Below are 144,179 nucleotides of genomic sequence, written 5' to 3'. Positions count from 1 at the left end.
TCTTTTCAGACCACAATGCCTTGAAACTAAAAATCAACCTCAGAGAAAAAAATCAAAGACACCCAAACTCATGGAGAATGAATAACACGCTATTAAATAACGAATGGGTTAACAATGACATCAAAGAGGAAATCAAGAAATTTCTAGAAACTAATGACAATGAACACACAACAGCCCAAAACCTATGGGACACAGCAAAAGCAGTCCTGAGAGGGAAGTTCATAGCAATACAGGCGTATCTGAAAAGACTAGAAGAATCTCAAATAAAAAATTTAATCCTAAAGCTACAAGAACTAGAACAACAACAACAAACAAAGCCTAGGGCAAGAAGAAGAAAGGAAATCATCAAGATCAAAGCAGAATTCAATGACATAGAAACTAAACGAACAATCCAAAAAATCAACAAAACCAGGAGCTGGTTCTTTGAAAAAATAAACAAATCGACAAGCCTCTAGCCAGGCTCATCAAGATAAAAAGAGAGAAGACCCAAATAAACAAAATCAGAAATGAAAGAGGAGAAATCACGACTGATACCTCAGAAATACAAACAATTATAAGAAATTACTACAAACAACTATATGGCAAGAAATTTGACAACCTAGTAGAAATGGACAGATTTCTAGAAACATATAACCTTCCAAAACTGAATCAAGAAGAAGTAGAAAGTCTCAACAGACCAATAACAAAGAAGGAAATTGAAACAGTAATCCAAAATCTCCCTGCACACAAAAGCCTTGGACCGGATGGCTTCACAGGCGAATTTTACAAAACATTTAGGGAAGAACTAACTCCTACCCTCCTCAAACTATTCCGAAAAATCCAAGAAGAGGGAAAAATCCCAAACTCTTTCTATGAAGCCAGTATTACCCTAATCCCAAAACCAGGTCAAGACACAACAAAGAAAGAAAACTACAGGCCAATATCACTGATGAACATAGATGCTAAAATCCTCAATAAAATATTGTCAAACAGGATCCAGCAATATATCAAAAAGATCATACACCATGATCAAGTGGGATTCATCCCAGGGATGCAAGGATGGTTTAATATTCGCAAATCAATAAATATAATACACCACCTAAACAGAATGAAAGACAAAAATCACATGATCATATCTATAGATGCAGAAAAAGCATTTGATAAAGTACAACACCCATTTATGATGAAAACACTCAGCAAAATGGGAATAGAGGGAGCATACCTTAACATAATTAAGGCTATATATGAGAAGCCTGAAGCCAACATCATACTCAATGGACAAAAACTGAAAGCATTCCCCCTGAAATCAGGAACTAGACAAGTCTGTCCACTCTCCCCACTGCTATTCAACGTAGTGTTGGAAGTCCTAGACACAGCAATCAGACAAGACAAAGAAATAAAAGGCATCCAAATTGGGAAAGAGGAAGTAAAACTATCACTATTTGCAGACGACATGATAGTATACCTAGAAAACCCTATAAACTCCACTAAAAGACTACTCGATATAATAAGTGAATTTGGCAAAATAGCAGGGTACAAAATAAATATACAGAAATCTAAGGCACTTCTGTACACCAACAATAAAATATCAGAGACAGAGGCAAAAAAGAAAACATCATTTACTATAGCAACAAGAAAAATAAAGTACCTAGGAGTAAACTTAACCAAAGAGACAAAAGACCTGTACACTGAAAATTATGCAACATTGAAGAAAGAAATTAAGGAAGATATAAATAAATGGAAGTAAATACCATGTTCTTCGATGGGAAGAATCAACATCATCAAAATGGCCATACTACCCAAAGAAATTTACAGATTCAATGCAATCCCTATTAAAATACCAATGACATATTTCACTGACCTAGAACAAATACTCCATAAATTCATATGGAACCAAAAAAGACCCCAAATAGCAAAAAGCAATCTTTTCTTTTTTTCTTTTTTTTTCAGATTTAATGTGTTTTATTGATTAAAATATTACATTTGTGCCAATTTCCCTTCCCTCTGCTCCCCTCCACCCGGTGGCTCCCCTCCCTCCAGTTGTCCCCCCCTTTTAGATTATGTCCATTAGTTGTGCATATAGTTCCTCCCAACCTCTCTCCGTCTATTCCATTCCCTCCTACCATGATCCCCAATTCCTATATCATCTCCCTCCCTCTCCCCACTCCCCCTCCCTGTTGACCTCCCCCCAATATGCTTCCTGTACCCACAGTTCCTTTTCCACTCTCGTTGCCTGTTTAGTTTGCCTTTGTTTCATCTCCCTAGCTTCTGTTTTTTAAACCAGTCCCTTTAACATCTCATATAACAGTGGTTTGGATCTAATGAACTCTTTCAGTTTTATTTTGTCCTGGAAACACTTTCTCTGTCCTTCTATTCTGAATGACAATTTCGCTGGATAGAGTATTCGTGGTCGTAGGTTTTGGATTTTCATTACTTTGAATATTTCTTGCCAGTCCCTTCTTGCTTGTAGGGTCTCCCTTGAGAAGTCAGCTGATAGTCTAATTGGGACCCCTTTGTACATAATTCTTTTCTTCTCTCTTGCTGCTTTTAAGATTCTCTCTTTATCTTTAATTTTTGACATTTTGATTATAATGTGTCTTGGAGTGGTTCTCCCTGGGTCCAGTCTCTTGGGAACTCTCCTTGCTTCCTGGACCTGCAAGTCTATTCCCTTCCCCAAGTCTGGGAAGTTCTCCTTTATTATATTTTCACTCAATTTTTCAAGTTCTAGTTCATCTTCCTCACTCTCTGGCAAACCAATGATTCTTATGTTGGGCCTTTTATAGCTGTCCCAGAGGTTTCTGATCCTCTCATTGTTGCTTCCCATTTCCTCTCGCTGCATTGGTTGACTGCTTGTTCCTTCTCCATATTCCAGTTTGTTGAAATGAACTCTGGATTTTTTTTCCTCACCATCTGTCTCGTATGTGGTTTTGTTCCTTTCGTTATGAATGTTTTTCGCTTCTTTCTTATCTTTTTCCTGCTCTTTTGTGAATTCTGTAAGCCACCTGATAACAATGGCCCAGAACTGAGCCTCTGACAGGTTTCTTATCTGTTCATCTGTCAGGTTCTCTATCTGTTGCCTGGTGAGTTGTGTCACCGGGATTTCTATAGTTGTCTGCCTCATTTTGACAGATGTGTTTTGTTTTCTTGGGCTGGCTATAGGGGGCAGTGCCTGTGTACGCGTCACAAATCAGCGACCGGCGCCTGTCTGCGACCTATTTCGCAGCCCTGTGGTGCTTTCTTTGGGGGCGGGGGTCCAAGATGGATTCACACAGTTATTCAGCTAGGAGACCGGGATCCATCCTCCCGCCCCCCCTGGGCCTCACTGTTCAAGGCGATGCGGTGGCTGCTTTCCCCAGTTCTGGGGTCGCGCACTGCCAGGGGCTTGACTGCCGCCGGGATTTTTCGCCGCCCCGCCGCTGTCTCAGGTGCAACCGCAAACAGCACTGCCCTCTTTAACTCTTACCTGCCCAAATGGCACCGCTGGTTTATAACTTCAAATGTTGGGCTTCCGTGTAGTTTTATTTTCTGGAATTTCTAGTTATCCTTTGTTTTGAAGTAGTTGTATTCCTCTCTAGTTGTAGAGGGAGACCTAGCGTGTCCGTCTAAGCCTCCATCTTGGCCGGAAGTCCCCCAAAAAAAGCAATCTTGAAACAGAAGAACACAGCAGGAGGAATCACGATACCAGACATCAAAAAATACTACAAAGCCACTGTGATCAAAACAGTCTGGTAATGGCATAAGAACAGACATATAGATCAGTGGAACAGAATAGAGAGCCCATAAATAAACCCAGGCCTCTATGGTCAACTAATCTTTGATAAAGGAGGAAGGAACATAAAATGGAGTGAGAAGAGCCTCTTTAACAAATGGTGCTGGGAGAACTGGACAGGGACGTGCAAAAAAATGAAACTAGACCACCAACTTACACCACACACGAGAATAAACTCAAGATGGATTAAAGACTTAAATGTAAGCTGTGAAACCATAAAAGTCATAGAGGAAAACGTAGGCAGCAAAATTTCAGATATCCCACGTAACAATATCTTCCCGGATACATCTCCTAAGGCAAGAGAAATAAAGGAAAAAATAAACAAATGGGACTGCATCAAACTAAAATGTTTCTGCTCATCAAAAGAAAACATCAGCAAGATGAAAAGGAAACCAACCATATGGGAAAACATATTTGCCAATGATATCACAGACTGGAAACTGATCTCCAAAATATATAAAGAGCTTATACGACTCAACATCAAGAAAACAAACAACCCAATTAAAAAATGGGCAAAGGACCTGAACAAACACTTCTCCAAAGAGGACATACAGAAGGTCCATAGGCACATGAAAAAATGCTCAACATCATTGGCCATCAGAGAGATGCAAGTAAAAACCACAATGAGATACCACCTTACACCTGTCAGAATGGCCATCATCAACAAATCAACAAACAACAAATACTGGCGAGGATGTGGAGAAACAGGAACCCTACTGCACTGTTGGTGGGAATACAGACTAGTGCAGCCACTATGGAAAACAGTATGGAATTACCTCAAAAAACTAAAAATGGAACTGCCATTTGAACCAGTGATTCCACTGCTAGGATTATACCTGAAAAATCCTAAAACCCTAATTCAAAAAAACCTATGCACCCCTATGTTCATAGCAGCCCTGTTTACAATAGCTAAGTGCTGGAAACAGCCTAAGTGCCCATCTGTAGATGAGTGGGTCAAAAAACTGTGGTACATCTACACAATGGAATACTATGTAGCAGAAAGAAAGAAGGAACTCCTGCCATTTGCGGCAACATGCATGGAACTAGAGAGAATTATGCTTAGTGAAATAAGCCAGGCAAACAAAGCAAAATACCATATGATATCACCTAACACAGGAAACTAAAGAGCAACACAAACAAACTAACTAAATATGCAAAGACTAGAATAGTAGTCAGTAGGGGCGAGGGGGGATGGAGAGAAGGGGGATAAGGGAAGGGTCTAGTCAAGGAACGTGTATGAATGACTCATGGACACGGGCAACGGGGAGGGATATGATTGTGGGAGAAGGGATGGGCTGGGAAGGGGGAGCAATGGGGCCAAAAAATGGGACAACTGTAATTGAATAACCAAAAAATAAAAAAATAAATTAAAAAAAAACAGAGTAAAGAAAGCCAGGAAACAAAACTAGATGGTCATGGTGAAAATGTCAGTGAGGATGAAGCTCAGTCAAGTAATCAACAAAAGAAAACTAATAAGCACAAGTGAGTACCACTCCACTTAGATGATGTAAGACCAGATAGTCAAGAAAGACCAGGATCGTGGAACAGCTCAAGATGTCAACCTGAAACAAATAAATCATCACATAACAATAGGAGAAATGATACATGAACTTGGAGGCATGATACAGAAGAGAGAGATGATCAAGATGAAGTTTCCAGTGTGAGAAGTGAGGGTGGTAATATCTGAGTTCCTGTCAAAGCAGAGGAAGAGGCCGACAATGGGGAAGAGGACGAGGCAGAGGAAATCTTCAATTGAGCTTTGATTACACAGGGAACAATTTTTAACATAATTCCTGTTGAGTTCCATTTTTCAGCTGTATTAGACTTAAATAAGCATGGTGATTTCAAGACTGCAGTTAGTTTTCTGCTATCACATCAAGTTTTTTCTGTACAGCTTTTTTTCCTTCTTTTTTTTTACTGTGTGGTTGCCTCTCACATGCCCCCAACTGGGGAACTGATGTGCAACCTAATTCTGTACCCTGACTGGGAATCGAACCAGCGACACTTGGCTCACAGGCCGATGCTCAATCCACTGAGCCACAGCAGCCAGGGCTTGTACAGCTCATTTTAATTTGACCACTCTAGGCTAGACTGAGCCTGGATTGAGGGAAACCCTAGTGCTCTCCTATTGGCTGAGAGCGAACCTCCCTTGAGTGGGGAGGGCTGGGGGACAACCTTGGAGACCAGCAATAGGTTCATAGTTGTCTAGGCTATTCAGTTACACATGAGACAGTGTGGTGAGAGACTGTATTTCGAAGTGTAATCTGAGTTCTTGTCCATATACAAGGAGTTAGCCGAATTTTTTTAAATTTACACACGTATTTATTTCCTTTCCTTCAAATCATGTCTGCTTCTGCTATTTCTCATCATAAGTGCCTAAACAATCCTGATTTGTTTTGTTCTATCTGTGGCAGTTTCACCATTCCCAGTCAAAGGACAAACATCAGCACATTTATCAGGGAAGCCTATTTTGCATATTTTAAAGTAAAACTTGGTGATCAAGATAAGTCCTGGGCCCCTCACAAGGTGTGTGAGCAGTGTGTCGAGAGTTTATGGATGTGGACAAAGGAAAGAGGTGATAAATTGCCATTTGGTATACCTATGGTTTAGTGAGAGCCCAGAGATCATTCAAGTGACTGTTTCTTTTGCATACTTTTTGTATAACAAGAAAAATAAATGTAAAATAGAATATCCTAGTCTACCATCAGCTATACGCCCAGTGCCTCATTCAGCTGAAATCCCACTGCCAGTTTTCATTGAGCTACCCTCTTTCAAAAAACAGGAGTATGGTGAAGAACTAAGTAACAGCAACGATGAAGATTTTGAAATTGAAGATGACTCAGTTCATAAGGAATTTGATCAGCATGAGTTGAATGATTTGGCATGAGATTCGGGGCTATCCAAAAAGGCTTCAGAACTCCTAGCATTAAGATTGCACGAGAAAAAGTTGCTTGAAAAAGGAGCGAAGGCATCCTACTTTCGATCAAGAGAAAGTGCATTTCTGCAGTACTTTCGAAGTGATGGTGGCTTTGTGTATTGTCATAACATACATGGTTTAATGGAGGAATTGGGAATTCCAGTCTATAATGCAACCGAATGACAACTGTTCATCAATAGCTCAAAGCAGAGCTTGAAGTGTGTCCTCCTCCACAATGGCAATTTATTTGGTGCAGTCCCAATTGTCCATTCAGTTTGTTTTTGTGAAGAATATGAGGACATAAAGAGAGTCATTGATCTGTTGCAATATCACAAACACAATTGTATCATCTGTGTCAACCTTAAAGTGGTCTGCTTCCTTCTTGGTCAGCAATGCTGATGCACCAGGTATCCCTGTTTTCTGTGTATGTGGGACAGCAGAGCTCATGAGAAGCATTGGGTGGAGTTGAATTGGCCTCCAAGATAGATCTGACCTCAAACCTGATGATCCAAACACTCTACATGAGCCACTCGTGGACAAAAAGAACATTCTATTTCCACCTCTGCACCTAAAACTGGGTCTCATGAAGCAATTTGTTAAAGCTTTGCCAACTGAAGGAGACTGTTTAAAGTATCTCATTTTGGCATTTCCTAGCCTGTCATTTGAAAAGATAAAATACCTTAACGGGTATGTTTGGTAGCAGAACTTTACTACTTGTACATAATTTGACTTACAGTAACAATATATAGCCTTCATATGAATAAAATAACTCTAAATAAACAGTATATACAGGTAATTTTTAAATTTTCCTTTGTATGTACATTTCATATGATTTTGGGGACAAAGGGAGGGTATCCTATACATTAAAAACTTGATGTGATAGAGAAAAACTGGGGTCATTTTTGGATTCAGATGCCAAAAATTAGTTAAAAACAAGTGTCAGATCTAACTCAATGAAAATTGTGTTCCCCAGTGAATTATTCCTATGGTTATTGAGAACATGGTGAAAGGATTGATCAACTATTTCAAACAGAACTTAATACCAGTATGATGTATTACTATAATGATGGTACAGGCATACAGGTATATCCTGTGTAAGAAGCATTGCTTAAAGGATATATTAAGCGCCAAATTGAATATTACTTCAGTATAGAAAATTTGAAACGGGACTTCTTTCTTTAGAGAAAGATGGGTGAACTAGGTTTCTTACCTATTTTCCTGATTGCTGGTTTCCAACATGTTCAGGCTCACACTATGAACCTTAATCTCATTTTAGAGACACTGAAAGATAGCACAGAAGAGGAAATTGTGGATGAAAACATGAGAAAAAAGATAGAACCAGAAAAATGGCCAATTCTGGGCCCTCCTCCATGTAGGGTGCCACAAACAGACTTCTCTCAACTGATTGCCCAGAATTTGTGCCAGGCCAAGCCTTTCATTCAGATACAGTCAGGGTGGTGATCTACTGATGCTCTTGGATGTCATTTGATCAGAATATGCAGAGGAATAGGTAACTCACTTAAATATCATTATAAATATTGGAACAAATTGTGCTGCAGAAATGAAAGCAACCAGAGTCATTTCTGTTCAAGAATGTCTACTCCCAACTCCTTGCAGAGGCAGTTGGGCCAGCACTGCAGTGCAGATACCTTTGTGAGAATGATGAGAGACAGACCAGAGGACTGCTGTTGTTTTATAGGAGCCGTCCATTTGTGTGTAATTAGCCTGGGCTGCATGTGCTACTTTTATTTATGGTGGGAAAGTTAATTTTCATTCTGGAAATATTACAAGAGTCTGTCTTTTCCTTTCAGATTTATGTAGTTATGTCCAGATCAATAAAGCAGAAATAGAGAGGCTTGAGTGGCATTTACTAGATTGTTAGGTCCTTTGCTATTTAATTTGCTCTTCAGTATAGTGTATGTTGTATAACTCAGATGTTGTCATATTTATTAATGTGGACACTTTAGAGATAAGAAATTTAAGAAATGAATGAAATATTTTTTTCACTCAAAATTTTATTTTTTATATACTTTTATGAGACACCTGCCAGCAATAAATCACTAATGGACAGTCTCATATTTTTATTTATTATTTCTTTGATTATCAGCCCTCTGCCTCTAAACCTAGAAAGCAATTTGGGCAAGTGTTTTAAAATTTGAAAAATAATGACTTTTTTAGGTTTTTAAATAAAATATGTCTGTAATAAGTTAGATTAATTTATTGTGTAAATGTGGGGTCCAAGATGACATTTTTAACCTGCTTATAAATAGACATTAGTTGAGTTAGATAAAATAGAAGACAGTTCTTACACAGAGTAGCTAAGATAGGTCATTCAAGTTGCTGATGCCTGTCCATTAGCTGTTTATGAATTATTAATAAAATTACAGAAATAAAACCAAGAAATAAATATTTAAATAAAAAGAATACACTGAAAGGAATAAAAAGTAGTTTGGATGAAGTGGATGACTAAATCAGCAATTATGAAGAAAAGCAGGAAAAAAACATCCAATGAGAGCATCAGGAAGAAAAAATATTTAAAAGAATGAGTATAGTTTAAGGGAATTTTAAGACAAAATGAAGCATAACAACACCCACATCATAGGGTTAGCAGAAAGAGACGAGAAAGAGTAAAGATCAAGAACCTATTTGAAGAAATAATGACTGAAAACTTCCCTAACCTGGTGAAGAAAAAAGACACACAAGTCCAAGAAGCACAGAGTCCAAGCAAGATGAACCAAAAGAGGTCCACACCAAGACACATCATAATTAAAATGGCAATGTTTAAAGACAAAGAAAGAACCCTAAAAGCAGCAAGAGAAAATCAGATAATTACTTACAAGGGAGCTCCCATAAGACTGTCAGTTGACTTCTCAACAGAAACATTTCAGGCCAGAATGGATGGGCAGAAAATATTCAAAGGGATGAAAAGCAAGAACCTACAACCAAAACTATTTAATCCAGCATGGCTATTATTTAAAATTTAAGGATATATAAAGAGCTTCCCAGACCAAAAAAAAAAAAAAAAAAAAGAAGAAGAAGAAGAGAAAAGAAAACCACCAAACCAGTATTACAAGAAATGTTAAAGGAACTTCTTTAAGAAGAAGAAGAAAAATATTTTTAAATTTTTGATTAAGGAAATACCACCTTGACAAAGGCAAACACACAATAAAAGCAATGAGTCAACCTGCAATAAAGCTAATACAAAGGTTAAAAGGTAAAATTAGGGATATCACCTGTAATTACTACAGTAAATTAAGAGATACACACACAAGAAGTAAAAAATCATTACAAAAACATAATTGTGGAGGTCGTGAGTAAAAATGGTAATGATTTTAGAATGTGTCTGTACTTAACTATCAACTTAAAATAGACTGCTATAAAAATAGCTTGGTATAAGTGAAGCATATGGTAACCACAAACCAAATATATGTAAGATATATACAAGAAATAAAGAGAATGGAATCCAAACACAGCACTACAGAAAGTCATTAGCATAAAAGAGAAGAGAGCAAGGTAACAAGAAAAGAACAGAGAAGAACAAAAATAATCAGGAAACAATAAAGTGGTAGTAACTATATACCTATTAATAAATACTTTAAATGTAAGTGGATGAAATATCCCAATCAAAGGATGAATAAAGAAAATGTGGTATGTGTATATGTATGTGTATGTAAATATATACAATGAAATATTACTTAAAGATACAAAAAACAATGATATTTTACCATTTGCAACAACTTACAGGGTTGGACCTAGAAGTATTAATGCTAACTGAAATAAGACCATCAGAGAAAGACAAATATCATATAATTTCACTTGTATGTGGAATCTAAAAAAAAAAAATAAAGCAAAATTAATGAACAAACAAAACAGAAGAAAACTAAAGTTTCAAAGAACAAATTGATGATTGCCAGATGTGAGGGGTTTGGGAACCTGGGTGGAAAAGACGAAGAGATTAGAAAGTACAATATGGCAGTTACAAAACAGTCATGAGGAAATAGAGTACAGCTTAGGCAATATAGTCAATAATATTGTAATAACTATATATAATGTAAGGTGGGTGCAATATTTATTGATGGAATCACTTTGTAAGTTATATAAATGTTTAATTACTATGCTATACACCTGAAACTAATATAATAGTGAATGTCAACTGTAATTGAAAAATACAAAATATTGTGAACTTTATATCATATGGAGAAGTAAAATGTATAAAGATAATAGCACTAAAGCAGAGAAAGATATCAATAAAATGAATGTATACTGTAAAAAGTGCTTAGAAAATTTATGAATTAATGTAATATATAATTTTAAGCATATTCTGACAAAGTATTTGAAAATATGTAAATTGGGACATTTTATCTTTAATATTATGATAATTTAGTTATTAATGATAATTAAAGATATATAATGTAAACTATAAAACAATCAAAAAATTCAAAAGAAAGAGGTATGCCTCTTAGGTCAAAAAGGGAAATAAAATGTAAACAAAAAATAACAAATTCAAATAAATCAGGAGAAAAGGGAGAAAGGAGAAACAATGAATAGATGAACAACAACAAAAATACATAGCAAGATTATAGATTTAAACCCAATTACACATTAGTGCAAATGATCAGAACACTCCAATGTTAACAGGCAGAGACTATCATAATGGAGTTTAAAAGTAAGATTTAATTATATGCTGTCTACTAAAACACTACTTTGAACATAAAGACACAGATAAGTTGAAAACAAAAGGATTTTAAAAATCATAAAAACATGAATGATAAGAAAGCTAAAATGGCTATATTAATGTAAGACAAAGTAGATTTCAGAACAAGAAATTTAATCAAGGAAAAATGGAGTCTTTTTTAATGATAAAGGAACCAATTCATCAGAAGAACTTATCAGTCTTAAGTGTGTATGCACCTAATAACTGAGTTCCAAAATACCCAAACCAAAAACATGATAGAATTAAAAAGAAATCTACAGATTCCACAGACATTAAATGGACAAAGTCACTATTGTAATTGGAAATTTCAACAATGGTCTCCCAGTAATTGATAGAACAAGTGAACAGAAAATCTATAAAAATTTAGAAGACTTAACACCATCAATCAATTACATTTAATTGGCACACCAACCAACAAGAGCAGAATACACATTCTTTACAGGTGCACACAAAACATTCACCAATGTAACTCATACTTTTTACCATAAACAAGCCTCAATAAATTTAAAAGGTTGAAATTGTATAAAGTAGATTCTCTGACCACAATAAAATTAAACCAGCAATATAATGAAAAGATATCTTGTAAATTCCTAAATATTCAGAAATTACAAAACACTTTAAAAATATATAACTCAAAAATATATAAACAAATTTACAAAATATTTTGAACTTAATAAACACAAACACAAAAAAATTGTTGTGAGATTCAGTTGAAGCAATGGTTAGAAGGCATTTCAAAGCATTAAATACTTATGTAAAAGAAGGAAGTTCTCACAATTATGATCTAAATTTCTACCTTAACAAACTAGACAAACAGAAACCAATTAATCCAAAGATTGCAGAAAGAAGGAAATAATAAATATAAAAAGCAGAAGTCAGTAAAATGAAATATGAGAATTGATAAAACTAAAAGTTGTTTCTTTGAAAAGCTAGCCAGTTTAAGGAGAAGAAAGAGGGAATAGACAAATTACCAATATCAGAAATGAAAGTGAGGACTTCACCACAGATCTTATAGGCATTCAAAGAATAATAATAAAGTATTATGAATAAAAATTGATGCAAACAAACTTGATAATTTAGATGAAATTTACAAACTTAGTGAAAGACACAAACTACTATAGATCATGCAAGAAGAAATAGAAAAACCGAATAGTGATACCTACTTAAAAATTGAATCCATAATTTAAAACCTTCACACAAAAAATTATTGGCTTCACTAGTTAATTCTATCAAATATCTAAGAAAAAACAGCAATTTTATACAGACTCTACTGAAAAACCGAAAAGGATATCTCCTAATTCATATTATGAGGCCAGCATAACACTGATACCAAAACTAAATAAGGCTTTGGGAGAAAAGAAAACTGCAGACTGATATCATTGATGAATACAGATGCAACAATTATTTTAAAATTTAAGGAAACAAATCCAGCCATGTATAAAAAGAAGAGTACATCATGATTAGGTGGTGTTTATTCTAGGAATGCAAGGCTTGACATTTAAAAAAATCAATGTTATTTACCATTTAATAAATATTCACCATATGATAAATGAAAGGTGTGAGTAACCTCAGCATCACAGTGGCATAAGACATTTTTGTCCCCTTGTTAAACAACAAAGTAAAAATCCACTCATGAATACAGATACATTTGTGGAGTCGTAGGACCCTGCATGGTAGGTAATTTGGGGGTAGTCTCACCCACCAGTGTGTATGGTAATAGGTAGACCCTAGTATTGTAAGGAACAAGGAAGCTGGTGACTCTCAAACCAGTAAGAAATAATTAATAGCTAAGACCAATTCTGTAATTAAATTGTGAATCAGGAGGTCAGTCTCTGAGTCAACAGTAAAACAAAGGGAGCTAGAGACAGACCTATTACCTATTACCTACCCCTAGACAATTATGCTAGATTTTAACTCTGGAGTATTCAATTAATGAAGAAATGGAGAGGAACTACTTTGCATTAGGTATAAAACCAGTTGGCTCTTGCCACTTTGGCGCACATGCCCCTGGCTGGCTGTGCACCCAACTCTGCAGACTCGTGAATAAATGCCTCACTTTGCAGCTGAAGTCCTATTTTTCAGTGTTTTATTGCAAGCGTTTCTCACAATATGGATTGCAAAATCTGAGGAGTCAGCAAACCTAGCTGACTACCCTCCCCATTGTTGGGAAAAAACCTAGAGAGTGCTCACCTGGAAAGAGACCCAAAAATGAGAGAGAATTTGCAGAAGTCCATACTTTCAGAGGGAAGAGTCCAGCATGCCAATAGAAGAAAGAAGGAAGGAAGGAAGGAAGGAAGGAAGGAAGGAAGGAAGGAAGGAAGGAAGGAAGGGAGGGAGGGAAAGAAAGAAAGAAAGAAAGGAAAGAAAGAAAGAAAGAAAGAAAGAAAGAAAGAAAGAAAGAAAGAAAGAAAGAAAGAAAGAAAGAAAGAAAGAGAAAAAGAAAGAAAGAAGGAAAGAAAAAGAAAGAAAGAAGGAAAGAAAAAGAAAGAAAGAAGGAAAGAAAGAAAGAGTCTCTATGGTTGGTTAGAGTGGAAAGTAGTGTGGCAGGCAGTTAGAGAGACACGAGTAAAGCAAGAACGATGAGCCCAGCACAGGTCACTAGGGCAGAAAGATCCCAGTGCCTAGCAATGGGCAAAAGTGAGGAAACAAGGACCTTGTCCCCGGGGTAACCTTTTCTCCCCTAGCATATTGCTTTCATGCTGTTTGGACCTCCTGACCTTTCATATCATTGGTCATGGGCTTTAGACCCCTTGATTTTTCCTCCCTAAAGTTAACATCTAGGTCTTAGTTGTATCTCAGCTCCAAAACTAAGTAAGAGACACCAGGACCAGCTGCAATGACTAACAACCCCTTCCCTGGCTCCCTGAAAGAGCACATGTTGAAAGCTGATAAATATTCTTTTGGTATCCACCCCTGAGACCTCCCATAAGATTCCTGCCTGCAAGAGAGAGATACAACCCTCAGGACAAAGGACCCAGTGCACACCCTCCCTAACAGAAGTATGCTTGTGCCTTTTCCTTCCCCAACAAGCATGCATCTCCTAAACTCTAAGGGATCCCATGAGACTTGAACCAGCAGCAGTTCATCCCAAGCTAACTCACTGAACCTGACTTCCCAGAAACCTAAGGCAGCTCACCCTGGGCTCTCCTGTTGGTTCTTCTATAATAAGTCCTTCCCTGTTTCACTGACCCCAGCTTTAATAAATATTTTATCTGAGTGTGCTTTGGCTGCAGTCAATGAATTCTTGCCTGCTTTGCCTTTTGACTGAAACCTTCAAGAAGACAAGAAGACAAGAACAGAGGTTTTATCTAGCCAGTAACAGTTAAGAGGAATTTTCTTAACACAGCCCTTCAGCCAAGGCAACACCATGCTACAGTGTCAGACTCTCCTGTATGAAGGGAGAGGGAAAAGGAAGAGATGAGTGGGTGCCTAGCTACCTCAGTTGTGCAGAAAGTAGCTGAAGAAACCTGTTGAGGTGAGGCTTCCATGACTGGGGAAAAAAAGGAGATCAGGAAAGAGGCAGATAAGAATATCAAAGAGCACCCAGAGGAATGCAGCTCCTGCTGGTTATACTCAAGACTTCAGCAGGAAGTCTGCCCATGATGCTCTGGGACTCCCTCACCTAAAGTTCTGCTCACCAGGTCTGCCAACACCACCAACACCTTAAAGGTTAAATCCCAATCTCCCACCACTCTGTAGCTGGATTCTTGCCCTCACAAGTAAAGTGGCAATAGCAAATACAATACATAAATGCTATTAGAAAAACAGACCAGGATCTTTGGGTAAGGGAGAAACCACAAAATTAGGTTGTAGTGCCACCATCTGGAAAACCCAGAAGGTGTGTGAGTGTGTGGGGGGAACCCAGATATAACAGCATCAATAAAGAGTATACCAGCTCTGGCTGCTGTGGCTCAGTGGATTGAGCGTTGGCCTATGAGCCAAGTCTTGCTGGTTCCATTCCCAGTCAGGGCACATGACTAAGTTGCACGTCAGGTCCCCAGTTGGGGGCGCAAGTGAGAGGCAACCACACAGTGATGTTTCTCTCCCTTTCTTTCTCCTTTCCCCTCTCTATAAAATAAATAATTTTAAATTAAAAATAATAATAAACAGTATACCTTATCTTAAGGCAACTAGTAAAGATTTAAGGAGGTGACTGCCACTTCAAATGAAAAAGCAACAATGTAAAATCAAGGAAGCATGTTGTCACCAAAAGATAACAACTTTCCAATAACCAAGCTCAGAAACAGAATTTTGCAATCTAGCTGATAATTCAAAATAGGTGTTTTGAAGAAACTCAATAAGCTACAAAAAACTCAGAAAGATAGTTCATTGAGATTAGGAAGAAGACACATAAAAAAATGAGATATTTATCAAAGAGATAGAAATCATACAAAGGAACTGAACAGAAATTCTGGAGCTAAAGGATTCAACAGATGAAATTTTAAATTCCTTAGAGAACATGTGCAGTGAAATAAAGCAAATGGAAGACAGAATAAGTGAGCTGGAGGACAAAATTTTGAAATAAAATAATCCTGTTAGAGCAAAACAAAGAAACAAGAATGAAAAAGAATGGCAATAGTCTTATATAATCTATAGAATTTCATCAAAAGAACAAATATTAGAATAATCTGGGTTCCACAAGGAGAAATCAAAAAGGCATGACAAAGAATGAACAGACATCCAAATTGGAAAGAAAAAAAGTTATCATTCTTTGTAGATGATATGATCTCATTTATAGAAAATTCTAAAGATTAAACCAAAAAACTTGGAATTGACAAATTCAGTAAAGTAGCAGTATATACAATAAATCAATATACAGAAATCAGTTGCATTTCCATATACTAACAAACAGCCAAAAAAGAAATTTAAAAAACTATCCCACTCACAATAGCATGAAAAACAAGTACTTAGAAATAAATGTAACCAAAAAAGTGAAAGATGAGGAAATGAATGAAGTTAGGGGTGGTGAAGAGGAATTTGATAAAGATGGTTAGAAGGTACAAACTTCTAGTTATAAGATAAAGTTATACTGGGGATAAAATACAGAACATGATGACTATAGCTAACATTGCTATATGTATATCTGAAAATTGTTAAGAGAATAAATCCTAAGAGTTAGTTCTCATCAAAAGGAAAAAAAAAAACAGTTTTTCTTCTCTTTTTTTTATATCCCTGTGATATGATGGATGTTAGCTAAACTTATTATGGTATTCATTTTATAATATATAAAAGCCAAGTCATATGTTGTATACCTTAACCCTCAGGAGGTCATGGCTCATCTGAGAGATATAAACAAACTTTTCAAAATGTTGTTACATATATTGGGTGCATAAGTTCAAGGTCATGACTAATTGTTCATTTGTATGTGACCAATATTAAGCCATAATGTTTAAGCCATCAGTTTGGTTATAATGCATGTTTTGTAAGGGTATGTGATATTCAATACATGTGACTTATGCTGTAATTTTTCTGACCGTGGCTCCACAAGGTTAAATTTACACAGGGCTGTATGTAAGTTTTATGTCTCAATAAAACTGGAAAAAAACAGAAAGATCTGAACAATGAAAACTACAAATTTTTCATGAAAGAATTGAGAGTTCCGGCCAAGATGGAGGCCTAGGTAGACATGCTGCATCTCTCTCCACAATTAAGAAGGCATTACAACTACCTCAAAACTAAAAACAACAACAACAAGAAGTTCCAGAAAATTGAACTGCATGGAAATCCAACAAATGAAGAAATAAAGAAGAAATACTCATCCAGACAGGTAGGAGGGGCACAGTTGGGGCAGAGAGGACATGGTGTGGTGGCAGTGGCAGGGCAGTAGCTATGGCTGGAGGTGGAAAGCGAAGTCATACATTTTAAAAGTAGGGAGGGAAGCCTGAGAAGCAATCCCAGACCCAGACCAGACCATGCTGCTCATGGTTCCAGGCCCAGGGAAAATAAAGCTACATTGCTTCTAACTGTGAAAACCAGTGGGGGTTAGGGCAGAGGAAGAAACTGCCAGTGTCTCATCAGAGTCCCCTTGTTTAGAGGGACCTCACAGTCCTAGAACATCCATAAATCCACCCACTCTGGGAACCACCACCAAGCAACAGCTAGAGGGGCACCAGTCACATACAGGAGATGGGAGAAGTACCTGGAAAAGGGGCAAGTGCTGGACAAGCAGCATTGTTCCCTCTCAGACCCCTCCCCCACATACAGCGCCTCAATGCAGTGAAACGGGTTGCCCTGTTCTGAAGAATACCTAAGGCTCTGCACCTTACAATGTAACACGTGTGACAGCTCTACCTAAGACACAGAGGAAAATGCAGAAAGCTGTCAAATTGAGGAGACAGAGAAGTATGGCCCAAAAGATGGAGCAGAGCAAGCTTCCAGTGTGAGAACAGAGCAACAAGGAGATAGCCAACCTAACAGATGCAGAGTTCAAAACACTGGTGATAACTATGGTCTCAGACTTGACAGACAAGATTAAGCACAACAAACACATAAGGGAAGGAATGAAGGCTATGCTACATGAAACTAAGGAAAACCCACATAAAATCAGTGGTGAAGGGAAGGAAACAAGGGTTCAAATCAATTAATTGAAACATAAAGAAGAAATAGACAGTCAACCAGTACAGAAGGAGGAAACAAAAATTCAAAAAAATTAGGAGAGCCTTAGGAACCTCTGGGACAACTTTAAACATGCCAACATCTGAATCATAAGGGTGTCAGAAGGAGAAGAGGGAGAGCAAGAAGTTGAAAACCTATGTGAAAAAATAATGAAGGGAAACTTTCCTAATTTGGTGAAAAAAATAGACATACAAGTCCAAAAAGCACAGAGCGTCCCAAACAAGCAAGACCCCAAGAAGACCACACCAAGACACATCATAATTAAAATGCTAAATATTAAAGATAAAGAGAGAATCTTAAAATCAGCAAAAGAAAAGAAGAGAGAGTTACCTGCAAAGGGGTTCACATAAGACCATCAACTGATTTCTCAAAAGAAACTTTGCAGGCAAGAAAGAACTGGCAAGAAGTATTCAATGTGATGAAAAGCAAGGACCTACAACCAAGACTGCTCTGTCTAGCAAAGCTATCACTTAGAATGGAAGGGCAGATAAAGTGCTTCCCAGACAAGATAAAGCTAAAGAAGTACATCATCACCAAGCCATTATTATATGAAATGTTAAAGAGACTTATTTAAGAAAAAAGATAAAAACTATGAACATTAAAATGACAACAAACACAACTATCAACAACAGAATTTAGAAAATAACAACAACAAAAAAACACTGAGCAAACAATCAGAATAGGAACAAAATCATAGATATGTGGAACATTGGAGGGATATCAGCTAGGAGGGGGAAAGGAGAAGGAGAAAAGGGGAGATATGGTGCAGGGATTAAGAAGCATAATTGGTAGGTACAAAATAGGGGAATGTTAAGAATACTACAAGAAAGGGTAAAACCAAAGAATTTATATCCATAACCCATGGGCAGGAACTAAGGTGGTGGGGGGACTGCTTGAGGGAAGGGGAGTGATGAGTGGAAGGGAGCAAAGGGAAAAGAAATTGAGACAACTATAACAACACAATCAATTAAAAATACTTTAAAAATCAAAAAATAATAATAAAGGAAATTAAAGACACAAACGAATAGGAATTTGTACTTTATTCATGGGTCAGAAGAATTAATATTGTTAAAAAGTTCATACTACCTAAAGCCATCTACAGATTCAATGAATCCCTATCAAAATTTCAATAGATTTTTTTTTCACAGAAATAGGACAAAATCTTAAAATTTGTATGGAGCCAGAAAAGACCCAATAGCTAAAGCAATCATGAAAAAGAACAAAACTGAGGGCATCCACAGTTTCTTATTTTAAACTAAACCACAAAGCTATGATAATTAAAATAGTATGGTACTGGCATAAAAATAGATACACAGAACAATGGCATAAAAGAGATTCCAGAAATAAACCCCTGTATACATAGTCAACTAACATTTGACAAGGGAGCTAAGAACACTCAATGGAAAAAAAATAGCCTCTTCAAAGAAGATGTTGGTAAAACTAGATAATCCCACGTAGAAAAATAAAATTGAATACCTGTCCTTCATCAATCACTAAAATTAACTCAAAATGAATTAAATATTTAAACATAAGAGCTGATACAATAAAACACATAGAAGAAAACAGTAAGGAAGCTCTTTGACATCAGTCTAGGCTTTCTTTTTTTTTTTTTGGATATAACACCAAAGCACAAGCAACACAAGCAAAAATCAACTAGTGGAATATCAAACTAAAACACTTCTGCATAGCAGAATAACCAACAAAAAATGCACAGCAACCTACATAATGAGAGAAAATATTTGGAAACCATATATTGGATAAGAAGTTAAGATCCAAAATATATAAATAACACATAAAACTCAATAATAAAAAACAATCTAATTACAATATGGGGAGCATAACTAAATAGACATTTTAAAATAAGTCATACAGATGGCCAACAGGTACATGAAAAGATGATCAATACCACTAATAATCAGGGAAATACAAGTCAAAACCATGAAAATCATAAACTATCACCTCACACCTGTTAGAATAGCTATTATGAAGAAGACAAGTCATAAGTTTTGTGCATTGTGAGTGGGCATGTAAATTGGCTTAGTCACTGTGGAAAACAATATGGAGTTTCCTCAAATAATTAAAAATAGAAATACCATATGATCCAGCAATTCTACTTCTGTGTATATAGTCAAAGAAAATGAAAAGAGGATATTGAAGAGATATCTGTACACCCATTTTATTGCAGCATTATTCATGATAGCCAAAGCATGGAAACAACCAAAGTGTGTCAATGAATAAAGAGGATGTCACACACACACACACACACACACACACACACACACACTGGAATATTATCCATTCATGAGAAAGAAGGAAAGTCTACCATTTGCAATGACTAGACCTTTTGGGCCTTAAACTAACTGTGATAAGTCAGACAGAAAGACAGGTAGTGTATGATGCCATTTATATGTGGAATCTAAAAAGCCGAACTCATATAAACAAAAAGCAGAGTGGTGGTTACCAGGGGTGGGGCAGGGGGGTGATTGGAAATACATTGTGTTAGGGGACAAACTACAACTAATAGACAAATAAGTCCTGAAGCATGATGCATGGCATAGAGATTATAGAGACACCGTTTTAAACTTCAAAGTTGCTAAGAGACGGGATCATAATTGTTCCCACCACCAAAAAGAAATGATAATTGTGATGTGATAGAGGTTTTAGGTAACTTAAAATGATAATCGTATTGCAGTATATAAGTATCAAATCAACATGCTGTACACCCTAATCTTACACAATGTTATATGTTAACCATATCTCAATAAAAATAAAGAAATAAACTAAAAAGGGAAAAAAAGCATATGATCATTTCAATAGATACAGAGAAAGCATTTGATAAAATCCAGCATTGATTCCTAACTAAAAACAGAAACAAAACTCAAAACTAGGAATAGAAGGGAACTTCCTTAACCTGGAGGCATCTATGAAAATTCACAGCTGATAAGACTTACTAGCGAACTCTATCCCACACTCTCATGGGGGTCCTAATCAGCCTTAAATAGAAGCAAAAGGCAGGCAATAGAGGACAACGTGCCTATGACATGCTGGGTTACCTTGCACTGCCCCATGTGGGCAAGGCCCCCTGTAGCTGGTCTTCTCTGTCAGCACTTCCAGGCACTCCTGCCCCTTCTGCCCTAATAACCCTGGTCTCTTTGTTTCCTTCCTGCTGGTCCAATGTCTGTTCATTCACTCCGCAAATGCTCACTGAGCAGGTGTGTGTCCACCTTGGGATATAGAGGTGAATGTGGCCGGCAAGGCCCCTGCCCAGGCGGGGCTGTTTCTGGAAAGACACTCACTACAGAAACGTGTGAACACATGAGAAGCCCCCACTGCGAAGGGGAATCTGGGGAGGCCTCAGGAGGGAAAGCTGACACTTCCTGCAGGACCAGAATAGCCCAATGCATCCGTGGGGGAGGGGGGTCCCACAGCACAGGGGAACAGATACTACAGGAAGCTGAACTACATGGAGCCACCATCAGTACAAGGAAGTTTGAGGCATGGGAATGCTGCAATCGGAGCAGTGATTGGGCCTCTGTGGCTACTGTGTGGAGAAGGGGTTAGCAGAGGGCAAAGGGGGAGCAGAGAGCCTGTATATTGCCTGTGGTGGACTGAGAACAAAGTAGCCACAATGCCACACTTCCCCTTGCCTTCATCTGCCTCTTCTTTCTACAGCTCAGCAGCTGCTCCCACTGAAGGTGGGATCTACCTCCTACATCTGGGTCAAGACTGGCCACAGCAATGCAGTTGGAGTGCTGCTTTACCATTGGATGCTTGGGCCTCCAGAAGCCTTGCGCACTTCTATCTGCAACCTGTACCCCTGCCTACACCCTGAGAACAAGCTCGGGCTCTCCTGATGGGTGTGGGGTCACAGGGAGCCGCTGACTGCAGACACAGGGTGTATCCCAGCTCAGCTCAGGGGAACCTGGCCAGGATCAGCAGAGCTAGCTAGTCAATCTGAAATCTTATGAGAAATGGCAAATGGTTGTTGTTGTACACATTCTGGGGTAACTTATTACTCAGTAAATCTAGCTGATAACAACTGCCTCCCTGTCTCTTCCCTGTCATAGCAACCTTCTTAGTAAAGTCCATTTACTGTGCGTACCTCTGTGAATCCATCTCCCATCCATCTTCTCAATCCAACTCTGCCCATTCCAGCCTCTGATGAAACTGCTGTCCCATTGTGATCTCTGGTGACCAGTGACATCATTGCTGAGAAATCCCAGCTCTATGTTTGTTTATTGTACTCCTGGTAGTGTGCATGTGACGGCTTCATTCTTAAAAGCAGTCCCTCCTTTTGTTTGTTCTGCTTCTTCCCTCCAGGATCCATGTCTCCTAGCTTTCCTCCTCCTGCCCTGGCTGTTCTCTTCTCTCTCTGCTGCAGGCTACTCTTCCTAGTCTGTCCCTAAATATGTTATTCCTCTGGACTCAGTGGAGGCACTTTCCTCTCTCTACATGTATTCCCTGGGTGATAATCACATTTTCCTTGGTCCCCAGTCTCTTCTGCACATGGTATCTATCTCTTCAGCACTTCTTGCTTTACTCTCCAATCATTGCCACTTCATTCCATAATATGCTCCTGCCCTGGGTTTCACCGTATGCTCAGGTGAATAAGCCAGATTTTCAGGCAGTTGTCTTTGGAGCTCTCCTACTCATATGTCCTGCCAGGACCATCCCATCATCCTGTCTCCCCAGGAGCCCTCTAACATTTCTCCTGTCCTCTAGGCCCAGCCCACATCATTTCCATTACTCTGAGCCCTCCAGTAGCCCAGTTGCTCCCCCAACCTTCCCTCCACCAACTCCCACCTTCGGTTCAATCCACTTTTACACGGTGCCACAGGGCCTTATTTCCAAAACACAGATATGATGGAGCCATACTACTTATTAAAACTCTTTAATGGCTTCCCATTACCCTCAGGGTAAAGTCCCAAAACCTTTCACACCAGGTAGACCTTTGCTGCCCCAGCCCTTGCCTATTCCCCATCCTCACTCAGGTTAGAGAATGCGGCCTATGCTCCTTGGTGACAGTGTTCTGCCTGAAACACAACCCCTATTCTCTTCTGACTGATCTAGCATCCTTTAGGCCTTCACACAGATGTCAATTCCTCTGGAAAAACTGCTGGAAGCTCACCAAATCCAGGTTGGGCATGCCATCCTAAGTTTCCCCCACCAGAGCCCCTTAACCTAGGACTCTGAACTGTCCTGCTGTGCCACCATTATGCTGGGACTTCAGCTCACTGAAGGGCCTGTAGAGGCCACAACAGATATGTAAAAACTGAATGAATGGATAAATGGAGCAATAGGTTAAGTTAAAAAAAAAAAAAAACTTTCTCTAAGCAAACATGGAAAAGAAAAACAGAATTAGAGGACATATATTTCCTATGTGTGCTTGTTTAAAACACTGCTTTGCCAAATTCAAAACCAAAAAGGAGGTGGTAAGCTGTATAGTAAAAACACATGTACATGTGAACAGGGGCAGTTAATTTTTTAAGCTACCAGAAACCTTACAGGGGAAGCAGGGAGGTAAATGTACTAGAAATTAAAGATAAGCTAATTATTTTTATTAAGCACTAAATTGAACTCTGAACTTCTTATCAGCCATACCAAAAAGGGGAAGGTGTGGGAGGGGGCTATAGACTTCTTTGCTGATCAGAGAAGACAGAACCTCATTACTAATACAAGCTGCATATTGAGATGAAACAAGTTTAGTCAAGAAAAATATGATTGGCATGTAAACAATTAGAAACTTATTGGATAGTAATACTACTTACAAATTTATGTTTGCTAAAATGGTCTGTGAGTTCAACTAGTTGCTCAGCAAGCGGAACAAGATGCTGTGGGTCTTCAGAGCCACAGACACTTAGGACTAAAGGCAGCTACTTGGGGTCACAGAGCTAATGCACTGTAATCAGAAGCAATTGGTGTGGAGGGTTTTAAAGAGAAGAGCCATAAGCCACCTATGTCTAAATGAGTGGCTCCACTGTTCCACAAATAAAATTCTGTATTTCTTTATTTAAAAAAACAAAAGATTTAAACAGAGATAATACCCTTTTTCATCAGAATGAATGGAGGCTGTGTCTAATCCATTTTAAAATGGAGGTCTAGGTGTCCCTGTGAGAAAGTGATGTGTGTCTGTCTTTTTGGCCTCTGCTCGTGGTGGTGGATCCAGTGGTGAGGCAAGTGGGGCAGAGTCTAAGGTGCTGACAACTTCCTTCCTGAGGTAGGAGTTAGGGAGCCAGAGTGCAAGGGACCCGTCTAATAAAGCAAGGTCAAGGACTAAGTCAGTTCTTCTGAAGATAAATCAATAAGTAAAATAATTGAAACAAACTGCCCTGCTTAGTTGTCAGATCTTGTGCACTTATTGCTTAAATAATACAGATATACTGTGCCCACTGCCAATATATTGTCTCTCACCTTCAAATTCCTCTTCCATCACCTGCTGTGTGAGAGTGAAGATGGGCTCTTTAAAGGTGCTTCCTTTACATGCTGGCACATGTTAAGATTGTCACTAGAGGACATAGGGAAAATACATTTTTCTCCCCAGTTCCAGGATGCTCTTTCAGCAGGCTCCTGAGGCCAGAGCTCCACTCCAATGGTATTGTAGTAGACTGCCTTTGCTGAGGTGTCTCCTGTGAACAGCTTTCCTGGATTCAGTTTGTTAGTGTTTTGTTTAGGATTCTTGCATCTCTGTTCATGCATAAGTATCCTTTTTCAAAATGTTCTTACTAGGCTTAGAAGTCCTAGTGGCTTTATAAAATGAGTTTGGGAATGTTTCTTTACCTATTCTTGGAGAACATATTTGTTTTCCATTGTTGCTGTAACAATTTACCACAAACTTAGTGGTAAGAACAACACAAATTTATTTATCTTATAATTTTTCTGGTCAGAAGTCTTACTTTGGTCTTATAAAGCTAAAATAAAACAGACAACCCACGACCTTGCCTTCCGCAGCTTCTAGAGGCTGCCTGCATAGCCTGCAAGGTGGCATCTCTCTGGTCTTGCTTAGCCATTACATTTCCCTCTGAAAGGCTCTCAGGTTTTAAGGACCTAAATAGTTAGACTGGGCCCACCTAGGCAATCAGGTCATCTCCCTAGCACAAGGCTATAACTTGAACCACGTCTATAAGGTTCCAGGGATTAGGGAATGGATATCTCTGGGATGGAGGTATTTTGCTACCTACCACAAGGGTAGGCTTTCTTCTATATATGTCTGGTAGGATTCTTGAATCAAGTTATCACAGCCAAAACTTTATGCAGATTTCAATTATGGATTGTATTTTAATATGAAATTTTCCATTAATTCTTACATCAGTAAGCTAATTTTGAAAATGAATTGATCATTTCTTCTATATTTTAAAGTGTTTTGACATTTTTTGCTCTATTATTAGCATTTTAATTATTTTTTTATTGTTGTTCAATTACAATTGTCCCAATTTTTCCCGAATTGTTCTCCCCTGTCCTACCCACCCCCTGCTCCCACAGTCAATCCCCACCTGTTGTCCATGTCATGGGTCCTTTATACTAGTTCCTTGATTAGACCGTTCCCCTTCTTGCCTTCGTTATTCCCTCCCTCTTTCCCTCTGGTTGCTGTCACTTTGTTTCTTATTTCCATGTCACTGGTTCTATTTTGTTCATTTGTTTTTGTTTCACTTATAGGTGAGATCATATGCTGTTTGTCTTTCACTGCCTGGCTTATTTCACTTAGCATAATATTCTCCAGGTCCATTCATGCCGTCACAAAAGGTGGAAGTTCTTTCTTTCTTTCTGCTGCATAGTATTCCATTGTGTAAATGTACCACAATTTTTTTAGCCACTCATCCCCTGATGGCACTTAGGCTGTTTTCAGTGTGTAGCTTTTGTAAATAGTGCTGCTATGAACATTGAGGTGCATAGGTTCCTTTAAATTGGTGTTTCAGGATTCTTAGGGTATAATCCCAGAAGTGGGAAACCTGGATCAAAAGGCAGTTCCATTTTTAGTTTTTTGAGGAAACTCTGTACATTTTTCCACAGTGGCTGCACCAGTCTGCATTCCCACCAACACTGCACTAGGGTTCCCTTTTCTCCACATCCTCGCCAGCACTTGTTGTTTATTTGTTTATTTGTTTATGATGGCCATTCTAACTGGTGTGAGGTGGTATTTCATTGTGGTTTTAATTTCCACCTCTCTGATGGCTAGTGATGTTGAGCATTCTTTCATATGCCTATGGACCTTGTGTGTGTCCTCCTTGGAGAAATGTCTGTTCAGGTCCTTTGCCCACTTTTTAATTGGATTGTTTGTTTTCCTGGTGTTGAATTATATGAGTTCTTTATATATTTTGGAGATCAAACCTTCATCCGAGGTATCATTGGCAAATATGTTTTCCCATACAGTTGGTTCCCTTTTTATTTTGCTGACATTTTCTTTAGCTGTGCAGAGGTTTTTTAATTTGATGTAGTCTCATTTGTTTATTCTTTTATTTCCCTTGCTCTAGGAGATATATCAGCAAAAATATTGCTGCATGGGATATCTGAATTTTTACTGCCTACGTTAACCTCTAGGACTTTCATGGTGTTGTGACTTATATTTAAGTTTTTTATCCATCTTGAATTTATTCTGGTGTATGACGCAAGTTGGTGGTCTAGTTTCATTTTTTAGTAAGTACCTGTCCAGATCTCCCAACACCATTTATTGAAGAAGCAATTTTTACTCCATTTTATGCTCCTTTCCCTTTTGTCAAATATTAATTGACCATAGACCTTGGGTTTATTTCTGGACTCTCTACTCTGTTCCATTAATCTATGTGTCTGTTTTTATGCCAGTACCAACCTATTTTGATTACAGTGGCCTTGTAACATAGTTTGATATCAGGTATTGTGGTGCTTCCTACTTTGTTCTTCCTACTCAAAATTGCTGAGGCTATTTGGGGTCATTTATGGCTCCATGTAAATTTTTGAAGTATTTGTTCTAGATCTGTGAAATATGTCATTGGCATTTTAATAGGTATTGCGCTGGATATATAGATTGCTTTGGGTAGTATGGACATTTTAATGATGTTAATTCTTCTAACCCACGAATATGGCATATGCTTACATTTATTTGTGCCTTCCTTAATTTATGTCTTCAATGTTCTGTAGTTTTCTGAGTACTGTACAGTTCTTTTACTTCCTTGGTTAAGTTTATTCCTAAGTACAATATTTTTCTTGTTCCTATAGTAAGTGGGTTTTTTTTTTTCCTAGTTTCTGTTTCTGATATTTCATTATTGGTGTACAGAAATGTCCTCAATTTTTGAATACTGACTTTGTATCTCACTATTTTGCCAAATTCACTTATTGGGTCAAGTAGTTTTTTGTGGAGCCTATCGGCTTTTCTTCTTCTTCTTCTTTTTTTATTTTTATTTTTTGCCTAATTTTATTTTATTTTTTAAATATGCTTTATTGATTATGCTGTTACAGTTGTCCCAATTTCTTTTCCCTTTGTTCCCCTCCACCCAGTGACCACCCTCCCTCCAGTTGTTCCCCCCTGCTTAGCCCATGCCCATTGGTTGTGCATATAGTTCTCCTCAACATCTTCCTATCTACTCCACTCCCTCCTACTATGCTTCTTAATTTCTGTACCATCTCCCTCCCTTGCCTCCCTTCCCCCTCCCCACTGACCTCCCCCCAAAATGTTCCCCATACCTATAATTATTTTCCCACTCTCGTTGCCTACTTAGTTTGCCTTTGTTTCAGTTCCCTAGCTTCTGTTGTTGGCTGTTGTGATACAGTTTTCATTTTAATGTTCATAGTTTTGATCCTCTTTCTCCTAAACAAGTCCCTTTAACATTTCATATAACAGCCGTTTGGATCTGATGAACTCCTTCAGTTTTACTTTGTTCTGGGAGCATTTTCTCCGCCCTTCTACTTTGAATGACAGTTTCGCTTGATAGAGTAATCGTGGCTATAGGTTTTTGCTTTTCATTCCTTTGAATATTTCTTGCCAGTCCCTTCTTGCCTGCAGAGTTTCTTTTGGGAAATCAGCTGATAGTCTTATTGGGACTCTTTTGTATGTAATTCTCTTCTTCTCTCTTGCTGCTTTTAAGGTTCTCTCTTTATCCTTAATTTTGACATTTTGATTATAATGTGTCTTGGTGTGGTTCTCCTTGGGTCCAGTTTTTTTTTTGGAACTCTCTGTGCTTCCTAGACCTGTAAGTCTATTTCCTTCCCCAAGTTAGGGAAGTTCTGCTTCATTATTTTTTCACATAATTTTTCAATTCCTAGTTTTTCTTCTTCACCTTCTGGCAACCCTATGATTTGGATGTTGGCCTGCTTATAGCTGTCCCATAAGTTTCTGAGCCTCTCCGTATTTTCCTCACGTTTTGTTTCATTTTTCTGCACTGGTTGATTGTTTGTTCCTTCCCTATGTTCCGATTTGTTGATTTGATCCCTGGTTTTGTTTCCCTCACCACTAGTATTGTATGTGTTTTTGTTCATTTCAGCAGGACTAGGCTCCATTCCTTCCCTGTCTTGTTTAAGATCTGCTATTAGCTCTGAGCTGTGCCTCAGAAAGTTTTCCTGTCTGCTGAGCCATTAGATTAGATATTTGCTGTCTGGTCAGCTGTGTCACCAGGATCTCTATCGTGATGTGCCATCCTGACAGTTTTGTGTTTACCTTTGCTTCCTGGGTGCGGCTGTCACACCTCCCACGCTATAGGGGGAGGAGCGCCGTGCACTCTTCACTACCAGAGGACCCCTCTCACTACACTGTGGTGCTTTGTGTGGGGGTGGGGGTCCAAGATGGATTCCTGCTGCTCACTCTCTGCTGAGAGAGTGGGAGCCTCCTTCTCTGTCCCCACATCCTCCGGCCCTCATAGTCCGAGGCAATGGGGGTCTGCCTTCTCTGGTGTTGGAATTGTGAGCTGATGGGTTTTGTCTGCAGCTGGGGGTGCTCCCCAGGTGTTTCTTGCCTCTTTTTTAATACGTGTGTCTGTGCTTATCGCCGTCACTGCAGCTGCTGCTGCCAGCACAGCTTGACCTCTCTGCCCTGGCTTCACCCCTTCTACCTGTCCAGATGAGCACCACTTGTTTATAACTTCATATGTTGGACTTCCATGTAGCTTTATTTTCTGGAACTTCTAGTTATTTCTGGTTTTGTAGTAGATGTATTCCTTCTTAGTTGTGGAGGGAGATGGAGCATGTCAGTCTAGGCCTCCATCTTGGCCTGAAATGGCCTTTGCTTTTCATTGCTTGGAATATTTTTTTTTTGCCATTCCCTTCTGACTTGTAATGTTTTTGTCGAGAGATCAGCTGATAGACTTATTGGAGATCTCGTGTATGTTGTAGCTCTTTTCTCTTGCTGCTTTAATGATTTCTCTTTGTCTTTCAATGTTGCCATTTTAACTATGATGTGTCTTGAAGTGGGCCTGTTTGTGTTCTTCTTCATTGGGACTCACTGTGCCTCCTGGACTTGCGTGACTTTTTCTCTTATCAAGTCAGTAAAGCTGTCTGTCACTACTTTTTCAAATTTTCTATCCCTTGCTCCTCCTCTGGTATCTCTATGTTACAGATATTGTTATGTTTCATGTTGTCCTGCATCTCCTTTAACTTCTCTTCATTCTTTTTGAGCCTTTTTTCATTTCGTTGCAATGTGTGGGAATTATTTTCTACATTGTCTTCCAGGTCACTGATTCAATCCTCTGCTTCATCTAGCCTGTTTTTAATTCCTTCTACTGTGTTCTTCATTTCAACAGTTGTATTATTCACTTCCTCCTGTCTTTTGATATTTTCTGTGCCCTTGTTCATGCTGGTGTAGTTTTTTTTTTTTTTCCATTTTAAAAAATTGTTGTTCTATTAGGGTTGTGCCATCTTTCCACCATTGCTTTCTCCTGCCCTGCCCCCCCCCAGTCAATCCCCTCCTTGTTGTCCATGTCCATGGTTCATTTACATTAGTTCCTTGACTAAACCCTTCCCTCCGTTCACTGGCAGTCTGTTCCTTGTTTCCATGCCTCTGATTCCCTTTTGCTCATTTGTTTTGTTCATTAGTTTCCTGTATGAAGTGAGATCATATGATATTTGTCTTTTGCTGCCTTGCTTATTTCACTAAGCATATCACTCTTCAGTTCCATCCATGTTGTCGCAAAAGGCAGAAGCTCCTTCTTTCTTTCTGCTGCATAGAGTTCCATCATGTAAATGTAGCACAGGTTTTTGATACACTCATCCATTGATAGGCACTTAGGCTGTTTCAAGCATTTAGCTATTGTAAATAGCACTGCTATGAACCATAGGGGTGCATAGGTTCTTCTGAATTGGTGTTTCCAAATTTTGGGGGTGTAATCCTAGCAGCGGAATCCCAGAATCAAAAAGGAGTTCTATTTTTAGTTTCCTGAGGAAATCCCATATTGTTTTCTTTTCTCCACATCCTCGCCAACACTTGTTGTTTGTTGATTTATTAATGATGGCCATTCTGACCAGTGTGGGGTTGTATCTCATTGTGGTTTCAATTTTCATCTCTCTGATGGGTAATGATGTTGAGCATTCCTTCATATGCCTATGAAACCCTCTGTTTTTCTCCTTGGAGAAGTCTGTTCAGGTTCTTTGCCCATTTTTAATTGGATTGTCTGTTTTCTTGATATCGAGTCATATAAGTTTTTTATATATTTTGGATAAAATCCTTGCCTGAGGTATCATTGACAGATATGTTTTCCCATACAGTTTTCCCTTTTCATCTTGCTGATGTTTTCTTTAGCTGAGCAGAAACTTTTTAGTTTGATGTAGTCCCATTTGTTTATTCTTTCCTTTATTTCCCTTACCTTAGGAGATATATCAGTGAAAATGTTGCTACGTGGGATATCTGAAATTTTCCTGCCTATTTTTTCCTCTAGGACTTTTATGGTATCACGGCTTACATTTAAGTCTTTGATCCATTTTGAGCTTATTCTGGTGTATGGTGTGAGTTTGTGGTCTACTTTCATTTTTTTGCATGTCCCTGTCCAGTTCTCCCAACACCATTTATTGAATAGGCTATTTTTACTCCATTTTATGCTCCTTCTCCCTTTGACAAATATTAGTTGAGCATAGAGACTTGAGTTTATTTCTGGGCTCTCTATTCTGTTCCATTGATCTATATATCTGTTCTTATGCCAGTACCATATCTTTTGATTACCGTGGCCTTGTAATATAGTTTGATACCAGGGATGATGATTTCTCCTACTTTGTCCTTCTTTCTCAAAATTGCTGAGGCTATTTGGGGTCAGTTTTCGTTCCATATAAATTTTTGAAGTAATTGTTCAAGGTCTGTGAAATATGTCATTGGTATTTTAATAGGGATTGCATTGAATCTATAATTGCTTTGGGTCGTCGGCAGCCGTCCGTCTCGAGAGACAATGGTGTAGCTTCTTAAGAGTCTATCTGCACCGCCGAGAATGGCTGTGCAGTCCAACTCGGGAGTGACACGGTATCTGTCTCCTCCCGTGTTGAATCGACATCTTGCGATGACGCTGGAGTGTCCTCTCCAGTGAAGCTGAAGCTACAGAGCCTGGGCAGGGTGATATGGAGGGTCTGCTGTTGCCCATGCAGCAGACCCCCCCTCTCTTCGCAGCTGAAGGATCCAAGGGAAAGACGGAGTCAATACAGCTTGGCTTCAGGTGCGCCACAGGAGTTGCCGGTGTTGACTACAACGTCAAACCGCCTTAGGGACTCCGGCTCTGGATTTTCTGTCGGGGTTTACTCCCTTAGCCTTTCCCCTGAAGAGGTATGCCACAAGGCAGCGGAGGTTTTTTGGAGTCAGAGTTTTCCTTCTCTGATGTGCCCTGACTGGAAGATCGAACCAGCGACACTTAGCTCGCAGGCCGACGCTCAATCCACTGAGCCAAACCAGCCAGGGGCAATTGTTTTGGGTAATATGGACATTTTAATGATGTTGATTCTTCCCATCCATGAACATGGCATATGCTTCCATTTATTTGTCTTAATTTCTTTCTTCAGTGTTCTGTAGTTTTCCAAGAACAAGTCTTTTATTGCCTTGGTTAAGTTTATTCTCAAGTACTTTATTTCTCTTGTTGCTATACTAAACGGGTTTTTTCCCCCTAGTTTCTGTTTCTAATATTTCATTGTTGATGTACAGAAATGCCTTTGGTTTCAGAATATTGACTTTGTGCCATGCCATTTTTCCAAATTTGCTTAATAGGTTGAGTAGATTTTTGTTGGACTCTATAGGGTTTTCTATGGACACTAACATGTCATCTGCAAATAATGAGTTTTGCTTCCTCCTTTCCAGTTTGGATGCCTCTTATTTCTTTTTCTTGTCTGATAACTGTGGCTAGAACTTCCAAAACTGTTGAGAATAAGTGAAGAGAGCAGACATCCTTTTCTTGTTCCTGATCTTAGGAGAAAAGCTTTTAGTTTTTGCCCATTGAGTATGATGTTGGCAGCAGGTTAATCATATATGGCCTTTATTGTGTTGAGTTATGCTCCCTCTATTCCCAGTTTGCTGAGCATTTTTATCATAAATGGAGACTGAACTTTATAAAATACTTTTTCAGCATCTATTGATATGATCATGTGATTTTTGTCTTTCACTTTGTTTATGTGGTGTATTACAGTTTTTGATTTGCAAATATACCATCCTTGCATCCCAGGGATGAATCCCACTTGATCATGGTGTATGATCTTTTTAATGTATACTGGATCTTGTTTGCCAAAATTTTGTTGAGTAGTTTTAGCATCTATGATCATCAACAATATTGGCATGTAGTTCTTTCTTTGTTGTGTCGTGACCTGGTTTTGAAATCAGGATAATACTGGCCTCATAGAAATAGTTTGCGAGTCTTCACTCCTCTTGGATTTTTTGGGATAGTTTGAGAAGGATAAGAGTTAGTTCTTCCCTAAATGTTTTGAAAAATTTACCTGTGAAGCCATCTGGTCTAGGGTTTTGGAGTGCTGGGAATTTTTTGCTTACTGCTTCATTTCTCTAGTTGTTTTGGTTTATTCAGACATTCTGCTTTTTCTTGATTCAGTTTTGGAATACTACATGTTTCCAGAAATTTGTCCATTTTACCCAGGTTGTCAGATTTCTTTGCAAAGAATTGTTCATAGTAATTTCTTAAAATCCTTTTTATGTTTGTGGTATCGGTTGTGATTTCTCCTCTTTCATTTCTGATTTTATTTGGGTCCTCTCTCTTTTTTTCTTGTTGAGGTTTGTTACAGGCTTGTTAATTTTGTTGATCTTTTCCTGGTTTTATGGATTCTTTGACTTGTTCTTGTAGTCTCTATGTCATTTAATTTTGCTCTGATTTGATTATTTCCTTCCTTGTACTCTCTCTGGGATTTGTTTGTTGTTGTTATTCTGGTTCTTGTAGATGTAGGATTAAGTTGTTTATATGAGATTCTTCTATCTTTTTTAGGTAGGTCTGTATTGCTATGAATGTCCCTCTCAGGACTGCCTTCACTGTTTCCCATAGGTTTTAGGTTGTTTTGTGTTATTATTTGTTTCCAGAAACTTTTAAATATCTTTCTTGATTTCATTGTTAACCTACTCATTATTTAATAGCATGTTATTCATTCTCCATTAATTGAATGTTTTTGAATTTTTCCCTTGAGGTTGGTTTCCAGTTTCAAGTCATTGTGATCCTAGAAGATGCCCGATATATTTTCAATTTTCTTGAATTTGTTGACGTTTGTTTTGATTCCTACTATGTGATCTACCTTTGAAAATGTTCCATGTGCATTTGGAAAGAATGTATATTTTGCTTCTCTGGAGTGAAAGGTTCTGTATATATCAATTAAATTCATTTGATCTAGAGCAGCAGTTCTCAACCTGTGGGTCACAACCCCTTTGGGGGGTCAAATGACCCTTTCACAGGGGTCGCCTAAGACCATCAGAAAACACACATATAATTACATATTGTTTTTGTGATTAATAACTATGCTTTAATTATGTTCAATTTGTAACAATGAAAATACATCTTGCATATCAGATATTTACATTATGATTCATAAAAGTAGTAAAATTACAGTTATAATGTAGCACCAAAAATAATTTTATGGTTGGGGGTCACCACAACATGAGGAACTGTATTAAAGGGTCACAGCATTAGAAAGGTTGAGAACCACTGATCTAGAGTGTTGTTCAATGCCACAATATATTTTGTGTTTCTTTGCTTGGAAGATCTGTTCATTGTTGACAATGGGGTGTTAAAGTCCCCTACTGTGAATGTGTTGCTATTGATATCCTTCTTGAAGTGCTCCAAAATTTTCCTTACATATTTGGCTGCTCCTATGGTGGGTGCATATATGAATATGAGGATTATATCTTCTTGTATTTTTTCTTAAGTATTATGAAATGTCCATCTTTGTCTCTTTTTATGGCCTTTGTTGTGAAATCTGTTTTGACTGATGTAAGTATTGCTACCCTAGCTTTTTTTTTTTTCCATGTCCATTTGCTTGAAATATTTTTTTTACATCCTTCCACTTCGATCTGTGTAGATCTTTTGTCCTGAGGTGAGTCTCTTATAGACAACATATATGTGGGTCATGATTTCTAATCCATTTGCTACCCTATGTCTTTCGATTGGTGCATCTAATTCATTTACATTTAAGGTTATTATCAATAGGTACTTATTCATTGTCATTTTTCCCCTTTGTACCTGTGTTCTTCTCTGTCTCTCTCTGTTTCTTCATCTTCTTAAAGCAGACCCTTTAGCATCTCATGCAATAAAGGTTTGGAGAAGATGTATTCTTTTAGCCTTCTTTTTTTCTGGAAAACTCCTTATTTCACCTTCCATTTTGAACAAGAGCCTTGCCGGGTAGAGTACTCTTGGTTGTAGGCCTTTGTTTTTCATTGCTTGAAATAGTTTTTGCCATCCCCTTCTGGCTTGTAGTGTTTCTATTGAGAAATCCGCTGGTAGTCTTATCAGAGCTCCCTTCTATGTTACTTGCTTTTTCTCTCTTTCTGCCTTTAGGATTTTCTCTTCATCTTTGAATGTTGCCATTTTAATTATGACGTGTCTTGGAGTGGGCCTGTTGGGGTTTATCTTCATTGGAATCCTCTGTGCTTCTTGGACTTGTGTGATTTTTTTTCTCTTCTCAAGTCTGGGGAGTGTTCTGTCATTACTTTTTCAAACAGGTTTTCTATCCCTTGTTCCCCTTCTTCTCACTCTTTTATCCCTATGATACAGATATTGTTACATTTCATGTCGTCCTGTAGCTCTCTTAAAATTTCTTCATTCTTTTTCAGTCTTTTTTCATTTTTTTGCACTGTCTGGGAATTTTTTCCTGTGTTGTCTTTCAGCTCACTGATCCGATCCTCTGCTTCCTCTAGCCTGCTTTTTACTCCTTCTACTGTATTCTTCAGTTCAGGAATTGTATTCTTCATTACTTCCTGGCTCTTATTGATAGCTTCTATGTCCATTTTTATGCTAGTGTAATTCTCAGTAAGTTCCTTGTAGTTTCCCTGGAGTTCTTTGTAGTGTCCTTAGAGCTCTTTGAGCTGATTGAGCTTCCCAAAATTCATTACAGTATTACCTCACTTATTGCAGGTATTATGTTCTAGACCCCCCCCCACGATAGGTGAAAATCTGCGAAGTAGGAACCTTACATTTATTTTAGTATTTATATACATTTTAAGACTTTATAAACCTTCCCCACACACTTATAAACAATTCCCTGTCCCTTATTAACCTTTCCCACTCCCTTATCAACTTTTTTCACACTTTTATAAACACAACTAATATTCTTAAACATATTCTACACTCTTAAACCTAAGTAACTTTAACAACATACGTATACATTACCGCAAAATCCCGTGATATAGTGAAAAACCCTTGATAAATAATTAAATATAATATTTTTTAAAATCCCACAACACAATGAGGCCACAATAAGTGAACAGCGATATAGAGAGGGACTACTGTATTTTGAATTCCATGTCTGATAGTTTGCTTACATTTATTTCATTTAGCACTCTTTCTGGGGATTCCGCCTTTCCTTTCTATGGGGGGGTTGTTTCTTTGTCTCCCCACTGTTGTGTCTCTTCCTATTTGTGTCAGATTCTTAGATTGATCTGCTTTGACTTCCTTTGTGTTGTGACCTTCTGTGGTAGGAGACCTGTGAGATTCAGTGGTGCAGTCTTCTTGATCTCCTGAACTTGATGCTCTTGGGATGTCCTTTATGCCATTCATTTAGGCTGTATGCTTGTACTTCGGTTTTGGGTATTGTTGTATTGCTCTTTGGTGGGTTGTTTCCTCCAGCTAGCTGGCTGAAAGTCACTCATCCCACCACATCTTGTATACTGTTACAGAGGTGCACTTTATTTACTTCCTGGATCTTTCCCTGGTGACATCAGATTGTGCCCCAGTCTGGGCCTAGGGACCCTGTTTGAGACTACTAGAAATCTACTGCCTTTGTCTCCTTTAGTTGTTAATCTCCATGCTGCTGTAGTTTGCAGCAAGTTCCTTGTAGCTTCCCTGGAGTTCCTTGTAGTTCTCTCTGAGCTCATTGAGCTTCCTTAGAACCATTATTTTGAACTCAAGGTCTGATCATTTGCTTGCCTCAATTTCACTTAGCAGTTTCTCTGGTGATTCCTCCTTTCCTTTCGATAGTGAGTTGTTTCTTTTCTCTCCCCATTTTAGGGTCATTTTTTTGTTTGTTTCTGCTTCTTAGATTTATCTGCTTTGACTTCCTGTCTTTGTGGTGTGACACTCTGTGATAGAAGGCCCATGGGATTCAGTGGTACAGTCTCCTTGATCTACTGAACTTGATACTCTTGGGATCTCCTTTATACCATTTATTTGCGTTGTTTGGTTGTACTTGAATTTTGGTTGTTGTGTTGCTCTTGGTGGATCCTTCCCTCTGGCTATCTCACTAAGAGTCACTCCACCCACCACGTCTTGAATGCTGTTTTATAGGTGCTGCCAGAACAAAACCACACAACTGAGTCAAGAAACCCACACCGACAAAAATAACCCTCATCCACAACCACACTATCAACAGCAAATCAGCCAGTATTAATAAAGATGTAAAGAGACTGAGACTATTTTAAGAGAGAAAAAACAGATAAGAGTTGACTGAAATAAAAATGATATTTGAGAGGGGCGAGGGAGGTGCAATAAGAATAGTATGTAGGGACAAGGCAATGAGAGAAAGTAAAATTTCCATCATATATAAATGAGGGAAAGAAGAAGGCAGAATAAAGTAAGGGAGGGTAAACATACCATATTAGGTTTAAACAGACATTATAAAATATATATAAACAGTGAGAGAGAACAAAAAAATAAAGAAAGAAGAAGAAGAACATGTAGGAACCAAATTAGAGAAAGAGTTTCACCACAGCAATCATTGAACGAAAATTGATATAGGTGGGATGGGACTAAGAGGGGAAAAAGAAAGAAAAGCTTAAGAGATGTCTAGATGAAAGACAAGTGATTTTGAGATGATAGAGGGAGAAGGTATACTAAGAGTGAGGTATAAAAACAAGGCTAGAACAGAAAAAAATTCAAATTTAAAATAAAAGCAAACAAGCACTTGAGAAGGTAGAAATGGAGTAGGAGAGGTGGATGATAAGATCTGAGAATTGAAATACCAAAATAGTGAAGATCTATGGATAAAATTGCAAAAATGCCACAACTACCACCATATCCACAACAAATGAGTGAAGATTGATCAAGATGGGAATAGAATAAGTCTATTTTATGAATGGGACAAAGAATATAAGATGACTTATGACAAGAAAAATGGTTTTGAGAGGCTGGAGAGGGGAGAAATAGTGAGAGTGCAGAATGGAAACAAGTCATAGTAAAAGAGAAGACAGAATTTAAAACAAAAATAAGAAGAGGAAATCAGTTGGTAAAATAGAATAAGAGAAGGGAAGAACAAAATATAAGATTTGAAATAAACTATAATGTAAAAATTAGCGACTTGAAATGAACAAACTGGGAAGACAAGAAATGAATGTTAAAAAGCTATGCAGGAGAAAATAACTCATGACAAGTTGGATGGAATTCATCTCAGTTGTGTATGGTTTTTACCTCTTTCTTCTCTTTCTGGATCTGCCCCTGGTCAAAATTTCATGGATTTCATAATTTCCTTTCTGGCTGTCTGGCTGTAAGGAGATCTAGCTGGTAGCTGAGGTTGCTGCTCTCTCGCTGGCAGCTCTGCTGAACTCTCCTTATAGCAGCCCTCTGCTCTGAGCCATGCTGGATCTTTCCCGTTGGTCCTGCGGTGCACTCTAGCCCTCTGTGTTTTAGTTTAGTAGAGCCACTGTGCATGTGTAAGCGTGTGAGCCCAGGGTCCCTGCTGAGTCTCTGGTCTTGCCTCAGCTCTCCTTCCAGAAGAGACTGTGTGGTCACCATGCTGTCTACCAATCCCTGGTGGCTCCATTCTCCGTGTGCTCCCTTTCCAAAAATCACACAGCCTTACAGTCAGGGCTGGCCTCTGTCTTCCTGCACCTCTGACATTTTCATATTTTCTCACTGAATCCTTCCTGGATAGTGCTGGGAAGGGTCCCTGTGGGGATACAGTAACACTAGGCCATGGCAGGGAGTTGACTTTGCTCCCTCCCTATATCTTCAGCCTATGGCAGGAGCGCAGTTCCTAGCAGCGCGCCTCCCCAGCATTCTCTCCCCACCCCAGTAGCTCATGGCTCCCGAGCCAATCTGCAGCTGCCTCTATGTGGTGCAGCCAGAAATGCTGAGGTGGGCAGCCCTGATAGTTCTGCTTTTTAAGCACTGGCTGCTGATTTTTGCCCACTCCCATGCAGTCCCCATGCTTTCATCCCTGTTGGTGCTCACTCACAGCTGCTATCACTCACTCTCCACTCTGTGTTTGTACTCCAAGTCCAGTCCAGCATGGGAGCAAGTAGACAGGGCTGCTGGCTACTCTGCTGCCATGTTTCATGCTCCCAACAGTTTTATACAAATTTTCTCACTGTATCCTTTCCAGATGGGGCCAGTAAGAGCCCTGGAGTGACACAGTAACACAGGGTGGTGGCAGAGTGCTGGCCGTGCTCCCTCCAGAGATCTTCAGCCAAGCACCAGCCTGCTCCTGCAGCACAGTTTCTGGTGCCCACACTTCCCAGGCCTTCTCTCTCTGGTACAGTAGCTCGCTGCTCCTGAGCTGATCTGCAACTGCCCTTGTACTGTGCAGCCAGAAGTTCTGGGCTGGGAAGCCCTGACAGTTCTGCTTAGAAAGCATGGGCTGCCAGTTTTTGCCCACCTCTGTGCAGTCCCTGCACTCATCCATGTTTACACTCACTCATAGACTCTTTCACTCACTCTCTGCTCTGTGTTTTTACTCAGTCTGGTCCAGTATGGGAGCAAGTAGACAGGGCATCTAGCTACTCTGCTGTCATCTTCCTGCCTCTCTGTTTTGACATTTTAACATCTACAGGATCTGTAGTAATTTTTTTATTCCCAGTGTTTTTAACTTTTACTTTTTAAAGAAAAAGCGCCACTTTTTGAAGTATAATTTACATTTAGCAAAAATATTTTTTAGGTGTGTAGTTAAATAAGTTCTTACAAATGTATGCAGCCATGTAAACACCACTGCAATAAAGGTATGGAATATTTCCACCATTACAAAAGCTTTCCTTGTGTGCCTCCTCCTCCCACTTGCGCACATGCCTGGCAACCACAGATGACTTCTGTCCCTATAGTTTTTCTTTGACAAAAATGTCACATAGATTGGAGTTATATAGTATATAGCCTTTGAGTCTGGCTTGACTTAGCATACTATTTTTGGATTTAGTCATGTTTCTGCATGTATCAGTAATTTGTCCCTTTTCATTGTAGGATGAACTATTTCTTTATGTGTTCATCAGTTAATGGACATTTTGGATGTTTTAAGTTTGGCGCATTATGAAAAAACTACTATAAACATTTAAGTACAGGTCCTTCTCTGAACAAGTATTTTCATTTATCTTCAATACATTTTTTTAGGACTGGTATTGCTGGGTTGTATGGCATGATAGGCAAAACAATGTCCCTTAAAGATTTTTTAAATATTAAATTCATTGGAGTGATATTGGTTAACAGGATCACACAGATTTCAAGTGTGCATTTCTATGATACTAGATCTATATATTGTACTGTGTGACCAACACTACAGTCAAACCATCTTCCGTCACCATATATTAGGCCCCCCTTCCGCCTCTCCCATCCCCTTCCCTCTGACAACCATCACATTGCTGCCTGTGTCAATGAGTTTCAGTTTTATATGAGTGAAATATTATGGTTCTTAGCTTCTTCTGACTTATTTCACTTAGTATAAAATTCTCAAAGTCCACCCATGTTGTCACAGATGGCAGCATTTTGTCTTTTCTTGTGACTGAGTAGTCGTCGTCGTCAGCAGCCGTCCGTCTCGAGAGACGATGGCGTAGCTTCTTGAGAGTCTATCTGCACCGCCGAGAATGGCTGTGCAGTCCGACTCGGGAGTGACAATCCCTGCCACACTTGTTACAGGTGAAGGCAGATGGCTGTTGTTGCTGCTGTTGACGCTGCTTCCGCCTCGATCTTTTCTGGACCGCCTCCTCGTTGCGCGCAGCCTCTGCACGTGACGTACCTTGCCTGACCGCGAGCCTCCAGGCTAGGCGGTCGTCTGCTTGAACTTCCCATGTGTTGAGATTGATGGAGCATTGTGTCATGTCCTTTTTGCAGATGTCTTTGAACCGCAGTTTTGGGCGCCCTGTCATCCTCTGGCCTTCTGCTAGCTCGCCGTAGAGGAGGTCTTTGGGGATACGGCCTGCATCCATTCTTTTGACATGGCCGAGCCACCTGAGGCGTCTCTCACTAAGAACTGCATGCAAACTGCTCATGTTGGCTCGCTTCAGCACCTCGGTGTTGGGGACCTTATCCTGCCAGGCGACATGCAGGACGCGTCGCAGGCACCTCATGTGGAAGCTGTTGAGTTTCCTTTCGTGCCTTGCGTAGGTGGTCCACGTCTCGCTGCCATAGAGGAGAGTGCTGAGTACGCAGGCTTGGTAGATGCGCAGTCTGGTTTTCTCAGTGAGGCTGGAATTGTTCCATGCTCGCCGGTTCAGTCTGGCCATAACTGTGGCTGCCCTGGCGATTCTCCGGTTGACCTCCAAGTCGACTGACAGAGAGCTCGAGATGGTGGACCCGAGGTAAGTGAAGTCGTTGACAACCTCCATGGTGTATCTGTCGATGGTGATGCATGGGGGAGTCCCCGTGCCTTGAGCCATAACATTCGTCTTCGTCAGGCTGATGGCTAGTCCGAACTCCTTGCATGCGTGGGAAAGGCAAGTGACTAGCTGCTGGAGTCCCTCTTCGGAGTGTGATGTCAAAGCTGCGTCGTCGGCGAAGAGCATCGCACGGATGAGCACCTCTTTGACTTTGTTCTTGGCTCGTAGACGGGCCAGGTTGTAGAGCTTGCCATCAGATCTGGTGTGAATGAAGACACCCTCGCTGCAGTCCTTAAAGGCGTATTGGAGGAGCATGGAGAAGATTCCGAACAGCGTAGGCGCCAGGACGCAGCCCTGCTTTACTCCGCTGCTGACTGGGAAGGCCTCAGAGGTTGCGCCGTTGTAGGACACCGTGCTGTGCATGTTGTCGTGAAAGGACATGACCACAGCAAGCAGATGTGGTGGACAGCCAATCTTCCGTAGCAAGCTGAAGAGACCGCTTCGACTGACCAGATCAAACGCCTTCGTAAGGTCGATAAAGGCGAGGTAGAGTGGTTTATGCTGCTCGTGACACTTCTCCTGCAGCTGGCGTAGGGAGAAGATCATGTCCACTGTTGAACGGCCAGCTCTGAAGCCACACTGGGACTCTGGGTAGACGCGGGAAGCAAGGGTCTGCAGGCGGGCAAGAGCGACCCGGGCGAATACTTTGCCGACAACGCTGAGGAGAGAGATGCCCCGGTAGTTGTTGCAGTCGCTGCGGTCTCCTTTGTTCTTGTACATGGTGATAATGTTGGCATCTCTCATATCCTGGGGGATGTAACCCTCCTTCCAGCAGCGACAGAGTAGATGGTGGAACGGCTGTAGCAGGACTGGTTTCCCGCTCTTTAGGATTTCTGGAGGGATTCCGTCGCTTCCTGGCGCTTTCCCGCAAGCGAGGCGGTTGATGGCTTTGCTGAGCTCTGCCGCAGTAGGTGGGGTGTCTAGCTCCTCCATGACTGGTAGGTCTGGGATGGCGTTAAGAGCAGTGTCTGTTACGGTGTTCTTCGTTGCGTACAGCTCGAGGTAGTGCTCGGTCCACCGCCGCATTTGCTGTTCCTGGTCAGTGATGACCTCACCTGTCTTGGACTTAAGGGGGGCGATCTTGGAGGGGATTGGGCCTGTTGCCTTCTTGATACCCTCATACATTCCTCGTGCGTTGCCTATATCGGTGGCTTCCTGAATGCTTCTGCACAGGTTTAGCCAATAGGTGTTGGCACAGTGGCGGGCGGTCTTCTGGACTTTGTTCCTGGCAGCCCGTAGAGCTTGAAGTGTACTGGGAGTGGGCGTGGCCTTGTAAGCCAGTAGGGCCTTCCTCTTAGCCTCGATCACGGGTTCCATTTCTTCCCAGTGAGCCTCGTACCAGTCAGCGTTCTTCCGCTCTTTCTTCCCGTAAGCAATAATGGCGGAGTTGTATATGGCGTCGCGGAGACGTGGCCAATTGGATTCGATAATGTCATCTGCCGCGACTCCCTCGCCGAGTGCATCTTTCATCTTGTTGATGAATTGCTGGGTCTTAACTGGGTTGCTGGCACAACTGGTGTTGATGCGTGGGCGACCCTTCATCTTGGAGTGGTGCAACCTCTTCGGCATTATGCGCACCTTGCTTACCACGAGGGCATGGTCCGTGTCGCAGTCTGCACTGTGGTAGCTGCGGGTGAGGAGGGTGCTGCCAATATCCGTTCTTCTGGTGATGACGAGGTCAAGCTGGTGCCAGTGGCGGGAGCGGGGGTGCCTCCATGACACCTGGTGGATCTCTTTGCACTTGAAGAATGTGTTTGTCACGCACAGGCCGTGGTGACACGAAAGCTCAAGCAGTCGCTGACCATTCTCATTGATCTTTCCTCTCCCAAAATTTCCAAGGCAGGTGGGCCAGGCCATGTGGTTGGCTCCTACTCTTGCGTTGAAGTCTCCAAGGAGATAGAGAGCGTTACTTCTGAGGATCTTGGATAACGCTTCGTCCAGTGCATGGTAGAACTGTTCTTTCTCTTCGATGGTGGCGCAGAGGGTTGGGGCGTACGCGCTAAGAATGCTGACTGGGCCGAAAGTTGTTGACAATCGGAGGGTAAGTAATCTCTCTGTGCCTCCTGTGGGTGGCTCTATGGAGTTAACAAGCGTGTTCTTCACAGCGAACCCAACACCGTGCTGTCTTGGTTGGTCCGGAGACTTCCCTTGCCAGTAGAAGGTGTAGTTGGTTTCTCTGATAGTTCCGTTGTCGGCCAACCGGGTCTCCTGTAGAGCCGCAATGTCGATGTTTAGTCGTGCCAGTTCCCTATCGATGACAGCGGTTTTCCTGGCACTATTGATCCACGGAAGGTCTGCAGTAAGTCCGGGGCACATGGTCCTGATGTTCCAGCTAGCGAGGCGAAGAGCTGGAGGCTTCTTTCTTGTTCTTTGCTTGGAATTAACTGGTGCGGGTGTTTTGTGGCCCACTTTTCGAGAGGCGCCTCTCTGATCCCCACGCACCCAGTGGGGCAGGCGAGCCATGGCGAGACGGCACCTAATTGGCTGAGGCTGCCCAGCTTGAGGCAGGCGGTAGCTGTCCAGTGAGGTGCGATGACCTCTCCCACCGTCAGAGGAGACCCCTGGCGCTCGTTTCCTTCGCCAATCGGATGAGCTTATAACCGGTATCTGTCTCCTCCCGTGTTGAGTCGACATCTTGCGATGACGCTGGAGTGTCCTCTCCAGTGAAACTGAAGCTACAGAGCCTGGGCAGGGTGATATGGAGGGTCTGCTGTTGCCCATGCAGCAGACCCCCCCTCTCTTCGCAGCTGAAGGGTCCAAGGGAAAGACGAAGTCAATACAGCTTGGCTTCAGGTGCGCCGCAGGAGTTGCCGGTGTTGACTACAATGTCAAACCGCCTTAGGGACTCCGGCTCCGGATTTTCTGTCGGGGTTTACTCCCTTAGCCTTTCCCTGAAGAGGTATGCCGCAAGGCAGTGGAGGTTTTTTGGAGTCAGAGTTTTCTTTCTCTGATTTTAGAGATGTCCTTCCTCTTTCCTCCTTTACAGGAGTAGAGATGGCCCACTTGGTGTCTGAGCCACCTGCCTCCTCCAGGACCTGATTCCCTGATTCTGATCAGAGGGGAATGGGTGGAAGGCTTGGGCTTGATCAGCTCTCAGGAGTCAAGGTGGTGGTTGTATGAGGTCTCCTGGCCCCAGAGGGCATAGGTGATTCCAAAGTGCACAGAGTTCCCTTCCCACTCTCCTTGTCTGCCTTATCCAAATCATATTCCTATTTATCTGGCTTCTGCCTTCCTTTCTTCATAATCTGCGTAACTGCAAGAAGGCATGGGAAAGGGGTAAGCGTAGGAGGGATGCCAGGGCAGGGCACAGGACTGAGTAGTATTTCATCGTATATTGGTACCACATCTTCTTTATCACAGGACACTTTGGTTGTCCCCATGTCTTGGACACTGTGAATAATGCTACAATAAACATAGAAGTGCATATATCTTTCCAAATACACATTTTCAAGTTTTTCAGGTTAATACCCAGAAGAGGGATTACTGGGTCATATAGTAACTCTATTCTTAATTTTTTGATGAACTGCCAGACTGTTTTCCAAGGTGGCTGTACCAGTCTGTTCCCACCAGCATTAAATAAGGGTTCCTTTTTCTCCACCTCTCCAGCACTTGTTATTACTTATCTTATTGGTAACACTATTCCAACAGGTATGAGGTAGTATGTCATTATAGTTTTGATTTATAGCTCCCTAAGAGCTAGTGAGGTTGACGTCTTTTCATATATCTGTTCACCGTTTATATGTCTTTTTTCATTTTTTATTGTTTTAAATATGCTTTATTGATTATGCTGTTAGTTGTCCCAATTTCTTTTCCCTTTGTTCCCCTCCACCCAGTGACCACCCTGCCCTCCAGTTGTCCCCCCACTTAGTCCATGCCCATTGGTTGTGCATATAGTTCTTCTCAACATCACTCCCTCCTACTACGCTTAATTCCTGTACCATCTCCCTCCCTTTCCCCCTTCCCCCTCCCCACTGACCTCCCCCCAAAATGTTCCCCATACCTATAATTATTTTCCCACTCTCGTTGCCTAGTTTGCCTTTGTTTCAGTTCCCTAGCTTCTGTTGTTGGCTGTTGTGATACAGTTTTCATTTTAATGTTCATAGTTTTGATCCTCTTTCTCCTAAACAAGTCCCTTTAACATTTCCTGTAACAGTCATTTGGATCTGATGAACTCCTTCAGTTTTACTTTGTTCTGGGAGCACTTTCTCCGCCCTTCTATTTTGAATGACAGTTTCGCTTGATAGAGTAATCGTGGCTATAGGTTTTTGCTTTTCATTCCTTTGAATATTTGCCAGTCCCTTCTTGCCTGCAGAGTTTCGTTTGAGAAATCAGCTGATAGTCTTATTGGGATCCCTTTGTATGTAATTCTCTTCTTCTCTCTTGCTGCTTTTAAGGTTCTCTCTTTATTCTTAATTTTGACATTTTGATTATAATGTGTCTTGGTGTGGTTCTCCTTGGGTCCAGTTTTTTTGGAACTCTCTGTGCTTCCTGGGCCTGTAAGTCTATTTCCTTCCCCAAGTTAGGGAAGTTCTGCTTCATTATTTTTTCACATAATTTTTCAATTCCTAGTTTTTCTTCTTCACCCTCTGGCAACCCTATGATTCGGATATTGACCCACTATAGTCATCCCATAGGTTTCTGAGCCTCTCCTCATTTTCCTCACTTTTTGTTTCCTCTTTCTGCACTGGTTGAATGTTCCTTCCCTATATATTCCGATTTGTTGATTTGATCCCTGGTTTTGTTTCCCTCACCACTAGTTTCACATGTGTTTTTGTTCATTTCAGCAGGACTAGCCTTCATTCCTTCCCTGTCTTGTTTAAGATCTGCTGTTAAGTCTGTAAGCATTCATATAACCAAAGCTCTGAGCTGTGCCTCAGAAAGATTTCCTATCTGCTGAGCTGTTAGATCAGATATTTGCTGGCTGGTCAGCTGTGTCACTGGGATCTCTGTCATGATCTGTGCCATCCTGACAGTTTTGTGTTTACTTTTGCTTCCTGGGTGGGGCTGTCACACCTCCTACACTATACGGGGCGGAGCCCCATGCATTTGTCACAACGGGGGGCGACCCTTCTCACCACGCTGTGGCATTTTCTGTGGGGGTGGGAGACCAAGATGGATTTCTGCTGTTCACTCTCCGCTGAGAAACTGGTAGCCTCCTCCTCAGTCCCCACCCCCTCTGGGCCTCACAGTCCAAGGCAATGGGGCTCTGCCTTACCTGGCTTTGGAATTGCAAGCTGACGGGTCTGGTCTGAAGCCGGGGGTGCTTTTCAGGTGCTTCTTGCTTCCCCTTAAATAGGGGTGTCTGTGCTTACCGCCGTCCTGACGCTGTCACTGCTGCTGCCGCCGCCAGCACAGCTTGACCTCTCCACCCTGGCTTTGCCCCTTCTACCTCTCTGTACGATCACCACTTCTTTATAACCTCAAAAGTTGGACTTCCACTTATTTTCTGGACCTTCTGGTTATTTTTGGTTTTGCGGTAGTTGTATTCCTTCTTAGTTGTGGAGGGAGATGGAGTGTGTCAGTCTAGGCCTCCATCTTGGCCAGAAGTCTATATGTCTTCTTGAGAAAAGTGTTTGTTCAGTTTCTCTGTCCATTTTTAAATTGGATTGCTTGTTTGGTGTGAAGTTTTATGAGCTCTTTATATACTTTGGATATTAAACATTTGTCAGAGCTGTTGCAAATATCATGTTTTGTTTTGTTTTTTTTTTCTGTGCAAAAGCTTTTGAGTTTGATATAGTCCCATTCATTTACTTTTGCCTTTACTTCCCTTGCTTTTGGGATCAATTTCATAAAATGTTCTCCACATCAAGGTCCATAAGTTTAGTACCTGTTTTCTTCTATGTAATTTACTGTTTCAGATCTTATATTAGGTCTTGGATCCACTTTGAATTTATTTTTGTACACAGGAACAAACTGTAACCTAGTTTCATTCTTTTTCAAATGTTTTTCCAATTTTCCCAGCACCACTTATTGAACAGGCTTTACTCCATTGTCTGTTTCTGGCTTCTTTGTCATAAATTATATGCCCATATACATATGGTTTTATATCTAGGCTCTCAATTCTGTCCTATTGATTTGTGTGTCTGTTTTCATGCGAATACCAAGCTGTTTTGATTACTGTAGGTATGTAGCATAATTTGAGGTCAGGTAGTATAATACTTTTGGCTTCATTCTTTTTTCTCAGAATTGCTTTGTCTATTTGGGGTCTTTTCTGGATCCATATAAACCTGATTATTTTTTTTGTTCTGTTTCTTTAAAAAATTACATTGGGATTCTGATGGGGATTGCATATACCTGTGTATTGCTTTGGGTAATATGGCCATTTTAATTATGTTGATTTTTCCAATCCTTGAATACGGACTCTTCCATTTCATTGTATCTTTTTCAGTCTCTTTTAATAATGCTTAGTAGTTTTCAGTATACAGGTCTTTCACATCCTTTGTTAAGTTTATTCCTAGGTATTTTATTCTTTTGGTTGCAACCACAAAAGGAATTCTTTTCACTTCTTTTTCAGAAGTTTCATTGTCAGTATACAAGAAAGCAGTGGATTTTTGTACATTGATTTTCTTTCCTACAACTTTACTGTATTTGTTTATTGTTTCTAATAGTTTTTGGTGGAGTCTTTAGGGTTTTCTATAGACAGAATCATGTTGTCTGCAAAAGTGACACTTTTATTTCTTCCTTCCAAACTTAGATGCCTTTTATTTCCTTCTCTTGACTTATTGCTCTGGCTAGGACTTCCAGAACTATGTTGAAAAAGAGTGGTGATAACAGGAATCCTTGTGTTCTTGATTTTAAAGGAAAAGCTTTCAGGTTTTTTTGCCACGGAGCATGATATTGGCTGAGGATTTGTCATATGTAGCCTTTATTATGTTGAGGTACTTTCCTTTTATTTCTATTTTATTGTGCTTTAATCATAAATGAAGGTTGTGTCTTATTAAATGCTTTCTCTGCATCTATTGATAGGAGCCTGATAAGTCTGTGACTTTTATCCTTTGGTTTGTTAATGTGGTGCACATTGATTTGCATATGTTGAACCACCATTGTGCCCTTGAAATGAACTCCACTTGATCATGATATGTTATTTTTTAAATAGTTAATTCAATTTGCTAGTTTGTCGGCAGCCGTCCGTCTCGAGAGACGATGGTGTAGCTTCTTAAGAGTCTATCTGCACCGCCGAGAATGGCTGTGCAGTCCGACTCGGGAGTGACACGGTATCTGTCTCCTCCCGTGTTGAATCGACATCTTGCGATGACGCTGGAGTGTCCTCTCCAGTGAAGCTGAAGCTACAGAGCCTGGGCAGGGTGATATGGAGGGTCTGCTGTTGCCCAGGCCCGTCCGTCTCGAGAGACGATGGTGTAGCTTCTTAAAAGTCTATCTGCACCGCCGAGAATGGCTGTGCAGTCCGACTCGGGAGTGACACGGTATCTGTCTCCTCCCGTGTTGAATTGACATCTTGCGATGACGCTGGAGTGTCCTCTCCAGTGAAGCTGAAGCTACAGAGCCTGGGCAGGGTGATATGGAGGGTCTGCTGTTGCCCATGCAGCAGACCCCCCCTCTCTTCGCAGCTGAAGGGTCCAAGGGAAAGACGGAGTCAATACAGCTTGGCTTCAGGTGCGCCGCAGGAGTTGCCGGTGTTGACTACAACGTCAAACCGCCTTAGGGACTCCGGCTCCGGATTTTCTGTCGGGGTTTACTCCCTTAGCCTTTCCCCTGAAGAGGTATGCCGCAAGGCAGCGGAGGTTTTTTGGAGTCAGAGTTTTCCTTCTCTGATGTGCCCTGACTGGAAGATCGAACCAACGACACTTAGCTCGCAGGCCGACGCTCAATCCACTGAGCCAAACCAGCCAGGGTTGCAATTTGCTAGTATTTTTTAAGGATCTATGCATCTGTATTCATCTATAGTTTCTCTGTGTTATCCTTGGCATATTTTGGTACCAGGGTTATGTTGGCCTCATAAAGTGTGACAGGAAGTATTGCCTCTTCTTCATTCCTTGGAAGAGTTTGAATAATAGATTTTTAATCTTTATTGAGTGTTTAGTAAAATTCACTGGTGAAGAAGTCTGGTCCTGGACTTTAATTTTTGGGAATGTTTTAAATGGTTGCTCCAATTTCCTCACCGCTAACCAATCTCTTTAGATTTCCAGTTCTTCATGATTTAGTCTAAGAAGGTTATATATTTATAGGAACTTATCCATTTCTTTTAGGTTATTAAATTTGGTGGCAGAAAGTCTTTTATAGTATTCTAGTATGATCTTTTGTATCTTTGTGATATCTGTGGTAACTTCTTTTTCGTTTATGACTTTGTTTATATGGGTCTTTTCTCTTTTTTCCTTCGTGAGTTTAGCCAGGAGTTTGTCAATTTTATTAAGAACTGGCTCTTTGTTGTATTGACTTTTGTATAGTCTTTGTTCCCTATTTCATTCAATTCTGCTCTAATATTTATTATTTCTTTTGCTGACTTTCGGTTGCATATGTTCTTTTTCTAGATCTTTAAGATGTAATGTTAGGTAGTTTACTTACTATTTCTCTTGTTTCTTGAAATAAGCCTGCATCCCAGAAGTTTGGGTATGTCATATTATCATTCTTATTTGTCGCTATATATCTTTTGACCTTGTATTTTATTTCTTCCTTCACCCAGTCATTTTTTAGTAGTATGTTGTTCAACCACCACATATCTGGGATTCTTTACTTACGTTTTTCATTTGACTTTTTTTTTTTTCCCCAAGGCAGAGAGCCAGGTAACTTTATTTCTCATTATTTAGGAATTTCCTGATTTTTATTATCAAATATCTACTATAGAAACACTGAACAGTAACAATAGCAACAACAACAAAAAAAAACAGGGGGAAAATCACTGGAGAGTCAGCATAACATAGTGGTTAAAAACATGAACTCTGGAGCCAGTCTCAGCGCTACTCCTTACTAGTTGCATACTTAGTAGTTAGGCTTAGCAACATCTCTGCCTCAGTTTCCCCATTTGTAAAACTGGGATAATAACAGAGTCCAGCTGCCCCTACTCCTCTTGGGTGAAGTCCACAGTCATGTCCTTGAAGGTCACTATTTTCTGGACCTGAGCTATTGAGAGCCCAGTAGCCTTCTTCTCCTCCTCAGGGGTCTCCTCCACACAACAGGCAGTCCTGAGGACACAGAGCTGGCTCATTGGGTAGGATCCCCAGCCATGGCAGGTCACACCCTGGTAGCCAATGCAGTGGATGGGAACATAAGCTCTTGACTCACACCAGGCTCAGCTGCCATCCCACAGGACTGGTCCATAAGGACACCCCAGGAGGCCCATGTGTTGATGGCAGACATCCTGCAGGATGAATGGACCAGGTGCATGCACTATGTTCGGGTGCAGTACGGGGAGCAACTGCTACTGCAACCTAGTCCACAGCTGGTGATGGCCTTCTCTAGGCAAGTCCATACCACCCTTGGAGGTAACTTCATGGGCTATGCTGAGGTCTCAGCTTTTGTTTCACTCAAGGATTTGGCCAGCTGTTGGCGGCGTCACCATGGGCAATGACAGCCGCTCCCCTGGGGTCGACCAAAACTCCTGCAGTTGATTTCTAATTTCAAGACTTTGTGATCTGAGAATGTGTTTGGTAAAATCTCAACCTTGGATTTGTTGTGGCTAGTTTTGTGAGCCAACTATGGTCTATCCTTGAAAATGTTCCATGTGCACTGGAGAAGACTGTATAATCTGATGTTCTGGGAGGAAATGCTCTGTCAATTATGTCCATTCAGTCCAATGTGTCACTTAAGGCTGATATTTCTTTACTGATTTTGTTTAAATGATCTTTCTAGAGGTGTCAATGGAGTATTAAGATCCCCAACTTTTGTTTGTTTCTCCCTTTAGTTCTCTTAGTAGTTACTTTATATATTTCAGTACTCCCTGATTGGAAGTACATTAAGAAGTACTATGTCTTCTTGATGTAATGTCCCTTTCATCATTATAAAACGTCTACCATTTTGGTCTCCTATTACCCTTGCTATCTCTAAATATGTTTTGTCAGATATAAGTATGGCTACACCTGCTTTTCTGTGGATGTTATTTGCTTGGAGAATCGTTTTCCACCCTTTCTCTTTAAATCTAACTTTGTCTTTGCAGCTTAGATATGTAGATGTGTCTTGTGAAGGCAGCATATGGTTGAGTTTTGTCTTTTGATCCAATCAGCTACTCTGTGCCTCTTAGAGAATTCAGCACATTTACATTTAGGGTGATTACTGATATATGAGGATTTCCTAGAGCCATTTTATCCTTTGCTTTCTGGTATCTCTGGGCCTCCAATTGTTCTTTTCCTTCGTGTTTCTGTCTGTTGATTTTGTTTGGTGGTATTTCATGCTTCTTTCCTTTGTTCCCACTTAAGTTATGTGTTTCAGATTTTTGGTTTTTGTGTGTGGTTACCTTTAGATTCATGAAAAAGAAAGTTGAATATACACCATAGTTTTTAAATTTTGAGGGCATCTGATCTCCATCCTCCTTTGCAAGTTTAAGCCTTTGCGCCCTTCCCTTTTATAAAGTTTTCGTTGTCACAAATTAAATGTTCATGCTGTTTCTTTGGTGATCTCACTCATAATGTTGTGAACTTTTGCTCTTTGTTTCAAATAAAATAATCCCTTGAGTATTTCCTACAGTGGAGGTTATCTGATAAATTCCCTTAGCATATGTATGTCTGGAAAGGTCTTTATTCTTCCTTCATACTTAAAGAATAACTTTGCTGGACACATTCTTCTTGGCTAGCAATTTCTCTTTCAGTAGTTTTAATATTTGGCTCCACTCTCTTCTGGTTTGTAGAGTTTCTGCTGAGAAGTCTGATGATAACCTGATGGGCTATACTTTGTAGGTCACTATCTTCTTTATTCCTGGCTGCTCCGGGGATTTTTTTCTTTGTCATTATTTTTTAAGAGTTTTAATACAATGTGACTTGGAGAGAGCCTCTTTGGATTAAGGTAACTAGGTATTCTCTTTGCTTCTTGGGTTCGAGGATCTAGTTTGTTCCATAGGTTTGTGAAGTTCTCATCCACTATTTGTTTGAATAGGCTGTTTTCTTCTTCCTCTCTCCTGGTATGCCTATTATTCTTATATTGCTTTTTCTGATGGAGTCAGGTAGTTTTTGTAGAGCTCTTTCATTTTTTATGCTCAGCTCTCTTCTTCCTTCTATATCACTTCTAGATTCCTGTCTTCAATACCACTCATTCTTTCCTCCATCTGGATGGCTGTTTGCTATGCTCCTGACTGATATGCTTTATTGAGTGCTTCATCTCCAGGATTTGTTTGGTTCTTCTTTTTAGTTTCAGTCTCTTTGTAGTTATTTCATACGTTAGTTTCCTGAATGAGTCAAATTTTGTCATCTCCCATTGAGTATTTTCAGAACTGCACACCTGAATTCTTTCTTATATATATATCACCTATTTCCATGTGTTTTAGTTCACTTTATTGAGACTTTTTATTTTCTCTCTGAGCTGCCTTGCTACCTTGGTTATTCATGGTATTTGATGGGCTCCTTCTCTGTCTAGGCATCTATGTATTAATTGCACTTCCCTAGGTTTCTATGAAGAGGTCTTTTTACTGTTTTCTAGTAGGCGGCACTGAATCGAGTTTTTAAGTTCTGTGAAATCTCAAAGCTGGCCTCTGTGGCTGCTGGTTGTTATCAGTATAGCTGTGATGCTTGGAGGCGGGACCTGTTTTATCCTCTCAGTAATGACAACTTCAGACGTCCCGCTGCTTTCCCAACCATGCGCCCCAATCCGGGGATCAGTCACAGAGGGAAATAGCAATTCTGATGTAATAGTTATCGGGTTTGGAAATGTGTTCTGAAACCCGATACCAAGTGCCACAGTGGGTAAATTTTGGGAATCTAAAAGGCATCCGGGGCTCTGTGACTCCATTTCTTTTTTTTGGAACACTGACCACCTGACAGCCAACAGTCACAGCAGAGCCCCTGCGCTGTGTCCTTGCTCAGGCCTCTCAGCTGGCTCAGCCGCAGTTCACACAGCTTACTCCTACAGGAGTTCCCACCAAGACTTTCTGCTCCTTCCCCGTGCCAAAGAAGGCACGGGCTACAGCTGGTTTCCTTCCCTCTCCAAGCTGAGTCCACCACAAACTCTGGGCTGCGGGGTTGTCAGTGACCCATTAGGGTTCTTCTCCCTTCTCACCTCTCGTTTGTTCCCATATTCCCACCTTTAGGTGCTGCAATGCATGGATCTCTGACATGCCTGTATATTGAGCAGGGAATCCTTTGTTGTTATAGCTAATAAACTTATTGAAATTTCAGGGGGAGAGACCAAGGGGGTCTCTCATGCCACCATTCATGATGTCACTCACCTAAAGATCTTAACCTCCGGATCTTCTGAATGTTAGGTTACATGGCAAATGGGAATTAAGGTTGCTAATCAGCAGATAGGGAGATTATGCAGGTGGGCCTAGGTAAGTGGAAGAGCAAGGAAGAGGAAAAGGTCAGACTGATGCAGTGTGAGAACTCAACCCACCACTGGTGGCTTTTAAAAAATTGGGTCATGAACCAAGGAATGTAGATAGCTTCCAGAAGATAGAAAAGGCCAAGAAAGGGATTCTTCCCTAGAATAAAGCCCTATCCACAACTTGATTTTAGCCCTGTGAGACTCATGTTAACTTTATGACCCCCCCCAAAACAGTTATGAACACTGTTACTTTAATCCACTAAGTTTGTGGTAACTTGCTAGAGCTGCCATAGAAAACTAATAAATATGGTGAAGGTATAGGAAATTGCCATAGTGGTTGAATCATGTTGCAGTCCCACGAGCAATGCAGAATGTTCTAGTCATTCCATACCTTTTAAAAAATAGTGTCAGGTTTACTTCTGGCTAAAACGGAGACCTTGACAGACACGCTGCATCTCCCTCCACAACTAAGAAAAAATACAACTACCTCAGAGCTAGAGACAACCAGAAATTCCAGAAAATCAAGCTCCATGGAAGTCCAACAAATATATAAAGAAGAAATACTCATCCAGACAGGTAAAAGGGGTGGAGCTGGGGCGAAGAGGATGCAGTGCGGTAGTGGCAGCAGCAGCGGCAGCGGCAGGATGGCAGAAAGTGCAGTCATACATTGTCAGGAGGAACATCTGGGGAGTGCTCCCAGCACCAGACCAGACCGCGAGCTCATGGTCCCAGTGCCGGGGAAAATAGAGCCTTACTGCTTTTGACTGTGCAAACCAATTGGGGTTGGGGCGGAAGAAGGAACTGCCAGTCTCTCAGTACAGTCTGCTTGTTTAAAGTGCCCCACAGTCCTCAAACGTCCGCAAACCCACCCACTCTGGGAATGATGGCCAGGGCAACAGCTAGAGGCGTGCCAGTCCCATACAAAGTGGGAGAAGTGCCTGGAAAAGGGGTGAGTGCTGAACAAGCGACATTGTTCCCTCTCAGACCCTCCCCCTCAAACAGCACCACAATGTGGTGAAATGGGTTGTCCTGTACTGATGAACACCTAAGGCTCCATCCCTTGCAACATAACAGGAGTGACAGCTCTACCTAAGACACGGAGATAGACAAACACAAGAGCCTGTCAAGATGAGAAGACAGAGAAGTATGGCCCAAAAGTGGGAAAGGATCAAGGTTCCAGCTAATGGACAAGGAGATAGCCAACCTAACAGACACAGAATTTAAAACACTGCTGATAAAGATGCTCACAAGCTTGACAGATATGCTTAAGTATGGAAAACGCATAGGGAAAAAGTGAAGATTATGCTAAATGAAACAAAGGAAAATCCACACAAAACCAATGGTGAAAGGAAGGACACCAGGGTTCAAATAAATGATTTGGGACCTAAGGAAGAAAAAAGTCAACCAGTACAGAATGAGAAAACAAGAATTCAAAACAATGAGGAGAAGCTTAGGAACCTCTGGGAAAACTTTAAACATGCCAACATCCAAACCATGGCGTGCCAGAAGGAGAAAAGGAAGAACAAGAAATTGGAAATTTATGTGAGAAAATAATGAAGGAAAACTCTCCAAATTTGGCAAAGGAAACAGACATACAAGTTCAGGAAGCACAGAGTCCCAAACAAGCTAGACCTAAAGAAGCACACCAAGATACATCATAAGTAAAATGCCAAAGGTTCAAGATAAAGAGAGAATCTTAAAAGCAGCAAGAGAAAAGCAGAGATTTACCTACAAAAGGGTGCCTAGAAGACTATCAGCTTATTTCTCAAAAGAAACTTTGCAGACAAGGGACTGGCAAAAAGTATTCAAGGTGATGAAAAGCAAAAACTTACAACCAGGATTACTCTATCCAGCAAAGCTACCATTTAGAATGGAAGGGCAAATGAAGTGTTTCCCAGACAGGGTAAAGCTAAAGGAGCTCATTATCACCAAGTTATTATTATATGAAATGTCGAAGGGACTTAAGAAAAAGATCAAAATTATGAACATCAAAATGACAACAAAGTCACAACTATCAACAACTGAATCTAAAAAATAAAAACAAAATCCAACTAAGCAAACCAGAATAGGAACAGAATCATAGGTATGGGGATGATTTGGAGGGTTATCAGCTGGGAGGGGGAAAGGGGAGAAATGGGGAAATGGTGCAAGTTTGAAGAAGCATAATTGATTGGCACAAAATAGACAGGGGGAAGTTAAGAATAATATAGGAAAGGGTGAAGCCAAAGAACTTATATGCATGACCCATGGACATGAACTGAGGGGGGTGGGATTGTTGGAGGGAAGGGGAGTACTGGGCAGAGGGGAACAAAGGGGAAAAAATTGGGACTACTGTAACAATATAATCAATAAAATATATATTTTTTAAAAGGGTACTACTGGCCCAGACTGTAGTCTAATGAATCAGATTGCCCCTACCGTAGTTCCTCCTCCAATTTATCTTTCCCATGAACTCTGGAGAAATAGCTGACCACATAAAGTCAAATCTTTCCATGGCTCCTACTGCTTGCTGGATTGGTCTTACTTTCTTAATCTGTTCCCAGTCTACCTCTAAAACCTCACCTTTACTCATGTCCCACATCTCCCCTATACTCTATTCGTATTTAGCTACTTTCCAGAGTATACAGATTTTATCAAACACATGTTACTCCTTGTACCTGGATTGCTTTTCTCAGTTCCTACATTTGAAAAATTACTTCCAATGTTTCAAGACCCACTCATTTCCCTGGACCCTCTCTTGTGCTCTGTGAATATAGAGGCAGGAGTGCCTTTGAGAGTACTCTATGAATAAATCTGCTGTGTCATATTACTGTTGTGGTTGCTCCACAAGAGAATGGATAGCCTCCTAGCCCAAGAGGAACACAGGGCCAAAACTGAGTTCATCTTGAAGATGGGGATGATAATAATACCTGTAACGCTTTTTCCTTTGTGTTGTTTTGAACCTGCAAGAATAGTCTATGTGAAAGAGCTTTAAAATTCAGGGCCGTATGTACAAAGATCAATGGTTGGTAGTGAGAGACGATTCTGTTTCACATGCCTTATGGGAAAAAAAATATAAACAAAACATGCTCAGCTTTATTTTGTTCCGACGAAATTTATTAATTTAAGCATCAGTGTATAATAACTCAGTTTGTAAGGAGAATTTGAACATTATAGTGCAATTGTCTTAATTTTTTTTTCTTTGCAGTGCAACTCCTTTAAAATAACATCATACCCGAAATCCCAAATAGATGAAATAAACAAAAGATTCACACTATGGTTGAAGCACATGTGGTGAGTCTGTCTCATGGCAGAGTCATTAATAACAAAGTGATCACCCTTCTGTTAAGTGCAATCTTAGGCAGCTTTCCATAATCTTTTCAACCAGAAACTTGACTTTGTTTGACCATGTCAACAACCAATCTTACATTTAAAAGTAACTTTATTAAAGTTTAGGATAGCTGTATGAATAACCACCCCTCTCATAATTTCACTGAGCTTCCTGGATGACACTCTCTGTGCTAGTGCTCAGTGCTGTGGCATTGGCTGGCCTCTGTATAATAGGCTGCCTACCTGCCCTCAGGAGCTCGCCAGCCCTCCTGCTCCCACCTTCCAGAACCTGGGCATTACTGATCCTGAAAAGAAAGTTCAGAGCTTTATCTGTGATACCTATAACTTACTTTTCTACAGTTTAAAAAGGCTAGGAGACATTTGTGTATTTCAAATGTAAAAATGGAAAGTAGGGCCAAGATGGAGGCATAAATACATGCACTGCTTCTCCTCACAACTAAGAAGAAATTTACAACCACTTCAAAATTAAAAAATCCCCAAAAATCCAAAAAGTCAAAACTACAGGGAAGTTCAGCAAGAAATAAAGAAGAAATAATCAACCAGAAAGGTAGGAGGCCTGGAGCTGGGACAGGGAGAAAGAGAAATGGAGCAGTGGCTGCAGGGCTGGTGCTTAGCTGCAGCACGGCTAGAGGCGGCGCAGCTTGTGGGAGAGCAGCGGATGGGCATGTCTAGCAGCAGCCCTGACAAAAAACACAGTCATAAAGTTTAAACCTCAGAAACGATCCCAGCCTGAAACTAGACCACACAGCTTGCAGTTACAGAGCCTGGGAAAATAGAGCCGCATTGCTTCTGACTGTTAAAGCAAGTGGGGGTTGGGGTAGAGGAAGAAGCTGCCAGTCTCAAAAAGGAGGCAGCCTGCTTAGTATGGGAAGGGGAAGAAGTGCCTGGAAAAGCGGCGGCAACTGGCAATTTTCACTCTCAGACCCCCTCCCCTACATACAGCGCTGAAACGCAGTGAACCAGTCACCAGCGCTAATGAATAGCTAAGGCTCTGCCCCCTATAACGTAAGAGGTGGGATAACCCTTGCCCAAATCACAGAGGCAAACACAGAAATGTGAGGAGACAGAGAACTATGACCCAGAAGTGGGGGCAGGTCAAGGTCCCAGTGACAACTAAGCAATGAGCAGATAGCACGCCTAATGGATGAGGACATAAGAGAGCTTAACAGATGTACAGTTTAAGGCACTGGTGATTAGGATGCTCAGAGACTTGACAGCAAAGATTAAACAGGACAGGGAAAGAATGAAGGCTATCCTGGCTGAAATGAAGGAAAATCCATATGAAACAAGTGGTGAAGGAAAGGAAACCAGGGTTCAAATCAACAAACTGAAACATAATGAAGAGACAGTCAACCAGTACAGAAGGAGGAAATGAGAATTTAATAAAATGAGGAAACGCTTAGAAACCTCTGGGACAGCTATAATCGTGCCAACATCCGAACCGTAGGGTTGCCAGACAGTGAAGAGAGCAAGAAACTGAAAAATTATGTGAAAAAATAATGAAGGAAAACTTCCCTAATTTGGGGAAGGAAATGGACATACAGGTCCAGGAAGCACAGAGAGTCCTAAACAAACTAGACCCAGGGAGGACCACACCAAGACACATTATAATCAAAATGCCAAAGGTTAAGGATAAAGAGAGAATCTTAAAAGCAGCAAGAGAGAATAGGAGAATTACTTACAAAGGGGTACCTATAAGACTGTCAGCTGATTTCTTAAAAGAAACATTTCAGGCAAGAAGGGACTGGCAGGAAATATTCAAAGTGATGAAAAGCAAGGCCCTGCAACCAAGATTACTCTACCCAGTAAAGCTATTGTTCAGAATGGAAGGGCAGAGAAAGTGCTTCCCATACAAAGTAAAGCTGAAGGAGTTCATCATCACCAAGCCATTATGATATGAAATTTTAAAGGGACTTATTTAAGAAAAAGGAAATCAAAACTATGAAGATTAAAATGAAAATAGTATCACAACTATCAACAACAGAAACTAGTGAATGGAAACAATGGTAAACTAAGCAGACAACTAGAGTGGGAACAGAGTCATAGGTATGGGGAGCATGTGGGGAGAGGTCAGCTGGAAGGGGGGAGGGGGAAGAGGGAGGGAAATGGTGCAGGAATTAAGAAGCATAGTAGGAGGGTGGGGAATGGACAGCGGGATGTTGAGAAGAGCTTTATGCACAAACCATGGACATGGACTAGTGGTGGGGGACTGCTGGAGGGAGAGGGGTTGCTGGGTGGAGGGGAGGAAAGGGAAAAGAAATTGGGACAACTGTAACAGTATAATCAATAAAACATACAAAATAAATAAAATAAAAATGGAAAGTAAATATTTGTCCAGATAAACTGTGCTAGAAAATGAAAGGTTTTATTTGCAACTTACTCAGCTTCATTCAAAAAACAATAACAACAATGCTCTTCAGAATCTAACATAGGCTAAGTTAACCATTGAAAAATACTGAAAAATACTGGTAATATTCCTGTTTTAAAATAATTCAAACATATAATTAAATGAACTAATTTTTGATGAAATATTCCTTAAATGATAGTTTTTAAGAAAGGTTTATGTAACTTAAACACATTTTAGTAAATATGTAGATATATTTTACTTGTCAAGAGTAAATGTCAAGCTTTACTTAGAACATTTAAGCACAAAAAATAACTGTATACCTACGAATGTTAAGAAAAGTTAATTGTTCTGAGAATACTACTAAGGCACTGAATTCAATTATTCCTTTTGATATGAATTTTCTAACTTTTTATATCTTTAAGATGTTCATAGCTATTATTTAAGTAATATTTTTAGTAAGATAATTCAATCTTATTATTTTCCCCCCAAAAGACAGAGTTCTAAGCACCACTATATTCTATATCATAATGAAAATACAGTGATTAACAGCCAGGTTCAAAAGTACTCATCACTGGAAAAAGGGTTTATATACTTGAATGCTTTTTCTTTTCACTGAAGCATGGAAGACTATCATGTTATATAAAATTGGATACAAAAGCTTAGGATCATGTTATCAACTGGGTAATTATATCAAAAATTAAGAAGTTATATAAAACTATTGAGACATTAGACTTCCACGTACTTTAGTCTGTATTAAGAAAGGTTCATTTTGGAATATGAATGCAATCAGACAGCCATAATATGAATGAGTTCGCTATTTTCAGTGGCACTGGCACTACTCTGTGGTACAATGTTCTGCAAAGTGACAACAAATTGAGAGCAGGAACAATGACCTAGATTCATCACAAACTAGCAACTTAAACACTACTAACAATAGTGAATATACAAGTTCTATCATCCACTCTGGCTTATGCATTGAACTTACAATTTAAAAAAGCATTTTTCCATAAACGGCAGTAATTGTGGCCATTTGCCAGATAGAGCAAATAAAAAGAGCATGAAAAATCACAGCATACTTTTAACATTTTAATAACTTTGCTGGTGATGACTTTCTGTTGATCTGGAACCTTTGTTTTACATAAAATTGGAGCTGGAAAGAAAAAAAAGCATTTGATTGGTACAATATAAAATCATACAGGAAGTAAAAATTACTAGAATCATTAGTTTTATAAAGCTTTTCCAGAAAAGAGCAAACATATATCTAATATTCTATAGGATATCTAACTATGGAACTTTGGAAAGAAAGGAAAAAACCAAAAACCCCACACTAAACTCTATTTTCTTGAAGATGAATTCTGGGCTCTCAAAAAACTATGAGCCTGGCCCTGATTTTGTCAGCAACAACTCACCAATGGTTCTCAAGTTGAGCAGGATGATAATTTCCAAAAGTTAAGTGTAAATTGTCTTTCATATATAAAATAAATATGGGAGAACCCAACTTTATTAACACTGGATTAAGATAAAAAGAAGGTAAGAGGTCCCATAGCTTTGTAATTTAAAACATAATTAAAAGCAATAATAAATTAATTTACTGTTTCTTTTGAAATTCAATACTTGAATAAATATTGTATTTGACAAATAATGGATGCCCGCTATATACCAGGCACTGTTCTAGGCTCTGGGGACAGATACACCCATTAACTAAACACTGAATCCATGCCCTTGTGGAGCTTATATTTAGAGATCATACATGAGAATTCCTTTTTTTTCTCCCAAAAAAGCTATAAAATCCATAGGTAAATTATGTCAAAACCCTGTGGATTTACTTCTCCATATTTCAAAACTGTAAAGTTACCATGGGCCAATGCTATGTTTTCCTAATTATTTTGAAGTTGAGTTACAATATTCTGAAAATGCTGGGTTTGTAATAAGCTGTGGTGATAGTTAAACCAGAAGTGTTGCTCTGTGAGGAACATAAGGAGGACTTGATACTCCTAGAGCAGAGATAGTTGGAGTAAACTGAGGCAGAAACCCACAAAGAAGCATTCTCAACAGGACAAGTCAATGATGAATTTTGAGAACAGTCAGATAAGCAAACTGACAAGGACATTTTAAGTGGGAGAAATAAAATGAAGGACACAAAGAACAAAAGAGGGAAAAAAAACTTATTTTCTAAAACTTTGGTAATTTCTATTGTAACACATACCCCAAACCTATAAGCTTTGAGAATATCATCCAAATGCTACTCATGGCCGCCCCATTGTACTGGTACCCTCTCTATCTTCCTCTGTGTCTTTACGTCCACCATGGGTTTCACAAGTTCTGACATCAAAGCACAGGAGTTCGAATCGATAGCCTGGTTCCCTTATTAAAATAAAAATTCTCACAAAATTATCAGAATTTGTTTTTTAAAAGTGAACCTAAGAATTAGTTTTTTAAAAAAATCAAGTATTATTGTACATGCATGATTCCACAAGAAATTATAAAGCTTCCAATTAGACATAAAATTCAATGTAACTAATGGTAGGTCAGCAGTTATTTGATATGTATTAGAGCCATAGGCTTGGCTATGAAATAAGAGCAGCTGACTTTTTCCCCAGGTAACTGACCCTTTTTATATTGTGATGTATTTTTTTTAGTTCATTCGTTTTTGCCAAATATTTAATGAGCACCTAATATGTGCCAGGTGCTTTCTAGATGCTAGGGAAGCAGCAGTGAACAAGAAGGACAAAGTCTCTGCTCTCAAGGAGCTGTCATTTAGCCACAGAAGGCAGACAAGGAATAGGAAACAGACAGTGAGAAGCACTATAAAGATCGAAAAGGGTACTGAGACAGGAAGTGATGGGGATGAGGCTACCAGAGATGGGTGGTTAGAGATGGCTTACTTCTTACGGTCCCTGTCCTTCTTCAGATTGCTGCCCATCGCCATAAAGGTCTGGTTCTGGTATATTTCAGAGGTTGCCTTCTTTTTAGAGAAAGAGATTATTTCTTCTTCTAGAAGTTTTCTCTTTTCTTCAAGCTTCATTCTCTCTTCTTGGTGGACTCTTGTGAGGTGATCAAATTTGGCCTGTAGCTGTGAAACAAAGGTGCAGTTCTCACTACTGACAGAGAGTGGCAGCAAAGGCACAGGAACACTCTCCCACTCAGAAACACACCGCTCAGGAAAGCACATAGTAACCTACACCGTCTTCCAAAGCTTCAGGGAAAAATTTACATATGAGACTGCCTTCGTAACTACTTTTAAATGAGTTCCCATGCAAAAAATGCATGAAGAAAATATAATAAAAAACTACAACTTCATTAATAAACTTGAGTTTTTAAAACACTTGACCTTTTCTTGAAGTTTTTTTTCTTGCTATAGTTTCTCCACAAAGCCTCTTTGCAAAGTTTCTAAAACTCATGCTCAATAAAAGTGAGGGACCCAAATTACAGAATCAAGTTAGCAAATAAGGAAAAAGAAACCCTTATTTTCCAAATAAAGTTATCATTTGTAGTGAAATAGTTATTTAAAGTTATACTGAAAAATATGTTTGGAAAGCAAAATTGTCAATTAAAATCAAGAACCTTAAAAATCTTTAACAATTTTTGCACAATCATTGACTTTCTTGAAATTTAAACTAAATAAAGAAACCCTAAATTCACAGGAAAAAAATACTCATTGTAGAATTTATCCCATAATGGGAAAAAATAGCCTGTGTCTAATAGAAATAAAGTTAAAAAAAATATTGTGCTGAATACACTCAATGCAGCCATTAAAATGGGTTTTACAAGTTTACAACATTAAAACACAAGATTTCAGTGATTTAATTGTTTATCTAAAAAAAAAAATTCAGTGGACTCAATATGAATCAGCAGTGTGCAATAAATATAAGCATTCTAAATCTATATTTAAAAAGATGACTTTTTTTTCTGATCATCTAGCCTGGTTAAATAAACTTTAAATTAGTATGTTTAGTTCTAGGCAGCAATCTAGCATTCATACAAAAAGTAAAACTTGGTTTCTAGAAAAGATGGCATGTAACAATTGAGGAAACACCACTAAAAATCAGAGGCTGACAGTAGAAAATGGAGATCTGAACTCCGCCCTAATAACATTTAAATGTACCAAGTATGGAATAGGTGTCTAGTGAGCCAGTAAACCCTCTGTCAGAAGTATTTAAACAGAGACAGAATAAGGTTGAAGCAGATTAAGAAGCAGCTTGAGTGAGGCCCTTCTAACCTAAGATCTTTTTAGTCTTAAGGATGGCATTTCAGAGAAGCATTAGTTTCTTAGTACTTGCTTATTTAAGTGGTTCCTGCTTAGCTTTGGCTGGGTATCTCAGTTGGTTAAGAGTGTCCTTCTGATATGCCAAGGCACATACAAGAATCAACCAATGAATGCATAAATGGAACAGTAAATCGATGTCTCTCTCTCTAAAAAATCCATTTAAAAAATTTAAATGGTCCTTACTTCTATAAAAGGATATATAAGTGTGTGTGTTGTGTGTGTTTACAGGATGGAACTCATCTAACTGTTACTCAAGTCAGTAGTATAAAGTCTACAGCTCTTTGAACGTGTGTGCATCCCCTATAAACTTGGGAGAGGAGCAGCATGGAGAATGGAATTTAGAAATTGAGAATATAGGGGCAGATTTATATTTACGTGAATATATCTGATTATTTAAATGCATACTTCATATGCATACACAGATATCTTGAAAGGTTAGAGAGTACTTCATATTTCATTCATGAGGGTGATAAAAATTCCAGAAAAACTGTAGGAAGAAAAATGTTTTTAAAAGGGGGAGTGGCAAAGTTGGGAATGTGACTATTATTCATATTATGTGGAGTTCACAGCTTTTGCTATCCTATACACAAAGCACTTACTCATGGTTCCATTATTCACTGCAATAGGCATTTAATTCAAACATATTTTCAAATACTAATCCAGAAAGTTAAAAAAAATAACCTTTTGTGTATTGTGCTCTTAAGACATTGTTATATATTTTGTAAACACTACTTGTAAGGATGTTACACGTTCTGTTGCTCAATGACCCTTTTAAATGTATCTGTTTGTTAGAAATAAATGCTAGAGACAACATACTTCTTGTATCTGAGCTTTGTACCTCACTGTGGTCCATTTTTGCCTTGACTGCCTGGAAGGCTGTCTGTGTTACCTTGTGCCTTGGCTCTTGGCTGTACCTACAGGCAAACGCCTTCTTCCTGTTCTGCATTTCTGCATTATAAGGCTCCCGTACTCTCATGTTTGGGGTTATAATGCAGCTGTATTTCTTATTGAAAATCATCTAAAATACTTTTGGAAATAGGAGAGGCATAAATTAAATGAAAAATTAATGACAGACATACATATATCACAGGAAAATAGAAACAATTTAATGATGGTGATGTGCTTTATTTGAGGGATAAATTGTACTGTTTCTTGCAGTGGGGGAAAGGAAACCAACTGACCCTGTCTCTAAAGTATCAATTATATTGGCTTTACAGCATGAAAACTGGACATGAGGTACCATATCAATGAAACAGGCAGTAATATACTGTCTCTAAAGCTATGTAATTAAAAGTTTAGAACTCCTTTGACAATGTTGGTTGTTGGCAACTTAGTTTTATATTAACTTCTTTATTAGTTTAATATATAATCGACCCAAAATAGCACTTGAATCACAAAAATAAAACTCTACAAAGCACTTATAACAGAGTTTTTTCAATTATTTGATCACCCTGAATTTTTCTCCCCCTCAAATTCTGGAGGGATCAGGTAGGAAGAAAAATATACAGTTCGAAGGAAAATCCTTGTCCTTCTCATATTCACTAAAAATTGCATTTCCATACTTTACATTTTCTCTTGTTCACTTTCCTACATGTGAAGTTTTTTGGGGGGGGGGGTAGGATTTGCTGGCTCATTTATTTATTTATTTTGCTTTCATATTTTTCCCCCCACTAAAAATTTTTGTTTTTCTATTACAGTTGTCCCACTTTTTCCCCACTGCTCTCCCCAACCTTGCCCACCCCTTCTCCCATAGTCTAATCCCCATCCCGCTGTCCACATCCATGGGTCATTCATAGATGTTCTTTGACCAGACCCTTCTCCTTCTTACCCCCTTTCTCACCCCCTCCCCCTTTGTCACTGTTAGTCTGCTCCTTGTTTACATGCCTCTGGTTCAGTTTTGCTCATTTGTTTATGTTGTTCATTAGTTTCCTCTATAAAGTGATATCATATGATATTTGTCTTTTGTCGCCTGACTTATTTCGCTAAGCATAATTCTCTCTAGTTCTACCCATGTTGTTGTGAACGGTAGTAGTTCCTTCTTTCTTTCTGCTATATAGCACTCCATTGCGTAAATGTACCATAGTTTTTTGATCCACTCATCTACAGATGGGTACTTCGGCTGTTTCTAGCACTTGGCTATTGTAAATAGTGCTGCTATAAACATAGAGGGGGCATAAGTTCTTTTGAATTGGTGTTTTAGGAGTCTCGGATATAATCCTAGCAATGGAATCGCTGGATCAAAAGACAGTTCCATTTTTAGTTTATTGAGGAAATTCCATACTGTTTTCCATAGTGGCTGCACTAGTCTGCATTCCCACCAGCAGTGCACTAGGGTTCCCTTTTCTCCACATCCTTGCCAGCACTTGTTGGTCACCCTGAATTTTTAATTTCCTTTTAAATAATACACATTTAAGCAAAATATTCTTGTATGGGATTTTTTAAATTAAAACTCTTCTATAAACCACTTCTCCAACATCTCTTTATTGGAGAAACTACGAATCACAATATATCAGAGAGAAATTCTTGAAAGAATTTTAGTCTACTACCATTTTAAAGATAAAATATCAGCATCCTTATTTCCTACTCATCACAGCTCCTTCCCCCATACTTGTATTCAAAAATAACTACAAACTAGGGACTAGTTTAAAAGAAACTAAAGAAACAGAAGAGGACAACTGTAATTGAAAAACAGTAATAAAAAAAATAGTACTTAAAAAAAATAAAGAACCGGGCCAAGATAAAATAAATAAATAAATACATAAATACATAAGATGAGGGGCATTAAAAAAAAAAAAAAAGAAAAGAAACAAAAGACCCAAAAATAAATATGAGACCCATGATTTAATTCTGCTTCAAAACAAAAACATATTAACATACAAAAAGAAACAATAATAGACAATCTTGAGACAACTGGAAAAATCTGAATATAGACTGGAGATTAGGTGAGATTATGGAATTCCTATTAATTTTCTAAGGTATAATATTGTTACTATGGTTATGAAGAAAAATACACCTAAGCTTCAAAGATGCACTCTGATGTGCCCAGATATCAAGTGCCATGATGTCTGCAACCAGCTGTGCATGACCAAGGAAAACTATATGCATATGTACACACACAGATACACACATATAAAATAAAGATGGCAAAATGTTCAGTGCTTAATCTAGGTGCTCTGTACTTTCACTTTTTCAAAAGAAAGGATCAAAATTCAAATTACAAATAAGATATATTAGTAGGTTATTAGTTTTACAAAACCACTATTTAAGTATCAAGTAGTGTAAGTATACTTGAAATTGTAAAATTAAATTACAAATAACTCTTCAAGAACTATTGTGTTCTAAAGTTCATTTGTATTAACACTTCTGTCTTCTCCTGGAAATCCTTTTTTTCAGCTCATCCTTTCTGAGCCTCGTCTGAAATGTGGCCATTTACTTAAAAGTAGCCATTGAAGTTAGGTCTATAGCTCTATATAAAATAGCTTAACACAAATAAAACTAAAACTGTTGCCTTAAGAATGAGAAGTAAAAAAAACTATAGAAATTCACTGCTCATGTTTAGCTGAGCCAAGGCATCCACAGGTTATCTAGACCATGGAACTTATCCAGAAAGCCTGAGTTCGAACGCAAAATGCTTCTTAAACAGCTTTTATAGTTACCCATTTCATAGCAAAACAAAATTCCAGCAACTCTCAAAAACCCTCAAAAAAGGCTTTATCAAGCCAGAGCTAAAACGTTTTTGGCTCATGGTTAAGCTATTTAAAACACTTCTTAGTAAACAGGTCTATTACAAGTCCTTGATAAGACACTTCTAAAGGATGACCATTTGCTCATAAAGCCAAAAATTTTATTTGATTTCAGTCTATGATTTTTTAAAAGACCATGTATTAAAATAGCTAGTTTTTAAAATACTAACAACTAGTCTACAAATGCATCTCAACTAAATTCTTGAGATAAACCTCCCATATTAATAGGACACCTAAAAAATGCAAATCCCATTAAACTACTGTACTTGCCTCTCTTTCAGCTTCTTTCAGTATGGCTTCTTTCTCCTTCACTCGCTGCACAAATATCTGCTTCATCTCTTCTTCCTTCCTCTGGAGTTCCCCATAAAACTCGTGTCTTTTGGCTTCGTAGGTCTCTTGAAGACTAAACAGTTTTTGTAGTACTCTCATGTTAAAAAGATGGTATAACACATGTGCAAAAATTCAAATATCTCAGGTTAAGCCTCGTAACTATACCATGTGCCAATCAATATCTTCTTACATAAAGCAACCAAAACATGAGATTTCCTATAGTAGGAATCATATAAAGCCACCAGTGCTATAGCTGTCAGAGCACTAGAATTTTGAAAACTCTGCTTTATCAAGTCCTTCACAATAAGTACTCCCATTTTACCACAAAGGGAAGTCCTCTTTCAAACTTTGTTAGTTGGAAACTGAGCTCAAAGTCCTGAAGTCATCTTTGATACTTCCCTTATCTTATCTCTGTATCTGATCATCAAGGTCTGTGAATTCAGTCTGTGACCCTGAAACATTATTTAAATTGTCTTTTGATGGCTATAGCAATCCTGTTCCAGCACAACCTGATGTTTGTGATTTTCTGCCTTCACTATTGCAATAATCTTATAACTGATCTCTGGGCTTTCAGTTCTTTTTTCTTTCACTTTGTTCTTGTCACTCCTAAAATTTTTCACCAAGACCACTGAGCTCACTACCTTTTTACCCTGCATTACAGTGATGTTATCTGCAAAACAAGGTGCTACCTCTTTTAAAGAGCAATTAAGAAACTTAACAACATGGCCTAATTCCATCTATCCACATTCATTCCTTACCAAACAAATCCAATCCACCTTAGGTCCAGCCATACCAATCTATTCATTGTTCCTAGCATGCCACTCACTTCATGCTTTAGTCTGTTGCACCTCCTCTGCTTCCAGTGTCATTACCCTCTTCCCAGCCCACCCCTCATTCTACCCAGCTCTTCATAAGGTCAAATTCAAATGCAACTTCCACTACAGAGTCCTTTTCAGCCTCCCCTGCTAGACCTAGCTGTTCTTCCAAGCATTTCCATGGCACTTTGCTTATAACTCTCTCCTAGCATTTATATCCCATCTGCCTCTCTTCTAATAGATCATCATCTTTGTAACCCAATTCTGCAGCAGAGCTCTCTAGAAATTTCAGTTTCTTCATAAATGTTCATTTAATGACAGAAATTGTCAGGACGTAGACCAAAATTTAATCAAGTAGAGCAAAGACTGTCCAATTTAAAATGTGATAAGTTATTTTACTTATTTTAAATATTATAACAGGAAAAATAAATCTTTTAAGTAAGAATTCTTAAGTTCAAAGAAAAAATAGAGTAAGAAATGCTGAACAATAGCCATCATGGCTGCTAGTGAGTGGGGTATGCATAGCGGGTACTCAGAGGAGGCAGAGACCCTAAACACTGCCTTTAAGAGCATGAATGGACCTGGAGAACATTATGCTAAGTGAAATAAGCCAGTCAGAGAAACGCAAGTACCATATGATTTCACTCATATGTGGATTCTAATGAACAAAATGGACTAACAAACAAAATAGAAACAGACTCACAGATCCAGAGAATAGACAAACAGCTGTCAGAAGAGAAGGAAGTTGGGGGGCTGGGTGAAAAAGGTGAATGGATTAAGCAAATAAAAATAAAACTCACAGACAGAGACAACAGTATGGTGACTGCCAGAGGGAAAGGGAGGTGGGCGGAGGTAGAAAAGGGTAAAGGGAGGATAAATGATGATGGAAGGAGACTTGACTTGGGGTGGTGAACACACGATACCATATACAGATGATGTATTATAGAATTGTACCCCTGAAACCTATGTAACTTTATTAACCAATGTCAGCCCAATAAATGCAATAAGAAGTTTAAAAAGAGTAAAACTTATAAATATATAAAATGCTCTAGATAACCAAATAAATACTTCAAATCTTAAGGAGTCGTTTTAGTTTTTATTAGGTTTCTTGTTTTTCTCTATTTGTTTTGGCCTTATTTTAAAGAAGCCTCTGAATCTATTAGGATACTTTAAGCATTTTCAGAAATTTCACCACATATTGCTGGTCCTACACTGGGCTGGTAGTCTTTAATGACAAACTTGGTTTAAATAACATCTTGAATTCATATCAAATGTAAGTTTTACAAAGTTCTCATTAATGTATTTATATAAGCACTTGAGTTGCTTAGGAGGAAAATAAATCTACCCATCAAAAAACCTAATATTTATTGAACTGTTACTATGAGCATGGTACTACTCTCTGTCATTACCTAATTTATAGCAGCTAATGGCAACCATGAAGAACAAGCGTCAATACTCTGCTCTATAGGTAAGAAAACTAAAGTTCAGAGAGATAATCTGCCTAAAGTAACACAGTTGGTAAGTTAAAAGTTGGGATAAGAACCAGATCAGACCTGTTCAAAGCCAACTTCCTAACCACCATAACCAGACTATCCCGAAGGAAAGTCTCAGCAAAAGATTAAAAAATGATGACTGCCGACTTCCGGCCAAGATGGAGGCATAGACTGACATGCTCTGTCTCCCTCCACAACTAAGAAGGACTACAACTACCGCAAAACCAAAAATAACCAGAAGTTCCAGAAAATAAAGCTACATGGAAGTCCAACGTATGAAGTTATAAACAAGTGGTGCTCGTCCGGACAGGTAGGAAGGGCAAAACCATGGCTGAAAGATCAAGCTGTGCTGGAGGCAGCAGCTGCAGCAACAAGCAGCGGGACCTGATAAGCAGACACCCGTATTTGTGGGGAGGAGAGAAGTGCCTGGGGGCCGGCCCTGGCTGCAGACCAGACCCTTCGGCTCTCAACTCCAACACCAGCTCACAACTCCAACACCGGGGAAGGCAGACCCCCATTGTCTCAGACTGCGAGGCCCGGAGGGTGTGGAGACAAAGGAGGAGGGTCCTGATCTCTCAGCGGAGAGTGACAGCGGGAATCCATCTTGGACCCCAGTCCTCACGCAAAGCACCAGTGTGGTGAGAAAGGTCGCCGGATAGTGATGAGTGCACAGGGCTCCGTCCAATATAGAGTGGGAGGTGACAGCACCCCGCCCAAGAAGGAAAGATAAACAAAACGGTCAGAATGGCAGAATTAATGATTGAAATACCAATTATAAACCTAATGAAAAAACAAATAAAGGACTTGACTGATGAACAAATAGAGAATCTTTTTGAGGGTCAGTTCAGAGCTATAGCCATAAGGCAGCTTACAGACCTAACGGCAGGACTTAATCAAGACAGAGAAGGAATGAAGGCTAGTCCTGCTGAAATGAACAAAAATACATACAAGACAAGTGGTGAGGAAGGGAAAGCCAGGGATCAAATCAACAAATCGGAACATAGGGAGGGAACAAACAGTCAACCGGTGCAGAAAGAGGAAACAAAAAGTGAGGAATATGAGGAGAGGCTCAGAAACCTCTCCAACAGCTATAAGCAAATGAACATTCGAATTATAGGATTGCCAGAGGGTGAAGAAGGAGAACTAAAACTTGAAAAATTATGTGAAAAAATAATGACGCAGAACTTCCCTAACTTGGGGAAGGAAATGGACTTACAGGTCCAGGAAGCACAGAGAGTTCCAGATAAACTGGACCCAGGGAGAATCCCACCAAGACACATTATAATCAAAATGTCAAAAATTAAAGATAAAGAGAGAATTTTAAAAGCAGCAAGAGAGAAGAGAAGAATTATGTACACAGGGGTCCCAATTAAACTATCAGCTGATTTCTCAAAGGATACTCTGCAGGCAGGAAATATTCAAAGGAATGAAAAGCAAAAACCTACAGCCACGATTACTCTATCCAGCAAAGCTGTCATTCAGAATAGAAGGGCAGAGAAAGTGCTTTCAGGACAAAGTAAAACTGAAGGAGTTCATCAGATCCAAACCACTGTTATATGAGATGTTAAAGGGACTGGTTTAGAAGAAGAAGGATCAAAACTATGAACAGTAAAAAAAAAACAAAAAAAAACTACAAACATTAAAATGAAAACTGTATCACAAGAACCAACAGCAGAAGTTACGGAATCGAAACAAAGGCAAACTAAGTAGGCAACAAGAGGGGAAAAATAATTATAGGTATGAGGAACATATTGGGGGAGGTCAACAGGGAGGGGGAAGAGGGAAAAGGGAAGGAGATGATGCAGGAATTAAGAAGCATAGTAGGAGGGAGTGGAGTAGACAGGAAGATGTTGAGAAGAACTATATGCACAACCAATGGGCATGGACTGAGAGGAGGGACAACTGGATGGAGGGGGGGGTCACAGGGTGGAGGGGAGCCGAGAGAAAAGAAATTGGGACAACTTTAACAGCATAATCAATAAAATAAAATTAAAATTAAAAAAAATTAAAATTAAGATTAAAAATGATGACTGCCTTGCACATTTCCCATCTCACCACAGTGCTTTCCACCTCGGGCAGTGGAAATTATAAAGCTAACTGGTAGTACAGAAACCTGCACTGTCTTTCAAAAGATAGTAAAGAAACCCTTGGGCCTAAAAGTAAATAGTTTATAGTGTTGTGAAATTAATGCAACCATTGTTTACTATCATGGGTTTACTTATCAAACAAAAATAAAAAATAGTTTTCTTGCTATATTACTCCCTTTTACAGTATAAAACTAGCCCTGTTGTCATGAATGTTTAATGTATGTAATATAGTACTATAATTGCAAGTATCACCAATTTAAAGCAAAGTTGAAAACCAAAAAGGAAGAAAAACAATTTTCAGACGCTCATGTTTATCAAGAAAACCACTCCAGCCCCTTCACTTTGTTTCATGTCAGTTTTAATAAGCCTGATGGACTTTTTCCATTTCTACTGTAGACTAAATGTTTAGAAGCTAACTCTTTATGTATTGAGAGTTCCAAAGACACAACATTTTATGACACAAAACAATTATGTCAAACACTTAAGCAAGCTTTAAATACTACAAAACCCTTCCTTTTAAAACTGTAGGTTCTACAACACTTCAAGGACAGTGATTTTGTACTCAAATATTAAAGGTGATTGACTGGGAACAAGACTGGTTATGTTAATCTAAATTAACTTGGGGATTTAAGTAGGTTTATAAAACTATGTTTCATATAGCTTAAGTGATTCAAGATCAGTTAATTGAGATAATAAAAACATACTGCCAATTACTTGGACTTCATGATAAGAAAATGATCAGTGCTGGTAGATTAGGACACTAACCATGACTTGGCAGAATGATTCAATAAAACATAAATGGAAAAATAAGCTGAAGGACCGGCAATGAAGAGGGCTGTGTAGTAAAGAGAAATAAAGGCCATCTTAACAGGTTCATGTAACTTTTTTTATTCATATATAGATTCATATTGAGGGACAGACTTTACATGTCAACCAAATTATAGTGAGTATTGTTATATATATCCCAAATTAAATGGGAAACAGTTTCCAGAAAATAGAATATAACTTCTTGAAACTACAAAAATAAAACCTTAAGACATCAAGCTATAATAAACTATATAAACTTTATCAAATAATTTATCCACAAATGAGAAAGTACCAAGAGAAGAGACACTTTGCTGTATCTGACCCAAGAAATGCAGTATGAAATGTCTTCTGCCTCAAGGACAGAAAAGGGCACAGAACTCGGACTCCTAGGTATGTACACAGAGGCTCCCTCACACGGACACCTAGTTCCCTCCCCATTGCTCTCGCTTATCCTCTGCAAGCAACCTGAAGTCACTGCTCTGTACCCAACCTGTATAACTTGACCTAAACTGGAAAAACCCCCTTTTCCAGTTTTCCATTCTTCATCTGATCAGTTAGCAGATGCTAACCAAACTGATGAAATGCTTAAAAATGGATGGTCTGAGCAGTCATTGACTCTGACTGCCCACAATCTGTCTACCTCCTTTTGGTATCATTCCTCTGATTACCTTTTAGAGCACTAACTCTCCACCATGGATACAGTCTGGTGGGACAATTAATCAGGTTCATAACACCCCTCGCCAAAACATGGGTACATGTCCTAAGCTAGGCCTGCTGAACACCTTATAGCCCATTCCTGGGCTATGAATTGTTGAGCAGAGAATAAAGAGGCTGGAAATGGTTTCAGCACATTTATTTCACTCCCAGCACTAGAATAAAACTGATTTCTACTTGTTCTAAACATTTCCTTTGAAGCTGTAAGTCTTGGCCTATGCAGTCTTCCAACTATTGCTCTTTTTGTTTTAGATGGAGAGATATTCATTATTTTCTAAGAAATGTAAAGGAAGCATCTAGATTTCATTGCATTGCTGTACTTCTACAGCGAAAACCTGATCCTCAACTTCACAACTGACCTCTTCTTTTTGTCTTGAAATCCTCTTCACTTGGTTTCCAAGACATGACACTGTTAGTTTCCCTCCTTCCTCTGCTCAAGGCTTCTCAATCTCTTCTATCTGCTTCTCTAGCTGACAAATATTAGAGGAACTCAAGGCTGTTTCCAAGGCACCTTTCTTTATAGATGCGCTTCTCTCTCCAAACAATCTCATCCATACTCATACATTTAATTAACCATCTAAATGTGAAATAAGCCAGTCAGAGAATACCACATGACCTCACTTATAACTGGAATCTAACGAACAAAGTAAACTAACAAGAAAAATAGAACCAGAGACATGGAAACATGGAACAGACTGACAGCTGTAGGAGGGGAGGAGGAAGGGGGAGAACGGTGGAAGGAAGGGGAAGGGACTAGTCAAAGAACATGTATGAATGACTCATGGACATGGACAATGGAGAAGGGATTGACTGTGAGCTAGAAGGGTTGGCTGAGTGGAGGGGGGCAATAGGGAAAAAAACTGGGGTAGCTATAATAGGATAAACAATATAAATAAATAAATAAATGAATGAATGAATGAATGAATGAATAAATGCCTATAACTCTTAAATTTACTCCTTTGGCTCAGTCTTTTAGGCTCCAGGTAAATATCCAAAGTGACATTTGACATTGTTACTTGGATGTTTCAGAGGAAAACTCAAAGTCAGCAGGTCCCAAACTCAGCTTATGATCTTCATTACCCCGATCATTGCTGCCCCTCCACCCCCTTCAAAAAAGCTAGTCTTCCTCCAGAGACACCTGTCTTGATGAACAGCATAGCCTAGTCAATGAAACCATAAATCCAGGAGACTTGAAGTCTTCCTCTAGCATCTCCTACTTCTTCATCTTATCATATCTAAACAATCACTAAGTTCTTTTAGTTTCATCTTCTAGATACCTCTCAAACATGACCAATTCTATTTTCATTGCTGTACTTTAGTCACAGCAACACTCTCCTAACTGGTCTCTCCCTAAGCATCTCTGTACATTGCTTTAATAATTTCTTTACATTACAGCTAAGAGTGATTTTTAAAATGCCATTATGATATCACTCCTTCAATGACGGTGTCTTTCCCTTAGGACAAAGACCAAATCCTCACCAGGGCCTCCATGGTTTGACCCCTGCCTACCTGTTCTCTCAACCATGTGCCACCCCCACTGTCTCCTCTCCAGCTGCATTGAATTTCTTCCTGAGTCTTAAAGATGCCATTTGCTCTCTGCCTTCAGATCTTTGCATGCGTCTTGCTCTGTTTTCCCTGCATTGTTATAGCTCAAAACCGTAACTGCCTCAGGGAAGTCTTCCCCAACTTTCTGGATTAAACCAGGACACCCTCCTCCATTATATACTATCCCTCATTAGTGCACATTGCACAACTATTAATTTATTGTGCAATTAGCTGTTTGATTTTGCTCTCCCCTACAAGAATGTAAGCTATATGACAGCCAGAACTGTATGACCATATTCAGTATTATATCTCCAGCACTTAGTCCAGAGCCTTGTAAATAGTAGACACTTTTAAAATACTTAGAATTTTCACTGTTGAATCCCAAATTAACTTCTCCCCAAGCTCAAGATTTACTTATAAAATAACCTACTCAGATTCTTCACCCAAATATTTAATAAGCAACTTAAATTTAACATGTCCTAAACTTCTCAATTACCAACCACAACACCGCAAACCTACCCCTTCCTCAATCTTGCTCATATCAATAAACATCAAAACCATTCATCCAGTTTCTCAGGTCAAAAATGGTGACTGGAGTCATCCTCAATGCATCTCTTTCCTGTACATCCTCAGTCCAACCATCAGTGAGCCCTATTAACTTTACCTTCAAATTACATATCCTAAATATGCTTCTGACAGCCTCTACCGGCGGCGGCAGCCGTCCGTCTCGAGAGACGATGGTGTAGCTTCTTAAGAGTCTATCTGCACCGCCGAGAATGGCTGTGCAGTCCGACTCGGGAGTGACACGGTATCTGTCTCCTCCCGTGTTGAATCGACATCTTGTGATGACGCTGGAGTGTCCTCTCCAGTGAAGCTGAAGCTACAGAGCCTGGGCAGGGTGATATGGAGGGTCTGCTGTTGCCCATGCAGCAGACCCCCCCTCTCTTCGCAGCTGAAGGGTCCAAGGGAAAGACGGAGTCAATACAGCTTGGCTTCACGTGCGCCGCAGGAGTTGCCGGTGTTGACTACAACGTCGAACCGCCTTAGGGACTCCGGCTCCGGATTTTCTGTCGGGGTTTACTCCCTTAGCCTTTCCCCTGAAGAGGTATGCCGCAAGGCAACGGAGGTTTTTTGGAGTCAGAGTTTTCCTTCTCTGATGTGCCCTGACTGGAAGATCGAACCAGCGACACTTAGCTCTACTACTCTAATCCAAGCCTCTATCTTCCCATTCCTGGACTACTATAATAGCCTCCCAATTTGGTCTCCTCACTTCCACTTCTGATCACATCCCCATCCTCTGTTTTCCACACAGGGCCAGAGTTTCTTCTTCCCACTCCCACCTCAGAAGCTCTATAAGAGCAGGGTCTTTGTTTAATCCCACAGTGCATACATACCCAGTGACTAGCATCATGCTGGGTGGATAGATCCAAACAGTAAATACCTGCTAAATGACTGAACTGTAAATATTACTTTAAATGAAGATTCTTAGACTCCATCCCTAGAAATTCTGAACCTGCATTTCTTAATCAACTATAGGTGACTGATGAGTGTGATCTGCCAGGCACCCTGAATCCGCATTCTTGGTCGTCCCACTTGCTTTCACAGGAATGCACAGAGAGACCTCTGAATTAACCCTGAGACTCAAAAGGAGGAGGAGCAAAGACTACTTTGGAAAACATTACAAAAGTCAACTCTAGATGACTTATCTTCAATAGAGAACATAATCATTTTACCAGAACTGGCCCATAACTGGACACACAGCATTCCTGAACAGGTGAGGAGGGATTAAGTACATATAATTTTAATTTATTATGCTTCCAGAGCTAAAACACTAATTAAATCCATAGATTTAAAAATTTAAAAATTTAACCTCATCTATTAAATCAGGTCATTTGCAATAAAAGCATCAATTTAATGTTCTCCTCCCCCTTCCTTTTGTGTTTACGATGGTGCAAAAACCAAGAACCAGGAAAATGACTGAAATGCAAATAATCAAATGAAAAAAAAATCCTTAGTTGCATAACAAATTTTAAAATAGCTTAAAGACCTCAAGCTTTCCTCCATGCAAAAACAGTCCTATAATGCTGTCCAATACGATTCAGTGTATTGGACTTTCATATTTACATATCTTAATTTAAAAAATAGGAATGTAGCAGCATAAAAAATTACTAAGCAAGTTTATAACACTGAATGATCATAACGTCATCAGGTTCTAAAATTCTTATAATTGTATTTTTAATATTTAAGAAACAGTCTAATTTCTGACTCCCTACAAGTATTTCAATCTTCCTTTATATTTTCCTAAATTTAAGTAATTTTAAAACATTCATCAGGACAAAAATAGTTTTTTAATTTATTTAATATGAGTTACACTCCAACTTTATTTATCTTTTTCAGATAAATAAAAAACTAAAACCAAATTAAAAGTTTTCCTTTAGTTATTCATGTCAGCATATACTGGAAGAGCAGGCTTCTGCCATATGTTCTTCTTTCTACGTAACTCCTTGAGTCAGGTGAGGACTTAAAGGACCCTTAAAAGTAAGAAGCCTTCAAAGTGACCTGAGAAACCCAGTAATTATTATCAAATGGTTCTACTTCATATTGGGAAATTTCTGAAAAACACATTTTTCATCATCCTGGTTATATAAAAAGGTACAATACCCTCTAACTTCCCTCTTTGGTTTACCTCTTACAGAAGTCCCTTACCTGAGTGGCTTACTCTCTGGGCCCACATCAGTAAAGCCCATTTCCTCCAGTTTGCAGCGCCTGTACAGTTCGTAGTGCCTTGAGTGGGTCTGTTCTCGCAGGTCCTCCATGTTTGTGCAAATGAGCATTTCCCGGAGCTTTACAAAGTCACAGTGGTTTTCATTTTCCACTAGCCAGAAAAAAAACAAACAAACAGGAAACAGCAACACAAGTTTTCAATCCCTGACACACAATTAGTATTTGTTGAATGAATAAAAGAAAATATTTGAAATAACAGTGAAATGATGTCTTATTAACAGCTATGATTATTCTATACACATAACCAAAGAAGAAACTCTTGTATAATACACACTGAATTATAGGCAACGCTAATTATCAGGCTGGGAGACTTGCTTTAAGTTTAGTAGCAAATGGATAAACAAGAAATTGGAAGGAAATGCATTATATTATGTGACCATTATTCTCCCGTTATTTCACTAATACAGTGTTAACAGTTTACATCCATTTATTTTACTAATACAGTGTTAGAAGTGTATAAACCATCTTTAGACTACTTCAGATTGTGCTTAAAATGTATATATAACATTATTTCACTTCAAAGTAGTAAATTCTGCATACTCAAGAATCCCACCTGTGTATACTATAACAATCAAATTCTTTTTATACAATGTCCCATTTATAATCCCATGTTAGACAATTAGTGAATAAACTTACATGGTCCTCCTCTGTTTATGGTGACCAGAAGACTACAAAAAATATGTTCCTGTTTAAGTACAATTATTTTAAAAATATTTTTTTGTATTTAAAATGTTAAATTTTCAATATTTTTCATTCATTATAAATTTTTCAGTTTAAAAATGTACCAGTACTAGCAAGGGCAATCTATTCCTCATTAATTACCATTACAAGTAAACAAACCAGATAGTACTAATTAGTTACTATAATGCTAAATAAATCCTAACTTTTTTAGTTGGCTGACTGGTTTACTTTGGAAATAGTTAGCAATACTTTGTAGTAAAAAATATATAAATTTATAAGTTGGTTTATTGTACCCTAGAATTACATAGTAATTAGTGTATGTATCATGTTTAAACACTACTATTTACAGTCAAATTTTGTTCAAACTGCCTGATCAGTATGTCCTACTTCTAAATGTCTTGGTGTACCTGAGCAGATTATGGAGAGGCTCTGCTTGGCCTCTACAGACTTGGCTAAACAGAACACGGCCAACTTTTCTGACAGCAAATCATAATAAAAAATAAGCATCGCCTCAAAGAATACATTGAATGTAACTCTGAGGGTACTGGGTGACAAGTATTTCTAGTCATCGTTTATCGCATTTACCTTGTACAATACCCCAAGGGTACTGGCGAGCTTTGACCACCTTATTTCCAACTTTTACCTCATCCATACTTCCTACAACAGCAAATGGCAAATGTCCCTGGAAAGAAACCACAATATAACACAGAAAATTAATTAAATAGCAAATTTATTAAAATCAAATGATCTACTATGCCTGTGATTTTAAAACTTGACAGTGAATATGTGCCAATTCTACTACAGGAATCATTTTCGGTCCCTATAAAGAAAATAATTTACTGAGTATCCCCCACATAAAAGGTATAATACTACAGGAATATAAAAAAGAAAACAAAATGTCCAGTATAGGTAGTATAGGTATTACTTCCCTTAATATTATCTTTGCACTAAGACAAATATAATGGTGAGGAAAACAAACATGTGCATGCACACACACATACACAGTCCAGAAAGTATCAGAAAGTATCCAGCCGTGTTAAGTATGAAATATAGAGACATTTATTGAAGAAAATACAAGAAACATTATACATAAGACAATGACACCTCTTTCCTCTTCAAAGTAGGTACCTTGGGACCTCACAGAGTTCCCCTAATTGCCATCACCTTCCCCATGGTATTTTCCTGAATTTCATTGATGGTCTGAAATTTCTTGGCTTTCAAAGGTGATTTTAGTTTTAGGAAAAGCCAGAAGCTGCAGCGCACCAAATCTGGGCCATAGAGGGGAGTCACCTGGGTGATCTGATGTTTCACCAAAACTGCATAAGACATGATGCATGAGCGAGCGCATTGTCATGATGAAGCTGCCAGTCACCAGTTGCTCACAGCTGCAGCCTTCTGAATCATCTGAATAGTTTCCACAGAGCAATGTTCAAGTTTTATGCAAAATCTGATGCAGATTCGTTGCTCTACTTGCTCAGTCATTTTGAATTTGACAGTCACACAGTAAACATGCTGACTCAACACCGCCCCCACTGACTAGGACAGTGAAGTCATCATTTGTTCACACATGTACATCCCAGCCCATTCTTCTCGGCTGCCAGATTGCATGAATGTCATGCAAACCACTCTTGTTATATTAACAATGGCTGGACTTTTTCTGGACAGAATATATATATATATATATATATATATATATATATATATATATATATATATAACTAGATTAAGTATATATCTATATTTAGTTTGTACATGGATATATGATACTAATATAAAATAATCTTTAAGTCCTAAACTAATGCTAAATATATTAAATGTTACAGAAATTTAGAGAAGTGAAAGATCACTGTGAGCAGGAAGATACAACCCAAACTAAAGATGAATCAAGTAGAGAGGAGGAACTAGCTTAGGTAAGGAGAAAATTTTTGAAAGATTTAAAGTCAATAAGCAAACTGGTCTGTCTAAAGCTGAGGATTAATATAATGGAAAAGTCTAATGTAAAACATATTAAGTTCTGTGTTCAGTATTTAATAATTGACATTATTAGTCTCTTAATTGTGCCTTTCTGAAACATATTACAGATGGACATAGAAATAAAGTTAGATGTAAAGACAATATGACACACAAGAATTAAGATCACATACATTTATATGTCATTTGCATTAATCAGCTTTTTATATATTTAGTTTAAGTATCTTAAATGGGAATATGAAAAGTAAGAAAAGGGAAAATGGAGAAATGGAATGAACAGTTAGTCGTCATGTAAAGCAGTGCACAAAAGTAGTAGCCTCTTGCCCTGGCTGGTGTGCCTCAGTGGATTGAGCTCCAGTCAGTGAACCAAAAGGTCACCGATTCAATTCCAGTCAGGGAACATGCCTAGGTTGCTGGCTGGGGCCTGGTTGGAGGTGTGCGAGAGGCAATCTATCGATGTTTCTCTCCCTCTCTTTCTCCCTCCCTTCCCTTTCTCTCTAAAAAATAAATAAAAATTAAAAAATATTTCTAAAAAGTTGTGTCCTCTCAACAACCCTTAAGATAGGTATTATTGACATGGCTGGTGTGGCTCAGTGGATTGAGCGTCGGCCTGCAAACCAAGTGTCGCTGGTTTGTTTCCCAGTCAGGGCACATAACTAGGTTGCACGCTAGGTCCCCAGTTGGGGGCGCGAGTGAGAGGCAACCACACAGTGATGTTTCTCTCCCTTTTTCCTTTCCCCTCTCTCTAAAAATAAATAATATTTTTAAAAAAGAAAAAAAGATAGGTATTATTAACCCAATTTTGTGGATATGTTTACAAGCTTAGGGGAGGTTAATAACTTCTACAAGATCATATGGTTATATCTGTCTGATTCCAAAACTCATGATCCTTCAAAATAGAATGAGATATATAACAAATCTGGTAGCCTGAAGAAAGTAACACAAAGAACTTAGTCATCTTCAGTTGCAGTAAACTTAGTTTTATGAATATTTAATATGTACATGTGATGCTATAAGGGAAAATGAACTTAAATAACAGATTAGAAAGATCTCCGTAAAGATTTTAAGATTCTAAAGCATCCAAAGGAGCGAATGAAGTTTTCTCCTGTTTTTAAAGAATAGAAGGTATCTTTAAGTATGGTTCTACAAAAGGAGTATCCCAGTCTCACAATGTATCACTATTTATTTATTACTTATTTATTTAGAGAGGAAAAGGGAAGGAGAAAGAGGAGAGAAACACTGATGTGAGAGAGAAATATCAACACACCCCAACCAGGAAGGAATCCACAAGTTAGGCATGTGTCCTGACCGGGAATCGAATCCGTGACCTTTCAGTTTGCAGACGATGCTCAACCAGCTGAGCCACAGAAGCCAGTGCAATGTATCACTTTGTTTACATGAAAATAGGAAGGAAAGAAAATATATTCTCATTTTACCTTTTCAAATTCTAGAAAATGTTTTCCTATACTGGACTTTTGAAAATTCACGTTGTTTAGTCTTTCTGGAAGACCTAAGTGAAACTGTATTAGTAGCAATGTTATCTATAAATTACTTTTTTTCACATGTACAAAATTAATATTCAGTTAGGAGCTCACATTCATTGAAGCATTGATTTTAGCAACAGTTTCATCATCTGTTGGGAACTGGTATATCTGGACTCCATTGCTGACCAGTTCACTCATGAGCTTGATCTTAAACTTCTGTAATTCAGTTTTAGAAATTGTATCTGCTTTGGCAATCACTGGTATAATGTTCACCTATTAAGAATAAAGAAAAACAAAATCACATAATTGAGGATGTATTTTTGTTTTTATCCTGCAGTTTCTGCATTCAAAACCACTAAGTCTCTAACAAATTTCCTTAACCTAGATCAGGGGATGGGCAAACTACAGTCTTGTTCATATAAATAAAGGTTTATATAAATAATTAAAGACTGATTTATATAAATGAAGATTAATTGGAACACAGCTAGGCCCATTCATTTACATGTTGTCTATGGCCACTTTTATGATCCAACAGCAGAAACGAGGAGTTCTATCTGAGAACATATGGCCCGAGAAGCCTGAAGTTGTTTACTGCCTGGCCCTTCACAGAAAAAGCTGGCTGCCTCTCGCCTTCGATAACCACCAGCCGTCATTCTCACCAGATGCCCCACACGATCGTTCCTACGGGTGCCGGCCTTACAGTAACTGCTTTAAAGAAATACACCTTTTACAATATTAACATTTCATTTGAATTCTGGTTTAGAAATCTCACATTTTCTTCTCTCAATGTCTCTTAAAATCCTGTCATACACAAATAAGGACAATGTTGAAACCGCCTGCTTAATTCACTAACTTTATTTTTTAATAATTTAAACATTAAGTAATTAGGATGATTAATCCCTCACAAAACTATGAACAGGTCAAGTTTCTTCTGCCTCTCATTTCAGCAGGTCCCCTTTCACCAGAACATCTATCCAATCTGTGCCCCACTATCAGTAATTCCTACCTGGGTGCCAAAGGAAGGAAATGTTACAACTGACTGAGTTTGTAACTCAAAGGAGTAACGTTCTCACCATTATTTAAAATCCTATCACCAACCAGAGAGGAGGAGAACTGAAGTCATGAAGGCCAACTAACTTGTAAAGCTAATTCTCTAAGATTAATGTCACCATAAAAGACTGATGCCTACACAAAATTAGGGGTTTGTAGATTTTTTGGTTTTGGTTATTTATTTAAGTTGTTTGTTTTTAGTGAACATGTCAGGCTAACTAGTCATGTGTCAAGAGAGTAGGATATCAATGTAATTTTCAGAATGGAAGTGAAAAGTAAAATCGTAATTCCTATTCTATTCTTAAATTTCTCTTCTCCAGTTTCACACTGATTTACTGGTATATTTGGATTTATTAGTTTTAATATGCTCCAAAGGAAGTAAAGATTTTTTTTCTAACTATCCATGAAATAAATGACAGAAAGCTTTCCAACAATTGTGGGTAAAGACCTTTCATATTAAATTAGTCAAGAGTACAGTATATAAGAAGTTGATGCCAACTTCAATATTATGTACTCGAATATTCAGTAAATTATGCCAAGTTAATAACTTATAATTGTATCCACAATAAACAGTATAAACCAGGCTGTACCTCCCTGCTGTTAGTGCCTAATACTGAGTTTTTTCATTGTAATAGAAGTGGCTGACACTAAGCTTTTGATTGCCAACGTACCCACCTAAAAGACATCAAGTTTGAATAAATATATTGCCAGGTATATGACAAAGCTACTAGGAAAACAACCAGATAAGGAACCAGACCACCCCACCCATGAATTCTCCTTTAGAAAGCCTGAGCAATCTAGAAAACCCATCTTCCTTCCCATGCTCTAATTCCAACTCTTATGCTTTAAATTCACCAACAAAGAATAAATCCATAAAATCCTATACATCCCATTCTATTTATTTATTTATTTTATTTTTATTTTTGGTTTTTCAATTACAGTTGTCCCCTTTTCTCCCAATTTCTCTCCCCCACCTAACCGACCCCCTCTCCCGCAATCCTATCCCTCCCCGTTGTCCATGTCCATGAGTCATTTATACAGGTTCTTTGACTAAACCCTTCCCTTACTTATCCCCTTTCTCTTCCTCTCCCCTCACCCTTATTGACTGCTATTCTGCTCTTTGTTCTATTTAGTTCCTTTGTTTGTGTTGTTCTTTAGTTTCCTGTATTAGGTGATATCATATGGTATTTTGCTTTCTTTGCCTGGCTTACTTCACGAAGCATAATCCTCTCTAGTTCCATCCATGTTGTTGCAAATGGCAGGAGTTCCTTCTTTCTTTCTGCTACATAGTATTCCATTGTGTAGATGTACCACAGTTTTTGATCCACTCATCTACAGATGGGCACTTAGGTTATTTCCAGCACTTAGCTATTGTAAACAGTGCTGCAATGAACATAGGGGTGCATAAGTTCTTTTGAATTGGTATTTCAAGATTCTTCGGGTATAATCCTAGTAGTGGAGTCGCTGGTTCAAAAGGCAGTTCCATTTTTAATCTTTCGAGGTAATTCCATACTGTTTTCCATAGTGGCTGCACCAGTCTGCATTCCCACCAACAGTGCAGTAGGGTTCCCGTTTCTCCACATCCTTGCCAGCACTTGTTGTTTGTTGATTTGTTGATGATGGTCATTCTGACTTGTGTAAAATGGTATCTCATTGTGGTTTTTATTTGCATCTCCCTGATGGCTAATGATATCGAGCATTTTTTCATGTGCCTATGGACCTTCTGTATGTCCTCTTTGGAGAAGTGTTTGTTCGGGTCCTTTGACCATCTTTTATTTGGGTTGTCTATTTTCCTGATGTTGAGTCCTCTAAGCACTTTATATATTTTGGAGATCAGTCGCTTGCCTGTGATATCATTGGTAAATATGTTTTCCCATATGGTTGGTTTCCTTTTCATCTTTCTGATGTTTTCTTCTGCTGAGCAGAAACTCTTTAGTTTGATGTAATCCCATTTATTTATTTTTTCTTTTATTTCTCTTGCTTTAGGAGATGTATCCGTGAAGAAACTGTTACGTGAGATATCTGATATTTTCTTGCCTATGTTTTCCTCTAGGACTTTAATGGTGTCACGGCTTACATTTAAGTTTTTGATCCATCTTGAGTTTATTCTCATGTGTGGTGTAAGTTGGTGGTCTAGTTTCATTTTTTTGCAGGTCCCTATCCAGTTCTCCCAGCACCATTTGTTAAAGAGGCTGTTCTCACTCCATTTTATGTTCTTTCCTCCTTTATAAAATATTAGTTGACCGTACAGTCCCGGATTTATTTCTGGACTCTCTATTCTGTTCCACTGATCTATATGTCTGTTCTTATGCCATTACCAGACTGTTTTGATCACAGTGGCTTTGTAGTATTGTCTGATATCTGGTGTTGTGATTCCTCCTGCTGTGTTCTTCTGTCTCAAGATTGCTTTTCCCATTCGGGGTCTTTTTTGGTTCCATATGAATTTATGGAGTATTTGTTCTAGGTCTGTGAAATATGTCATTGGTATTTTAATAGGGATTGCATTGAATCTGTAAATTGCTTTAGGTAGTATGGCCATTTTGATGATGTTGATTCTTCCCATCCAAGAACATGGTATTTGCTTTTATTTATTTGTATCTTCCTTAATTTCTTTCTTCAATGTTATGTAATTTTCAGAGTACAGGTCTTTTATCTCTTTGGTTAAGTTTACTCCTAGGTACTTTATTTTTCTTGTTGCTAGAGTAAATGGTATTTTCTTTTTTGTCTCTGTCTCTGCTATTTTATTGTTGGTGTACAGAAATGCCTTAGATTTCTGTATATTTATTTTGTACCCTGCTATTTTGCCAAATTCAGTTATTATATCGAGTAGTCTTTTAGTGGAGTTTAAAGGATTTTCTAGGTATACTATCATGTCACCTGCATATAATGATAGTTTTACTTCCTCTTTCCCAATTTGGATGCCTTTTATTTCTTTTTCTTGTCTGACTGCTGTGGCTAGGACTTCCAACACTATGTTGAATAGGAGTGGAGAGAGGGGACAACCTTGTCTAGTTCCTGAATTCAGGGGGAATGCTTTTAGTTTTTGTCCATTGAGTATGATGTTGGCTTCAGGCTTCTCATATATAGCCTTAATTATGTTAAGGTATGCTCTCTCTATTCCCATTTTGCTGAATGTTTTCATCATAAATGGGTGTTGTACTTTATCAAATGCTTTTTCTGCATCCATTGATATGATCATGCGATTTTTGTCTTTCATTTTGTTTAGGTGGTGTATTATATTTATTGATTTGCGAATATTAAACCATCCTTGTATCCCTGGAATGAAGCCCACTTGATCATGATGTATAATCTTTTTGATGTATTGCTGGATCCTGTTTGACAATATTTTATTGAGGATTTTAGCACCTATGTTCATCAGTGATATTAGCCTGTAGTTTTCTTTCTTTGTTGTGTCTTGACCTGGTTTGGGGAGTAGGATAATACTGGCTTCATAGAAAGAGTTTGAGATTTTCCCCTCTTCTTGGATTTTTCGGAACAGTTTGAGGATAGGAGTTAGTTCTTCCCTGAATGTTTTGTAGAATTCGCCTGTGAAGCCATCCGGTCCAGGGCTTTTGTGTACAGGGAGATTTTGGATTACTGTTTCACTTTCCTTCTTTGTTATTGCTCTGTTGAGACTTTCCACTTCTTCTTGATTCAGTTTTGGAAGGTTGTATGTTTCTAGAAATTTGTCCATTTGTTCTAGATTGTCAAATTTCTTGCCATACAGTTGTCTGTAGTAATTTCTAACTATCATTTGTATTTCTGTGGTATCAGTCGTGATTTCTCCTCTTTCATTTCTGATTTTGTTTATTTGGGTCTTCTCTCTTTTTTTCTTGATTAGACTGGCTAGAGGCTTGTCGATTTTGTTGATTTTTTCGAAGAACCAGCTCCTAGTTTTGTTGATCTTTTGGATTGTTTGTTTAGTCTCTATTTCATTTAGCTCTGCTCTGATCTTGATGATTTCGTTCCTTCTTCTTGCCCTAGGCTTTGTTTGTTGTTGTTGTTCTAGTTCTTGTAGCTTTATGGTTAGGTTTTTTATTTGAGATTCTTCTATCTTTTTCAGATATGCCTGTATTGCTATGAACTTCGCTCTCAGGACTGCTTTTGCTGTGTCCCATAGGTTTTGGGCTGTGGTGTGCTCATTATCATTAGTTTCTAGAAATTTCTTGATTTCTTTTTTGATGTCATTGTTAATCCATTCATTATTTAATAGCATGTTATTCAATCTCCATGAGTTTGGGTGTCTTTGATTTTTTTCTCTGAGATTGATTTCTAGTTTCAAGGCATTGTGGTCTGAAAAGATGCTTGATATGATTTCAATTTTCTTGAATTTGTTGAGGCTTGTCTTGTGTCCTATTATGTGGTCTAACTTTGAAAATGTCCCATGTGCATTTGAAAAGAACATATATTTTGCCTCAGAGAGGGCACATGTTGGGTCTGCTGCATGGGCAACAGCAGACCCTCCATATTACCCTGCCCAGGCTCTGTAGCTTCAGCGTCATCGCAAGATGTCGATTCAACACGGGAGGAGACAGATACCGTGTCACTCCCGAGTCGGACTGCACAGCCATTCTCGGCAGTGCAGATAGACTCTTAAGAAGCTACACCATCGTCTCTCGAGACGGACGGCTGCCGCCGCCGACGATTTTGCTTCTTTGGGGTGGAAAGTTCTATATATATCAGTTAGGTCCATGTGGTTTAGTGTGTTGTTCAATGCCTGTATGTCCTTGGTGTTTCTTTGCTTTCATGATCTATCTATTGTTGATAATGGAGTGTTGAAATCCCCTACTATGAGTGTGGTGTTGTTGATATCCTTCTTTTAGTCTTCTAGTATTTGCTTTATGTATTTGGGTGTTCCTATGTTGGGTGCATATGTTTATCAGTGTTATATCTTCTTGATGGATTGTTCCTTTAAGTATTATGAAATGTCCTTCTTTGTCTCTTTTAATTGCCCTTGCTTTGAAATCTCTTTTGTCTGATATGAGGACTGTTACCCCGGCTTTTTTTCCGGTCCGTTTGCTTGGAATATTTTTTTATATCCCTTTACTTTCAGTCTGTGTAAATCTTTTGTTTTGAGGTGTGTTTCTTGTAGACAGCAAATATGTGGGTCCTGTTTTCTTATCCATTCCGTTACCCTATGTCTTTCAAGTGGAGCATTTAATCCATTTACATTGAAGGTTATTATTGACGTGTATTTATTCATTTCCCTTTGTACCTCTGTTCCTCTACTCTTTTTTTTTTTCCTTCTTTTTTCTTGGAACACTCTCTTTAGCATCTCTTGCAATGCTGGTTTGGTGGAGATGTATTCTTTTAGTCTTCCTTTGTCTGGGAAACTCCTTATTTCACCTTCTATTTTGAATGAGAGCCTTGCTGGGTAGAGTATTCTTGGTTGTAGGCCTCTGTTTTTCATTGCTTGAAATATTTTTGACCATTCCCTTCTGGCTTGTAATGTTTCTGTTGAGAAATCAGTTGATAGCCTTATCGGAGCTCCCTTGTATGTTATTTGCTGTTTTACTCTTGCTGCTTTTAGGATTCTCTGTCTTCGAATGTTGCCATTTTAATTATGATGTGCCTTGGAGTGGGTTTTTGGGGGTTCCTCTTCATTGGAACTCTCTGTGCTTCCTGAACTTGTATAACTTTCTCTCTCATCAGGTTCGGAAAATTTTCTGTCACTATTTCTCCTATCAGTTTTTCAATTCCATGCTCCTTTTCTTCTCCCTAATTCCTATGATCCTGATGTTATTTCTTATCATGCTATCCTGTAATTTCCTTACATCTTGTTCATATTTTTTCAATCTTTTTTCATTTTGCTGTATTGTCTGGGAGTTTTTCTCTACATTATCTTCTAACTCACTAATCCGATCCTCTGCTTCTTTTAGTCTGCTTTTGACTGATTCTACTGTGTTTTTCAGTTCAGAGATTGAATTCTTCATTTCTTCCTGGTTCTTGTTAACAGTTTCTATGTCTTTTTTTATTCTGATGTAGTTCTCTGCAAGTTTCCTGTAATTTTCTTGGAGCTGCTGGTAACTTCCTTGGAGGTTGTCATGGTAGTTTTTAAGGATGTCAAGTATATTGAGCTTTTTTACCACCATTGTTTTGAATTCCATGTCTGACACTTGGGCTATGTCTATTTCATCTATCTCTCTTTCTGAGGATTCCTCTTTTCATTGAGGGGTTATTTTTGCGTCTTACCATGTTGGATTCTTCTTGTTTGTTTTTATTTATTTATTTGTTTTTTTGGGGGGCGGGGTGGTCTGCTTTGACTTCCCTTCTTTGTGGTGTGAGATTCTTTATGGGAGATCTGGGGGTTTCAGTGGTGCAGTCTCTTTGATATCCTGAGCCTGATGTTCTTGAGTTACCTTTTATGTCGTTTGTTTATACTGTCTGGTTATATTTCAGATGTTCTTTGGTAGGATCTTCCTTCTGGCTAGTTGATTGAGAGTCACTCTATCCACTTTGTCTTGAGTTCTTTTGTGGAGATGCTGTTAAAAACATAAACACACAGCCCAGGCAGGACACCCACACCCTCAAAAAATAATCCCCACCCTCTATCCCGCTATCTTCAGCCAACAAGCCCGTATTAATAAAAATGTAAAGAGATTAGAGCTTTTATAAGAAGAATAGATAAGAGTTGTTACTAGGGAGGAAAAATATAATTCTTGATAGAGGGGGTGATAGATTAATAATAGTTGAGACTATGCAAGCCAGTAGGTAATATTTACATTGTATGTTAATAAAAATAGAAGAAAAGGATGGAAAAATGCATAATATAGTAAGAAAGTGGGATTGTATTGTATTGGGTTTATATAGTAATTATATTCTATTATTTAGAGTGATAGGGGGGCTAAACTAGACACACAAACAAATAAACAACAATTAAAGGATGAGGAGGAGAGGTTATATGCAACACATTAGAGATATAGCTTTTCTTTTTGGAAGAGGAAAAAAAACAAGAAAAAAGAAGAAAAGAAGAAGGAAAGAAAGAGAGAAAAGAAATAAGAAAGAAAAAAGAAGAAAAGAAAAAACCCGGAAAAAAAAAAAAAACAGAAAAAAGAAATAAGAAAAGAAGAAAGAAAGAAAGAAAAGAAGAAAGAGAGGGAAAAAAAGTGAAAAAAAAAAAAAAAAAAGGATGTTTTTACTCAGTTCAGCCTTGGTGTGTCACCTTCTCTTTCTGCGTCCACAGCTGGTCTAGTGTGGCGGTTCAGAGGTTCTTGTTTCTTGCAGCAATGGTGTTTGCCTGCGGTTGCCGGCGGCACAGCTCGCTTCCTTGCTGCCCGCCGGAGCCAGTTGAGGTGTCCTTGCGCGCGAGCCCCTGCACGGGTGGGGCGGCCGAGAGCTTGCCCCACGATTGGCGCCTATTGTTGCCGGGCTGAGGTGGTTCCGCGTTCGCGCTGAGGTGTCCCTGCGCGCGTCCCTGCACGCGCGAGCGGCCCGAGAACTTGCCCTGCGTTTGGCGCCTATTGTCCCCGGGCTGAGGTGTTTTTGCGCTCGCGTGCCTGTGCCCTTAGTCCCGCTGAGCCGAGCTCTGGGAGTTGGTCTCTCGCCTCTTAGGGCAGAGCCCCAGACACTTGTGCTCAGTGGAAGTGAGCGTCTGTGAGTCGCTGCCGCCCGCTGTTCCGGCGCCGCAGCCGACTGCCTTCCCTCACCCGTCTGGGCCGGCACGAACAGAGCCTGCGCTAATGGTCTGCTTTCCGGCCTAGGGCCCGGCGCCCACGGGAGCTGGCTAGGGGTGTCTGCCCACAGTCCTCTGCATGTTCAGTGGGCCCTCCCTGTGCCCGTTGGGGCACTGATCTTATGTCCGTTGGGGAGTGTCCAAGGAACGTCTGGACTCACGGCCCCGCGCACCTGGGCCAGTGAGTGAGAGCACTTCCCTATGCGCCCCCGCGACCAAAGGGGAGGGTTGGGGAGTGGATGAGTCACCACTGTGCCTGCGCTCCTCAAGAATGGCCTACCACCCCCAAACTTTCCTTCCCTCTCCACCGTCCACTATAGAAAAATATAAAGCAGAGTTATGTTCTCACTTGCCCGGGAGCACGCTGTCTCCTGTCCTTCAGCGCCAATGCCGCCTGTTCGAGTCCCGTCTCTGCCAGCGGGCAGAGATCCGCTCTCCTCCCAACTCCTCTCCCAGGTAGCCTGTGGTCGCCAAAAAGCCTTTGTGTACTTCCAGCCACAGCTCGGGCAGCCGCCCCAGTCAGGAGTCCCGTTTCGTCCCCTTTTCCTCTGCTATCCTCACTTAACAGGTTGTTCCTAGATGGTTTTCTCTAATCCAGCAGTGCGAAGGCTCGACTCCTGCCAGTGTCCAGCTGCTCACTGAGATGTTCTGTCTGCAATTAGTGCAAACTACAGACGGGTCTCGGGAGCCTGAGAGCACAGCCTCCCCTTAGTCCTCTGCCATCTTCCCAACTACATCCCATTCTTGAACCCTTATAAACACAGAGTCCCAGGTTCATACTCCCTCCCTTTCCCTCTCTCTTGTCCTCCCTGTGTGGTCTTTGGGTGTGCTGTGTACCCTCCAGGATCTGGGAGTAACAAATCTTGTTCTTCAAAGTTTCCTGATGGTTTCTTGCTGGAGTGCATCCTGAGATCATAACAAGAATCACAAGGGTTGGCCTAGCCACGACACTGACCATAGTAGTAGTGATGGCAGGGGTGAGGGATGTCTGTGGGGGCTCATACTATGAGTAAATACAGTGGGAGGAATACCTCAGGCATTCCTAGCCAAGAGCATCATTATCAATAGGCTGGAGGACACAAGATAGACTGAAAGATAAACATAATGAGAATCTGTGTATCAGGGGAAGGGAAAGTAACAGATGTTTCACACTAATGGTAACCTGTCACTATTTCAGTAAGATAAGGTAACTTTCCATGTGAAGCAGTGAAGTGTCCTGCTTTTAAAATCAAGACAAACTATCAATTTAATTAATCTTCACATCTGCCCCTTGAGATCACCTCTTTTAAAAACTCCCTAGCTTTTATTTTAGATGTGAGAAAACTGGGGCTCAGAGGGCTAAAGAAAATTGTCAAAAAACATATAGCTATTAAGTGCCAGCTAATATTTAAAACCAGCCTTTACTGACACCAAATGCTATGATCTTTACACAAACTACATCATGTTTCCCTGTCCTGTTAAGACAAAGTTATGCACTCTTACCTCTATGTTCCATTAATAAATATAAACTTCCATATAATCAGACCAAACGATAAAAATAACTGTCTAAATGGTTAGAAAACCTATCAGATGAACAGGCTACCATATAAGCTTCATCAAGTTACTGCTAAAGCCAGGAGACTGCAACTAGTAAAAAGTCAATCAATCTATGTACAGATACTTCACTAGCAGGCCTTCATACTGTCCACACTGATGTCTGTATAGCAAAAAGTAATGGCCAGAATGTCCTTGCTTTCTGAATACTATCTCATAAAATTATTAGCCAGGATAATTAAAGCTGAGTTTCTCATACCCTCAGAGGTTACAGAAAACCTTCTCTTTTTTTTTCTAGTATAAGCTAGTAAGTACTCTTTAGTCACCTTTTAAACAAAAATCCAAAGGGAGTTAATTTGTGGATAATGTATTTTATAGCTCCCTGAATTTATATATATCTCCTTGGCTTAGAAATTTAAAAATAGGTTTTCTTGATATGGTTCACATTAAAATATAATTTGCTCTAATATGTGACAGAATGTTAGATCTTAATCTTTGTCAATGAACTTCTCACTTAGTAGTATCATAAAGTAAAATTAGTGTCAAATAAATCCACATTTAAATAATGTAAATGGCCCTTCCACCATGTGAGGATATAATGAGATGTCTGTATCTGGGAAGCTGGCCCTCACCCAACCCAACCATGCTGGCACCCTGCTCTCGAACTTGTAGCCTCCAAAACTAAACTTCACCAGGGCCCTGGACCCTAGGATTTTCATTATACAGAGAGGAACGGCCAGTCCTAATTGTACCCTGTCCATCTACATGCTGGCTCTTATAGAACACCAATGGCATAAAAATTCTAAAAAGAAGTTTTTAAGTGTTATTAACCATTTGAAGAAAGGGATTTTTCTGTCCTATGTACATACCCCATTTTTTCTCTCCTCCAATTTTTTTTTTAACACGATAAGGCCCTAGAATTTATGTCATCAAAAGTAAACAATATTAGCAAGAGCAAAGTTACTGACTGTGGATGTATTTGCAAGCCAAGGAAGGGGTCTCAGAAGAAACCAAACATATTGACACCTTGATTTTAGACTTTTAGCTTCCAGAACTGAGAGAAAATTAATTTCTGTTATTTAAGCTTCTCAGTGTTTTGTTATAGCAGCTCTACGAAACAAATTAGTACACTATGTGCTCCAGCAATTTCACTCCTAGAAACACAGCCAAGAGAACTGAAAACATGTCACCATGCAGCGTTATTTATAACAGTCAAAACCCCAAATGTCCATCACTGATGGATAAAATATGACATATGCATATAATCGAATATTATTCAGTAATTAAAAGAAATGGAGTACTGATAGGTATTTTTAAAGAATATATAAATGAATCCCCATATTCTGACATGCAATTTAATCATTAAAAAAAGAACTGAAATTTTATGTTAATGTTTTTTCTTTGCATCTCATCTTCCAAACTGAATTTCTCTGGAAAATAACCTAAGATCAAAACTTATCAAATGTTTAAAAAATGCACAGAATAGAAGTTATACATATATTATCATAAAGATATTTTAATAATTCAAAGTAAATATTAAAGCAGGCTAAATTGATTCTTTTTCCACCCACCTTGCTGTCAAGACTCTTCATGGTTAAGAGATCAAGTGTCTTCAGAGAGTGGCCTGTTGGTGAGATGAAGTAAAGGCACGCGTGGATACGAGAATCGTGGTAGTTAAAGAGAGAACGTTTAATTTTCAGTTCTTCTTGGAGATAGGCCTCAAACTGAGCATCTATGTAGTCAACTATTGGTTCGTAGCTAAAAAAAAATAATTATTTAACTATTGAATACATCATATCGGTGCTACCTTAATAAGATATTTATGTAACTCCAAAGTTTGAGATCTTTATTTTCATCAATTAATAAATGTAGTATGTATGGTAAAGCGATAACTTCAGTAATAAAACAAACTGTGCAAAACATGCACATACAAAGGTAATACTTTAAAACCATCAGGATAACTGTGCTTTAAAATGTGTTATAGAAATATTGAATTTACATTGTTTCATTCTCACATTCGTTCACACAATGGATCCCTTTCTAACAAGGTTCCCACCCCTAACTGCATTACTGATTTGATACTTTCATTTGATGTGTGCCTTTCCTCTTTAATATGTTAATGCTTTTCATGCCTTACAAATCTAATGTAAGAAGCAAGAAGTCATGGAATTTGACTTAAATATCTTTTAAGTTATTGATGCTGATGCCTTTTCTCAGTTAAATAATATGCCATATCTTTAGAGAGAATAGAGCCTGGCAGATTCTATGAGTTGAGAGATACCAATAGCAGTTCAGGGAGGCCAAAGCAACTAGAATTTATACACAAGAACACTGGAAAGAAAGGAACTGCATCAACAGAAAGCATTGGAGATCTAGAGAGGGGTCCCCTTCTGGCTTTGGCGAAGCACTGATCTGCACATGCACATGCATGTGAGGAAAGTATCCAAGACTATGGACCTTACATATATTCTAACCATGGTGTTGGCTACAAAGCTATATATTTGTCAATTTACTGAATTATACACTTTAAAAAATCAGTGCATTTTATTTTTTAATATAAATTAAACATCCATAAAAGATTAAAAAAGAAAAAGGATTGGAAGACATATAAGTGTCATTATTTGTAGATCATACTAATACATAGAAAATCTAAACAATATTAAAGATGAATTGCTGGAATTAATCAGAGAATTTACAGAAGTTGCTATATCTAAAATCAATATTTCTATAGAAAAGGAAATATTTTAAAAAGTTACCATGTATGAGAGCATCAACAATGCCAAATATCAAAGTATAAATTTATAAAGCCATATAAGGTGCTATATAGAAAAGTACTTTAAAAATTAATATGATTTAAAGCAACATGTCAAAGGCCTTTGTCTGTGCCACTAATCTGCTTCTTCAAAAAGCACACACAAATAATTTCTTGAAATTTAAAGGAGAACACACAAATATACTGAGAAGGCGAACATAAGTTACATAAAGAGTTAATTATGCAAAGTATTTTCTCTCTAAAGCAAACTTTAGAAAAGTAGGAAATTACCTCTAATAATGAAAATATGTAATTTCTAAGAAAAGGAAAAAGAACAAAAGTTATTATTTTACCCCAGTCTATTTCCCCCTTTCTTAGTTTAAATTTCATACAGACTCTATAATCAATCTTTACAATAACACAGGAGAAATAAGACATAATATAAAAATGTCATTATCAAACCTTAACTGTAATGCATTATAATGTACCTAGCTAATTTGCTTAGAATTTCACACACAAAAAATTCATGCACCATGCATTGGCCATTATATATTTGCCATTGTGTGTCTTGTTTTTTTCTCACACTGATTTCAGTCTTGCCTGAAAATTAGTACAAATCACTTAAAATACACTGACTTGGCACATCAGAAAATAACTAAAACTGTTTTTGCTGAAATAGGCATTTTAATAATATATTTCAAATTATTCTAGAGAAATTACGTAACTGAATATAAAAATGTCAATTTGTTAGTGAGAACAAAATATTGCAATGATTCAAAAAATTAAAAGTCTGGGAGGAAAGGTATGGATTTGCATAGTAGAAAATCAAATCATAGCACATGGGAAGAGAATGCAAATGTCCTGCAATAAGAAAAACTTGTTTTACTACAAGAAGAAAACATGTACCTCTCTTTTTTGTTTATTTGGTCACCAAATCCCACTGTATTCACAATGGTCAATTTCAATCGAACATTACTTTCATGGAGTTCATATGACTGAGCTTTAAGTCGAACATGTGGGTAAAAATGTGAGGATTCATGGTCTTCAAAATTAGTATTAAACAATGTATCAATCAGCGTTGATTTTCCAATTCCAGACTCCCCTAAAAGAAACAAAGGTACATCTTCACAGGTGCACAGGATGGCCAAGAAAAAACAGAACTGTAAATTCTTAAGAGTGGTTTCAAGTGTCCCAAATATTTCAAAGGCTGAGTTGTCCATGGAAGAAATACATGCTTAGGTTGGTCCACTAGGTCTTTAGCAGAATATAAAAATAAGTAAGTATGCTATTACTCAGAACTCTGAAGGAAGTATTGACATGTTTAAAGAACAAACAAAAAAGTTAAAGCAGTACAACTTAAAAAAAACTCTTAAAATTTAAATAACTGAGAAAAATCTGTGATTTTGATCTCAAATTGATGACATGAGCATCATACAGCTTAAAAGAATGAAGTGAGCACAGGGAACACCAAGGAACAGCATAGGGGAAGAGGCTGGCACTAACCGACACAGAGAATATTGAAGCAGAAGCCTTGCTGGATGGATCTGTTGACCAGCTGATCAGGCAAACTTTTAAAACCAACATGGCCACATATAGTCAAAGAGCGAATATTTTCCCTTTTCTGTTGAAGAAAAACAAAACAGCAAAAACAAAAACAAAGCTTTTACTAAGATAGGATATACGCAAATTTGAAAGAATATATCAAAGAAACATAAGATTTTATGATAATTATACCTCCCCTTGGGGGTAGATACAACTAAGTAAATTTGTGAGAAATGTGTCCAGACCCTCACAACATACTGTATTTTTCGCACTATAAGATGTACCTGACCATAAGACGTACCTAGGTTTACAGGAGGAAAACAAGAAAAAAAATATTCTGAACCAAATGGTGTACTAAAATATTTAATAAAATATAACAGAATAATATTTCAACCATGTAATGTGAACAGCAATCAACAGTGGTATTAAGAACCATCATCACTGTCATTAACAAATGAGGAGAGACTTTCTTAAGGTTCAAGTGCTCTTCTAGTTTTCTGGAAAACTCAGGAACTCATCATTGCTAGGGTCAGAATTTATGAAGCTCAGTTGCTCACAATCACTGATATCACTTTCTTTGCTATCTTCATACTGACCAGGCACCCCGAGATTCAGCAGCAAAGTGGGTCCACCCCTTCCTCTTCCAACAGCTATCGCCACCACTGACAGGTCAGATAATACATATCACAGTCTGTGACCCAATATTTGCTCCATAAGATGCACAGACATTTTCCCCCCACTTTGGGGGAAAAAGGAGTGCGTCTTATGGAGTGAAAAATACGGTGTATTTCTTCTCTTCATATAACGAGAGTCCAGCACTAGTTACAATATTAAAATATTTGATTTTCAAAATAGGAAAATACCCAAGTAAACTGTGGCATTCATTTGTAAAACAAAAAGTTTAAAGTCATTTTGTGATAGATTTTTAATAAAGTTTTAAATATTTATTTTTTTTGCCTTTGATCAGGTTTTTATTCAAAATTAGCTGTCCACGGCAATTTGACCTTTATGGAATGAACAAATTTAAGTTTATGCCACAGGTTTGCTTTCCTCTGTTATGGGTTTCTTTTCTGTGGGTTTCTTCTCAGCTACGGGCCTCTTGGTAGCTGCACTCTTTTTTCCCACCAAAGGCTTCTCCTGCTTTGTAACGCCAAAGCCTTCTTTTCTTCCTTCTCTACCACAGGCTTCTTGCCTGGGACCCCCTTCTCATCTGATGTGGCTTCTAACACTGCTGCTGCTTTATCCACCTGGAGCTTGTGGTTCTGGCCTGATAAAGATTGGTATTCCGGTGCATGATCTTTACATATGGGCTTAGCTTTAACACATCTCTCAGGTTATTCAGTGAATTCTCCTTCAGGATTGACTCTGTGAGGAATCTTTTTGCGTAGTGCTGAGTGCTCTTTGGACCTTTGGGCTTTGAAAGATTCTGCTAAGGTCTGACTGAGCATCTTGTGCACAGGAAGGTTGTAATTACTCTTGATGGAGGCACCTTTACACCAAGTGCCATACAAATCATCTAACTTGCAGAAAGTACTTTCAATCCAAATGCAATAACAGCCCACATGCCAACAGGTGCAAGTTTCAAACTGTTCAGTTTGCTTACATTATGCATAGTAATTAATGCCAAGGATGTTTCTGAAAGCTTTGATGATACTGTTATCCTCAATATACAAGGAGAGATCCCCTCAAAAAAGAGAATTACCTTCTGGAAGGCTGACCCCTTGTAGTACAGGTTTCCCCCAGGCTAGGTGAGTGCTCTAGGAACCCATCTGTATCAATGTACCAGCTGGCATTGTTGTGAGAGACTGCGTTTGGCTTCAGAGAATTTTTTTCGAAGACTCTTTCAACGTGTTTGCCCATTTAATGATGTGTGATTTATGAGCACACCTGTCCATACCGTCAGCTGAGTGTTCAGCAGTTTTTGACCAAAAATGGCATGACCCCTGTGCCCTACCTTCCTTATTCAGCCTATCTCACCCTGAGAGACATTTTTTTGTTTCCCCAGATGAGAAAAGTGCTCAAAGGGAAATGTTTTGCCAATGTGGAAGAGGTAAGACAAAAAATGGCAGAAATACTAAAAGGCAACAAAATCAACGAGTTCAAAAACTGTTTTGAGTAGCATAAAGAATGTCTCCATAGGTATATTACATCAAATGGAGGTGACTGAAGTTTAAACAGGTAAGAATAAATACACAATTTTTTATGAATAAATTCTGTTTTTTGGATCCCCCCCTTGTAGAGATGATGTAAGGTCCTCCACACTGAATACTATGATGGTTTCTCATTTTGCCATTGCCACCCCTCATTTGCTGAGAGGCAGAGACCTTTTCAATATCATTCTAGGCCTTATGTTTCTTAAGAAGCAAATCAGCCCCCTTGATCTTCTTGTAGCCCTCAACTTTATCTTCAACCACCGAAGGAAGTTCAGAACTTCCTCAATACAATGATTTTTAGACATGACAAGCACTGGTATGCCTGAGGCAGCCAGGGCAGAGCCAGTAGCATATTGCTCCTATTGTTCACTCTGCAGTGCCAATGGCACCAGGTTTTGGTTGGTGCAAACATGTGGTCCCCGTGACACATATTGCCAAAAGCACCCTGGCCAGAATGATGAGTTCTACCACCTCAAACTCTGGGAATTTGAGCCACAGGTCTGTCAGTACCCCAAGACTCAGCACTGGTTTGATGACCTGCCAATTCACTGACAGCATAGCACTATCTACTGTTTTTACACAAGTTGGTGTGAACAAAGATTACAATATCTGCTTGAATGGGAGCCTTGAACAGAGCAGGCAAAGTGACATTTTTGCCAGATGATTCCCCCTTTTTTGGAATACACTGATATATATCAGTGGATGAGCACTGATTCTTATATTAAAATGTTATGTGGAAAAAGTACAATACAGAATTATAGATACAATCCTAGCACCCAGTAATGGCAGAATAACTTATGCCACACTAATCTCCCTGTTGATAATAACTATAGTCAATTTTTTTCAAGGTATTGGAGTACAACCAAAGGCTGACAAACATTTAAGGGGAAACTCTTAAGACAAGGAAACTATATATGGTGAAATGACATTTTCTAGCTTTTCCCATGAGGGTACTCCCCAGTCATTGCTGCACAAAGATGATAGAGGTCAAAATTCAAGTGGCAGTCTTACTGGGTTGGTAAGTCAGTTGGAGATAAGGCTGTGAAAATCAGCTAAAAATTGAAGGAGAAAATTCCAGAAAGAAGGGAGTCCAAAACCTGCAAGTACACTTCCCTCAAATCGCTGGCTGACTGCTGAACTGCACATGTGTAAGAGGAATACAATAAACCTAGCAGGAGAGAAATGGGAACGAGAAGAAGCTATATAGAGTGTTCAAGAGAGCCATCCTTGTATGGGGAATTTGAATTTTAAGTCTATAAATTAAAGGGGCTTGGTAAACACTTTAAGGCTTCCCACTGAAAAGCTAAATAGGCCACATGTTAGGAATAAGAATCATATCCCAGAAGTCAGAAATGCTCCCTAGCATAGAAGGCACAACTGAAGTAGCCCTGGCTCAAATAATGCCTATAACAAAGTCTCAACATAATCAATGGGACCAGTTAGTAACAACTGTTAGAACAAAGGTCAACACTTGAGAAAAAGAAAACAGAATCCAGCACCTCCACAACGTATCATTTACAGTATCTTCTATACAATCAAAAACTACTATATAGGTAGAAGCATAAAAAATTGATTCATATTCAAGGGGAAAAACAACAACCAGTCAACAGAAAGAGATCTACAAATGAATCAAAAGTTGAATTACCTGATGAGAACTTTAAAATACCTATGATAATCATGCTAAAGAAGAAAAATACACTCTTTTTCTACAGGAAAGAGATGGATATAATAGATGATGTCACAGGGAATTATGAGATACGAAAGCTCTACAATAAGAGGCAACAAATAGAATACAAGATCAAACAACAGAATAAATATTTGGTTAGTAGTTATCACCCAAGCTAAATATCTTTATTTATCCAAGCTAAAATTCTCTCATAGAAAAAATAAAACTATAACGGAGACTCAAAAAACTATGGAACAATACCAAATAATATAGGATACCTATAGTTGAAATACCAGGTGAAAAAGAAGAGGCAGGCAAGGAGGGTGAGGAAAACATTATCTAAGTAAGAGTGACTGAAAATTTTCCAACTTTATAAACATTAACTCAGAGATCCAAGAATTTCAGCAAACTACAAAAAGGAAAAATCCAAAGGAAGCCACAAGTAGGCATGCCAGAGCAAACTGTTTAAAAACATGGATAAAGGAAAACTTTATGAGCAACCAGGTGTGGGACACAGATTATATATAAGTAAAACATAAAATGCCCACAAGTTTCTCATAAGAAATAATGCAAACCAGAAGACAATAGAATATCATCAATAAAATGCCAAAAGAAAAAAATGACAACAAGAACATTGTATCTGATGAAAATATCCTTTACTAATGAAGGCAAAATGAAGACATCTTAAAACAAACAAAATCTTAGAAAATTCAATGTAAGCAGATCTACACTATACGAGATGTTAAAAGTTCTTCGAAAGAAAGGAAAATGACAACAGATGGAAATTCAGATTGGCAAAAAGAAATTAAGATTGCAGGGAAGGTAAAATACCAGCAAATATAAGAGAGCTTTTATTTGTTTTAATTTCTTGAAAAATATACTGTAATTTTTGCTCCATAAGACCCATTTTTCCCCAAAAAAGTGGGGGGGGAATGTCTGTGCATCTTATGGAGCAAATATTGTGTCACAGACTGTGATGTGTATTACCTGATCTGTCAGCAGTGGTGACAGCTATTAGAAGAGGAAGCGGTGGGCGCACGCAAAACCCCTGGGGACGCTTAAATGTCCCATTTTGCTGCTGAATCTCAGGGCGTCTGGTCAGTATGAAGATAGCAAAGAAAGTGATATCAGTGATTATGAGCAACTGAGCTTCATAAATTCTGACACTAGCGATGAAGATTTCCTGGGCTTCGCGGAAAACTAGAAGAGTACCTGAACCTTACAGTCTCTTCTCATTTGTTAATGACAGTGGTGATGGTTCTTAATACCACTGCTGACTGCTGTTCACTTTACATGGTTGAAATATTATTCTGTTATATTTTATTAAGTATTTTAGTACACCATTTGGTTCAGAATATTTTTTTTCTTGTTTTCCTCATCTAAACCTAGGTGCATCTTATGGTCAGTTGCATCTTATAGTGCAAAGAATACGGTAATTGAATGTTGAAAGCAACAACAACAATTATTATAGAATATATAGTACACGGAGAAGTAGAATGCGTGCTAATGACAACACGAAGTACAGGAAGGCGAATGGAGATACACTGTCATAATGTTTTGTATTATTCGTGAACTACTATAATGTTATTTGAAGATAATGTGTGTCACTTAAAGCCTACATCAATTATTATTTTTAAAAATTGTTTAAAAAGCCCAGCAGTATAGCTAATAAGCCAATAGGGTAGATAAAATGCAATTATAGAAATAATCTATTAATCCAAAAGAGGGCAGGACAAGGAAATAAAAGGAAAAACAAAACAAAACAGGGCAAAGAGCCAATTGATAGACTTAAACCCAGCTATTTCTATAATTAAATTAAATATAAATGACCTAGGGGAAACAAGATGGCGGAGGAGTAAGTGGAAGCTACACTAACTTCCTCCCAGAACTAGTCTGGATTTACAATGTAATTTTGGAGAAATCATCTGGAATAACCAACCGAACACCAGCTGGAGAGAAGTCTTATAACCACGGAGAGACAGAAAAGGCCGCTACATCACAACGTGACCGGTAGGGAGTGCGGAGACGCGGAAAGGCTGGCTGGGCTCACACGGGTGGCAGCTGAAGGGACTGAGAAACAGCTCAGCAGCCGGGGGTTCCCCCTGAGAAGGGCAGGGTCTAAACCCCCAGCTGAACTTCCCAGCCTACAGCAACAGAGTGGAAAGTAAAATAGTGTCCAGCTGAGAAAAGCGAAAAGCCATAGGGTTTCTTGCTAGCTGGAGAGAAACAGCTGGAGAAAAAGAGCTCTTAAGCGGATCACATACAAAAATGTTTTGGCCCCCACTTACCCTGGGCACAAGCAGAGGGAAGACAGAGAGGACTGGAAATGCTTGGGGAGAGTTTGGTGTGGTGGCTTTAAGGGGAGAGCTGGGGAAGCGGCCCGCCGGGTCCCAGTGCTGACTCATCCCCACACTGCAGGCAGACCATTCCCGGCCAAGTGGCATCAGCCTGAGGGGAAGCAAAGGCCCTGCCTACAGGAATTAAGCTGCCACGCCCATGGTCCTTAAGCCTGACAGCTAATCACAGATTGAATAGATTAACAACAAGCCAGACAAAGGCAATAGATCCCTGAAAGTCTCCAACAGGCTGCCTAGGCCCAGACTGGTACAGGATCTGACGCCACCAGGGACAGATTCAGGAAGTGCAGATCATTCTAAGAAGCACCAATAAACAATAGGAGTCACAAAAATGGGGAGACAGAGAAACAACCCCCCATCGAAAGGAAAGGTAGAATCCCCAGAAAGAGTGCTAAATGAAATAGAGGGGAGCCAACTATCAGATATGGAATTGAAAGCATGTATTATGGGGAAGCTCAATGAGCTCAGCGGAAACTACAAAGAACTCCAGGAAAAGCTACAGTGAACTCCAGAAGAACTATAAGGAACTTACTGAGAATTATACCAGCATCAAAAAGGACATGGAAGCTATCAATAAGAGACAGGAGGAAATGAAGAATACGATCTCTGAATTGAAGAACACAGTAGAATGAATTAAAAACAGGCTAGAGGAAGCAGAAGATCGGATCAGCGAGCTGGAGGACAATGTAGACAAAAACTCAGACAGTGCAACAAAATGAAAAAAGGCTGAACAAGACTGAAGAGGTTCTAAGACAGCTGCAGGACAACATGAAACGTAACAATATTCGTATCATTGGAATTCCAGAAGGAGAAGAAGAAGAGCAAGGAATAGAAAACCTCTTTGAAAAACTAATGACAGAAAACTTCCCTAACATGAAGAGAGAAAGAATCATGCAAGTCCAGGAAGCACAGAGGGTCCCAATGAAGATGAACCCCAACAGGCCCACTTCAAGACACATCATAATTAAAATGCCAACATTCAAAGACAAAGAGAGAATCCTAAAAGCAGCAAGAGAGAAACAACTAATAACATACAAGGGAGCTCCAATAAGGCTATCATCAGATTTATCAGCAGAAACACTACAAGCCAGAAGGGAATGGCAAAATATATTCCAAGTAATGAAAAACAAAGGCCTACAACCAAGAATACTCTACCCAGCAAGGCTCTCATTCAAAATGGAAGGTGAAATAAGGAGCTTCCAAGACAAAAGAAGGTTAAAAGAATACATCTCCACCAAACCAGCACTGCAAGAGATGCTAATGGGTCTGCTTTAAGAAGATGAAGAAACAGAGAGAGACAGAGAGGAACACGAGTACAAAGGGGGAAAATGACAATGAATAAGTACTGAAAGAAAGAAGGAACTTCTACCATTTGCAACAACATGATTGGAACTAGAGAGAATTATGCTTAGCGAAATAAGCCAGGCAACAAAAGAAAATTACCTTATGCTATCACCTGTTAAAGGAAACTAATGAACAACACAAACAAATGAGCAAAATTGAACCAGAGGTATGTAAACGAGGAATAAACTAACAGTAACAAAGGGGGAGATGGGAGGGAGAGAAGTGGTAAGAAGGGGAAGGGTCTAGTCAAAGAACATGTATGAATGACCCATGGACATGGACAACTGGGTGGGGACTGAATGTGGGAGAAGGGAGGGACAGGGTTCAGAGAAGCAAGAGGGGGGAAAAAGTGAGACAACTGTAATGGAAAAACAAACAAACAGAAAAATTTTTAGTGGGGGGAAAAAATTAAAAATATAAAGAATAGAAATGCAAGTTCAGTGAATATTAGAAGGACAAGGATTTTCCTTCACACTGTATATATTTTCTCCCTATCTGATCCCTCCAGAATTTGGCATTCTAAAGAAGTAAGTAATGACCTCAGTTTCTTTGCATAAAACTAATAAGACCAGTTGTTAATAGAGGTTTTTTTGTTTTTTTTTTTTAACTAAGACTTTGAATGGAATGTCATGCCTAAAGGAGACATGCTTGGGCTTCGGTTGTTACCAAAAATCCCTGAGCAACTGGGACTGACCTTCAAAGGTAATAAAAGTCTACGAGATAAAAGGCCTGGTACCTTGGATGGGTGAGTGGTCCATAGCAATCTTTCCAGGGAAGGAACGAAGGTTGTTTTCCTGAAAGATGGCTAGAAAGGACCTTAAGGCACAATCGAAAACCAGAAGGACCTGGAAAAGACAGGTGTTTACAGGCAAGGCTGAATGCCAGGTATGTGGCTCAGCTTCTGTGCCCTGAAGGGCAGACTGAAAGTCACCCTAAATGTTCCTTGCGTAAGTTCCAGCAAAGCAAAACTAAAGATCATAAGTGATCATTTGCTGCCCTTGTTGTGTTTATGCAAATGAACAGGATAAATTAAAAATGAACTTAATGCAGTCCCTTTAATGACAAGGAGGGTAATCTTAGGGAGAAAAATCATGATTCAAGGAAGATCACAATGCCCAGTGGTAGACTATAAAGTAGTGCAGCTAACCGTCTTTAAAGTTTCTTTTCATTTAAAATTTGTTTTCATTTGAAAGTTAAACTATGTCTGTGGCATTATCAAAGATGTTTAATTTACAGGCGAGAAGTATGTCAAATGCCTTGCAACTGAATGTCTTTCCGATAAGACAGTCCTACAGATTTAGAGACATGTATGTGGGTTATGTTACATAAATTAACATGTGTTTTCTGTTTTCAAAGGGCATAAGTCTACGATCTCATTACCTGAGTGATTGTCTGTACGTATAGGCCTCACTTAATCCTGTCTGCATTGCTGCCTCCTGAGACTCAATGGTTTGGCTGAACTAAGTGGCTGGGTTGGTGAAGAACGGGGTGGTCTGTGGGCTTCACTTTAAAACTGGTTTCTCTTTTCTATCCTAATGGCTTGGACAGAAAGAGCCCAGAGGCCTGAGAGGGGGAATACCTAAAATATTTCCCTCAGTCCAAACTAAGTATAATGGGCAAAAGGGTTTTGGACAGGTGAGATGTACCTGGCATACCTTCCTCCAAAGAAACCCTTCTTTTCCCTAATGTGGGACATTGAAAAATTAATACCTGTCTTTTGTCATCTAGTGGTTACGGATTGAATAATGTCCTTTAACCCTGTTGCCCCCAGAATACAACAAGGATGCCAGCCTGTTAAACCAAGCATGCCGTTGTCCAGAGACAGCCAATCAACCTGGAGTCTGCATGATCCTTCCCCTTGTGGGAAGGCCACTGTCCCCTCCACACCCCCACTCTTATTAGGGATTTCTTGACCCAAGGGTAGGTAGGACGACGACCATGTCCAGCTTGAAGCAGCTAGAGGAGCTCGAGACCTTCGTCCATTGTCCTTTATAAGATTGTAAAGGGTCTCAAGTCTGAGAGGGAGGGATTGTTATTTTTTATTGTTAAAATATTTAACTAATTAATTATTTTTTAAAAAAAGAAGAAGAATATATGAAAGGGTGAGCCATGGGCATGGACTTGGGGAGGGGATTGTCGGGGAAGGGGGGTGCTGGGCGGAGGGGAGCAAAGGGGAAAAAATTGGAACTATTGTAACAATATAATCAATAAAATATACTTAAAAATATATATATATATAAATGACCTAAACCAGTGCTGTCCTGTAGGACTTTCTATGATGATGGAAATGGTCTATATCTGAGCTGTGCAACAGGTATCTACTAGTCACATGCCGATACTAAGCACTTGAAGTGTAACCAATGCAACTGAGGAAGTGAGTTTTTAAATTTTATTTAATTTTAAATAAGTTAAATTTAAATGGCCACATGTGGCTAATGGCTAGTATACTGAACAGTGCAAGCCAAAACATTTCAATTAAAAGAAGGAAACTGTCAAATTGGATAAAAGAACAAAATCCAACTGTATACTGTCAATATTAACTGACAAGCTGATTCTAAAATTTATACAGAAATGCAGAAGATTTAAAATAGTAAAACAATTCTGTAGAAGAACAAAATTGAAGGACTTACATTATCTACTCAAAGCTACAATCCCCGACTTCTGGAAAACTGGGTTTGAGGCAAGAAGGGGATTCGTGTTCTCCCTTGACGTATGGATAAAAGGAAGCCACATGACAAGGACGTAAGAATGATGAGGAGCTGCTAGTAACTGGCCAGCAAGAAACTGAATTCTGCCAACAACATGAGTTTGAAAGGGGAGCCTCCAGATAAGGACCCAGCCAGCCAACATCCTGAGTGTGAGGCCCTGGGCAAAGAAGCCAGCTGTGCTGTGCCTGGCTTTCTGACCTACAGAAGTGTGAGCTAACAAATAGGTGTTGTGTTAAGCAGCTAAATTTGTGGCAATTTGTTATGGAGCAACAGAAAACCAGTACACTGTATTTTCTTTTGTTCCCTTTAAATCCCTTTTAGTAATGTAAGCATATTATCTTTATATTAAAAAAAAAAAAAAAAAAAAAGAGAGAGTGAAGACACACTATTTTGCCCAGTTATGAAAGTATTCAAGAAGATTAAAATAATACTTGCTATCTAACAAGCAAGTGCAAAAGTTGAACTAAATGGCTGTAGAATCCTTCCGGCTCTAAAGCTATATAATTTTAATGTCATGAAATCAAAAGGAGCTTTTCAAAAATATGAAATTAGTCACCATAATTTATTTGAAGAGTGGCCAGAGAAAACGAGGAGTAAGCACTAAAAGACTACTAGTAACTTTGACAGTAGTTTCAGCAAAGTAATGTGTTAGAAGGCAGATTAAGAGTAAGTCAAAAAGTCTTCAAGGTGATAAAAGATGATATATACTATTATTACCAATGAGAGAAAAAATGAAAAGGACAGCAGTTTGGTGGTCTAATTATGATTTATCAAAAGTGTGGGGACCTTAGCATGTGTGGAGGAAGAGGGAAAAATAAGAAGAAACTTAACTGAAGCACAGAACTAAAGGAAATTATTAAATTTTACTGAATTACCCATGTTTATATTTGTAATTTTCTTTAAAAAAACAACAACGGACAACTCCACTCTTTCACCAAGTTAAATTTACTCTCTCTTTTTAAATATAAATTTTTATATGAATTACCAAAACAAATCCCTCCTATATAGGCACATTTAGGATGCTGGAAACATTAAGGTCTGATCTTACACTCAGGAAGGCATCTTAACAGGGCCATGGTGCTACTTCCTATACTCTAGAGAACTAAAGGAGTTCTTTACATCCACCACGTTCTGCAAGTATGCCCAGCAAAAGCAGTGCTAGTCTTCAGTTTGAATTTTAATTTGCTTAATGTGAAGTAGGATGAGACACCGGACATGTGAAAGTTATTCAATCCATCACTGATTTTTAACTTGAATCAACATAAAAGTCATTCACATTCAAGAAAAAAAGAAACAAAAGTCTTTCCAGTCTCTGAATAGTTATTTTGAAATCATAGAGACATCTGGAGTAAAATATGGATTTATTTAAAAGATATACTCACTCTCTGTTCATCATCAGATACTTGGGAGGACATACAAGATTTTGTTGCCATGTGAGACTGAAAGAGCTGAAAAAATTAAAAGAAAATACAGATATTACTCAAAAAAACTATATCTAAATAATATATTTACATTCAAAAGGAATTTTAATATTGTCATTATTACCAAATTTTGACTTGTAATCTACACAATTGACTAATATTTAAAACTCTTATTGCTAGAAAGATATCTGCATAATTAAGTAGTATTCGTATATAATATTCAACATATAATATACATTACTACACTTACCCCCACACACAAAAATTATTTTAAAAATAGTAAATGCCCATTTACATACAGGGAGACAAAGAACATTAGTTTTATTAGAAAGGCTTTATAGGATTCAAAAGGGAAATAAGCTATTTCACTAAAAAAATACTCTAGGAGCTAAGAGGCACTCAAAATTCAGTATATTGCACTGTAGCATGCCAGGGGAAATTTCAGGAAGTTGAAAAAGCAAGGATTTTAAAATGTGAACACGTCCCTTAGTTATCCAATTAAAATAGAAATAATTATCATTTATAAAACTATTACATGCCCATCACTATGCTGGCTCATTACATTTTCTTATTTAAACCTTACAATAGATCTTAGCTACACATTCTCGTGGCTTGCATGAGAAAACTAGGATTCAGAAATGTTAAATAACTTACCCCAGTAAGTTGTAGACATGTGTCTGATCTGACTGTAAAGCTCTTTCTTCTACTGTCCCAAGTTGTAAACCAAATACATATTCACTGTGCTTGCAACAGTCAGGAATGGGGAAGAGGTGTGAGAGAAGATGTGTGAATTTCCAATGCTGCCTCAGAAGGCACTACTACTTCTGAGTGCAGTACAAGATACTGAGAAAGTGTGTGCTTTTAAAAAGTAATATTAATGTGGTTGTAGTAAGGAAACATGCAAACAGTGCCAATGAGAATAGTGTACAATAAGCTCTGCTCCTACCTTTGATTCCCTAGTACCTCAGCCCTTCTGCTCCTGAGAGGCCACCAAACTCCTGTCTCCTTCCAGAGACAGACCATGCATGCAGAAACATACACAAATATGCAAGTCTCCTTTGTTTATGGGAACAGCCTATTGCTCTGTATGTTAGATTTTGTTTTTTGTTTGTTTTTGCTAATCTATCCTGGAGACTGTTTCACCAGTACCCAGATGCACCTCACTGTTTCTATAGAATACCATTCTGTTCTGTATACCACAGTATATGTGGATGTCCTATCTTTATTTAAGCAGTTCCCTGGTTTTGAATTATAATGAACTATACTACAGTGATGAAAGGGAGAACCTTACCACCGCAACAAGGGAGTGGTGTTTCTGCACCTCACTCGCCCCATACCATCCCTCCAACCCACTGCCCCTAGGGTATAAATGCAATCCCACACGGACACATAGGTACTTCATGGCTGGATTTTACAGAATGCTAACAACAATTTTCCTCTGGTACATCTGGGTAATCAAGCCTTGTTATGTAACTGCTACATATTCAGTGGTTCCAAATCCTGAGTAACTGACTGAACACACTGTTCCAACATGGAATGCTTCTTAGTTGGAAGATGCCGCTATATAAAAGTACACAATTTCAAAAGTAAGAAGTACATAATGATACAAAGCACATCAGACTGATCTAAGGTTTTTTTGTTTTTAACCATACATATACTTCACCTTACTCCCTCCAGCCAGCGCCCTAACCACTGTAATAAGCCCCTTCACTCCAGTCACTGTGTGGCACACAAGCAATAGATCATGTCCCTCCCCTACAGAAAGATGAGAGTGACTAGAAAAGAGCAGTGGTCATTATGGAGATCTGGAGAAAGAGGAGATAATTAAAGGCCAGAGAAGTTTCTAAGAAGGGAACGACTGAATGAGTCAGAAAGGTGGTAGCGCATCATATGGGTGGCACCTAAGGTAGAAAACACCGGTGAGCACCAGAAGGGAGGCAGAAGTTTGTATCTGGTTATAAGAGTTTGATAAGAAAAGAAGGGTTCATTGGTCTCCTGCTGTCAATAGGAGTGAGACTGAGAAACAGATCAGAAACACTACAGACCAGAAGCTGACTGAGGAAGTTTGAAGTGTCCACTGAAAGAATGTGGCCTGTGGTAAAGGCAAAGAAGCGTCCCAGAAAGCATCTGTGTAGGGGCCCTGTGCAGAGCCTTGCATTAGATAAACGTTTCATGCTCAGTGTTACTCCCTCAGGTAACATGCTATTTGCTCACATCAGTGATGGAAGTAGGTACCATACATCCAATTAACTGAAGGCTGTATTATTTCCGCTTACCAACGTAAGAACTTTAACTAAAATTAAACTTTTAAAAATTACAGTAAGAAAGTAGTTGTTGGTTTTTAACATGTGGATAGCATATGACTAGATTTTTGTGAAATGCGAGCCAGTAAGCAGTTTGGCTAGTAAGTAAAATTTACTTAGAAAAAATAAAGATAGGTTTTGTACTCGTTTGTCATAAAACTTTGACTAATAAAACCTGGGTTACATTTCTGTCATTTATGTAAGTTATTATCAAATGTCTGCTTCTGTTTATCATTTCCTCTTTCTGAATACCTGCCAAAAGCCTAGTTAAAATCTCTGTGGATAAATGTTTTGATCAGGAAGTAAGAATGAGTCACATAAAAGTATTATAAATAATTGTTTTTAATATTTTCCTCTGGTACTACTTGACTAGTCAAATTTCTAAAACAAGTTTTAGGATAAAAACCACTTTTAATAAATTAAAAGGACATTATTGAAGGTAAAATAATGAGACAAGAGTTGACCTAGTCTCTCTAGTGGTGAACCCTGAATAAAAAAACAAACAAACCTGGAAGTGGAATTCTAGTCTGCTCTATCACTGACCACCTACGTATTATGTGTAAATTACTATGCTGGGTACTGGATCTCAGGAGAAGTAAGATATGGCACTTGATCTTAAGAACTTATTTCATAGAAACACAAACTCCCAACAGGCAATCATAATCTCATGCGAAGGCACAAGGAGACTAACAAAATCACTACCTACACTTGACTACAGTCAAACAGTTTCCCTTTCCTGTCTTTTTTTGTTTGTTTTAAATACATATGTACACCACATATATAGAAACACATATATATATTTAGACCTCTATACACTTACTACCTAAAAGGAAAAATATTAAACAGTAGCTTTAACTCCTGGCAAAGTGTAACACATATTTATTTATTTCCTAAAGTTGTAGTATATAAATGAATCATGGAAAAAAGTTCCATAACATTCTGGGGTAGCTGGAGGAAAATCAGGTTCTCTGCCTTCTTCAAAATTTCAGTTTGGGAGTATGGGTAATACAACAGAGGTGGCACAGAATTTGTCCTGGGGTCCTTTGGGAGACATGTATTAGATGACCTTTTTTCTACCAGCCAATTAATGGGCAAACACTTGGTGATTCTTTCACAACAGGACCCTAGATAACTTTCCTTACCCTACTTGGACACCTTCCCAATTATAGCCTCTCTAGGTATAACAATGAACCTTGGAGAAACAGAATTCTGAGACTTCTAACTTAACTTTAAAACTAGCTTCACTTTAACCTCACTTTCCCAAAATTTTTATCTTTATAAACTTAATCCAAGAAATAGAACCAAATCTGGGCCTATTTAATGGGTTTTGAGAGGACAGGGTTCTTTGGCTTAAAACAATGATTTGAAAGATTCCACAGACTCATTCTTTAAAATCAAGTTAATAGTGCTGATCTAAAATTTTCCTAAAAATAAGTAGTAATATTACCTTATTCAAATTATGCAGAGGATGATTTTACAAGTGGATGCTAATTACAACCCAGGGAAAAAAGAATCAATTAAAATCAGTAAGACTTGGTAATACAAGGCAAAGCAATATACTGGTCGCCTGTGTGCGTTCCCTGCCCAGATCTCCCCAGGACAGTCTCAGTCTAGGGCAGCTTAGGGTAGTCCAAGTCCCATCAATACATCAATTTTACCATCATCTCCAATACATACAAAAGCTGAATGGTAAATAAAAAATCTAATATTAAGCCTCAAAATATCAAGACAAGAAAATTTTTGATAGTTGTTCATTGAAAAGAGTTAAGAGTTTCAAGCTTAACAAAAGCTTACAGCATTACATGGCTGCTTAAAATACAAATGCAAGCTTATTTTGAAATTACTTTCCCCCCTTAATTAGAACAGGTGTACTTCATGTTTATTATAGGAAGAAAAAAAAATACCATTTCTAATTGTGTTGTTTTAATAACACCAGAATGACTGTCCCTGCTGTAGCAGCCGAAGAGGTCCTCCACTCAGATCTACCTTCCAGCAAGAACTTGCCCTTTGACTATGAGGAATGCAGTTAGCCGATAGCCTTCAGCTACAGAACCTTCAGCTAAAGGACACTCTCTTCCCAGACAGCCCCTAGCCAAGGACCCCGCACAATGAGGGTGTCAGGGCCTGGCCCCTTCTGCCCTGAGAAGGCAAAACTAATCAGCAGTCAAAGCTTTCCACTGTGTTGGCGCAGACTTTGCCAGATATGCAAGATCTCTGAGGCTCTTTCTACCCGATTCTTCTTCCTAACATTTCCTTTCACAGCAGTCAAAATCTGCACCAAAGCCTGGAGGCTTTTCCTCTCTAGTCCTGCTCCCTCTCCCTTTCTCTTTCACAGGCATTACCTGTCCCACTTTGCACCCTGAATCAATATCTAACACTCCTAAGTCTTCAGTATCTGCTTCCCAGAGGATCCAAAGGGACACATCTGTATAAGCATCAGTTATTTTGTACATCTGTTAATCTCCTCATGACAAATTCCTGAAAGTAATACTGGTCAAAGGTATAAAGATATTGCCAAACTGCCCCGTCAAAGGCTGTACTTGCTTACTTTTCCAAAATTAGTATATTAAAAAAAAGGTGTCCATTTCCTTATATAGCCATTAATATAGGGTATTAACAATTTTTAAGTGTTTGTCAATTTGATAGGCAAAAATTGACAAGTTAATTTGCCTTCTGGTATTTTGAAAGTTTTATTCAGGTTACTGGCCTAAAAAGTATATAGTACATTTTCATAAATCACCAGTTCATGTTTCCCTCCCCTCACTTGCCTATCATGGTATTACTTTTTAGTTTCTCTAAGAACTGCTGGATATATACCTCTAAGCTTGTCATGTGTATTGCAAATATCTTTTCTCTGTTTTGTCACTGATCTTTTCAATTTTCAGAGTCCAATCCATCAATCTTTTTCTTTATGGTTTCTTCCTTAAATGTACAGAAAATCTTTCCACACACTGAGGTTTAAAAAATGCATCTAAATGTTTTCCAAGTTGTTTTATGACTTCATGTCTTACATGTAAGTTTTTAAGCCTTCTAAAAATTACATTCTAGTAATGTATGAGTTAAGCATTTCTAACTTACTCCCCACATTGCTACTAGCATACTGCACCATCAAGGGACAGCAAAGTGTACTCAAATGTTTAGAGTCAGTCTTATGGAAATGAATCTCTCAAGGGAAAAACTAAGAGCCACGAATGGGCCAGATTTGACACAATGAAGAGAAATTACTGAAAGACTAGAACTGCCTAACAAGAGTGAAATGGGCTGCCCTGTGAAGGGTCATGGGTAAGGGAAGTTCAAACAGTTGAAAATAATGGTTCTAAGGTCTCTTTCAACTCAGATTTTATGACTGTACATCTCACTGAGCAAGCAAGCAGTGAGGAAAAAGTATGTGATATACAGGAGAATGAAGAATGAGTCATGGAAACTACATGTACAGACAAGGTAGATTAAGGAAAGACAACAAAATTCCACCTGGCTGATGTGGAAAGATTTCTTAGCACTAAATCTCAAGGCTTAGTTAAATGATGGCTAGAATTCCTGGGAAAGAGAGCATGTTCCATGCAGAGTAGGTGAGAAGAAAGCCAATCATGCCCAAGCCAGTGTTGCTCAGTGGTTGGAGCATCCTCCCAGAACTGAAAGGTTGCGGGTTCAATTCCCAGTCAGGGCACATATCTAGGTTGCAGGTCCACCAACCCCCAGTCCGAACATGGACTATGTGGCACCCTCGGTCCAGACGCATAGGATCCCCAGTTCCAGTGTGGATCCCCAGTCCAGGTGCATACAGAGGCAACAGATCGATGCTTCTCTCGCATCAATGTTTCCCTCTCCTCCTTCCTCTCTGTCTCTCTCCTAAAAAAGCAAACAAAAATGTCCTTGGGTGAGGATTAAAAAAAAAGGCAAATCATATTTGAAAAGCAATTTATTTAACCCAGGAAAAGCAAATGGGACGAGAGCTGAAGAATGGGGAAGGCAGAAGAAACTCATTACAAGGTCATAAAATTGGCAAGGAACATTTAGGGGAAAAAATACTGAGGAATTATTGTGAAATCTATCAATACATACTGCTTTTCGTTTATTCTACAAATACATACAATACTTACTAAAAAGGTCTTATATTTTTCAGGGTAAAATAACAGACCACAGCCACTACAGATCAAAGGTAAGTCAGTCAAAATCCTAGCAATTTAAATTTTAGTACAGGTGGAAGATATAAACAACTTATGGACAGGGCATAGCAGTAGCTCGGTGTGTAATTAACCCTGCATCTTCAGAGAAGGCACTGCCAACAAAAGACTAGAGCTGAGACTTGAAGGAGAAATAGCTTTTCTAACAAATGAGAAGGTAGGGGAATCAATGTACACACACACATGCACAATGCATGAAAGTATACTTGGTACAGTTGGAAATCTGCAGTACATTCATTATCATTCAAGTGCAAGGAGAGCAGCATACACAAAGTCTGATTCTTGGGAAAATAAATATTTCCTTTTCTTCTTGATATTTGTTAATATTATCACTTTTGTGAATTTTCAAAAAGATTAAAATAGAAAAAGAATATATCTCCCTCAAGTATCTATAAAAATGTATTTATTCAACAGATGTGTATAGAGTGCCTACTATATTCCAGGAAACTGTCCTAGGCACTGGGAATGTATAACTTAACAAAATAGAATGAATCAATGCCATTATAGAATTTCCACTCCAGTTAGGGAAAGACAGGCAAAAATCAAAGTGAAGCATATGCTATGATATGATAATAGAGAATAATAAACACAATAATAAAAAGGAAGAAAGGAGCAGTCTTCCAGCCAAGATGGAGGTCTAGACTGACACGCTCTGTCTCCCTCCACAACTAAGAAGGACTACAACTACCGCAAAACCAGAAATAACCAGAAGTTCCAGAAAATAATGCTACATGGAAGTCCAACGTATGAAGTTATAAACAAGTGGTGCTGGTCAAGATGGGTAGGAGGGGCAAAGCCAGGGCAGAGAGAACAAGCTGTGCTGGTGGCTGCAGCGACAGACCAACAGACAGACAGACCGCGGTAAGCACAGACACCCGTATCTAAGGGGAGGAAAAAAGCGCCTGGGGACCACCCTGGCTGCAGACAAAACCCATCAGCTTGTGACTCCAATACCGGGGAAGGCAGCCTCCCCTTGCCTCGGACTGTGAGGCCCAGAGGGTGTGGGGACAGAGGAGGAGCCTCCTGGTCTCTCAGCAGAGAGTAATGGTAGGAATCCATCTTGGACCCCCGCCCCCACACAAAGCGCCAGCGTGTGGTGAGAAGGGTCACCCGGTAGTGACAGTGCACAGGGCACTGCCCCCTCTAGCGTAGGAGGTGTGACAGCCCCGCCCAAGAAGGAAAGATAAATGAAAACAGTCAGGATGGCAGGAATCATGATTGAAATACCAATCCCGCAGCTGACCAAAAAGCAAATACGTAAATTTACCGATGAACAAAAAAGATAATCTTTCTGAGGCTCAGTTCAGAGCTATAGTCATAAGGCAGCTTACAGAATTAACAAAAGATATTGAACAAGATGGGGAAGGAATGAAGGCTAGTCATGCTGAAATGAACGAAAACACATACAAGACAAATGGTGAGGAAAGGAAAACCAGGAATCAAATCAACAAATCAGAACATAGGGAAGGAACAGTAAACCGGTGCAGAAAGAGGAAATGAAAAGTGACAAATATGAGGAGAGGCTCAGAAACCTCTCCGACAGCTATAAGCAGGCCAACATCTGAATCACAGGGTTGCCAGAAGGTGAAGAAAAAGAACTAGGAATTGAAAAATTATGTGAAAAAATAATGAAGCAAAACTTCCCTAACTTGGGGAAGGAAACAGACTTATAGGCCCAGGAAGCACAGAGAGTTCCAGATAAACTGGACCCAGGGAGAACTCCCACCAAGACACATTATAATCAAAATGTCAAAAATTAAAGATAAAGAGAGAATTTTAAAAGCAGCAAGAGAGAAGAGAAGAATTATGTATACAGGGGTCCCAATTAGACTATCAGCTGATTTCTCAAAAGAAACTCTGCAGGCAAGAAGGGACTGGCAAGAAATATTCAAAGGAATGAAAAGCAAAAACCTACAAGCATAATTACTCTATCCAGCGAATCTGTCATTCAGGATAGAAGGGCAGAGAAAGTGCTTCCAGGACAAAGTAAAACTGAAGTTCATCAGATCCAAACCACTGTTATATGAGATGTTAAAGGGACTTGTTAAGAAGAAGGAGGATCAAAACTATGAACATTAAAATGAAAACTGTATTACAACAACCAACAACAGAAGCTAGGGAATCGAAACAAAGGCAAACTAAGTAGGCAACGAGAGTGGAAAAAGAATTACAGGTATGGGGAGCATATTTGGGGGAGGTCAGCGGAGAGGGGGAACAGGGAAAAGGGAGAGAGATGATGCTGGAATTAAGAAGCATAGTAGGAGGGAATGGAGTAGACAGGAAGATATTGAGAAGAACTATATGCACAACCAATGGGCATGGACTAAGGGCAGGGGAGACAACTAGAGAGGGGGGTCACTGGGTGGAGGAGAGCAGAGGGAAAAGAAATTGGGACAACTGTAACAGCATAATCAATAAAACATATTTTTTTTAAAAAAAGGATAGAAAATCTGAAGATGGCATGAGTGAGGGGTGCCATTTTGAACAGGGTGGTTGGGGAAATCTTAACTGAAAAGATAAGGGGTTAAAGGTACAGAGCTGGTGAAAGGATATCTGGAGGAAGAGCATTCCAGGTAGAGGAAACTAACAATGGCAGAGATCCTGAGGCAGGTGTGTGCTGTTGTGTTTTCGGAATAGCAAGGAGACCAAGCAGCTAGAGCAGAGAAAGGGCGTGGCAGAGTGGCCAAAGAGAAATACAGTGCCAGATAATGCAGGGTTTTTGTGGCTTATGGTAATTACGGACTTGGCTTTGAAGGGTTTTGTATAAGAGGGACGTGATTTCTCTTTGTACTAAAAGATCTGCTAAATGTTGAAAGCAGACTGAAGAATGGCAAGGCAGAAACAAGACTAGTTAAGAGATTACTACATTAATACACAAAAGAGATCATGGCAGAAAGTTAGTGGTGGAAGAGGTAATATGTGGTCAAATTCTGGATCTCCCTTGAAGGTAGAACCGACAGAACTTGCTGAAGACTCAATGTGGGATGTGAGGAGAAATGGAGAACAATTCCAAAGTTTGTGGTTTGAGCAATAAGGAGGAGGAAGCTTCCATTTACTGGAACTGGAGAGACTGTAGAAAGAAGAGGACTGGGGAAGATCAGAAGCTCTCTTTGGAACACGTTAAATTGGAGATACCTATTTGATACTTAAGTGAATGTACTGAGTAGTTAGACAAACAAGTTGAGAATGCAGAGACATCTGGACTGAAGGAGCAACAATTGAAAGTCATCGATATATGGCTAGTACTTAATGCTGTGGGATGAGATGAAATGACCCAGGGGCTGAAGGTACTCAGAAAAGAGAATGGATCACAGAACTGAGCCCTGGGGGAAATTCAACATTTAAAGGTTGGAAAACTGAGGAGCAATCAGTCCCAATGACTGAGAAGGAGAGTGAAAAAAATCCAGAGAAGTGTGGCGTTCTGGAAGACAGGTAAATAAAGGTCTTTTAGGAAGGACAGAAGAATGTGCCAGTACCATTCCTTTATATACCACATGTGGCTGCTTTCAGAACACAATGGCATTGCATAATTGTGAAAAAGACCTTACTGTTCACAAAGCTGAAAATATTTAGTATTTGATCCTTTAAATGTTTGCTAACCCTTGTTCTGGAAGAATGAAAAGGTGAATGAATGAGGAAAATGCAGTACAATTTTTAGACAGCCTCTTGAGTTTATCATGATGTTAAAACGAATCCACTCAGCATCATTTTCCTCCATCATATTCAGCTATGAGGGTGTAAGAGTAGAGTCTGGGGACAGTTTGTTAGAAACAAGGTCATAGTGACTCCCAAACCAGTAGCAAAGTCATTGGTAACAAAAGGCAAATGTAATTGAAGGGTCTTAAGGGCAAATGTAATTAAAGGATCTCTGAGAAGGGAGTGGATAACATTAGCATATTCACAAATCACAATAGGGGCATTTAGATGAACGCGTTAGATTGTACCTCCGGAGTATCCAGTCATGGAGAAACGGGGAAGGAGGAGAGGGGAGGGGAAACTAGTTGCGTTAGGGTGGGGAAGCTAAGACTATAAAACCAGGTTCCTTTGTCTACTTGGGGCGCACATTCTCCTGGCTATGAGGGTGCGCCCGGCTCTGCAGACTCGTGAATAAAGGCCTCGCTTTACTGCTGAAGTCCTGTGTCCCGGTTTTTATTGTGAGCGTTTCTCACAATTTGGGGGCTCGTCCGGGATCCTCCGCCTGTATGTGGGAAGGGCTCTGAGCCAAGGTGGGGAGACGCATCCTACCCGCTTTTGGGTGGCCCGCTTGACCCAGGGCCCACCCGCCTCAGTGTCCGGAAACGACCTGAGACTTCTTGTTGGGACAGCAGTGGATCGACGCAGGGGGAAACAAAAGCAAACACCGCGGCAACCAGGCAACCTCGTGCACGGGCCAAGGTAGGAAAATTGGACTTAAGTACTGCCTTGGTGGTTGGGCATCCTCGGGAAGCTGATTGTGCGTGTGGCTGGTACGAGTTGTGTGTGTGGCTGGTACGAGTGTGGAGTGCCTCTCCGCTGGGTCCGCTGTCCCGTGAGGGAGACGGCCGTAGTGCACCTCCGCTGGGTCCGTTGTCCCGTGAGGGAAACGGCCGGAGTGCATCTCCGCTGGGTCCGTTGTCCCGTGAGGGAAACGGCCGGAGTGCATCTCCGCTGGGTCCGTCCTCCCGTGAGGGAAACGGCCGGAGTGCTCTTCCGCTGGGTCCGTTCTCCCGTGAGGGAACGGCCGGAGTGCACCTCCGCTGGGTCCATTGTCCTGTGAGGGAAGCGGCCGGAGATGAACGAAGCATCTCGGTCTGTGTGCAAGTAAGCGAGCGTGGAGTGCCCCTCTGCTGGGTCCGATAGGTTGAGAACACAGCCGGATTCAGCCACGGGAATCAGCTGAGGATGGGAAATGGAAATTTTAGGCCTAGGGGTGGGGACCAAAAGTAAGGAAGAACAGACAATGGTAAATTATTGTTGTTTCCTTTGGCCAAAGGAACCCATCTAGGGGAAATCTGTCTCCTAGCCCCTATTTGGGTCTGATGAATGTTGGGTTTGTCAAGCCCTGGTCTTATATGTGTGTTCAGCTTTTTTGGATTGTTTGTTTGTTTGTTTGTTTTTGGAGAAAGAAGAGAGGGGTATCGCTGTGTGGTTGCCTCTCGCTCGTGCCCCCAGTTGGGGACCTGGCGTGTGGCCTGGTCGTGTGCCCTGACTGGGAGTTGAACCGGCGACACTTGGTTCGCGGGCTGGTGCTTGGTCCACTGGGTCACAACAGCCAGGGCCAGGCATCAGCCTTTAAGGAAGAGAGGGAATATACTCTCTGCTGATCACCACCTACCAGCAGATCCGCAGGTCTCTTCCCTGTAAAAAAGAAAAAGATAAGGCCTGGGACCCTCTGTCCTGTCTCCCATTGCCTTATAGCCCTGGCCAGCCAGCGGCCAACTGGGCAGAGGCACCGTGTACGGACAGTACAGACGGAAGAGGCCAGGAACACCTAGCAGATACCCCACCAGTATCTGCCCCCATGACACCTACGGCGCTGGTGGCAACTTATCTAAATTAAGAAAGGAATTGAAACAATGTAATCAAGACCTAAAGAACTTCCCCGTTCCCTCAGAGCAGCCAGTTTCCCCTTAGGGAGGTCTCCATGGGTCCAGGACATATTAGATATGTCAAATGCTCCTTCAAAAAGCACTGAAGTTAGAAACTTCAAGCGCAATATGAAGCGCTTGGTAAAGGACCCCCTTGGACTGGCAGAATAATTAGATCAGTTCCCCGGACCCAGCATATACATGTGGACAGAATTAATGTCTATACTAGACATCTTCAGTGGGGAAGAGAAGGGAGTGATCAGACGGGCTGCTATGAGGATATGGGAAAGGGAACATCCCCCCGGTCAGGAAATTGTCCCGGCCTAACAGAAGTTTCCCAGTATAGACCCTGATTGGGATAACAGGCCGGAGGCTAGGGCTCAAATGAAAGACCTTAGGAGCTTCGTCATCAGGGAAATCAAGGAGTCCGTTCCCCATGCACAGAATGTCTCCAAGGCATTCGAAATACAGCTCCATCAGATCCCTGCAGAAGCTCAGAGACAAAATGAGGAAGTATTCTGGTCTAAATCCAGAGAATGCTGTGGGACAGGGACTCTTAAAAGTCACCATTGTAACAGAAACTGGCCAAATATTTGTAAGAAATTGCAAAAAGTAAGTGAATGGGCCAATTAAAGCAACTGAAAAACTCTTCAGGGAAGCTCAGAAAGTGTATGTTAGAAGAGGAGGAGAATGAGGAAGTAGCCCTCTTTAACTCTCTAAATCCGGCAGACAAAGGAACTGTTTTGGCGCCAAACTGCGCCCAGGTAAAGGCGCTTCCACCCCTTCCACAGGTAGGGGCGGTTCCCGCGGCAGCATCGGAGGCTCCTGGGGCACAGCCCCCTCTGCAGGTGAGCGTGGCTTCTGCAGTGCCCACCCGTCTGCAGATTCAAGGGACTTCCCTCTCAGCACGCCTTTTGGTTACGGCCTCTGAAGTGACTGCAAAGCCAATGACTCCACCTCTGCAGGAGGAGAAATGGGTCTCTCCCTCCAGAGCCTGCATGAAGGTTGTGATTTGGACACTAAGCCTCATAGGTATACTGCCATTTAGGGTAAGCCACGTGAGTGCTCCACCATGGTGGATAAGTCACGTGGGTTTGCCACCATCTTGTGGGTGGTACTTATGGGTGCCACCGTCTTCAAAGATGCTGCATGTAATGCTGCCGCCATCTTTGAAGTGGGCAAAATGGTGGGTTAGATATGCTCTTAAGGTGATGTGCTTTGTTTGCAAAATGGTATATGTCTAAACATTCAAGTCATTGCTGCATGACAGGTGTTTGCAAGGTCTAAGCTTCAGAAAACTGCAGAATATCTACAAATCTAGGGAAATTTTAGCTGCTAAATACTGAGTTTGGGTAGAGTCCTTTACAGTGTGGAAAAGAATTGGAAATGGGTTATGGTTAAATCTGAATGGGTAAATATATGGAAAGTTTGTGAATGTTGCAGAAAGTCTGTGGAAAGTCATAAAAATGTATAGAAAGGTTGTGAAAGTTTTTAAACCTGGGAAAAGGGAAACCTCAACTACTTGTGGTCTAATTATATGGTTACTGTACCTCTGTATTGGCATTAAGCCATTGGGGACCTATGAAAGGTCATTTGGAATTCCCTGTATTGGTTTGGCATTTAGCTGTTGGAGACCTAGAATTCTCTGAGGCCTAGGAAGGGTCTGGAATTCTCTGTATTGGTACTGGCCATATAATCTGAAAGGAAAATTGAGGTTTCCCAGAGAAAATTTAAAAAAAAACTTCACATGTAGGAAAGTGAACAAAAGAAAGTATAAGGCATGGAAATGCAATTTTAGGGAATATTAGAAGGACAAGAATTTTCCTTCACACTGTATATTTTTCTCCCTACCTGATCCCTCCAGAACTTGGCAATTTAAAGAAGTAAGTAATTACATTAGGTTTCTTTGCATAAAACTAAAAAGACAGTTGCTAATGGTGGTTATGTCAGCCGAGGCTTTGACTGGAATGTCATGCCTGAAGGAGGCATGCTTAGGCTAATGAAAGCCCATGAGGGAAAGGCCTGGCACCTTGGCTGGTTGTGCAGTCCATGGCAATCTTTCTAGGGAAAAAAATGAAGATTGCTTCCCTAATAAATGGCTAGGAAGAAACTTAAGGCACAATGGAAAACCCAAAGGATTTGGGAAAGCATGGGTTTTACAGGCAAGGCCAGATGGCAGGTGTGTGGCTCAGCTTCTTGCCCAGGGGGCAGACTGAAGGTCAACCTGAAGAGTCTTTGTATAAGTTCCAGCAAAGCAGACTTAAAAAATCTTATGTGGTCAATCACTGCTCTTATTGTGTTTATGCAAATGAACAGGCTAAATTAAAACTGGACTTAATGCAGTCCCTTTAATAACAAGGAGGGTAATCTTAAGGAGAAAAATCGTGATTTGAGGAAAATCACAATGATCAGTGGTAGACTATACACTAGTGCAGCTGTGTCTATAAAGTTTATTTTAATTAAAAGTTTGTTTTCATTCAAAAGTTAAACCAGGTCTGTGACATTATCAATAATGCTTAATTTACAGGCAAGAAGAATGTCAAATGCCTTGCAACTGGATGTCTTCCCAATAAGACAGTCTTGCAAATTTAGAAATTGGTTTGTGAATTGTGTTGTGTGAATAAACATGTGTGTGTTCTTTCTGTTTTCATAGGATATAAGCCTATAATCTCATTACCTGAGTGATTGTCTGTACATAGAAGCCTCACTTAAGAAGCCCATCTGCATTGCTGCCTCCTGAGACTCAACAGTTTGGCTGAACTAAGTGGTTGGGTTGGCGAAGTATGGGTTGGTCAGTGGGCTTCACTTTAAACTGGTCTCTCTTTTGCTTAAAATAACTTTCACCAAGGAGCTCCTTCCTGAAACTGCCAGCCTCTCCAGTGCAACCCTCTTCTTCTGACACTGAACCAGCCACAGACCTTAAGTCAGGAACCCCATGTGGCTGCCAGAGTTTATGGCCTAAAAGCTAATGTATCTGACATAAATCCAGTAGGGTGGCTAGGTCTTCACTTAGTGACTACTCCTTCCCTAGAAAATCTAACTTCTCTCAGCTACACCTCAGAAAAGACTCCAGAATAATCCAGCCAAGGTAAAAGTTTTTAAGGTATTAGATCTCAGACAAACCTTAGAGATAGAGACTGGGTACGGAGATGCAAATGCTTGGGTAGAATGGGTCAAATTTGCTGTTAATTCCCTGAATAAAAGCAACTGTTATGCTTGTACCACAGGGAGACCCCAGGCACAGGTCGTACCATTTCCACTAGGCTGGGACTCTGACCCCTCGGGAATGGCCTGTATGCTCACTCTCTACCAGGATGAGAATGCATGGGGAAATGGGACTTGCAGAAGCTTGTCTCTCCTCTTCCCTCTATAAGGAGTAATGGGACTCAATCCCTCCCTTCATACTCAGTGGGGCCCATGAATTACTCTTCTTGCCTCTCTAGGTGGGAAGCGAATTCAGGTACCCCTGCAGAACTCCGAACATGCACTCATACCAGAAATGCGAGCCACCTTCACAGTGGGGCCGACGACTATATTCCCCTCCAAGTCCCCAGAGCAGATGTCTGATGGTATTGTGGGCAAAGAAGTCTCTGGAAAATCCTACCTGACAGGTGGAGTGGAACCTGTGCCCTGGTTCAATTGGCTATCCCATTTACCCTAGTGTTACAGAAACAAGGGAGTCCAAAAATCCCCAGAGCTTGCAGCTGGGGGATGGGGAGAAGGAAGCAGCTTTTGGAATGCCTCCACATGCCTGAGGCTGGTGGCTAGTGTCTTTCTTATGCAAATGGCTTTAATGCATCCAAAGCCTCAGGCAGATGGGAGGAGTCTTGAACCAGGGGACGGTATGGAAAGCACACAGAGCCTACGTGGGGTTCTGTGAATGGTCAGAACTGTTTGCAACGCCCACTGCAGTGCAGGGATATATAAGCAGCTGCAGACATTTTAGCTGAGACTCTCTCAGACTCTCACTCTGGGACTCTCTCTGGCTCTCGCTCGTGCTCTCTCTCTGAGACTCTCTCGCTCTCGGACTCGGGCTCTCACTCGCGCTCTGACTCTGGTGCTCTGACTCTCTCTCTGGCACGCTCGCGCGCTCGCTCTCGCTCTCTCACTCTCTCGCTCTCTCGTGTGCTCCCTCCGCGTGGCTTGGTGAAGGGGCCTTCTCCATGTGCTTGGAGAAGGGGTCTCCAGGCTGCTTTAAGAGGCTCTCGCCATGCAGTTCTGAGAAGGAGAGAAGATCCACACAGTTTGCAGGAAGAAGGCGGTTTACAAGGAGGCTGAGAATCCAGGCGGTCCTGCATTGAGAGCTGGAGGGAACCACAGCACAGAAAGGACCTCCCCAATCAGATTGAATGATTGGCAGCTGCTGGTAAAGCTGAACTGTGTTTGGAAAGTAGGGAAACGGTTTCTCTGACTTTCCTAAAACTAGCCTGGTTTGGAAGGCGGGGAGGCAAGGATATGTGTTTGTGGGTGTTTTAAAGAGCATAAGACTTAACAGAAATCCGCAAATAACTAAATCTATATAACTGTTAAATAAACAATTCTTTTTCTTTTCACTAAACTCTGGTATTGAGAGTTATAATTTTGGCGGCGGGCAATCGGGGCCCTAACTGAAGAGCCCGTGGGTTTGTTTTCAACTGGAACAGCCCAGGGGTTCTGTAACAATTAACACTAGCATTTCCAAAACTGGTCCAGACTAGACTGCCCCTGTTAGGGAAAAGAGGTCAGTGGTGCCTGGTGGATCCTTTGATCCTCATATCTATATTGACGCAATTGGGGTCCCCAGAGGAGTTCCAAATGAGTTTAAAGCTAGAAATCAAATAGCAGCAGGGTTTGAGTCAGTGCTCTTCTGTTGATTTATTTATTAAATGCCACCAGTTGAGTGGCTTGGGAGAACAGGATGGCACTGGATATGATGCTGGCAGAAAAGGGAGGTGTATGTGTAATGCTTGGGGGGCAGTGTTGCACCTTTATCCCTAATAATACAGCCCCTGATGAATCTATCACTAAGGCTCTGCAGGGACTAACTACCTTAGCAAATAAGCTAGCAGAAAACTCAGGTATTGACAATCCCATAACAGAATGGTTAGAAAATTGGTTTGGCAACTGGAAAGGAATAATCTCATCAGCTCTGGTATCCCTCATAGTGGTAACAGGCGTCCTCACAGCTTTAGGCTGCTGTATTCCATGCATCAGAGGTTTAGTTCAAAGACTAATTGAGACTGCACTAACTAAACAGATGCAGCAACTTTTCATAATCTCCTCCTCCGAGAGACCAAAGGGAATCCTAACCATGAGGAAGAAAGTCAAGAAATCCTCCTTAAATTTGGAGGAATAAATAGAATGGTTTGAGTAGTCAATTTTCCAAAAGAGACAGGGGGAAATTGTTAGAAACAAGGTCATAGTGACTCCCAAACCAGTAGCAAAGTCACTGGTAACAAAAGGCAAATGTAATTGAAGGGTCTTAAGGGCAAATGTAATTAAAGGATCTCTGAGAAGGGAGTGGATAACATTAGCATATTCACAAATCACAATAGGGGCATTTAGATGAACGCGTTAGATTGTACCTCCGGAGTATCCAGTCATGGAGAAACGGGGAAGGAGGAGAGGGGAGGGGAAACTAGTTGCGTTAGGGTGGGGAAGCTAAGACTATAAAACCAGGTTCCTTTGTCTACTTGGGGCGCACAGTCTCCTGGCTATGAGGGTGCGCCCGGCTCTGCAGACTCGTGAATAAAGGCCTCGCTTTACTGCTGAAGTCCTGTGTCCCGGTTTTTATTGTGAGCGTTTCTCACAGTTTAAGTGTGTGTGGGGTTGTGACAGTGGAGAATGATGGAGCAAGAGGAAAATAAGACATGCAAGAAAATAATTACATGTGTTACAAAATGAACCTAAATATGGACAATAAAGGAAAAGAGGGAATGAAGGGTATGAGGGAAAGAGGAAAGCTAGTAGAATCAACAGATTAGGTCAAGGAATTATGGGACTTGGAATACTTGAGGGAGTAAACAGGCAAGGTAGAAGGTGTGGTCAGAGTGGAATGCCTGAAACTAAGATCAGGAGGCATTGACAAGGTCAAGGTATGAACTACAAGGAGAGGCTAAAGTAGGATGGAAAACAGAAGATATTTTAAAAACAGAGGTCAAAAACTGAAAGGCAGGGTGCTCAAAGGATAATCTATGTGGGTACTAAAATCACCCAGAATTACAACAGGTCTAACGTTAATTATCAAGGGCCAGTGGCAATGCCATCAAGCATTGGGGGAGGTGAGGTTTCAGAGACGACTGAACAAAGAAAGGTGGTGAGTACATAGTGTGATGGCTACATGAGTCAAAATTGGGAATATGGGAGAGCAGAATGACCTGAAAGTGGCAATGAGAAGTCATCAACTACCATGCCTCCAAGAAAACGTTAAGGTGGTAGTGCAAATGCAACTTAATAGAGAAAGGGCATTCTTTTTTTAAAAAAAATGGTGAGAGAAAAACTGGACTCCCATATGCAAAAGAAAGAAAGAAACAACAACAAAAAAACCCCACCTCAATTCTTATCTTCATACCTTGCACCATATACAAAAGTTAGCTCAAAATGAATGACAAACATAAAACTTCTAGAAGTATAAAAAAATCTTGTGGCCTTACATTAGGCAAAAATTTCTCAGCTATACACCAAAAGCATGATCCATAAAGAAAAAATGATAAATTGAACTAACAAACTAGAAAACCTCTGCTCTTCAAAGCACACTGTTAAGACAAAAAAATAATACACATTCTTGGATAAAACACTTACAAATCAATTACCTAAAAAAGGACTTATATGAGTACGGTCTATATTTAAAATCTTGTATAATTCAATAATATTAGACAATAACCTGATTTTTAAAAATGGGAAAAGATATGAACAGAAACTTCACAAGGATACAGAGATGGCAAATAAGCACATAAAAAGCAGTTCAATAGCATTCGTCGGCGGCGGCGGCGGCAGTCGTCCGTCTCGAGAGACGATGGTGTAGCTTCTTAAGAGCCTATCTGCACCGCCGAGAATGGCTGTGCAGTCCGACTCGGGAGTGACACGGTATCTGTCTCCTCCCGTGTTGAATCGACATCTTGCGATGACGCTGGAGTGTCCTCTCCAGTGAAGCTGAAGCTACAGAGCCTGGGCAGGGTGATACGGAGGGTCTGCTGTTGCCCATGCAGCAGACCCCCCCTCTCTTCGCAGCTGAAGGGTCCAAGGGAAAGATGGAGTCAATACAGCTTGGCTTCAGGTACGCCGCAGGAGTTGCCGGTGTTGACTACAACGTCAAACCGCCTTAGGGACTCCGGCTCCGGATTTTCGGTCGGGGTTTACTCCCTTAGCCTTTCCCCTGAAGAGGTATGCCGCAAGGCAGCGGAGGTTTTTTGGAGTCAGAGTTTTCCTTCTCTGATGTACCCTGACTGGAAGATCGAACCAGCGACACTTAGCTCGCAGGCTGACGCTCAATCCACTGAGCCAAACCAGCCAGGGACTCAATAGCATTAATCATTAGATAAATGATAATTAAATCATGAGGTATCATTAAATATATATCAGAATTACAATGAGAAAACTGACAATACTAGAAAGGATGAAGACAACAGGAACTCTCAGTCATTATTGCTGGGAATGCAAATCGGTACAAACATTTGCAAAAGAGTTTGGCAGTTTCTTAAGTTAAACTCACTCAGAAATTCTACTCCTAGATATCAGCTGAAGTGAAATAAAAACTTATATTCACATAAAAGTCTGTATGTGAATGTATACAGTAACTTCATTCAAAACTCTTAAAAACTGCAAACAGCCCAAATGTTCTTCCACTGGAGAAAGGATGTATAAGATAAATTGTGTCACATCCATACAATGGAATGTTAGTCAACAATAAAAAGAAACATATGGAAACATGGATGAATCTCAAAAGCATCACACTTAGATAAGGAAGCCAGCTCAAAGGCTATAATTATCCTATGCATATGAAATTCTGGTAAAAGTAGAATAGAAACAAAACTGATCAGTAATGGTCAGAGATCAGGAAGAGGACTACAAAGAAGCACAAAGAAGTTTGGGGAGGGAGGGTGATGGAATTGTTTTATATGTTTACAATTGTAGCCATACAACCATATACAGTCACCAAATCTCTGAAACTTTATACTAAAAAAAGGTAAATTTCACTGTACATAAATTATGTCTTATTAAAAAGTTACTTCATAAAGATATAAAAAAATTTTCTAACTAAAATTAATTAACACTTGATAAAGTAGTAGCTAACAAAAAAGTTGGACTATCTGAGGATAAAAAAAATTAAGACAATATATGCATTATTTTATAAACAGCAGTAAAAAAGAAAATGTACATAAAACATACAAATTCATAAAACATACAAATGAAAAATAACATTAAAATATTTCCTCCAATTGTTCAAATTACAATTCAGTATTAGATTCTTTTGGCCCTCAGTGTTATGTGGAAACTGTAAATTATAATTCTTTCCTATACAACAGATTCTCTATTACTATATGACAAGCAGCTTAGCTTCCCCTAAAAGAGAGAGCCTCTAGAATTATCTCAATGACATATGTCACAAAAGAGAAGAGAACATGACACAGTTACCAGTAAATAGTCTGTCCAGGGTTCCAGGACATCTTCCCAAGAAGCGTCCCACATCGGCCAGATATAGGAAAAAGCCCTCCCAGCCGTTCCTGTACCAGATTGGGGATGCAACCAGGGCAAGACAGGCACATGCTCCTTAGAAGTCAAAATGGTGTAGGAGGTGCAGAACCAAAGAGTCCTGCCAGTCTAGACTGGAGAAAGAAGCAATTGGTTGGGAGGTGGACCCGCCCAAAGCACGTGAAAGTTTGGGAAGTTGATTGGTCATTTTGAGAAAGCACTGGGTCTGTCCCACACCCAAGCTAATATAATCCCAGGGGAACAAAGAAATCTGCTCTTGCTCTCTTTTGCTTGTGGGCTTGCTGCCTTGTTACCTGCACTTACTCAATGAGCTCACCTGTTCTCTCATGGGCCATGTAAGCATGGCCTCCAGGAGGGAGCCTCTACCTCTCCCCCACCTGGTGAACATTTGCTGGTAAGCTCCCTCATTCTCTTGCCTGGGAGCACATGGCATGGCCCATGGCTTTGTGGGCTCCACAAGCAAGCTCCAGGAGGGAGCCTGAAACAGACAACGGTCTGGAACAAGCTAAACTACCTGGATGGGGACTATGACCACTTAGCAACCACCTGCAGGCTTCAAAGAACTGTGCTTTGGAATGGAGCAGAAACTCAGGACACTGGCTTTTGCCTTGGTCTTGCTAAGGAGGTGGTCTTTCGATGAGATGAATAAACCTCTTTCCTTTTGTACCAGCACCTGCCTCAGGAATTTGGCTTTTGTGCAGGCAGACAGCTAAACCTCTATTTTTGTTGTTGTTAATGTTACTGAGAAAAGCAGGGCTTGCTCACGTGGCACCTTGGTTTAAGACCCAACAATTAGTGTTGAGAAAAACAGCTCTTTATTTACAATACTCCAACCTTGGGAGGGCTGGGAGCACTCCTGCTCAGAGCCCTGTTTTCCCCCCGAAACCCAGCACTTCCCTTGCTCTGCAAAAGGCTATACACCAAAACCAGTAGTTCCCCATTCCTTATCTGCCAGCTCTCTCCTTCAGGATCTGGGGTACACTGTCATCAACCTCTATATAATAGTCCAGAAGAGCATGTGCCATGTTACACTGAATCATGATGAGGTCCAGGAAAGGCACAAGTTCTAAGAGTGTCCTCTCTGCATGTCCAGAGTTTCCAGAGTCTGTCAGAACATGGAGGCAGCTAGAATGCACACCTGGACTTTTGTATATGCTAATCAACCTGGCCCTGGACTTAGCTGTTCCCAAAGTTATGCTGATGGACTTAGCTGTTCCCAAAGGATATGCTGATGAACTGAACTGTTCCCAGGAGCCTAGCCCAATATGTTAACTAACCTTGTGTGGGGTGGAAGCAATGAGATGTAAATGACCTACTGAATATGTTGATAAGCAAACTCATCCTCACCAAAATGTGTGGTTGACAAGTATAAAAAAGGTTCCTATGGGCCCACGAGGAGGAGCAGAGGTCGCTAGTCCCTAGTCCCCATTTCCCATTCCCCATTCTCCAATCCCATCCCCATCACCATTCCCCTTGCTCCTACAGGCCCTTGAGTTGGCCCAGGAGCTGCATCTCCCTCTACCCACCTTCCCCCTCTTTCCCTCAATAAAACTACTGCCTGATCCCACAGTGGTCTCCGGGTGATTTCTCAGAGCAAGGCTGCCCTGACAGAGTCCAGATAAAGTCTGGGTCTGCAAGGTAAAGTCCCTGGTAGCTTCAGAGGCAGCTAGAGCGGCATAATCAAAGCAGCAGCATGCCTGCTTTCTTACTAGCCGAGGCCACATGGCTGAATCCTAACTACAAACTGCACAGCTACTTCTCACATGGCTGCTACAACCTGCTGTTGCATCATGCTCTTCCAACGTACTTCTTCTATTGTGCTTCTTCTCATGGCAGACCAAAGGGCCTTCTCATCCTTTCAAACAGCATGACCCTTCTCCCTTATGACTGGCTCCTTTCCTTCTGGCTCACCTCTTCAGGAAAAGGCTCAGCTACCTCATTTTCATTGATATGCAAAGTATCTTAAAAGCTATATTATTTCCTTCCCCCATCCACAAAACCGCGGGCCGTGTGGACTTTTGGGGACCTTGTTTCATTAATACCACGAAAATAAATATGTATAGCTTAAGAAGGCTGTTAGAATTAACTATTTATGGGTGGCAACATATGCAAACTGCTGATGCACTAAGTAACTGCCAAAGCCAGGGATGAGGGCCTAGGGCAAGAAGGTACAACAAAATCATGAGCAAAACAAGAGAGTTTGTTCAACAAAGTTTGAAAAAGATAATCCTCATACCCTCACCCCTACCCCCAAAATGGAAATAGTACTCAGCTCATGGGGTTGGGAGGATATATGTAATAATGCAACCACTACAATCCTTGCCATAGTGAATACACTTCAGCATTTGGTAGTATTCAATTACAAATCCTCATAAAAATATATCTTGAAATCTTTAATATTTGCAAAGATCTTTAAAGATTACTAGGCCACTAAAAAAGTAAAAATATGTCCAAAGAAGTTAAAAACTCCTCAGATTCCCTTTAGTTTTAAAAATATATACATTATAGAAAATTTTAGAGCTATTTTTTCATGATTGGTAAATACAATTGAAAGGCATTTCATGCTATTTTAAGATTGAGTATACAGACAGAATTTACAATTGCTAAAAAAAAAAAAGAAAGAAAGAAATAGATGTACAGTAGTCACCCCCCTTATCCATGGTTTCGCTCCATGGTTTCAGTTCCCATGGTCAACCAGTTTGAAAATATTAAATGGAAAATTCCAGAAGTAATTCTTAAGTTTTATATTGCATACTGTGTTGAGTAAATTATGAAATCTCACACAATCCTGCTCCATCCTGTACAGGATGTGAATCATCCCTTTATCCAGTGTATCCAGACTGTATAAGCTACCCATCTGTTATTCACTTAGTAGCATCTCAGTTATAAGATCAACAGTATTGCAGTGCTTGTGTTCAGTAACCCATATTTTATACCATAATGGTCCCAAAGTTCAAGCAAGAGTAGTGATGATGGCAGTTTAGATACGCCAAAGAGAAGCTGTAAAATGCTTCCTTTGTAAGTGGAAAGGGTGTATGTATAAGAAAAAATACCCTAACATAGATAGGGTTCAGTAACTAACCACAATTTCAGAAATCTAATTGGGATCCTGGAATATATATACTGAGAAAATGGGGGAACTATTGTAAATGTAACAAAACATATGTAGGACTGTATGCGGAAAACTGCATAATGGTGATAAAAAAAATATCAAAGAAAGTATTAAGAAATAGAGAAATAATGTCCATAAGTTGGAAGACTCATCATAGTAGAGATATCAATTCTCCCTAAATTGATATACAGATTTTATGTAATTTCTGTAAAAATCCCAGCAAAATTCTTTGTGACATATATAAGACTAATCTAAAATTTATAATTAAAGGCAAAGGAACTAGAACAACAAAAACAAATCTTGAAAAATAAATAAAGTGAGAGGAAGCAGTCTACAATATTTCAAGATTTATTATTTAGTTATAGGAATCAAGGCTGTGCTAATCGAAAACCCTGAAATAGAGCCACAAAAATATGCTCAACAGGTTTTTAACAAAAGTGCAAAAGCAATCCAAAGAGGGCAGATAGCCTTTTTGACAAATGGTGCTGGAACATCTCTAGGCCACCAAAAAAAAAAACAAAAAAACCTTCGACCGAGGTCTTACACCTTATATAAAAATTTACTCAGTATGGATCAAAACATAAACTGGAAAACTTTTAGAAGAAAAACATAAGAGAATACTTTTGGGATATACAGTCGGTCAAAAAACTCTTAGACTTAACAACAAAAGTACAATAAATAAGAGGAAGACTTAAAAAAAGATTTTATAAAATCAAAACTTTTGCTCTGCAAAAGTTTTTATTAAGATGAAAAAAACCACAGAGAACACATTTGCAAATCACATATTAAGGACTAATATTTAAAATATATCTTTAAAAATAAAACCCTCTAAAACCAACAATTTTAAAAATCCAATTGGAAATAGGCAATGACATTGCACTGGAGAACATATGCAGATGGCAAATAAGCCCATGAATAGATAAATGTTTAATATCATTAACTGTTACAGAAACACAAGCTAAACCCACAATAAATCACTATATACCTATCAAAATGTCTAAATGAAAAACAGGAATTCCAAATGCTGGTGAGGATGCCGAGAACCTGATCTCTCATACATTGCTGATGGGAATGGAAAATGTGCAAAAACTCTAGGAAACAGATTAGTAGTTTCTTATAAATCTTTATCCAGCTACTATGTAGCTGAGCAACTGTACTGCTGGGAACTTACCCCACGGGAGCGAAGACTCTTATTTTCATTATGTTATATTATATATCACTGTGCATAAGTGTTTATAGCAGTTTTATTCATAATAGCCCAACAATGGAAACAACCTAGATGTCCTTCAAATTGTGGTACATCCATACAATGGAATGCTACTCAGCAATTAAAAGGAACAAACTAATGATTCATGCAACAACCTGGATGAATCTCCAGAGAATCTTGCTGAGTGGAAAAAATCCAATCCCAAAAGGTTAAGCACTATGTGATTCCGTTATATAAGTCATGAAATGACAAAAGCATACAAATGAAGAACAGATTAGTAGTTGTTTGAGGTTAAGGAGAAGGTGGGGTGGAAATGAAGTGGGTGTAGGTATAAAAAGGATCTTTACAGTGACAGGGAGTTCTCTATCTTCACAATATCAATGTCAATGTCCTGGTTGTGGTCTTGGTATTGTACTATGGTTTTGCAAATGTTATTATTGAAGAAAGCTGAATAAAGGGCACAGGGATCTCTATTGCATGTGTATCTACAATAATCTCAACATGAAAAGTTTAATTAGAAAATAAATAAAGGTAGCTTTATTACTATATTGCAAAATAAGTGTAGCAATTGACAAGAAATCCAACACCAATTAAATGAAATGCTCTCTTCAGCCCAAGTTTAATTCTGAAAATTACAATTGTTATCATAGGTAGTTAGCTAGTTATTAATAAAGGAAGAAAAGGGTATCAGACATTAATAAGCATAATCAACCAGGGAGCATAAGCCTGCTTGCTTCCCCAGGAAGCTATAGCATTTATAGACTCATTCACACACTCCAGGAAATTGCCACCAAGATGGAACTGAAAGGAAATCTCCCCAGACAGAACACTACTAATACCTGATTGGCGGTGGGGGTGGAGCAGGGGGAGATAAGCACATGCTCAATTAAAGTCAAAATAGCACAGGGGAAGGTGCTTGACCATAGAGGCCTGTCAGTCTAACCTGGGAAAGGGATCAAATGGCTAGGGGGTGGAACCATCAGAAGCCCATGAAAGCTTGGTACATTGATTGGTTATTTTGAAAAAGCACCTGGTCAATCCCAGGCCAGAAGTAATATAACCCAGCTTAATAAAGAAACTTTGTCTCTCTCTCACCTGGGAACATGCACTGGCTCTCATTAGCTCACGAATGCAGGTGGAACAGCTTTGAGGCCCACAGCCATGAGGACTCCAAATACAAACCCCAGCAGTGCAGATGGGAATAGCACAAAGCTACCTAGACTGGGATTCAGATCACTTAGCACCTGCCTGCAGGCTCCAACGGACTAAGCTTTAATATGAAACAGAAACCCTGGACACTGGCCTTTGTTTTGGTCTTGTTGAAGACAAGGTTGGACTTTTTCAATGGCAGGACTGACAGAGATGGAACACAGGGGTGGTCTTTTCTTTTTTTAAAATTCTCACTAAAGGAAATATTTTTCATTGCGTTTTAGAGAAAGAGGAAGGGAGAAAGGGAAACATCCCTGCAAGAGAGAAACATCAATCAGTTGCCTGCCTCCCTTAGGCACCCATACTGGGATTGTACACGCCCATACCAGGGATCAAACACACAACATCCCGCCCCTCCCCACCGCCTCCCACCCCGCAAGTGCCCAGACTGGAATCCAACGCGCAATCTTCCAGTTACGGGGAGATGCTCCAAACAACTAAGCCACATGGTCCAGGGCCATGGGCAGTCTTCTATTTCCACCCAAATAAATATTGCCACACCACATCTCCAATGCGTGGGTCCATGAAATGCTTTCCTCCCATCCCCTGAAAGAGCCTCACTTCCACCAGCAACACTATGAACCAAAGTTTATAAAACACATTTTCCTCACCCACACATGCACACAAACATGTTAACTATAACGAGGCAGTCCAGATAGAAAAAAGTGAGACTCCTCTAAATAGATCAGGGTAGAAAGAAACCTGGGCTGACTCAGGGCTGTCCAAGTTCTATCACAGAAACTGGCTGTATATCTTTAGGCACACCTAACCTCTCAGGCTACAATCTGAAGTCTGTTCCTACAACAGAAACCGGAGATTGCTTAGACCAGTTCTCAAACTTTTTGGTCTCAGGTCCCCAAAAAGGTTTTGTTTGCAAGTTTTACAACCACTGATATGTATGGTATTAGATATTAAAACAAAACAAAAATTAAATGACAAGTATGCACAGAGAAACATTCCATCGGCCCTGCGGTGAGGTCACTCTACATCATGTAGCCTCTGAAAAACTCAATGTATACTCATAAGGGAATGAGTATGAAGAAGGCAAATAGCACTGCGACCACACTTTGAGAATTGCTGGCTTATCAAATGAGATATATAAAACTGATCCGAAAGGTATAAAACACTGGACAAATCAGTCACACGTGTTATTTTAATGCATAAGGGTGCAAAGGCAAAAAGAAAAATGGGGCGGGGGACAGGAGGAGGAGGCTCAGTCTTACGCAGGCTGTCGTGGACGAGCGCACAGCTGGTTTAAACGAGGGAGTGAACCGGCGGGACCTCAGCGAGTAGTCAGGGAAAGGAACACAACTGTAAAAGGTCACTACAGTTGTATTAACTGGCTCTGTACGTCCAAAACCATTATGAAAACGATGGACCCACGATCACTGATCCAGATTTAAATTTCGGCAAAGACAAGAAGCCACGCAAGCCGCTCCTGCCGTGCGCTGAGAGCTGGGGCCCCCCTGCGTGCCAGGTAGGGGCCGCCCGCCAGTGCCCCGCGGATGCCCTTTTGTCGGACAGGCAGGCGAAGGAGCCCGAGAGGACCGTGGAGGGCGGGTCCCTGCCAACGCCGCCGCCGGGGTCGGACGCGGCCGGGACCGGATACCCGCCACAGTTCTAGCGGGAGGAAGTTACGTTGGGACCCCAGGAACGACCAGGCGTAGGTCCTCGGAGTCAAGCCCTGGGGAAGGGTCTCTCGGACTCACCAGGTGCCGCGCCTCCTCAAAGGTCATGCTTCCGGGCGGGAGCTGAGCTAAGCGGGCTGAGGGCCAGCGGAACGAACGATCTCAGCCAAGCCCGGAGCTACGAGTCCCAGCGCAGAGCCAAGGGGCCGAGTAGGGCTTAACGCACCGGGCGTGCCCAGCGCGGGCCAGAGGCGGTGCAGCAAGAGGGGCCGACTTCCCCCCACCCCCGGGAAGGGGCGGGGCCGAGCCTGGTGGCCTTAGCGACGCGGCTGCGAGCAAGGGTCTCGCAGGAGTGTGCTCTACCTTTCTCGGGCACCCCGGGGAAAGGTGGCTGGAGGACGCTGGGAAAATAAGGGAGACGACGCGAGCACATACGGCCTGCGCCCCTCGGCCACGAGAAAGCTGCCAGTGCGGTCGGCGCGAGGGCCGGAAGTAGGCGGGGCTTGGAGGTCCCGGCTGGCGCGCCGCTGGCTGGAGCCGAGATTGCGGCCGATGCTGGGACCGGAAGCAGGTGGGGCCCGGCCGTCGAGGGAGTGTTTGCGCCGGGCGCGGCCCTGCGAGGCGGAGGCTGTGGCGGTAGGTCCAGCCACAGACTGCAGGTGTGGAGCTTGAAAAACCCGCACCTGGGAGCCGCCCGCGATGGGACCGGGTTGAACCTCCCGGCCGCCCCCAGCCGAGGGAGCCGCGCGACCGCGGATGGAGGGCCCAGCGGAGCTCGATCCCGAGGCGGTGCTGCGCTTCCTCACGGAGCGCGGGGGCCGGGTCCGGCGCTCCGAGCTGGTGCAGCACTTCTCGGGCGCCCTGGGCAGCGAGCCGGAGCAGCGCGCCCGCTTTAAGGACCTAGTCAACAGCGTGGCCACCGTGCGCACCGACCCCGCCGACGGCTGCAGGTACGTGCACCTCAAGAAGAAGTTCTGCGAAGGCCCACCGCCGTCCGAGGCTGCCACCCGCCGGGACCTGCCCTGCATCTTGGTGACTGCAGAGCCCGAGCCCCGCGGCGGGGCCCCAGAGGGAACCGACGGCCCGCCTACAGGCAAGGGGAGCAGCCTGTGCCCCAAGGCGGCGCCCCCGGGTACGGTCTGCGAGCCCGGAGAAAGGGAGCCCTCGGCTGCCAGGCTTGGGCCGCCCAGCTTGTCGCACGACAGCCGGAGCGGGCCGCCCCCGAGCGGCGGGCCCGGTAGGAGGAACTCGCAGCGCGACGCTCAGCCTCTGTCGCCCAGCGAGGACCTAGAGCCCCAGCTCCGCGGCTGCGAAGAGGCGGACGTGGGGAGCTCGCCCGGGGGGACCACCACTCCGAGGTCTTCTCGCCAGAACCTCCGAGGTCTCGTGATGAGCAGCTCCCCGCAACTAAAGAGAAGCGTCTGTCCTGGGGGCAGCAGCCCCGGGAGCTTGTCGGGGGGCGGACGCGGAAGAGGCGGGGCCGATTCGGACAGCGCATCCATCGCCTCGTCGTCCGCAGAGGAGGAGAGCAGCGGCGGGGGCGCGGTGGCCCTGGACCCTTTGGAGCACGCGTGGATGCTCTCAGCCTCGGACGGCAAGTGGGACAGCCTGGAAGCGCTGCTCACCTGCGAGCCCGGCCTGCTGGCTAAGCGGGACTTCATCACCGGCTTCACCTGCTTGCACTGGGCCGCCAAGCAGGGTCGGCAGGAGCTCCTGGCCATGCTGGTCAGCTTCGCCAACAAACACCAGCTGCCAGTGAACATCAATGCCAGGACAAGCGGAGGCTACACCGCCCTGCACTTGGCAGCCATGCATGGGCACGTGGAGGTGGTGAAGTTGCTTGTGGGGGCCTACGACGCAGATGTGGACGTCAGGGACTACAGTGGGAAGAAGGCCTCACAGTACCTGAGTCAGAGCATTGCTGAGGAAATCAAGAACCTGGTGGGAGCCCTGGACGAGGACGACGGGGAGAGCGCCGCCGGCACCGGAGGTGGGCGCTGGAGTCTTTCAAAGGTGCTCCCCTCGCACCTCATCACCTATAAACTCTCTCAGGTCCTGGAGGATGGGGGGGATCATCACCACCACCACTACCACGTGGCTGAGGGTTGGGCTGGAGGCAAAGCAAAGGACCCAGGTCGCAAAGCTTCAGGCAGCTCCAGTGGGCGAATAAAACCCAGACTCAACAAAATCCACTTCCGAACCCAGATCATACACACCACACCCTCTTTAAGAGACCTGGAGCAGCCACTGGAGGAAGGGGAGCAGGAAGAAGAGGATCGCTCTCATAAAGGCCACGTATCCTCCTTCAAATTGAGACCGAAGTCCAATGTATTCGGGTAAAAATATTTCTTTTTAGAAAATTCTAAGTTTTATTTGTCTCGCGAAATAGAATACTGGGTTGTAAGCAAGTAAGTGAGACCAGAAAAGATTTAGGCCAAATTATACATTCTTATTTGGGAGGTTGGAATGGGTCAGGGACATTTCCCCTAAGTGTTCTGGGTGAGGTGGTTTTCCAAGTGATTCATCAAATCTTGACCTAGTGTTCTTTTCCCTGTGCTATCCTTCTGCCCTGGAGTCCCTGTTTGTGAGAACTACAAGTGTATCTAAAATTGGGGGTACAGAATTGATGACTGAGACTTTCTTTGATTTAACCATTACTGGATGTAAAGTAAGGAATATTGTATTTTTATGTATAGGTTTTTGAAAGTAGTTACTATTCCAAAAACAACAGCAAATGCAAATTGTAATGAAACTTAGTATTAAGTGGGAACAAAACTACATACTGCCCTGTAGTTTTTACTAATTGCATTTGCTTTTTAAGGTATTACTATTATGGAAGGTCAGGTAAGAGTTGAAATGGGAAAATACTAATTAGAGAATAATATGAGTAAAAAGGGGAATCCTGTTGGTATCCTATTTGTATTATAAGTAGTGTTCAACTTTTTTTTTCTTTTAAGCAATTTCAGGTTTAATCACTGAGCTCAATAAATAGGTAACATTCATTTTTTAGTTAATCTGTAGTATGCTTTCCTCTTTACTATCTTATACCACTGCACTCAATATTAAGGTACATTATTAATAACTACACACATTTTTATTTAAAGAAAAGATCTTTAATAATCTGTGGTACTTTTACGTAAAATATTGCATCCAGTTCTGATTCTCACTATCTTGTTTTGCTATCTAAAAATTAAATTTGCCGAAGTTTTTATTCTGGGGTTATATGACCATTGGGTCTATTTGACATGACCCTATTTCGTGGTGCTTAGAATTGAATTGCCTACAGAAACTTTCTGGTTTAGATTATTAGCAAAAATTGGCATAAATTTAAGTGAGCCCTGTGCTTCTGTGAAATAATCACTAAATTAATGACTCACTTAAGGTACACTTTTTGTTCTAATAAAACACGCTTATAGTCTGTGTTTTGTAGCAGTATTTTGTAAAAGTTTAAAGTACTAAATCCTTTCAATTTTTTGTTGTTTCCTTCAATCTTACAGATGTACAGTGAAGTTACTGAAAAGCTGGTTAGTAAATCTACCCAGTTAAAAGTAGCACTTTATTAAAGAGAACAGAAGAGATGTTACTATTTCTATATTTAAATGCCGCTGGCCATTGCATTCTTTTGCATATAAATAACAAATACTGTTCATTAAAATTAAAGACTTAATGTGGTTCTTAATTACATTCCATTCAAATATATTAGTGTGAATGTTTTACAATTATGGTAAAATTTAACTCACCAGCATATTAAATCTATTTTGTAACAAGATTCAAAGCATCTTTTGAGAGAGACTAATTCCAACAAGTCCTTCTCCTTTGCTCTTTTTGGTTTTGTAGATGTTGAAACAAGTAACTGCGGCCTGTAGAGATTAAGGGGTGAAGAGGTGAATGAATTCAGTATATGAATTGCACACAACTGCAGTCCTTATAGAGGTCTTTGATTTTTAATTTCCCAAGTCATAGAAATTTGTAACAAGTTTGTCAGACCTCTCTAGATTGTATTTGTTTAAAGAGTAATGAAACAAATTTACATAAGATATAAACTGTTAGTCATTTATGTGCCTTTATTTTTGTTTTAGGATTATGGAAATGGGCTATGTACATTTGAGAAGCACTTTTTCCATGCATGTGGGTGAAAAACAATCTAATTTTGTGTAAATTAAAAACAGTTTCCTTGAAGGTAAAAACAAACATTTCTTCTGAGCTGTGTGCGCATCACCTGTATCTGGTGCAGATTATGCTATAACTTTGCACCAATAATCTTCCCTTTCACTGACATGTAAAGCTAAAATTAACTATTAAAGAGTAGCCACTTCTGAACCATTTAAACATTCTGTTAAACAGTATTAATCTCTTAAATGTGTATGTTACTAATTACACAAAATCTATAATTTGCTAGATCTTTAGAGATTAGCCGATACTTCATTTAACTTGATGTTCACACTAAAGATTTTATTTTTCTGATAAAATTTAAATTTTCAAAAATCATTCCTGAGGGAAACTACTTGTAGCATTCCTTGCCATGATATGCTTGTGTAGCATTTTCAGCTACTTAACTCTATTCCTCTTATTTTTCAATTTCCAAATAGAGATTATAAAGAGCAAATGATTTGTGTAATTTGATATTTGTAGAGTTGTATTTACTGTTAATGGAAATTGTGTCACTTAGATGTTTGTTGATATGAAACTGGTTAGAAAACTCAAGCATGTACATTATTGCTTATAGGTACATTTGAAACTGATGAATGTATGTCACAATTCTCTTCACATTTATGATATATAAAATGCAGCTAACTTATATAACTTGAAAATCTGGTACTACTTTATTCATGCCTGAAATCTTGGAGTCCAGGATGCCTTACCTCTTATTTTTTTAAATATGTAAAACTTTGGGAGTTTAGAATGTAAGGTTTACTTTGTCAAAATAAAAGGTCCACACTAGATTTTTTTTTCTCTGTATTGTCTTAAATCTCTCGTCCTTTATCATGTTTTACGGTTCACACATGCTTTTTCACGTTTCAATTTATTTGATCTCTTTCATATCCCTTAAAGTTACTTGCCATATATTCTTAATTTACATATAAGGAAATGAAGGTTGATAGCTGTTCAGGGTCAGGAAGTAAATGGCAGTTAGTAAAATCTTAAGATTGAGTGTATTTTCACATTATCGTTTCTGTACTTCAAATGGCCAAATTTTGACAGAACTATGGTAGTTTGGCACCAGTGATGGACAAATCAACTTACCGAGAAGGTAGTACCTCCACCACTGCCTTAAAAAAAGAAAAACCTATGGCTCCTGCATGCACCATCTACCTACCATGAACCATCCCTACCCAAACTGAATCTTCAGAAAGGTTTGGGGAATGCCTTTTTTTATCTTCTTCAGTATCCAACAAGTATTGGACATTAATGAATTCGTTTCTTCATCAAGGCTGCCTTTGATCTTTATTTTAGCAAAATGTACTATCAGATGGCAGAGGGATGTGAGACTTGTAATTTTTCTCCATTGTTTTCTCTTGGGAAAACCCTGTTAGGATCGCTGCTGGGTTATTTTGTTACTACTATTGATTTATGGCAATTTATAAAATAATTTTCACTATAACAAGTTACTAGATAAGTCTAGTTTCTGTTCCTAAAATGACTTTTTTCCTTAGAAGTGTGTATCTTGAAAGGTTTTATTGTGCAGTGCATTTAAAGATATCTTTGTGATTTTTCCTTGTAAAGAATAATTTTTTTTATTTTCTGAATAAATAGCATTATTTAGAGCTTCTTGTAAGTTTAAAGTGAATACTCTGTAAACCATTGTTCCTTCAATGATGAGTCAAATTTTTATGAAATACTTAGTATTAGAATACTGAAAGATGACACTTGTGAACTTATTTTTCAAGATAAACCAGTAGAGTTGTTTATATCACACTATCCCCTTTTTTCCCTCTGAAGAACATCACTTTCATGTTACCATACTATTTTCCCCCTAATCTTCTCTTACATGTGAGTTTCATCTCAGGAAGTGCCTTTTTCAGTTAATAAATTGCCTATTTTTCCACATTTATTGATGAATATGTGACAAGTGCTGCCACTCCTGCATAATGCCTGGCTTGTTGAAGGTAGTCAATGAGTGATTTTTTTTCTGTAAATGGAAAACTAACAAAACATTCTGTAAAGTTTTGCATCATATGGGTAATTTCAACAATGTGCATTCATGCCAAGTGAATAGAGATATTTTTCATACACTGTGACTCCTGGCTGCCAAACAACCACTTCATCTGCAACCCAGCCAAAAGAACAATCTATTCCAATCCTGGAGGGAAAAATCGGCTTTATTAAGATTTATTTTGTGAGCAATTTAAGAGATCTTCAAGCATAAACTTGACATAAAAAAGGTTTACCTTACAAATTGACTCAAGTACATAATCTCTAGGATAATCTTATGTTACATTCTTAGTTTTTAATTTCCAAATTAAGATTTTAAAGAGCAAATCATTTGTGTTATTTGTCAAGTTGTATTTAGCATTAATTGAAATAATGTTAGTTACTTAGATGTTTGTTGATGTGATACTGGTTAGAAAACCCAAGTTTTCTGGCTTTAAATATTCTGAGTACAATATCATATACAAATGACTGCTTACTTTGTGAAACTCCAAAGAGCAAAAGAATAGGAGATATAGTTTAGTTTAGCTTAGAGGACTTTCTAATCGTCATTTTAAACATGCCATGAAGAGTGTCTCATGAGGTAGAACACTCAACCTTTGGAAATAATTGGTCAGAGGTTATGTGAGCACCTGAAAAGTTACAATAGATTCATTGAGAAAAGGTGAAAATGTCTTGGTGTGTCACCTGTTACCTGGCCAAAAAGTGTCCAGTTCACCAAATGTTCAGTAGTACTCCTTAGCCAGAGGACTTCCAAATTTACTTTCACTTGATTGCAGCCTTCTTTCTTATAGACCCAGACTAATTTCTTTGAGGCCTTCCTTGCTAACTGGCCATAGATCAGTCTGAACAATAAATTAATTTAAATGTTTCTGTTTGAGATATTTTCCTGGTGAACAAATGTCATTTATAATGTCACCAAACAGGCAACTGGTATACACAAAACAATTTTGCTTAACAAAATCAATTTTGTTATTAATATGGATAAAGCTAATGTTTGGCACACTATCTCCTGAAGTGAAGCTAGTAACTTTGAAAATTCCACATCGTTTATGATTTTTTCCCTAATTTCATGTAATTGCATGTTTCCTATAAGATAAGAACTAAGGATGAATTTTTTTAATGTGAACTAACAACCCCCAACCCCCACCCCCAAAAAGGAAGAAAACTGAGCATAAAGCCATATTCCCCTTGTTGGTATCCAAATAGATGTGTAATTAAGAATGCCAAGCAATGGAATAAGAACCTCTTCTGTATTTATTTATGTTCCTTCCACATTGTTGGGAAGAAATAAAAACCTGCTAACAGTTATCCATACTTCCCAGAAATTGTATATGTGACAGTGTTTACAAAAAGAAGTTTTTATTCCTGATAATATAAATGTTACTGAGCCCTGTTGTTTAGCATTATGTATTTTCTCTCTTAGAATAGACTTAAGTGATCAAATGAGCGTTTCAAGCAAAATCCAGGGTAGAAGTACCCTAGGAAGCCACTCTTAATGGAGAAAGTCTATCAAGACCCTCAGTCACTTTTCTATTAAGATAAACATAATGGAAATTGACATGCAGGTCAAGACTGTGTGTTGCCACAGTTATACCTATTTGATTGACAAGTCAATGCTGATAATACCAAGTTTCACAAAGGGTATACTGTAGATCCACAAAAATCTCTTTATTAATTGCAGGTAGAAGTATAAGTAGGTACAAGTACTTTGGAAAACAGTTTGGCAACTGTAAGACAAACATTCATGTTGTCTACGTCCCAGCGATTTCACCCAAGAGAAATTCCTTCACGTGTCCAAGAAATTTTGTAGTCACCCACTGAGAAAACGTGGTATACTCATATTCTGAACTATTAAAAAGCAATCAAAATAAGTTCCCCCGAAATCATATGCTGTAAAATACCCTTTTTATGAAATTAAAGGTGATTGAAATGAAAAATACGTTATTTTTTAAATTGCCTGTAGATGAAA

The 144,179-nt window shown here is 39.8% G+C and overlaps 2 protein-coding genes and 2 pseudogenes across 3 annotated transcripts; 2 read left to right on the top strand and 2 right to left on the bottom strand.

Moving 5' to 3' along the window:
• The first annotated feature begins 5,123 nt into the window (after positions 1-5,123).
• On the top strand, positions 5,124-8,134 carry LOC150015597 (la-related protein 1B pseudogene; annotated as a pseudogene).
• Positions 8,135-62,118: 53,984 nt separating this feature from the next.
• Positions 62,119-136,487, bottom strand: SEPTIN10 (septin 10). Its single transcript, XM_090269932.1, has 10 exons — positions 136,139-136,487; positions 108,118-108,183; positions 96,469-96,586; positions 95,872-96,067; positions 93,785-93,971; positions 82,070-82,231; positions 79,089-79,185; positions 77,745-77,913; positions 67,518-67,650; positions 62,119-62,310 (listed from the first exon to the last, which is right to left on the bottom strand). The coding sequence occupies exons 1-10, from the start codon at positions 136,163-136,165 to the stop codon at positions 62,119-62,121; spliced, it is 1,347 nt and encodes a 448-aa protein (XP_090126058.1). The 5' UTR covers positions 136,166-136,487.
• On the bottom strand, positions 97,537-99,806 carry LOC150015596 (large ribosomal subunit protein uL4 pseudogene; annotated as a pseudogene).
• On the top strand, positions 136,258-139,929 carry SOWAHC (sosondowah ankyrin repeat domain family member C). Of its 2 annotated transcripts, XM_090269930.1 has the most exons (2): positions 136,258-138,393; positions 139,555-139,929. In XM_090269930.1, exons 1-2 carry the CDS (start codon positions 136,814-136,816, stop codon positions 139,601-139,603), a joined length of 1,629 nt encoding a protein of 542 aa, XP_090126056.1. In that variant the 5' UTR covers positions 136,258-136,813; the 3' UTR covers positions 139,604-139,929. The 2 variants fall into 2 exon arrangements, with proteins under 2 accessions (XP_090126056.1, XP_090126057.1); XM_090269931.1 differs by lacking the exon at positions 139,555-139,929 and having other exon boundaries at positions 136,260-139,420.
• Positions 139,930-144,179: the final 4,250 nt, after the last annotated feature.

This window comes from Furipterus horrens, unplaced genomic scaffold, assembly GCF_987537825.1.
Source record: "Furipterus horrens unplaced genomic scaffold, mFurHor1.1.pri manual_scaffold_3, whole genome shotgun sequence".
Lineage (NCBI taxonomy): Eukaryota > Metazoa > Chordata > Mammalia > Chiroptera > Furipteridae > Furipterus > Furipterus horrens.
Note: the sequence above shows the minus strand (reverse complement) of the source record. Positions and strands in the feature narration are given on the sequence as shown.

Bases quoted from the DNA above. Each gene is read 5' to 3' on its own strand.
- SOWAHC (XM_090269930.1), top strand. From the start codon at position 136,814: ATGGAGGGCCCAGCGGAGCTCGATCCCGAGGCGGTGCTGCGCTTCCTC. The intron at 138,394-139,554 runs GTAAAAATATTT...TCAATCTTACAG, and splicing joins CCGAAGTCCAATGTATTCGG to ATGTACAGTGAAGTTACTGA.
- SEPTIN10 (XM_090269932.1), bottom strand. From the start codon at position 136,165: ATGACCTTTGAGGAGGCGCGGCACCTG. The intron at 93,972-95,871 runs GTACATGTTTTC...ATTTTTTTTTAG, and splicing joins CAAATAAACAAAAAAGAGAG to CTACGAACCAATAGTTGACT. The intron at 67,651-77,744 runs GTAAGGGACTTC...AAAACTGTTTAG, and splicing joins CCAGAGAGTAAGCCACTCAG to TCTTCAAGAGACCTACGAAG.